Source organism: Ammospiza nelsoni, chromosome 5, assembly GCF_027579445.1.
Source record: "Ammospiza nelsoni isolate bAmmNel1 chromosome 5, bAmmNel1.pri, whole genome shotgun sequence".
In the NCBI taxonomy this organism is placed as follows: domain Eukaryota; kingdom Metazoa; phylum Chordata; class Aves; order Passeriformes; family Passerellidae; genus Ammospiza; species Ammospiza nelsoni.
Genome location: NC_080637.1, coordinates 41,606,075 through 41,750,253, shown reverse-complemented (window position 1 = coordinate 41,750,253; position 144,179 = coordinate 41,606,075).

Sequence of the window (144,179 nt, the reverse complement as noted above, 5' to 3'; positions counted from 1 at the left end):
AAAGGAACATAAAACTAAGCCAAAAGTCAAAGAACTGAAGTGTTAGCAGAAAACCAGGTTATGAATAATAAAAATTAATAAATACAACTAGAAATGAAAAAAAAGGGATTCTTAATTGCATATGTACATGTTCAGGGAGTCTGAAAAATATAAGAATTATAATTGTTTATTTGTGAATGTGGAATTCAAAATTAATTGGTATTCCTAAAATTTCCTTGAAAAATTGCATGATTAGAAAGTTAAATTAATGGATTTCAATTCAAGTAGTGAGAAGGTGAAGTATGCAAGTTAGAAGATGGGAATTGGGGTTTGCTGTTTATTCTTTTCAATAAATTAAAAAAGGCAAGGTTATTCCTATGACTATAAAATCTCACCTGTGTACAAATGTTGCTGTTTCATGCTCTTATTCATTATACACAGCAAAATCTTGTATGTTAAGTGACACTGGGTTTAGACATTTATATAAGACTGTGAATGGAAATAGACAGTACCCAAGAGTTTGAGACTCCCAAGTCCTCCTCTGTTAGTGTCCATAAATTGTAGAATAGCAGAGAAAATCAACAGAAATGAAGCAAAAATAAACTAACTTTTTAAAGTGGGAGAGAAATAGCATGCTTGATATCAAAGTTGAGTAATATGTGAACAAGCAAATATTAGCAGGTTAAAGAAGGGGAAACAATGAACAGATGTTTAAAATAATTAATTCTGATTAATACAGACCTGAGAATTATAATTTCATTAACTTTCATTTTTTATTAATAAAAACTTGCTACAATTTTGATTATAGAAATTTATTTAAGCTGCTTTGAGACACTGGAATTCACATGGTAATGCATCTAAAAAGCAAAATCATATTTAACCCACAATTTGGAGACCATCTGATACATTTTAAAATGTTTTTCTGGGTAGTAGCTGGCAGATGTTTTTCTATATTATTTCTATAGAAATCACTGATAGCTTTTGTGGTATTAATCTAGTTTACATCTCTTTGTTGGTAAGGAACACAGAAGTGTCACTGACGAAATTTAAATGTGGGATGAAGACTGGGATAGGTGTAGGCAATTAAACATGACAGTTATCTGAATTGCCAAGCAGACAGAATTAATACAGGCAACAAGTGTATCACTGCATCCTAGTGTCAACTGACTGGTGTGGAAATTAAGAAATCTAAGGATGCACAAAATGCATGCATCTTCATCTTGGGAAGCAGTGACTGTGGAAAAACTTAAACTATGTGAGATAAGCAACAGACTACAAAAGGACTTCATTACATATATAACATTGGATTCCCAGTGAAGAATATGGCCAAAACCAAGAGTTGCGCTTGGTATTTATATGATTTCAAGTGTATTTCTTTGTCTAGCTCTGGCACCCAGAACTCAAAAAGAGGATTAAAAGGTTGAGGGTGTCAGAAGAGCCACAGAAAAGATAGAGGTTTAGAAAGTGTACTGCAGTAAAAGATAGCCAGGAGATTTTTTAAAAAAAATTTATATAAAACTATTACACTTCAGAAGTCATACCAAAAACAGGAGAGGAATTTTCTCATAAAGCAATGACTGACAAAGCTGTCTTAACATAGTGATAGGTAATTTAGAATTAAGAACTGGGCCTAGCTGGAAAAAATAATATTTTAAAAAAAATTAATTACTTAAATTTTTCACAACTAAATTCTGAATTATTTTCTGTAGATTTAGCCAGAACATATCCAGTTTTTACAGAAGCACATTCATTTTCTGCTTAGAAAGCCCATAACCAATGAAAACAAATTTGAATCTCTTCACTTTTTCCCCATATAAAATTTTTTCAGGATAGTTCAAAAAGATTTTGCAAGCAAAATATTCACTTATATGTGAGATATTTTCTAATTTATTCCCTTGTTTTCAACTGCCAAATATAAGTGAGGAATAGTTCATTTAAGCAGGAAGTGCAGAATGAAGTTTCTTCCTAAAGTAGAGACAAGAATTTCTTTCTGACTGTGGAATTCTGTGATTTTTTATTTAATTTTATTGGTCTTTCATACCCATATCAATGTTATCTAGTTATTGGCCTGCCTTATGCATGGTTCCATTTGTACATTGAAAAGATTCCATTTAAAAAGCAGAAAAAAATCTTATGCATAATTAGATTTTTTGGATCAGAAGACATCGGCTTGAAATTGAATTTTATTCTAAATATTTTTGCTCAATCATCTATTAGAAATTCAAAGGATTGTTTTCAGACACCTATATTTAATTGTTGCTTTTGTGTGTGTGGGTAAAAAAAAATATTGATCAGAAGATATTGAAAAAATTTACCAAACCTGTTACATGAAAATCATTTCAGAGAAAAACACAGTATGAAAATATGACACTCATGCCTATTCATTGCAAGCAATATAAAATTAATATTATCTGTTCATAATTAGGATTAATTATCAGTTAGGTGTTTTGTCCATTTAAGTGGCAATGGAAAAGTAGGAGGCAATGATCAGAGTGTCACTGGACTCATTGGAAGTGGAGCTGATGGCCAGTCAGTACAAGGAAAGTAGCTCAACCAGGGATTGGTTTGTAGAGCAAAAAATTTGTTATACTGTCATAGTAGTTCATGTATTTGTAAAATAAAGGTGAGAAGAAAGGGATCAAGAAAAAATCTATGGATTATTTGCCTAATCCTGAGGGTAAAGATGGAAGGTGAGGAGAGAGATTAGAGAGAAGAGGATTAGTGAGGGGATGACCAAGTCATAAAGTAAAGGAAATCTTGTTCTGTGAAGAAGTCAACTGTATTGCAGTTGAGGACATCTCGAGAAGGAGGAGGCTGAACTCAGCATTAAGGGAGTGCATTGTTGCTTTTGGCAATGTGCTTACAAACACAGGAGTGCTTCATCAAAAGATGTTTACTGCCTCTGAATTAATTTCGTTTCTGAAAATTGAACATCTTTCATTTATACAAGTATGTTTTGTATATTTTCTCTTAACATATCTAACAATAACTTGGTAAGATCAGTTGCTACCTGTCTGAGGAGAGCAAGACGACAAACTATGAGCAATGTGTACCAATGGTCTGGCCTTATACTTGAATTCTCACTTTCAAGTAATGTATTTTTAAAAACATGACACAAGTGTAATTTGTGTGCACTTCATGGTGATTACAAAACATAATGATTTTTTTCTTATGTACTTTAAGTGAGGCTTTTCTCACACTATTTCTGGTCTATAATATTTTTGTTACTTTGGTCTTGTTTCTATTCTTTCACTTCTCAGCCATCCATCACATGTACAAATGATTTTTTACTTACTGACGCAGAAGAGAAGTGGCATTGTGCCACATTTAAACACATTGTAGAGCTTTTCTTCAAAATCCAGTGCTCAGAGTATTTATTCCAAAATTGTCTTTTATGAAAGAAATTAACTATTTTCTATGAAACAAAAGCTTTTCTATTGATTGGTGTGTTAACTGAATAAATTAATTTCACCCTGTACTTCTTAAATTCAGTTATAAATAAAACAATGAACATTATTTTTATTTACCTCTACCCTAAAAATAATTTAGTTTTCATTAGCAACTTTGCTTTACGAATTATCAGGCTTAAACTTAGCCTAAAAAACAATGAAGAAGAACCTTGGTGAAGATATAAAAAACTTCAGTGGAGCCCCTTCATTTGCTAAGGATTTCTTTTTAATTTGAAGTCTATAACTTTTATTCTGATAGTGGGAAAAGGAAGAATGTAAATGGTCCAATTTAGATTTCATTTCAAACATTTAGTTAATCAACAAACACATATAGAGATGCTCAGCTGACAAGCCAAAAAGTGGAGAGAAAATTGATTCAAACCAGATAAGTTTAGAATTAATATCAGAGTAAAAGCATTTTCTAAAATTAAATTAAAAATGGATACATGAGTTATTCAGACTTAATATTTGTTTATCAGAAACTCAGTGTCTTACTTCTAATTGCAAAGAGCATTGCTGTGCAAAGTTATCTATGATTTGGGGGGTAGGAAACCAAATGAAAAATGTTCTTCTGACCCTAAAATCTAAAAAACTTTCGGTCCTTTTGGCTATATGTTGTAAATTGGTAGATTGAAATAACCCATTTGCAGAGTGGCAAGTTTTTCCATGAGTCAGGTTTTCTCTCAGGGCATTCCCCTGCCCGGTGTGCCATGAGGACTGCTGTTCCCACAGAGGCACAAGTCATCTCATTCCTGTGGGCCTGAGCCATAAACACTTGAGGAGAGAGGAAGGCAAGGCAGTATCATTGCCAGTTTCACCTGGTTTTAGTCAGGCATTACTAAAATTGAAAGTAGTAAATAGGCATTTCCTACACTATAGATCAGTAAATAGTTCTTCAGCTCCTCTTAATAAAATGGTCATGGGCAAACACTTTCTATTCTTAACACAATTTCCTGGCATGTACAGGGCATGAAGTATAGCTACATAAGAATTTATTGTTTCTTCTTTCTTTGAACTTGTAAAACCTAAATACTACTTCTCAGAAGGATTGTATTGCCAAAAATCAATATATTTTATTGGACATGTTTGGTTTGAATACCAGGAGTCTCTTTTAACCACGTCTTAATAAATGAAATTGTGAGATTTTTACTCATTGAAGTATTTTCAAAAAGTCTGGGTTATTTTACTTAGAAATGCAAAATTTTTGTATTCTTTAAATTTAAAGGAGTCAGACTGCAAAATTTGTTATTATTTGGTTTTATTATTACTATGTTATTATTGTTTTTATTATTGATAAAATTATTCTAATAATACTAGTTTCATCTCTAACTTTTGAAGAGAGAGGTGCAATAATTTCAGATTTCTTATGGGATGAAAGAATTTGAATGATCGGTTATTCATGTCTAATATTCTGTAGCAAAAGCTAAGTGAAAACTTATGAAAGATAAATTCTGGCTTTATCTAATCAGTATAAATGTCTTCTATTAATTAACTCATTTAATAAAGTAAGTATTCTAGATTATAGTTATAGATTCCCTTTAAGAAAAAATTACAAGAATATATCTCTGCCCTAGAAAAATGCTTTTTTATAAGCTTAAATTAAATGTACCTTCCTTAATCAAATCCAATGACAAATAACTATTAATCCACTAGTGTTATTAATATGACTTGCTATTGTTAAATTGCAAATATCACTTCTGTTGTCAGATATTCTAAAGAAACAAAGATATCAATTAATAATACAACACTGTTGTCACTCTTGCAAGAGGCAGAACTGGTTTCTGATGTTTCTGGTAGGGACTTTAGACAGAGTTATGCTTTCTGCAATTAATCCTGGTTTCTAACATTCCATGTTTTTCTTATAGTGGCAGACATTTTTTAATGAAAAAGAAGAGGTAAACAGAAGTATGTGCTTTGGCAGCGGACCAACTGTCAGGCTGGGATTCCAAAGTACCCTGAATTTTCATGCAAATTAAGTGTTAATGTGAGTTGCCTGAATTTTTTTCAGCTGCTTAACCAAATAATGCAATGATCTCCTATAATTTTTTTTTAATCCTCTCTAGACAAATCTCTAATGTCAATAAAATGTTCCATAGTTAGAATTGCTTTCATAAAACCAAATTATTTAGAATCATTGACAAATAGCGGGGGAAAAGAGTTCGCATTCTTACCTCTGTTCATACAGATACAGTCTAGGGAATATTTCAGTTTTGGAGCTCATGGAATGCCAGCATTATGGGAAGATAATCAGAACTATGTCTAAAAGTTTCATTAAAAAAAATTATATAATTATGTTAGTTTTCATTTCAAGGAAATGAATTTTGAGGTTACCAAAGTAAGCCTGTCCAGTTGTTAAGGTTTGACACTGGCACAAGGCCAAATGCCCCCATGAAAATACACCTTCTCTGGTGTCTGCTGTGAGATTTTGACCAGGAATAAACAAAGCAGGCTCTCACTTGAAAAAAATAAAAGTTTATTAACTAAACTACAAAAACAATTACTAAACTACACACAAAAGAAAAAAGGAAACACAAGGAAAATGAAAACCTCACAAAAACACTCTCCTCCTCCTCCCCCCTAAATTCCCAATACAATATGTCTTCCAAAATCACCAATTCTGGGTCCAGCACCACCCTTTAGAATGCTCAACTTTCAGCTCCTCAAGAGGAGAGGGAGTCCTTCCATGTGTCGTGGTGGCCTCTTCCGTCCTTGTGCCGGTGCTCTCACCACCCAACAGGGATCAGGGCTGCTTCCAGGGTTGTCTTTTTAAGGATGCTTTGTCCAGTTCCAGAAAAGCACAGTATCTCACCTTCTCACCTTTGGGACATCTGTCCTCCCCATATTTTATATACCCCCTGGGGCCGAGGGGTACCCACACTGAATCTTCTCTGGCACTGGGACATTTCTCCCCCTGGACTCAGTCTCTGTATCACACAGAAACATGGCTCTGTCCATGGCTACACAAAAGAGTCCAGCATAAAATGCCACTCCATCTTCTCCATTCTTCCAACATCTCTCACTCTCTCTCTCTCTCTGGTCCAGACCTCCATCACTCGTGTAGGAAGGGTTAATGTTCTGTAAGGTTTTCATTGTCCAAGAAGGGTTAAAAACTCCTCCAAGCGGCTGGACTCCTGGCTGCACCCCCCCCCCATCTCCTCAGCCGGGCTGCCTGCTACTGTTTACTAAATTTCCAGATAACAACCACAAACGCAGGCTGCACTCTCTCTCTCTGTCTGTCTCCAAGCAGGGGGAACAGGCTGCACATTGCTTCCCGGCATTTCTTTACTTCTTCCTTCCACCCTTGGGGGGGCCAGGCCTACCTCTCTCGGGCTGGGCCGCATGGCTTTTCCCCTCCTTCCGCCCAGCCAGCAACTGGGCCGGGGGAGAGACCCAACTCCTTCCCGCCGGAAACCCAAAGAGGAACTGCCAGGGGGAGAGTCCTGCTTCTACCCTGTGTTCTCAGAGGTGGATCCAATGCCCAGTGGTTGGGCCAGATGGCAATATTCAAATCTGAGCACTCATTGGCCCCATCCACGGCATCCCAGAAATCCTGTTTCCGGGTCAAACCATGACACCAGTAATCAGCTTTCTCTTTTTTGAAAGGATCACACCAGTGAAAGTCCTGTAGATCCTGAGGGAGGCTTCCAAGCTTCTTCAGACATCGTCTTTTCTTGGATATGCATCTTTCCATTTGGAATTGACAGTGGCCACTAAATCCTATTAGGAGATTAAGAGGAAGCTTCTTTAAAGTTCCAACTGTAGCTTCATAGCACCTTAGAATTCAGATGTATGATCTGTTGTGATTGTTGAGTTTTGTCTGGGTTTTTTTTCCTTGGTGTTTGGGATTTGTGTGTTTGTTTATTTTATTTCAGATGAAATAGTTTCATCTTCAGTCCCATTTGCCTGTTTTCCTCTGAAGCAGTTATTCCCAGGAGATATAATTTAATTTTCCCCCATAACCAGGACTTTCAGAACTTCTTGGCTGGAGTCTCAATGCAATTATATGAATAGTATTTCATCTGACTGAAGATCTGCCAGCATGAGATGAACAACCATTGTTTATCCAATGATTGCTTTACAAACCTTTTCGATATTTTCTCTCTATATATACATGAAGAAAAAGGGATAGCAGAGAGGAAAACAAAGTAGAACTTTTAACTAGATTTGCATTCTAGACATGCAAGTGTTGCTAAAAGTGAGAAAAATAACTTAGGTGCAAACTGTGATTTTTCCAACATATCATAAGCAGCAATTAAATATTGATTTTAATTATTCAATATGCACTTGAAATGTGTGAAGGTTTAATTCCAGATCATTTTATTAATGAACATATGCCTGAAAAGAAATTAGATTAGTGCCTTTAAGCTAAATCTGAAATTATGTTTTTTAGTGTTGCCTGGAGGGTAAAATTATACTAATAAAAATTTTAGGTATATCTATATAGTTATACTAATGCTAATAATTACTACCTTATATCTACTTTAGAGATATAGTGGGAGAGGACAGTCTTGATTTCTACCAAGTGAAAATACATTTTTCTAACATTAAATGGGATGAAAAATGTCTCATCTAATTATGCATTTGATATATAGTTAAACAGCACTAAAATCTGAATGAAATTCTATTGTTACATACTATGCTTGTATAAAGTGTTATTAAATATTTCTGGCATTTATTATATATGCCACTAAATTTTCTGTAGTGTTTAGGGTCTATCTATAGGATGATATTGCTATTGTTCCATGGTTATTAATTTTGTTTTTAGAAGAAGTTTGAGAAATGAGAGAAAAATGAAACTTCTGAAGGAAACTTAGAATTCAGGCAGAGACTGATTGAGGTATTCCCAGAGTGTGTTTATGTATATGGTGGACAGCAGTAAAAATGGAAGAGAAAAAGGTGGGTGTGTAGAAATTGACATGTCAAAATCTTAGCTGAAGTAAGGAGGATTGTTCTGCTATGGAACTTGAGGGAAGAGGCTTTTTGTTTTAAAGAAATAACAGTCAAAGAGGCTCCAAAGCTACCCTTTTATGTTAGGTTTATATCTAAATATAAGCACTGGTGAAAGTTGCTGACTGGGCAGAACACTTTTCTAAATGTAAACAAAATTTAAATAAATTCAGTATTATGTAGCAACTCCCCAGTGAGTTTTTGCTTATGAGCATTTCCATTTTTGTGAAAAAAAGAGTTTCTTAAATTAATGCCTAACAGCTGTAAAATGACTAGCAAAATATTTATAGATCATAGAACTTTTTCATTCCTTTTAGCACAGCTGTAAAAATTCACCTCTTCTAAAAGATAAGGAGTACAGATAGCAAGCAAAGCTTTATTCCACTTCCACCTAAAGGCTGCAAAATAAAATACTAGTATGGTTAACACCATTTTTTCTTTCTGTTTTCCTGGCTCTCCTATAAAATAGTTGGAACTGAAAGGCCACAGATGAGAACAAACTAGAATTTAACATATAGGAGAGCTTATTTTTCAGAACTGCATTGGACAGTTTCTTCAGTAGGCTTGTATTTCAAGTCACCTCTCCTACTACATATAAAATTAAATCATATGAAAGTCATGATTTTGGGAATTTTTTTTTCTAATTGGCTAGAAAAATAATTATTTTTATGATAAACCACTACAGAACTAAATCCCTGAGATTAGCTCAGTTGATTACAGCATGGTGCTGAAAACAGCAGGGTTATGGGTTCAATCCCTCTACAGGCCACCCACTTTAGGTTGGGACAGGATGATTGTTTAGGGCCCCTTCCAACTGACAACATGTGGTGGTTTGACCAGGAAGAAGTGGGAATTCTGGGATGCTGTGGTCAAACCAATGGGTGCTCGGATTTTGATATTGGCACCTGGTGTGGCCAGTGGGGTTTGGACACAGCTCCGAGAACACACAGGGGTTAAAACTAGAGCTTTGGCACTGGGCGTTTCTCTTGGGACTTCGAGGGAAGGAGGTTGGATCTCCCTTCCCCTGTCCCGCTGCTGCTGCTGGGCGGGGGAGGAGCAGCCATGTGGTAGGCCTGGGCCTGGACAGAGATGGGAGGTGAGGAGGCCCTTGAGGATGGAAGGGTGGAGGAGCCCCAGGAGACAGCCATCGGGCAGCCATCCCCCCCCCAAGAGAGAGAGGGAGAGCCGGCGTCTGAATTTGATAGCGGCCGGCCCAGGAGGAAAAGGGGGGGAATGCAGCGAGGAGGTGCCGGCCGGAGCAGCAGCGAGTGTGGGAGTGCCGGAGCTCTGGGACAGACAGAGACTGAAATTTTTAACCCTTTTTCTTACATGATTGGGACCTTGCAAAATGCTGATCCTCCTCAGAGCTGAATAAGAAGAAAGACAGGAAATGAGATAACCAAGAACTAGGCCCGAGGGACGTGGAGAAGACTGGCTGAGTGGGGAGAGAGATGATGGAGTGGCCTTTTGGCTGGACTTTTCTTGTGTAGCCATAGACTCACCCAGTTTTATTCCTGTGACACAGAGACTGCATTTAGGGGGAGGCAGTGCCTCAGAACCAGGAGGGTTCATTGTGGGGACCATTTGGCCCCAGGGGGTTGGAAAAAAATGGGGGGGACAGATGTCCCAAAGCAGAGACTGTGCTTTTTTTGGAGTGAGACAAGGCATCCTTGAAAGACAACCCTAAAAGCAGCTCTGGTCCATGCACAGTGGTGAGAGCACTGGGCATGGAAGGAAGATGTCACCATGGCAAAAACACTTTCCGGGCGGTGCTGAGTGACATGGAAGCACACGAGGTTTCAACGTGTGTCCAGGGGAAGCCTGTGGTGCAAGAAGGACTCCTCTCCTCTTCATGGACTGAAGTTTGAATATCCTAAAGGGTGGTGCCAGACTGGGCAGTTGGTGATTTGGGGGAATGTATTGGATCGGAAAATTTTTGGGTGGTGGGGAGGAGGAAAATGTTTTTTGTAAGGTTTTCAATTTTTTTCCCTTATAGGTTTTTCTTTCTTTACTTGTAGTTTAGGTAATAAAGTTTTCTTTATGTTTAAGCTGGAGCCTGCTTTGCTTATTCCTGGTCACATCTCACAGCAGACACCAGGGAGAGGGTATTCTCATGGGGGCACTGGCTCTGTGCCAGGCCCAAACCATGACACAACACCGTGTACGTACATTGTTTAGGTCCTGATACAACAGTTTTGGTTGCACTTAGCGTAATTCCTATCACAAGATTTTCCTATTTTCATTTACTAGAAGGTTCACCCAATGCAAACATACGTGTATCTACATATTTTCTAATTAATTACTTTTAAAAATATATCATAAAAAAAATAAAATAAAGAAAGGTAAGGATTATGGTAAAGATGAGATATTATAAAAATTACCATGGAGTCTGCATTTTTTAATGCTGAATTGATGAATCATCGTCTATTTTTAGAATTTTATTTTTCTTTTCTCAGTGGCTTCATGGAGTCATAAAATTTCATGCTGATCATGTAACCTCATTTCTTGCATAATGAGACAAAGACTCTGTTATTGTGACACGTTTCATACTGCTTTTGAATTATCTAACAAAATCTTGATCTAAAGAATTCCCATTGTGAAGAATTTAGCTTGGCCTTACTTAATTGTTCTGAAGAAAATGGCCTTCTATTGTCTATAAAAACTTTTATTTGCAGTACTTGTAGTTTACTCCAGCTTGATGCTTTATCATAACTTTATATGCCAGATTGGGAGCTCCCTATTGGGAAATTTCTGTTCCCTAGGGAGGTATTTAAAGACGGCATGAAATTGCTCCTGATACACCGAGTTGACTGAGTTCCTTGGAACTGGACTTAAATAGTAAACAAATATATATATATCCAATTTTTAATGCTTCTTATACATGTGTTTGGATACTCCTCAGTATTTTTCTGAGGTTTTGGCTGTCTTTTTGCAGTCTGGACAGAGACACTGGCTGCAATAATCATGTCACTGGTGAGGAAAGTAACTTCATGAGATGGGTTGACCATGGCTGGACATCAGGTGCTCACCAAATCTGTCCCTCCCCTTCTTTGCTGGGGAGGTGAGAGAAGATACAACCAAAGGTTCCTGGGGCACAGCTGCACCTCCACAGTCTTCAGGGCTGCAGGGGAATCCCTGCTCCAGCTCCTCTGGCACATTCTGCCCCTCCTGCTTCACCCATCCTGGTGTCTGCAGGGTGTCTCCCACATGTTCTCACTCACCTCACTGCTTGCTAATGCCTTAGGATTTTTTAACCCTTTCTAAAATCTGTTATCACTGAGTCACTGCCACTATCACTGATGGGCTTGGCCAGTGGTGAGTCCATAAATAGTGATTTTAAAGTAACATTCATTTGCGTCTCATTAACACAAGTTGGACGGGATCCCTTATAGGCAAGAAATTATTGATTGTAATCTAGCAGTCAGTTTTTGTCTTTCAGCTGGAATGAAGTTATTCTGAAGAAATGTATTCTGTTGCAGGCTAGCAAATACTTACATGTTTCTGTTTGTATTTACTAATTATTGAAAGCATTCAGAGGGTTTTTTAGTGCTGGAGGCATCTTGTCTATCATTTCACCCTTCACTCACTCTGAAGTCCTACAAACCATCTCACATTTTTTCTTATCCTTTTTAGAAGCACCTGAAGTGTTCAATCACATGTTCCTTGCTGTGCTTATGGGTTTGTAGCTCATAGTACACAAAAATAATGAATAAGTTATGTAGATTTTTTTCACAGAGGAAGATAAACTGTCTTTTTTGAACTGTAGCATGTATTCAATACACCAGATATAAAAGATAATTTAATTGCCATGCTTAATGGCTGATGATTATTCTACAGCATTGCATACACATGGGTTTTTAAAGGAGTGGTAGAAGCCCAAAGCTGAAACATGTGAATATGTTTCTGCTTAGAGTGACATGAGGAGCCGTTGTCGTCCAGTAACTTATGCTGAAAGTTAAAAGCCAAATAACACATCTAGTTGACTCTTTTTTTTAATCAATTCACCCCAAACAAATGAACATCTAACTCAATTCTGAAGTGGTTACATGTAGCCAGAAATAGCATGCATGTCTCTGCTCCAGGTAAGTTACTTTCATTTTTACCCTGTATAATTACGTTGCACATGAAAAATAGTAATTTATAAAGATTTTGGGTTTTTTAAAATAGATTATGCTACTGAAAATTTTAATTTCAATGGCTTGACTCTCCAAAGGAAGTATTTACCATAAGTAGGAATTCCATGGGCTGTGCAGGAACATTAGATGAACTGATATCACTCTTTTCCAGTAAACCACTTTTTCTCTTTGTCTCATCCAGCACTCTGTAACCACTGATATCTTGTCTGATTGGATGTTAGCTACCTCAGCAGCTGTGTATCCTTGAATTGAGAAAAACATCCACAGTAAGCTCAAAGGAAATACAGGTGTCTGTTCTAATGAAGATCAATTTATCTCAGGATTAAGACTTTGAAAAACAACACCAAGTTCACCTTCCTCCACTCAAGACCTTTGGAAATATAATAGACCTTTTATCTGACAGGAAGAGGCTTGAGAAAAACAAAAGATTTGCTTTGCAGACAGAAAGTGTTGTCTCTGTACATGCTGAAACTCACATTGCATATTACACAAGCCTTGTACCTCATGACAGCTTTATTTTAAACACAAAGGTTTACAAAACAAAAAAAAAAAAAACAACAAAAAGACAAGCTTTTCTTTTGGGAAGGTAATGCACTTGCTCCTACTTCTCTGGAAATCAAAATTAAAAAGCCATGAACAAACAAGCAATAAATTTACTCAATTTTTCTTCTATTTGATAAAAAAAGGTTTCCTAGGACAAGAGTAAAGAGGGCTTTATACAATTCAGCTTCAGAAATTTCTGATAGATTTAAATCTCTTTGGTTCTGGAGACTTTTATTGTAGATGTGAAACTTTTTATAAAGGCAAGTAGATGTTTTAATATTTCCCTTTACAAGGTTTTGTAAAATCCAAGCTGATCAGACTGTGTAATATATTAGTACTGGTTGCCTTTATAGGCTTTATATTTTCATTGTATTGAAGAGAGAATTATTTGCCTAAAATGTAACTCTTCTCACTTTTCACTCAATATGATCTGTTAACTGAGTTTTAGTTTTCTGACCCTTAAATCCACAAACTAAATGGAAAATGTACCTAATCTACTTAAAGGAAAACATCAAAAGCTGATTCAGTTGTTAATGTTATACTTCTCAAAATCCCCTAAATGCCCAGTGCTTCTTATAACCCCCTAAGCAAAATGCTAGCAATCGTTGAAAATCATTTTAAGAGTTCTCTCATAGATTGTAGAAACTTAAAGCGATATTAAATCAGGCTTGTTATTCCAAGTGTCATTAAAGTCTGCAGGCTTTGCTGGCATTTCAACCTTTTTTGGAATCAAGTCTAACAGGGATTTGATATGAGCTAAAAGCAAAGTCTCAGAATAGTGTCTGGTATTAGAAATTCATTCAGTTGCAAGGTTGTCAGGCACTGAGAGCCAGGCCATAATTCCATGGAAGTATCAATTTGTATTTATGAGTGTATCTGTCTTTTTGTGAGTGGTGTTACACAGTCTGGTAGGCTTGACTCTTGTCTTACTGGTACTTGTAGGGGTTTTTTTTTCTCCACAGCTGACAAAGATTGTTATCAATTTAAAAATAACATGAAATATTGCAAAACATATTCATGAAAGTCCTACAAATACAGTTATGCTACCTTTCCTGTTTCAGTAAATCCCTTTTGCTACCAAAATGCATCTTGTCTGGGATTGCTAAAAAGTCAATCTCTGTCTCTTTTTTCCTAAATGTAAAGTGTAGTCACTTAGTATTTGCTACAGTGTTAGTTTTGGTGTTGGCAAATCCTTGCCTTTGTCATTGTTGAGAAGGTAACCCAAAAATCTGATTTTCATCACATCTGTGTACAGAATTTTAACATACAAAACATAGGAAGCGTATTTTAAAGTTTAAAGCTCAAAAGCATAGTTTAATTAAAATTTTGTCCTCAGATATAGCTCTTATCAGAGCCTGCCTTTTTCAATTTTCCAGTCTGATGACTAAGGAGCAGATGGGCATATCTTGTGACACTGACTTAAAACATTTTTGGTTTTTAATGTATTTCAACAGTTTGTGTGCTTTGTTCTCTTTTAATGTCTTGGAGATCTTCCTCTATAAATCCTGATGAATCTGTGAAAGACGCTGGGATTTGATTTTTGTGACTTGAGTACTTTTACCAGCATTAAGAGTCCAAAGAATTGCTCAGCTTCTTGCAGAAATTTTTGAATAATGTGGAAGAGAGGTTAAGTAAATAAAATAAAACCCAAATACACTCTGGGTTACTTATTTTTTCAGTGATTTCAGTAATTCTGTGGCAATATGAACACAGACTTTCTTGGTACCCTTCAGACTTCATAAGTTACACCCAATGAAGTTCTACAGAGGAAAAGTATAGGAAAAGAAACTAAATTATTTCTTTTAGCTTCTTCATTAAGCTTTCCTTGCTATCATTGTTCCATGGTATCTACATGACAAAGTGCTGAGGGATCTGTGATGAAGACACCTTAAAGTGGGGTTTGTAGGGTGTTGGGTTTTACCCCCCCCCCCCCCCCCCCCCGATTTTCAGGAAATAGACCAATTTTCTTTTCTTGAAGATTTCACTTTTGTGACTGGTGTTAATCACTGAATGATGGGGGGTTCAAAATCTGTCAGTTGGAGGGGTCACTGACCACCACTCCATTCCCCAAGTCACTGAGAAACAAAGTAGATGATGAATCAAACTTCTTAATTTTCTTTTTACTTTCTTTTTTCACCACAGAGTGTACTCTGAGAACACAGATGCTCAAATAATCCCAAAATCATTCCCAGCACTGCTGTGATTTTTTCTAAATCATTCTAGTACATCTGGACTGTTGTTTCAGTAGTTTCATGCATCAAAAACAATGTTCATGATATCTAAGGCAGTTTAAGACTGCATTTTAGGCAATTCTGTAATAAGGGGAGTGCTTGTGTATTTGTGTCTATTTTTAAATGCTTTTGGGAATCTGCAGGGTGCACTGTTTATTTTTTTTATCTCCAGATCCTGGTATGGCACGTGTTCTTGAGTGAACATGTGAGCCCAACCAGAAGAAAATTCTTTCCTGATGCAAATTTTCAAAACTTTGGAACTGTATTTCTGGTTTTAGTTTTATTAATAACTTGCATACCCTCAATTTAGGAGTGTTAAGATTTTTTACAGAAATCCAGGGTTTAATGAACTGTGAGAACTACTGAAATTTTGGTATGGATTTTACCAACGCTTTGAGGATCAATTCATTCAAGCTTCAGATATGATATGAGTCACTTTCTTCAGAGTGAATCCATTACTGACTTTCATTAAAACACCAAAGAGACCCAGCATCTAGAAAATAAACATACAAAAGAGAAATATAAAATATAAAAGGTGTCACTTGCTGTTACTGTCAGTAACTTTGGGTTTATGAAACTTCACAGCTTTGAAATTATTCTAAACATGGCAAAAAAATGTTTCCATTATAAGGACATTTGTCAGATAAAAGTTGCATATAGATAACAAGAATTTGATGAAATTTTTATTTTTGCTTGTTTCCTCTATATTTTCAAACATAAATGTCTTTATATATTGTTTTTATATGTATATTCTTTTACATATAAAAGTTTAAGATGAATGTATAAAATTACACTTTGATAAAACCTGTAATTGTTTTATATTTTGTCGCTTAACTACCCCTACATATGTAAATATGTTGAAGAATGTATTTTTTTTATTTTATTATTTTTTCTGCCTTACTTATTCTTGGAATAGTTTACAATGTGAAATGTTTCCATCAACATGAAAACCTGAAATATGCAATGGAGCTAGGTCTTGATTTTGAACAAAAAGCCCTGTAAAATTAATGTTGTTACCTTATATATCTATGGGGATTTGACAGACAAGAATTTATCCTTGTCTAGTATATAATTTGTAGCAACACTAGGAAGACTTGTGATATCATTCATAGCATGAAATTGAATGTTCTTCCAAAGACTTTCAGATTTGTTTGTATTTCTAATAAACAGAAAATTTTGCCTCTCATATAATTTATGACATGAAGACATGAGTAAACAAATGTGCCACGTAATGAAAACTTTGTTAGTATTGAAATTATTACTGCAGCTTATCTAAGAATTAAGATACAAACCCTCTGTTTTTTGACAACTTGATATTCTTCTTTGTTTTCCCAGAAATGTCACCAAGTCTGGTTTTGTTTTGGTGTCATTGTTTTTCGTCATGTCCCATTTTCTCTAATTTCACATCTCACAGCCTGTGTAGCACAGTGAATGTCTTTCCTTTTTAGTTGTTTTTTTGTTAAATAGTCTGTGATCTGTAATTGATATTTACAAAAATAATTGCTTAAGGTTTTGTTTATTTGTTTCATTACACTGAAATATAGATTTCTAGGATAATGGAAATTTTTCAGCATGCTATTTCAGCAATGTATTTTCATTATATGCCAATGTTTATGCATAAAGCATCCTGTTTACTTGTTGTTGGATGACAAGCAGCTCGTCGAGTATGCATGACTGACTTTCTTCTAAGAATATTTAAAATTCTTTATATGAAGATCTTTATATGACTAGATCTCCTCAACTAACTCAGTGAGGGGAAAAGAACACCTTACTGAATATTTATAGTTTTGATGCCCTAAGTACTTCTTCATGGAATTTTGTTTTCCTCTGTTTTCTTTTTTTCTGCTCTTTAAGTATGTAGGTCCTTTTTATATATTAATAGTGTATTGCTAATATTAAGCTTTTATCTAACTCTTGGAAAAGAGGATTTGGACTTTGGAGAGATAATAAATCAGAGATGAAAAAACCTGAAGCATCTAACTCAAGGTGTTTCCCAGGACTTTTGACTATTGTCAAATTATTTTGATGCAAAAAGTGTTGTACTAGTGCCACACTTGAATGTAATGTATTCAAGCATGTGTCAGGTTATTGTAGTTATTTCTCTTCTGTTTTTCTTGCCTTTGTCTGTGCTGCATTAGGGATAGGACCATGAAATGTCTAAAAACACCATCACTAACTGTAGATCTTTATGAAAAGATATCTGACACTCTGAATATGCAATTGCAACAAAGCTTACTGCAGATTGACTAAGCTCAGCTCCTCAGCAATTGGAGGGCACAAAGGAAGCCTGATTTAGCTGACCAAACTAACTCTGTTCGTGCTTTGTTTATACTCCTCTGCTGGTACCTTTAAGTATCTTTTTGGTCTGGTCATATTGGTCTTTTTGTGTTAAATGTACTGGCATCAAAGAAAAATTAAAGTATTGAAGTTGACTGTGAGTATAACAGTAATATTTTTAATAATGTTCACTGCATAAAGTGCAAATAATTTAAAACCAGGAAGCTCACACTATATTACCAGCCATCAGTATTGCCTTTCTTCAGCAAGCCCTTGGCAAGGAAAGGATCTTGGTTTTGTTTTTCTGTTGCAGTGAAGAGTCATAATGTAAGAACCTTTTTGAAACTTATGCCCAGTTCAAAGACCATTACAGAGTTATCAGAGTTTTAGAATGTAAATATCATATTTTGTTGGTGAGGATCTGCTTACAAAACAGGTTATGTTGTATGGAAAATGTTGGAACACTAATGCATTGAAGGATTCTTATTTATTATCAAATTTATTCCTTTACTGTTATGGGCAATTTTTTTCTAAATATGCTAAACTCTATTTTACTATTTCTTTAATAAATTTAGTATTCCTTTTCACTAAAAGATTGTCGTACATTCTTCCAAGGTAAATTTTTAAAGTCTCAAAACATTTCATGTATACCAAAAGAAAATATTTTCTATGTGCATAGTTTTTTTTCCTGTTCTGATTTGCATCTTTATATGATATTTTACCACAAGGTATTAATCTATACCTTTCTCTAGCTAATCAACAGTGTGGATCCAGATAAATGTTTTACTTTTGCTGACTGGCACTTAGTGTGGTGAAAGATATGTAAACATTTCTAATGCAACACGGACAACCAATTAACAAAGAGGTGACCTTTTTCTTTCATTATATGATTGTCATTCAGTAGTGCATTTAATGAGCATCCAGAATTCCTGAGAGCCCCTACTAGAAATGTATTATCATCTCTGATGAACATGCAGGTGGCTAAAGTAGAATTTTTGATAAATGTATACCTTTATCAGCCTTGCTCTCGGGGACCCATTAGGAAAGCTTAAACATTGTGAATCATCTAGGCAGCCTCAGATATAGAAATACAATTAAATAAAAAAATGGCACTGAGCTCCAAACTTAAATTAGGGCCATATTTTTGCACATAAAAGAAATAAGATATAGAGATATAAACGTCATTTAGGCACTCTAATATGTTATAACTACAGAACTTTTATTTGGGGGTTTCAGAGACCTCTTATTTTTCTGAACCGTGTTGACATTCTCATACACATGGCATAATCCATGTGAAGAATAGACAGGTTGGTGTTTTGATGCACAAATATCTATCCACAAGATTTTTGGGCTACAGTGTGATAGGAAGTTTGTAAAGTTTTTAGTTTGTAAAGAATTCAAAGGAGGATTTTTGCCAATTTTTGTTTGCATGAAAACAGAATGCATTCTCTCAGGATCATAGAGAACATCATGTAGGAGGGGGCTGATGCTCAAAATCTTATGACAGTTGCAGCAACAAAAGTGACATAACTTTCACAATGGGGAAGGTATGGGTTGATTAGAAATATTTAACAGAGGTTAAATATCTTGTATAAAAATTTTCATAAAACAATATCTCCAAGATAAGTTATGTATAGAAGATAAAGCTGACCTGTAACAGAGTTGGGAAAGCAAGAGTCTAAAAAGTAAGATGGTAAGGGTCAGCAGACAGGCAGCAAATGAATAAAGTGCTCATTCAGTCTCTCACCCTAATAGAAGAGTTTTGAGGAAGAATAAGAAAGAAACTGAAAGGAGAATGATAAAAGACAAGTGATACACATCTTTCCTTAGAGGCCTGACATTAATGAGCCTGTAATAGGCTTATTACACTAAGTTATCTTTTGCTGAAATATGTAAAGTTAAGCAGTTATGCTAATAAGAAAAGGAGTAGCAGGACAGATTAAAAAGTGAGAAGCAAAATATGTAAATCTGCATTGCTAGTCAGTTTATATGAAGTTTGGCTATTAAAAAAGGTATAATTTGGGATTATAGGGCCTTGACATGTTTCAGCTATTTGTGGAAGAAATACATCATCTTGTTGGAGATAATTTAGTTTTCAAACTATGTAGTTTGAAAACTAAATTATCTCCAACAAGATGATGTATTTCTTCCACAAACATTACCCTCAAAAAATACTGCTTATATATGAGCACACACATTCACATAAACTCATGTGAATTATTTACAATTTTTTTGTACTAAATATAAAAGGTTAAGATGCTGTTTTCTTTTTAAAACAGGTTGTCTGTTGATTACGTGGTAATGTACTTGAGAAACTCTTATGCAGGACATTTGTTTTGGCTCTCGAGACAAGCATGATAGCGTAAAACAAATCACTTCACTGATCTATATTATGGAATACATTTTACTAAATATTAAGGTACTCTTTAAAGGGCAGTGCAGACGGTTGGAGGAAAAGTGGTCTGGGTTTTTTACAGTATTTTTCAATTTGGTTATTTCTATGAAAAGTATGGTCTGTATTCCTACATAGTTGCTATCTGCAAAACAACATACCAACTTCATTAACTGAAGTTCAAACTAAAGTGTAGTAGTATAGGATGTGGTTTGATTTGGTTGGGTTTGATCTTTGAAGAGTTTCACCCAAAATGATTTGCAGAGTACTTAAATTCAGGGTAACATTTTGACAGGCCGCTCTTCCTGGACCGCTGGATGCCTTGCCAGAAATTGAGGATCCTCCCTGTAGGCAATGGAATCCTGGTCATGGTGTGCAAGAACTGCCTCCTAGCATAACCCTCAGGATTACAAGGGCCACAGTTTGGGTGCACTGACCATGTTATAGGACTTCTATTTCTGTTCCATGAAATCACAGAACATCAGGGAATGGCACTGATCTCTGGGCATCTTCTAGTCCAGCCCCACTGCTCATATCAGAGTCAGTGAAAACATGTTCTAGAGGACTTCAAATAACAGGTTTCCAATATCTCCAGGCATAGATGCACCACAGGCTAAGCTCTCTCAGTAACCTGGTCCAGTGTTTGACCATTCTTACAGTTAAGTCACTTCTCATACTTAAATGGAATTCAGTTTGTGTCTAATGCTTCTTGTCCTGCTGCTGGGCACCCCTAAGGAGAGTATGACTCTGTTCCACACCCTCCCATCACGTGTTTGTATTGGAGCACCTGCTTTTGCAACTTGGGCTGGCACCAATGTATGTAGAAGGAAAAATGATAACAATTTTAGAGGTTCTTGATGCAGAGCTATACACTTTAACCTGGAAAATCTGTTGATTTGGGCAAAAATCTAGAAGAAAGAGCAACTGGAAAAACCTAAGATATTTTTCATCATGGGAAGTTTGAGAGGAACATTCTTCATTTTATTTGGACCAAAATCAAATACCTGAAAAGAAAGAACTTAATATCTGCATGTGGCTCATAATCCTTACTGGTACTTTATGCACCCTGCCCAGACCAATCCCATTTATTTATTTTCCCACCTTTGATTCATAATTCTGCCTGTGACTTTATTAGAATAGTTAACTGTATAATTTAAGCACAGCTGAAAATTGTACAAGCATTTCAATAAAATGGTTTGTTTGGGGAAACTCATATTGGAAAAACACATTGAATGGAAAATAGGAAATGGGATCTGTAAATGGAATAAGTATGAGAAAACTGAGTTGTTTTTATAACTGTTATTTAGTTCTGGGTTTTCCTTTTCTGATTAGCAGGATTGCAATTTCTACCATTTTGTTTCTAATACATTCATTCATTAATTTTGGCTTGTTGCTTAAGACCACAATAAGATCTATAGCTGTATTTGCAAAGCAGCTATGCTAATTCAAATCTCAGCCACAATTTGTATTTGAATGCTGATCAGCATGTTGTTATATTTTCATTTTACTGTTCTCCTTTAGATTTAATTTTATGAGATATCCCAAAACTATTGTGAACTCCTAGCATTTAGGAGATTTGGATTTGGCACTGAAGGCATGTGTGTTTATAGAATAGAATTTATAATAGAATACATTTATTTACATATTTAAATGAATATTTATCAGGGTTTTTTTTTTCAAACTTGGAATATGCTCACTGGAATAACTTTGGGTCAGTATTAATAACTGTACCATATGTCTCTATATTTTTGAACCAGGTGGCTGGCAATCATGTCTCCAGATGAGCAGTGGTTCAGTGACAGCAACAAAAAACCCTCTTGTTCTATGCACACATTGCCATGAACAATCCTTGTTTCCTACTTTAGTTTTTGTTTATTTCTGAGTGCTCTTTTAGTATCAAAAACTCTGCTCTTTGATGATAAATCAGTATTGGATAACTAGAATTATTTTCATAGGTGGTTGAAGGACAGAGGTTGCTAAACAAAGAACAACTATATTAGCATTAGCTTCTCTGCAGTGCCGGTTAAGTTACCAGTATTGTACACCTCTTGCAAGAGTACTTGGCCTAGTAGGTGTTATATCATTTTTTTCTATGTTTCTCCATAGTCAGAACAAACCTATTTCTATAAACCATTTTTCCTACCTATTTTGTAAAAAAGAAAGATTTTTCATGTCAATTTATCAATCTGTATTTCACATATATGATTTTTTTCATTCCAATTTATATTTTCTTTCCTTAGACTCATAGAAATTATTACAGCCAGTAGATAGAGTTGGTCTAATATTTTCAAAGACTTTTCTACAATGTATTTTCTGACTTTATATGTACTAATACTTCCCTCACAATATTCCACTACAAAGAAAGTGGTAAGGCAGTTTTCAGTGGTTTTTAGTTTGTTTGTTAGTTAAAACTTTCAAGTTACTTCAAGATATTACTGTGTGCCTTTTTTTATTTTTGGAAATCTAATAAGTATTGTGTATAATGTGAATTTTTAATACATATGTTTTCTTAAGTGACTTAACAAAAAGAGCTTAAATCCTTTCACTGGAAGTTTCATGCTAAAATCAGCTATAAGAAAGTATGTGCAGCTGTTTATATCGCTCAAAGCTTGAGAAGTTCAAGTGACAGAGACACTTTACTTAAGTTGGCGTGTTGTTATTTTTTGTATAGACATACCTACAGAGAGAGATGTTTTGAAGAATAAGGAGAGTTCTGGTTTTAATGCAGCTTCATCCTGAAAAAGATCATAGTTTTGTTTTGCTCACAAATCTTGAACTTGAACATAATCTTTTGTTTTGGAGGGGAAATTTTTCTTTTATAGATCAACTTGAATTAGTACTGGTACAGGTAGAGGCTGTTTCTTTGAGAGACTCCCATACTGTTTTTGTTTTGAATTTGTCTTCACTTTGACCACTTCCCTTTTCTTTTCTGTTCTTTTACCAAAAAAACCACAAACCCCCAACACCATGATTGGCTTCCTAATAGTGCTTCTCATGTTACCTGGTGATCCTTCTCTGTACCTGAGAAACTCTGAATTTATGAATTATCTCTTACTTGTCTTTTACAAGCTTTGAGACATTTTTCTTACAGGTTTCTCTTGTTACGCATAACAAAAATCTCAACTAGACTTTAAATACCAACCTAGAGCACTCTGTCACAGATAATAGGATACATTGATTATAGTACTAAAAACTTCTGTCAATTTTGTTGTATCACTTATCTATATTTTAGCTTCTGTTTATTTTAGATTTTTGTCATTGCTTGGATGGTGAATTTTCACCTCAAAAAAAGACTTATCTAAGTGCAATATAAAGGAATATTTTCTCTAAAATTATATTTACGGAAATAATTTTGTTAAACATTTAGAAGAACACTTTTATAGGTAAATTAAAGTTTTCCAGCATTAAGAGTTCCCAAGAGAAAAATTAAAACTAGATGTGTCCCATCACTGGGGGTAGCAGTCTGAACTACAATATTTTAGATAAATTTTTTTGCTGAATTTTCTGATAGAAAATAAATGCATTTCTGCCTCAATTGCATGCCATCTTATGGAATGAATTTTTTAGTGCATTGTGCCCCCACCTTTCAATACGAATAGTTTCCAAGCCCTGCAATTCAGAAAACATTTATTAAAGAGAAAATTATGGTATGCTTGCATGACATATTTAACTTAAACAATCTTGTTTTAGTGGGCAGGCAACTACTGATAGATGAGAAGCGCTTAAGGGCAGCTTAATTCATAACTTTCCATGACTACTTTGTGACTCCACAATTCAGGTCCTTACCTACAATACAGCAGAAGTATTTTTTGTCCACAAAACCCGTCTCAAACGTCATTTCTATTTCTAAAAGCAAACTATAATTTGGCAATTTGCCAAGAAATAACCAGAAGGTTTTTGAAGGTCTCTTCCAACCCCAAACTATTCATATTGAGTATCTTAATTCTCTCATTCTAAATGGACTGTGTGCAAGTGTTTTTCTAGTACACCACCGAAATACTTCATCACACAGATGAGAAACTGTTGTTCTTCTCTATTCTAGTTAGAAAAAAGGCTCATTCAAATTTTGCCTTGCCCTTTTGCATATGGAAATGTCAGTGCTCCACTGGGTCTATGAGACTATGTGTATGAATTCTCCCAGAACATTCACCACATGTAAGGAATGCAAATTCTGTGGTTCTGTCCCTAGAATATTCATTTATCTCTGGAAAGTTTTTCTCCTCAGGAATTACACAGTGTGTGGACCAACCCACAACAGGTAAGGAACGTTATCCTAAACAAGTTTAGCTATTTTGTACACAATAGGATGATTTTGTAAAGTGAACCACTGTGTAAAAAAGAAAAAGAAAGAAAAGATATTCTGAATTATTTACATGGATTTCTTTTTTTCTCTACAGATTATTTTAAGTGAAGCAGCCATAGTTTGGATTTCATGGTGTGACCTTAAAATTTAGTGTCAAGCTCTTCAGATAGCTACTAGATTTGGCAAGGTTAAAAGGTAAGTGAAATATTTAATGCTAAATATTTAATGTTAAACCAAATCACTATGAGAAAACAGAAACCTCAGTATTTAGTAAACATTTTCATTAATACTATGCATTAACATGAATGACATCCCTACTGTAAAGGGGTATTTGCAGTCTTTTCAAAATTTATTACTTTAAAATTTGTCATGGCAGTTTCTAAGTTATAAGTTAAAAATAAAACACCTACATGAAGGAAATAAGGAAGTGGAATTGCAATGATATTTTCTTCTATTTAACTTGGTATCATTAAAACAAAAATTCAGGTTTCAAATCAAGGTGTTAGATGAGGGCAAATGAAATAGGGTATAAAAACTGTAGTGTACATATTAGACAAATGTAATTATCTGTTATGTTTTTGTTTGTTTGGGGATTTCAGTGTTTTTCTTTTTTCTTCTTCTAAAGCAGAAAACAAAAAAAACCTGTCCAAGCGTAACTGAAGTAATCAAGTGGAATGGAAAGAGTTAATTAAGCACGCAAGAAACAAAGCTGACTTGTCAAGTCTTGGTCATTTACGTGATGCTGAATGTCTTTGTGAAATAAGATTCAGTAAAAGCAGTGTCATCAAGAATACCTATTTTGCTATTTTACTAGACAGAGTAGAGAAAGCATATCTATTTAATCAGTCCTTTACATTAAACATAATATGTAAAATGCTCACTTAAAACATTAATTTAAATCAAGGGGAATTAAATGAATGCTATATAAATCAGCATTTCTTTTATCTCTAAGAGAGACATTTTTCATCCCTTACATATTTGTGGGTCAGATATTGCCTCAAGGAGAAAGGAGGTTATGAATAATTTACGAATCACCATTTTTGCTTCTGATGAGAGCACTAAGACATGCTTTCAGGGCTAGTTACGTGCAACATATTCCAGGGAATATTGCTTATTAAAAGAAGGCTTTTCTCTTGTATTTGGGAAGGACGTGGATCTTTTAGAGAGTGTGCAGAAGAGGGCCACAGAAATAATGCAGGTCAGGAGCATCTGACCTGTGAAGACAGGCTGAGCGAGTTGCAGTTGTTCAGTCTGTAGAAGAAAAGACTTAAGGGGCAACTTACCACAGCCTTTTAATATATATAAAGGAGCAGTTATAAGAAAGATGGAGAAAGTCTTTTAACCAGCTCTTGCACAGAAAGGACAAGAGGCAATGACTTTTCATTGCAAGAGTGTAGGTTTACATTGGACATACTGAAAAAATTTTTTCTAATGAGGGATGTGGGACACTGAAGCAGATTGCCCAGAGGAGTTGTAGATGCCCCATCCCTGGAAGTGTTCAAGGTCAAGATGGAGGAGCTTCAGGCAATGTGATCTAGTGAAAGATGTCTCTGCTCATGGCAGGTAGGTTTACTAGAAGGTCTCGTAAGGTCCCTTCCAAAAAAACCACTCTATAATTCTATTGTGTGTCTGGAAAGAGAGTTTATACTTGGAATTTTAGGAATATAACTGAACAAGTTTTCGTCTGAATCTCATAAGCAGAGTAAGAATCATCATAATGACATACTAAAGCCAAGATTAACAAAAGGACTTCGTGTACGTTAATATTCTTGTCGATAAATTGATAGTGTGGAAAAGTCTCTAGAGAAAAATATTATTCTTACTGTATCAAACTATTAGGAAATTCTAATGACATCTAGTATAATGATACTAGTTTTTCCATCCAGACTACTGTAAATTAATTATTGCACTATACTTTTAAATCTTTTTTGAAGTACATGTTAAAAACTCGTGTCAGAACTGAGCCCAGAAGTTAATAAGACTTTTATGTCATTACATTTATGGTCCAGAAAAATAAAACAAGTTAATATGTGGAAAATAATTTGCTAGATTAAGAAAAGGTAAGGATAACTTAGGAACCAAGTGTACATTTAGGATTAATGGGTATCATCAGTGATTCCACCTCTAGTGCCTGTGGCCACCAATACAGGTAATTTTTCAATGAGGTGATGGCGACAAGTTTTTACTCTGTATTACTTGTCCAAAAAAACTTCATTTCTATTATTAGTAGCTCATTCTTCAGACAACATTGTTAGAAAATACCTTCTTAATATTGGTAATGTTTTTCTTCAATACTTGAATTAAATATCACTATTAGCAATATGCTTTCTTTTATTATGCAGAATATTCCATTTTGTTTATTACTGTAAAGTACACAGTTTGTTTAGTTCATTGAATTTCACTGACATTTGACTTACTACTTTTTATTAGTTAAAAAAAGTTATAATTCAATAGAGAAAACAATTTTCTTTAAATATTTGTCAGTATAAGACTATTTTAGCAATATCTGTTTGGTGCTTATTTGTCAAGAATGTGAGATACAATTATTCAGATGATGTATTTTGCTCAGATGATGAGTTCAGTCCTTGTACCTGACAAAACCAATTGCAATTTATGCTTCCTCTGGTCACAAGAGGAAACATGACAAGTCTTTACTCTCCATACCTTCAAATCACATAGTGTTCCTAATGTCTGACTACACATGGTCTGCTTTATCTGTCCGATGGTATTACATTGCAATGCATTTTGCAGAAAATAAAATGTTTCTAATGTAACCATAAATTCATCTTTTTTTTTTTGAACTCAGAAGTCAAATCCTTAACAAAGAGGATTTGACATACGAAACCACTTCTTGTTTTCTATTTTGATGAGCTTATATATAGTTGCTAATAAAATCATTGACACCTACATGCATGTAATACTGTATACCTAAGAGAGGAAGACAAAGAATGTAAAAATGTGCAAGATATTTTCCTTGATTGACTGTAAATTCTCTGATGTATTTCAGGAAGTGAAAATAGGGTTTTTTGATGTATTTCAGGAGTAAATCTTTTATATCTGATTAAAATGCAGATGAGCATCACAAACTATTGTAATTTGTAAGGGTTGATCTCCTGATGCAAAACTCTTCCATCTGTTTCAGGTGTAGAGTTTGCAGAGAATTTGCTACAACTACTAAATGCAATTTAGGTGCAGATGCAATCCCCTACCTAAAACTCCCCATGCAAATGTAAACTCCTTTATACTACTTTTGATGATATCTGCTATTTAAAATCTGCACCTTTATAATAAAATAATTGTTAGTGATGAGAAATTATGGAAGTGCTATGGAAAATTTACATGAGAACACATGGAAATTCTGAGATCAGGATCTAATCTCGTATTTCAAATCTTGAAGTATTCGTAATGCTAATTTGGTTATTTTTAGTTCTTAGGTTGTTTACTTACTATTCAAGGAGACAAACAAGCCAAAAGTCAATTTAATTGTCTTAAATACTTTTATTTCTGTGTTTTGCAGATTAGATTTTTATTAGCTGTTTACTAGGGTTTTTTATTAAAGAATTGCATTGCAAGAATTATTTAGGGAAGGGAAATTACCCCAAAATCTCTTATCTCTAAACATGGTTCTTTGGCTGTAAGAACTCAGAGTAAGTTTTAGACATTTTATCACATATAAAACAACCAATAAATGTGAACTTTACCACACCTACACTTATAAATTTGTAGAAGGACACAAATTTCTTGGAGTAATGGTCACTAGATACAGGAGACTAGGAAGTGAAGAATTGTGTTCTTAAAATGTGTCAGAGAGAAAGGGAAATGTTACCAAAAGATACTTTTCTATTTAACAGATGTTGCATAAAGAGGTGTTGCTTTATCACTTTAAAAATATTTAAATTTTTTTAATTTTGTAGAAAGAATAACAAACCTGCCCTTTCAGTAAAATATTGTACACAGCTTCTGCAAAACAAATAGTCTGCTTTGAAAGCTGGCAAGGAATGCAGGATCAGCAATGATTTGACATTGAGAAATTAAGCTGAGTTATTTAGTGGCAGGAAAATGCATTCAATGAGCAGAGAAAAATATGTATAATACTTTTCTTGCAAAGAACCGTAATACTCTGTAAAATAGTTGCCTGTCTACAGGAGCTCTCTTTATAACTTTTTTTAAATTGAAAAAGTAATTGAATATTCAGTTCACTCTCAGTTGTTTTTTTTTATATGCTGTGTGTCATCATATGGCAAAGTAATTTTTTAAAAATGCTATCTTTTAAAGTAAAAATGCTGTCTTATATAAGTAAAAATCTGCAAGATTTTTTTTCCTCTATGATACCTGGAGTTATATGGCCATGCTTATGTCCTGAGCAAGAACACTCCTTGCAAGAGGACTACACCCTTGAATGGCATATCTTGGTCTGCTGGAGTGAAGAGATAAGTAACATGGAACAAGTTGACAGTAGATAAAGACAGTAACAGAAGCATTCTTAAGGATGAAAGAAATTAATGACTAAGTGATTGTAAAATTTGGGGTTTAGAGTGTATTTCTTAGTGGGTACGGGTATTTTTATAACAGATAACAACAAAAAGCTAGTGTCTCTCCAAGAGGAGAGAACAGCATCTATGCAAAAGAAAAAACACACAAAGGTCTAGAAAGTAGATTGTGATAATTCAAAAATGAAGGGAATAGCATAGATTTATTAATTTCTATGACTATGTAGAAAGAGCCTGACCTTCCTGACCTGTAACTATTACATATGAATGAAAATTGGCAGTGGTTGTACAATTAGGTTAATTGCTGATACTGTGATGGAAGTTGCAAAGAAAGGGTGAAATGTAATGGGTAAATTGCAACTGCATAATTTCTGATATATTGGAAAGGCTTTGACCTAGATCAGGCTAAGTTTACCAAACTCTGAATATGGTAGAACAACTGCCAGCATAATTGTCTAATGGCAATTTTTTCAGCTTCCTAGTCTGAGCAAGAAATATTCTCTCTTCAGTTTGCATCTTCATAACTGTCATAAATTTGGTGTCCAGTTCTGGCTTTTAATATCTTTGTCACTTTTTAGTTTTATTATTCTGTGGCTCTTACTGTTGGCTTTGTGCTCTCAGATTCTGTAAAACAAACTGGAACTCTCGGGAGCTTTCTCTTTCCAAAATAATTCTAAAATTGTGTGGAACTGTAGGAATAAGGAAGAAATTAAGAAGTTAAAGCTCCTCTTAGAAAAAAGACAACTTGTAATCATAAGGTGCTTTTTGCCTGCTGAGAAGATGAGAGCTTTCCTGGTGGTGCATTGGAGGGTTTTCAAAATATACAGGAATAAAAGATTATTTTTTATTTCTTAAGAAAGAAACAAAATCTCTTAAAAAGGATAAATATTTTTGGAAGTTTTCTTGTTTTTCTATTCTCTTTATCACAGACAGCCATTATAGATTAAACATCTCTAAAAGCAATAACATACTAATTGCTTTAAAATGCTTATTTTTCCTCTTTGATGTCATATACAATTTCTAATAATATCAAGCATAAAATCAAGCCATGCATATATATATATATATATATATATATATATATATATATATATATATATATATACGCACAGATAAGACCCCCCAAATTTACCTGATTGCATAGTGGTAGTATACCTGAGGAAATCTCAACATATCAGTCCCTTTTCCTTACTTCCTTTTCTATTCTCAGCTGAATATTACTTCTACCTCTGTTGCTCCATAATGTGCTCATCTTATCCCTTCACAAATTAGTTCTACCTAGTAAGCCTAGATCATACCATAGGGGGAAAAAGAAATAAAAATTTCCTGCATACTCAGATCTCAGAGGGGTCACTCTAATGACAGAATTAAGGAGGCAACACTATGGCAGAAATGGGGAGGAAGAGGAATGGGAAAGATGTGAGAATTGCTTGTTTTGCAACAACCATTAGGACTAAACATATTTAACACAGGAATGCACCACCAATTCATTTTTTGTGAGGGGGTTTGTTTGGTTTTTTTAGATCGTTTCATTGTTTGGATGGTTTTTGTTGGTTTTTTATTGGGTTTTTTGATGATTTTTTTCCTCAACCCTGTCAAAAGAATATATTTTGTTTCAATGCTAGATTAAGCAGCCTTTGGCTTTCCTGAAATTCCAGCCATTCTAATATACTAAGAACAGCCTACATTTTCAGGGTTTTATAACATGACTATTGTTTAGTCATGATTTTTTTTAACAACAGCAACAAAAACGTAAAAATTTATTTCATTTTTTTCCTAGTAATTCTTACATCTATTCATGTGCTATGGAAATGAGCTACTAGTGCAAAATAGCAAATATTCACTAAGTCACTAAACATATACATTACTAGAATTTTCTGCCTCAGACAATACTGTACTACTGTTTTGTTGACTTGAATACTTACTGAAGATCTAAAAAAAATCGGTTTTATAATTTTATTATTTCTATCAGTTGCCTTCATGATTATTTTGATTTTATCAAGATATATCAATGAAAATGGAACCTGGAAAGTGGAAGAGATATTAATTGTGAAGGAATCTGGGAAGTGGAAGAGATATTAATCAATAATGAATTGTTCAAGTAAAGAAGAAATTCAGATGTTAACATGTCTGTAGATGTATGTTTCTCTAAATAATAACAACAAAGATCACCACCACACCATCATTATTATCACCCTTTGTCTACAATTATTTCAAAATTCTTGAAAGTTTGTCCCTGGGGAAGTTCTCATTAATATTTTAATTTAAATGGAAATTACTTATTCAGTAAAGTATTACTATCTCTAATTTGATGTTTAAAAATTATTTTGTTTATATTATGCTTTCTCATTTCAATTTACCAAAGTTCTTCCTCAATTGTTCTAATTTCTGAAGTGTATTTATACCTAGCTGTGAAAAGGACAAAAAGATTTTATTAAAAGAAATAGATCATTAAGATCTGCATTTATTTTCAATAGTTGATAAAGCAAACAACTATTCTCACTTAAGTAGTGAGTTTTAATTAATAAATGTTATAGTACTAGTTAGAACTCCAGCAGAAAAGCAGCATTAGGCTTTTCAGAGTTTTTGTACTAATATATGCATAGGATTTTCAGTCTACTTTCCTTGCTGGGAGAAATTTTTATTTTGAAATCATTGAACTTAATTTAGAAATGTCATTTTGTATTTTAAACAATAAGGCTTAGTAAAGTGGCATGAAAATGGGGCTTCCAAGTGACCTGGCAGAAAGTTAATTTTGATTAGAGCATGGAATAAAACTTGCATATCAGGAAGAAATACAAAGAAACCCAACAAACCAAACCAAACCACCACCAAAACAAAGTAAAAAAGTGTGAAAACTTGAGCTCCAAAACTCTGAATACCTGTACACTGACCAAAGTGCAATGACTGGCTGAGCTTGGTACATTGGGATTAACAAATTTTCTTTAAGATAAAGGTGGCAATTTTCAGATGCATTGTGCTGGTTACTAACTAGTAACTGTTGGAGATCTGGCTAGGACCATCAAACTATAAAGGATAATGTTCGTTTAATAACCAGTGAATCATTCCATTACATGAAGATTTTGCCTGGCAACTATTGTACCTCTCTGTTACAGTTTTAAAGAGAAGACCTACTTTGAGTGGGTTTTTTTGAAATAAGAACAATCTCACATTTTGAAACTTTTTAATCCACATATTAGCTCTTTTTCTATTAATCTCAGTTACAAAGAAGGCTATGGGTTTTTTTCCCTTATTGGCCTATAACATTTTTGAAAACTATTTTGTCTCCTCGCAAGCCCTAGAACATGCTTCATTGTTTTAAATTGTCTATAAATAGGATATTCCTTATTACATTATACAAGTATTTTATAAAAATATTGAACAGATCTAGAACCATCACAAATTCTGCTTGACACATCATCCACTTCCAAAGGGTTCTTACCAGTGTGGGTTATGCCAGAAAACCACACCCAACTACAATATTCTTATACTAGTAACATGTCCAGAGAACTTGACCATTCCGGGAAGTGTTCAAGGCCAGGCTGGATGGGCTTTGAGCAACCTGCTCTAGTGGGTGGCACCTCTGCCCATGGCAGGGGCTCTGGAACTAGATGAAAGTTCCAGTCTTGGAACCCAGACCATTCTATGGTTATATAGATATCCCTATGTTTAATTTTAATTATGTTATTTTCTACCTCCTTCTTACCAATGGGTTTTCTGTGAATGAGATTAGTGTTGTAGAGTTAGAGCCTATGGTGCAACAGTCTTCATGTGGCTTCTTGGAGAAGCAAGGAAAATTATCTTGCTTGGCTGTTAGGTTAGTCATAAAGTCTTAAAAATAAATGAGTAAGTTCTGTTGTAAACTTAAAAGGTGTTCCATCAATTTAGAATAAAAATAAGCATGGCATTTACTAGTTCTCTATTGCTAATTACCAGTGAGGTACAGAAACTTTGGGATGGGAAAACTAAAGTATTTGTTTCTTTTGATTTCTTTTTTTTTTTTTACTGTTATTTTTGCACTTCTAATTCAATCTTGTCCCACAGAAATTGAAAGATTAACCCAGTTAATGAAGTTATTAATTGGTAATTTAGTTAAAAGTTGTTAACCAAGTTAATTATTTCTTCTGAAATAATCTGAGTCTAAATCTGATAATTCTTAGTCATAAAACATACAAAAAGCATCAAGGTTTTTTCCATTATAAATAGACTGACATTGTAAATAAAAGCAAATATTTGATAAAGGGAGAAATTACTGTGTTTTCAGATATTGAGAGTGCAAAAATTTATGCATTTCTCAATTATATATGATAATTATTTTAAAATAATGTCTCTTTCTCTAAAACTTATTCTAATTTTCAAAGGAAAAGTTTTTATTCCATTGTTTTAAGATGAAACGGTATTTATTGTTTCTGCTTCCATGTAGTTGTGTATATTACCAAAAAGAATAATGCTGGTATTCAATATGCTGAAAAAATCTGATTTTCAAAAGGCACTGTATGAGATTTGTTTAAGTGAAAACCCATTTTCAAATAATCTTTAAGAGTGCATTATAAAGAGTTTGTCTTTCTGAAGTTGTAGGATGATATAAAAATATGGAATTATGATGACTAATCTTTTATCATTCAGAGTACTAAATAATGAATATTTTATGCTCCATTACCTTACAATTTAGAGCACTCTTTCTTTCTTCTCCCCTCTTCACTTGAAAGAAGACCTTTTACAAAGGCTTCAACAGCAGCCAGCTTTAACAGAGAACACAATTTAATATTTTAACAGACTAAATACAGTGCTCTAAATTGAGGAATAACTTAAAAAATTCCAAAACTTTTAAACTTGTATGAGCTTAGAAACCAGCAAAAGTAAAACGATTGGATTACACACTGAAAAGAAGCTTATTTCAGATTCTTACTTTCACAAATAAGGTCAGCTATAATTCAATGGCTGTATATTCATATAAGATCTACAAATAAGTACAGTCTGTAGGAAAAAAAGCTAAATTTATAAAGTTTCTGTAATCAAGTGATGATTATAATTTTTGTTAAAGGTCTATTATTGTCTAGTAGGCACAGAAGACATATTTTTCGAACTTTTTAATGTCATTAAAGGCAGATTTAGCACTTTGAAAAATTTTTAATCTTTAATATGTATTTGTTCTGCAATATGAATTAATTTTACATGTTTACTCATGACTGAGGGTGGTCTGCTAAATAATATAAGAAAACCTCTGATAGCTTCTATTTCTATTTTATGTTGAATGTTTAAAATTAATCCAGTTTAGATTTTGTGCAACATGCTCCAGGTGTGGTTGAATTAGATTTTAGTTGGGGGTAAAGTTTATGCATTTGAGAGAGACACCTCAATCTGTTGATTTCCCAGAGGCAATCTGGTTGGCACTTTTTCTGTAATGGTGCCTTGTTTGCATGCAAATGCTGCAGGCGACCCCTCCTGATCTCTGGCTGATTTTTCATTCCCTTCCGTTCACATCATTTCAGACCCTCTGCTCAGCAATCCTGTCTGCCTCTCCCGCACAGCGCTGTTCTCAACTGCCTTCCTCTCCCATCATCACTAGGTTAAAATCCTCCTTACCTTAAAACATTAAACAGCTTCTAAAGACTTTATCACAGTATATTGAGTTGTATGAGAAGATGGAAAACAGCCATCAAAACCAGGTGAGGGTCTGCAGGCAACTAAACTTTGTTAGTGAGACTGTTGTTGAATTCTGGAGATATTAGTACAGCAGCTCCAGCTGTAAACTGAAAACATATTCATAAAGACTTCCATTGCCTCCATGATTATTGATTTTAAAGCATCATCCATTATCAAAGAAGATTTTAAAACTTGATGTAAAAAAATATAAAATTAAACTTGATCAATGCAAAAAAAGGGTGCATCAGCTGCACAAATTCAGGATCGATCTATAAAAACTTATCCATACACCAATATTTTCCTATCTTTATATTTTATATATATATTTCTTTGAAGCTGCTTTTTCCACCTTTTATTTCCCTAAAGACCTTATTTATTTCCAGATGTTATCAAGTAGTGCAGAATAGTTCCATTTAGAACACAAGTATTTATTTAGCACTTGAAAATATCTGAAATACTCTTTTAGCACTTAAGTACAAAATTTTCAAGCTTGACAACAGGGAATAAGCAAGAAAAAATACCCAATTTGTGCTCATTAAAACTGGCTAGTGTTCGAAGAGCAGTCACAAATAATTCAGCAAGTCATCTAATTGAAGAAAAAGGTGATGTACAGACAAATGTATTTGTTCTTTAGCGCATCATCTCACTCTACTTAAAATCACAAGTTTGAGAACTCTAAGGACTTTGATATAATTATCTAAAAGATAAGATTATTAATTTGAGCTTTGAAAATTCAATTTTTATAAAGCTGTTTAAATAATGCTTTTTCAAATTGAAAAATTACTTCTAAGCCAAAAAACCCCAGTGTAATACGCTTAAATTCAGCTTGAAGATTCACATCACCTGCAAAACAGAAAAAGAGTACTTTAAATTTAACAAGTACTAAAATTTCTCTTCCCAAACAATGAATTACCTTTTTTTTTTTTTTTGCTTGATATTTAAATGAAAGAAATACTTGTAAAATATTGTTGTCTTCTAGATTTTGGGTTAATCTACTATTCTATTTGACTGCCAAAACAGAAATACCCAAAATTTCCACAGCATGAATAAAGTCTATAAAGTTTTCAGGATTCTCTTTCCATTAAACAGTCTACATAATAGCATAATTCACTTGATAAACCCTTCTTAAAAGCCACTCTTTTCCCATATATGTATGTAATTTTCTCCAATTTAAATAAATATCTATGAAAAGATATCATGTATGCTTTTATATCCTGATAAGGCATTTGTTTAATAAGATATATCAAGAGGTTTATAATTGCTGTCAGATTCTTTTATTCCTAACTATATAATGAACATCATGGGCTGCAGTTCATGGCAGGATGGGTAATGTACAACATTTATAAATTAATTCACTCAAATCTTCTCACATGCTTTAGTCACAATTTAGTGCATTTATTACCTTTTCAATTATCTGTTCTGGGGCTAAGGGTTACCTTATAATAATCTTAACACAGGCACAAACAATACCAATCTATTTTTAAAAATGTGCATTTTTTATACAAAATCGTTTTATAGTCTCTGTAAATGTTAGTACATGAAAGAAGGGGGAAATATTGTAAAAGTATATAGCATGAACATCACATATAATTGCCAGATTGGATGAAAGCCATTCAACCCACACTGACAACATACTTAGATATACGAATGTGTTATTATAGTTCTAAATAATGTTTAGAAAATTACCATATGTGTCAAAGATTTGCTATATAGTTAAAGCTACAATGTGAAATCTTTACTTGATACGTTCATATTCTGTCTTTATTTCAGAGCATCTTGAACTACAAATGCAATATCAGCACAAACTCAAAAATATTTCTGCAGGCTTAGTAAAAAGGAATAGTAGAGTTATCATTGACTTCAGAATTATTTTTAAAGTAAAATTAAAATTGAAATACCAACTTCTATCCATGTGACATTAAAAGAATGTAACAAAGACATATTTTCATAATGGAACCATGGCAAATTTTCATTCATATATACATGATTAATTAGATATTTTTGGTGAAAATTTGTTCAAAGATGTAATATTTTATATTCTTTTATACCCGCCCATATTACAAAGATAATATGTGCTTTTAAATTTGGATATAATCCAGTTATCTAACTCATATAAATGGAATAATTAGAGCAACAAAATATGATTCAAGATATATTTTTTTATGTGCATCAAACCCTATTCGAGATTAATTGGAAGGCTACCTCTACAGTAGATTTTGCAAATTAAATGTTTAATGAAGAACTCCAAATGATACCAGAATTAGTCACAGAGTTCTGATATTGTTCCTACTCACTTATCAAATGGCAGTAATTGTATGATTTGGGTGTAGATACAACTCCACCCATAGTGACACCACTGTGACTTACCTTTTCCAACTTAATGAGCCCTGGTAAGAGAAAATGTAATTGGTGGCATAATTTCTTAAAATAGAGGTAGTCTGCCATCCAGTTGTTTTTCCATCTTAAATCCTGCATTCAGTCAGGGTCAAGGTCCCTCGGCTTTCAGGAATGGTTACTGAAGGACAATAAAAGCCCCCAGGCCTTTCCATTTGGAATCTCTGCGTGGATTTGAAGTCTTTCCCCGCTTAGAGAGTTTGTCAGACCACAAAGTCTAGAGTTATTTGCAAGATGAGGCATGACTTAAATGCACAAATATTTGGACTAGATGATATACATGGGGAATTTTATAATTTCTTAACTTCATATACGGCATGGTAGACCATGGTAAATTGTGAACACATTTGAAAGCAGAAAACAGAAAGTACAAGTATGCAACTAGATATTGGGGTTTAATTTCATTTAATTTTTATTCTCCAAAAGCAACAAAACTGAAATCAATTTAAGTTGAGGTATCATGGACTTTGCACAGTAGATGGACTGTCTCAAAAAGGTTAAGCATGGCACAAGTTTGGAACAATGCTTTAGTCCTATTACTGCTCTTTTTTCATCCAAATAATCTCTCTCACACACATAGCTAATAGAATTACTGACAATACATAATTTTTTAAGTGGAATCTCTGGTAGAAACCTATGAGCTTCTCTAAGCAGTGCAGAAGGGCAGGAACTCCTTAATTTCCTCTTCTGTCAAGAGAGACAGTGCAATTTCTCATGAACTAGAAGTGTTACCTTTGTTTTTTCCTTGTTCTCCTTTCCTTTAACATGCCATTGGGACTGAAAATGCCTAAAAAATCCAAAACACCCATTAGTGTGTATTTTTTTTTCCTTTCATGTAACAGGGAAGGAATATCCACACAAAAACAACCCTATAAAATGCTTCTGATTGTGAAACAAAATACTTTGAAAAATTAACGTACAAATAGTTCACTAGAAGAAGTTAATAACTAGAAGATAAAGGCAAAAACATAATAGAAAAATAAGATGCTTCTGGTTATATACAGACATGTAATTAATAAAAGCATTTTACTAGTGAAAAGCCTTTTGTCAATGAAATAAATGAAAAATTTATTATCCAGTAATCAAAAAAGTATAATTTCTTTTTAAGCTATGAGTGTGTTTAGTGAAATGTCAAAAAACCCCAAAAGACCAAAAAAAGCACCTGCTATTTGCAAGAAATTGTCTTCTGTATGGGTTTTAGCTAGGACAAAATTTGTGGCTTCAGAAGTAAATGAATCTGTACATGAAGAACTGCCCAGATAGCAATTTAACACTATGCATTGTTTTCTGTGCTGATTGCACTGCAGTCTGCAAGCTCTGGATCTCACTAAGAAGAATGTTAGGTAGATCAAGTAAAGAAGAAAGAAAAGCAAAATGAATACAATTTATTTTTAGAGACTGTTTTTTTGCGAAATCCAGATTACACTCAAAATTATCTAAAGATACACTTCCACGTATCCTTTCAGCCTCATACTTGCATTTTAACATCATACATTTAGGAAGCATTGAAGTGAAGAACTAAGGGATATCTAAGATCTTTCTTATAGATTGTCAGTGTATTTAGTTGTCATTTTCTGTGTATTTTATTCTCATGCTGTCTAGTATGTTTTTCTTCACATAATTATCTGAATTCCTGAAGAAATTATAAGTCTAAATGATAGTTTGTTCTTAGAAGATCCTTGATTTTCATAACTGTATTAGTAGGAAAATTCTCAGATAGGGCTAGCATCTCCTCCCTGACATAAAAGTAACATTAAAATTGACACTGATTTCACTCAGCTGAGACAAAAAATGTAAATTAGTTCAGCCTCCACCTGACAGAATTTCAGGGAGCATGTACAACTGTAAACTTATCCTCAAGGTTATATATTAGAATGAAAAGGTAATGATTTTATTTTGAGTGTAAGCTTGGAAAAATTAAATTAAATGAATACTCTCATGCATTCAAAGAAATACTTCAATAGAAGGACAATGAAAAAGAATCATGGACCTTGTTAGAAAATTCATCCAGAGAGATTAGAAGTACCTAAACTGATTGCACCCTGTAAAGTAAAATGCACATTTTCACCCAGATTTTGTGGATATGTATTGTAGTAGACCATTATCTATACAAATATAGAGTGTTTGCTTGTAGAAAATGTAAATTTAGATATAAAAAGCATTACTATACACTAAAGTCTTATGTAAAATGTACATCAAAGGTCCAGAGAATCAAATGTTAAATCACTTCCCCAGTAGAAATGGAAAGTAGAAAACATCTGCGCGATTAGGAGTTTCTTTTTTCCTTTCAAATGACTCTTTTTGGTTTATGCTTCAAGAAAAAAAGAACAAGTCAAAATGGTGGTGAGCTGGGATCAGAGAAGGATAGTGGACTCCTATTTAAAGAAAAAATCCATGTCTTTACTATTCTATATAATCAGAAAACACAAGTCTTCTAAGACTTATCACAAGTCAACATAAAGATGAGCATCTTTTTCCCCTTCCAGAGACAATCTTAAAAATTTGGAACTTATTTTTGGAAACACCATTCAGGCATCCTAGGTTTATCATAGTTTTTCAGAGTTTATAATAATGAGTGAGGATGTGCAATAATCCCAGTAAAACATTTTCTATTATATTCAAAGTGATAATGTTGTGACATGTGGCCCAAAAGGTAAACCATGTCTCTTATTTCTGCCAAGCAGATTGAATTTCTGTTGCAATCCCCAGCAGATCATCCTTGCCAAAATGAGACAACCCCTCTAGGTTATTTCTGATATATGAAAACAATTGACTGGCTGCTTTTTTTTTGAGCCCCAAACATGGAATTCCTCACAATAGCCCAAGATGACTAGTTATCTCACAGACATAATAAAAACTTGAAAGATAGAGTGTCAAAATCAATCCCCACGGAGGGTAAAACTTTCCAGTCTGTAGTACTTTCTCAGCTGAGGTACTTGTATTGGGAGAATACATTTGTCATTTAACCAGGTGTAAAAACAGTTGTTTGAGAAAGAAAATATTCCAAATAAATCTGCCTATACTGTGAAGAAAAATATTACTTTTTAGCAGAAAAAAGGATGGTTAAAATAGCCTTGTACATAAGCATGATGGCTACTAAGTACATTTCTGCATTTACTGTGGAAAGAATTACTCTATGCACCAAAAAAGAAAAAAAAAGACAAGGATGACATAGCTTTACTTCTACACTTTTTTTTTTACTGTGCATCTCCCTCAGCCTCCTCTTATCAATGAAATTTATTGAATTTAGAGTCAGAGCAAAAATATTTCTCCCCTTCAAATTTAAACACTTTTATTTCCACTGTTTCAATCCCCCCCACCTTGACACAGCATAGTATATATCTTTCCCAGTAGATTCTGCACACGCTCATCCCCTCTTGACACAACATGGTATATTTTTTTTCACAGTAGATTCTGCAGACACTCAGATTATATGCTTGTGGCTATGTAGTACAGAACATGATGAGATGTCTTTTTTTTTTTGCTTTTATTCTATTTAAGCCATTACTCTTAAATGCAAACTAGCATAATATATTAAGAGAGATTGAAGCGCAACAGTACAGCTCCCTGGTTAAAAATGGTTTAATATTATTTACAATTTTAGTGTGTAAGGAATTTAATTTTGTATGTATCAGTCTCTGTAAGAGATGTGTCAGGAAGATTAGTCTCTTAATAAAAACAAAGATAATAAACATTGACTTTAATAATCATTTGGATAATTAAATGTGTATTAACAGATATTTCATTGAGTGAATACATTATGATACACTCTACTTGTGTCTTTCCTTCTTTTAGTCCAGATACACTAAATGAATAATATTTACAGAAAATAACAGCTACCTAATAATGGTTTCCATTTAGGCAGACAGAGGTCATGTATTTCACAATTGCACTTAGGTGACCCATATCTTACTATATGTCAGCATCTCAGTCACCACAAGATACCAATAGAAAGCAGTGCTAAAATAGCAATAAATATCTTACATTTGATAACTAAAAAGAGGAAGAGGTTGACCCATAAATCCTAGTGTCACCAAATTTGTCAGAAGCCAGTAATACTTATTTTCCACAAGGGAGGCTAACATTAGCTTGGACTGCATAATATTTTTGGGAGTCCTGCAAGCAGGTTGAGGGAGGGGATCCATCCACTGTACTAAGCACTGGATCTGAAGAGACATCTGGAGTACTGTATCCAGTATTGAATTCCCCAGTACAAAAGAGACTGACAAAGTGAAGCAAGAAAGTCACAAAGATGATTAAGGGACTGGAGCATCTCTCCTATGAGATGAGGCTTAAGAAGCTGGAATGATTTGATCTGGACAAGAGAAGGCTCAAGAGAGATCTTAGCCTGAAATGTCTGAATCCCAGAATCACAGAATAAGCTGATCGGACCCACAAGGACTGTTAAGTCTTGCTCCCAGCTCTGCACAGTACCATCCCCAAGAGTCACACCATGTACCAGGGACCATTGTCCAAATATTTTTTGAACTCTGTGAATAATGGGACCACTTCCCAGGGGAGCCTATTCCAATCAACCCTGAGTGAAGAATCTTTTCTAATATCCAACATAAACCTCCCCTGACATAACTTCAGGCCATTCCTTCCAGTCTGGATCAGTGCCTTCTCCTTCTCTTCCACTCTTGAGAAAGTTGCAGACTGCAATGAGGTCTCCCCTCAGTCTCGTTTTCTCCAGGCTGAACAGACCAAGTGACCTCAGACACTTCTCATGCATCTTCCCCTCTAGGCCCTTCACCATCTTTTTTGCCCTCCGTTGCATGCTCTAGAATACTTTAATATTTTTCTCATATTGTGGTGCCCAAAACTTCTCCCAGCACTCGAGGTGAGGCTGTCCCAGCGTAGAGCAGAGTGGGACAATCCCTTCCCTTGCCTGGCTGGCCATGCTGTGCCTGATGTCCTCCAGGACCTGGGTGGCCCTTCTGGATGGGACGGTTCTGCTGGTTCATATTCAACTTTCCACTGAATATTTAAAAGAATTCAAAGATGACAGAGTGAGAAGGCAGGAGGCAAAAGACAAACAAAACCACTTGATGTTCACCATGAATATCAGGAAAATTTTACCGCGAAGGTAACTGAACACTGGCAAAGGCTGACAAGAGTGGAGTCCTGTTCTTCTTGTCAAAAGCTGCCTGGACATGGTCCTGGGAAACTGGCTCTGGATGGCCACGCTTGAGCCAGGGGGGTTAGACTAAATGACCTCCAGAGGTGTCTTCCAACTTCAACCAGTCTGCAATATGATGATTTTTTGAATCAGTGTTTTCAGGAATTTTCACTGTTATTTTTTTCTGCTACACAATTGCATTCTTTGGAGAAAAATAAGTATTCAATGCCCATATTCTCCATTATCAGTATTTACAGATATGAGGAAATCCCCAATGGTCATGACCATTGTCCTCTTCAAAGTATTTTTATTATGGTTTTGCTACAACTCCTGCTGCAATATAATAGAACTGATCCATTTATCTATTGCATTCTTACTGTTCCTTATTTAATTTGGAAAAACACCAGGTTTAGCATTTCTCTTTATTTAAAAGGTATCTTGTAAATGAAGAAAATAGTCTTAAATTGCAAGCAGTCAATGACAGGCTTCTGATACAACCCATACCTGACAAAGTGTTTACATTTTAACTTAAAATTTCATTTGTTAGAATAATCTTACAGTTTATTTTGGTAAAAAAAAAACCAAAAAAAAAAAAAAAAACAAACCAAAAAAACCCACACCTATCTGTTTGATATCCATATCTGTTTTATGCTAGACATAACAAAAATCCTACATACTTCATTGTGATACTCTTGTTTGTTATTTGGTTTTATACTGAAACCAAACATACAAAGGATTTTCCACATATCTAATAATAACATGAAATCTGAACAGTTCTGTCTGTACAGAGTAAAAAATTGCTAAACCATTCTTTACTTTATTTTATGCTTCTAGCCAGAGCTCATAATATGAACAGGGAATAATTTGGTGGACCTATGAAAAAAAAAATACTGAGAACACCAGTGTACACCATCCTCTCATGGACTGAGACATTGATCTACTTAGTTGCCTGCATACTGAGAAACTGCTTTACAAGACTGTAATTTGAAATAGTGTTTACTGGGAGGACTTTTCCTTAACCTTTTGACATTTCACATTTTTTACAAGCCGCAGAATAAATTTTTGCTTACCATTCCTCTTTATTTCCAATGCATTATTAATGCCAGAATATTGCAATCTGCTCCGTCCCTGTAGAAAAGTAAAAAATACCCATGCTTCACAAGTTAATAAATCAATATTCTTTCTCTGAAAATAAAATGCAATGTCTCTGAACATTTAAAAATCTTACATCTTGTGATGTATTTTTTAACTGATTCTTCCCACTATGGATGGCTGTTGATTGTTGCTTTATTAAAATAAAGACAATATTTTAGTGAATAAGAAATTCTATAGATAAGTTAACTACAGATGGGTTTGCAAGAAAATGCACTAACCTAAAGTGGAATAAAAATGCACTAACCTAAAGTGGCATATTCCCAAAGGATTTGTTTATGTAATGTGTTTGCATTGCTTGATGCCTTAATAGCAACTTCAATGGAAAGCTTCCAAAGGATTAATTGCTTGGTTTTGCACAAGTTCTTTATTTATCATCATTAACAGGCTTGTTTGAAAGAGTTTTTTCACGGTGTAATGTATCATTTACTGAAATTCTCTTTCTGGCCAGCTGACAAAAGGAGTATATTAGATGTTATGCTGTCTAATTACATGGCTTGATTTTAGCAATCATTTCCAATTTGTTGGTCTCAAGACACAGGAAGATAGAGTAGAATATTGTAGCTCAAAGCTTACAACTCTTCCCATCAGAGCTATATCTTAGATAGAATAAAGATGTTAGGAGAATGTATTTAGGGCAAATCTTGTGCCAAAAATAATTAAATTATTGGAGAGATTTTCTAGGTTGACCAGAGTGGGGGACGAAATCATTAAAGAAAAGAACATACCATAATCCTTGCTTTGAATGATGGAAGAACTATGTCAAAAATTCTATTCTTGTCAAAACTGGTATTCAAGGCAATTGAACTTTTCAAAAGTAGATCATTATATTTAGATTATTTTACAGAGTTTAAATTATTTTTACAACTTTTACATAAAGATATCCCTGTAAGTAGTAACAACATGTTACTGTAAGATAATTAGATGCACAATTAGTATACAGAACACAATCATTACACTGAATTTTTTTTATAAATGTTATTACTTTACTTTATAGATGGTGCAAATATTGCCTTCCTACATTAATTAAGCATCTGTCATTTTAATAAACTTCTCATGTTGCAATTTATTTAATGCTACTCCACTTAAACCTTTTTGAGAATATTGCTACAGCAAAAATAAGGCAAATTTTTCAGTTAATCCACTTTTCTGTAGAGATAATTATTTCTCAATGCCAGTTTTTTAGTGTGCGGGCGTTAACAAATTAAATAAAAATAATTCACATACACAGTGTATTAAAATAATGCACAAATGTGCATAATTTGCATTACTGCCACTTTAATCTGAAAAAATATATGGTTACCTATTTTCATAAAAATTGACATAGAATGCAGTGAAGAAATTTAGAGAGTTAGTTTTTGCTAAACAAAGGGCAGAAGACTAGGCTTCCTCTTTACTGTAATTTTTTTTTAATCTTCTAGCCTCCAGAAAAAAAATATTTCAGTTAAACTAATTTCAAATTAACTCATGTTCTCAATATTGTAAGCACTCTGTTCAAACAGATCATGTCGGCACAATTTATGTTGGCCCTACTTGCTTCCAAAAGCCTGTTTTTGATTAATATCTCCAATTTACTTCTGAGTGGGTCTATTGGAATTTTTCATTTTCTTGTCTTGTCTTGAATCATGGCTACTCTGTATACAACAACAGGATGGAGTTTTGATATCTGAAAACAAGATTTGAGGAGATAAAACGGATATTTAAAGTAAAGGCCAGAAGTCTTATTATAGGAAAAATGGCTACTCATTTAGAAGAAAATACCAAATTCCTTACAGATATGGAATTCTCAAAAATCTTTCCAAAATCAACACTTAAGGTAGCATTTTCCCTGAGGTTATCAAGTCAGCAACTGTATGATAATATCAAAACATAGGTATAGTAGGTCAAAACAATCTCATTCTCTCCTCTTCACAACATTTCTGTATAGTGAGAAGATTAGAAAACATTCTAGATATGCAGTGATGCTTATGTAGAGTCCATATAAAGCAGCACAAAATGATCTGTGTTGAAAAGGATCTCCCAAACTATTGAGACCAACCCACCTTCCATGGGCAGGGACACCTTCCACTAGAAAAAATGTCCCAGTAGACATTGTCAACAATTTTTATTAGGCTGTAATTGACTTTTAACTTGAGCTAAATTAAGTTTACAGATATGTAAGAGCACTTATGATATCAAAATATGCGTAAGATGATCTACTTATAAAATACGTGAAAACATAAGAGGAAAAACACTCCATCTATTTGCATTTGATTTAAAACTGTAAAGTCTTATTCTGTTAAAACCAACTAATTCATGATAAATTCTTTTCTGACACACACCTCACCATGGGTCTTCTCTGTACATGTATCCCACATGCCAGATGCTATCAGATACACTTTTCTTCTACAGGAGGAAATATGTTTGCACAGCTCACATACTTTTTGGAGTCCCCTAAAAAACCACAGAAATACATTTCATACTTTTCTGCCAATCTAGTGTATTTTTTTTCTCCCCCAAGCATATCTGCATCTATACTTTTTGAAAGAAAGAACCAAATTAAGTCTTGTTCCATGCTTTTAGGTATACATATAAAAAATATTCCTTTGTCAAACCAGATTACAGCTTCTGATCTTGACTTTAGCATAACAATTTCTAGACTCGACAAGTGGTCCTTCATAAGCAACTCATGCAGTACCTTTCAGTATAACTTGTCTATGTTGACTGCATTTTATATCAGTCCATACATTAAGTACATTTTTAAAAGTTTTTGAATGGGCTTCATACAAGTAGATTCCTAATACACAGCACATAACTAAATCAATACTTGGGATATTTGCTATCCTTATCCATATCTCTGCATTTAAGAAGAGTTAAAATAGAAAACTCACTAAGTTCCTGGGAAAAAAAGGTTAAAAATAGGTGCTTTAGAAGATATCTTGTCATTGTCAGTGTTGCAGGTGATAGTTTTTACTTTTCATCCCTTTCACGGTATGATCGTTGTCTGTTAATGTCTGATTTTGACAAAATCGGACACACAAAGAGAATCTGAAACTAAGGGATCTTTCCCTTTGGATATTTTGGAATGTCAAAATATATACCTAGCCAAAATTTAAGGAAAAAGATTCTTCTAAACATTAAATTCGATATTAAACTTTTTTAAAACTATTAATTTAGGTTAAAAATTGATTGGTCTTTAAAATTTTAAAGTATATAAAATAGACTTTAAATAAGTTTTGCATTCCAAGTTCCTGTTGGAACTTGGAAAAGGGAATGCTTATTCATATTCCTTGGGTCAGCACCAATGTTTCCTTTAAAGATATTTCTACTTGAACATATGGAAAATAATTTGTCTTTCCATTTTTATACTTTGTTATTTCTACTTTCTGGAATGAATAAAGTAATGTTCTGTTGTAGAACTACTCTGTCAAAAATGAATGGCTGAAACATAATGGATATTGTCTATCTAGGTCTTGCAGACTTCTGTGGAATAGTTGATATTTAAAATTTCTGTGAGTTACTCAGACCTGTTTGACACCAGTATTGTATCACTGAGGATTTTAGAATGCCATAGACTAGCTTGGATATTGCACAGTTTTAAATGTATTGTCACAGTCCAAAACACTTAAATCACATGCATCCCTAAAATGCTAATACTCCTTTTATATAACATTGCAGTGCATTCTTTGCAGGGATAATCTTATTCCAAAACGAATAGTGCAGGTGAGATGGACTGTGCATACTGAGCCCTCAGACAACCAGCTGCAATGTATCATATATCCTCCTAACTTTGCATAATCTTTCATTTTTCTGTCTCTGATATTTTTTAGGTCATATTTGAAATCATTCACCACAAATGGTGGCAACGCTACACACAGACTAATATTTAATTTTTTTTTTTTCAGGGAAAGATAAATAACTTCGTCAACCTTGTATGTTGAGGGGGTTAAATTACAAGATAGGCTATCTGCTTCTCTATGAATTTATGGAGAAATATCTTTGAGAAATGACATATTTAATAAACATGTAAATAAAATATCATTGTATTTCTGAGATAAATCTCTGAGTGTTCTCACAGATAAACTTAGTGAACGAGTGAAGGGCAATTTAACAAACTGGAGGTATCATTTTATTTAAATTTTTACATGTACTTTCATTCCAAAGACTGTTTAAAATATCAGACTTCTTTCAGATATTCAGATAGCAAAATGTTCTGGTTTATTCTCCTTTTTTTTTTTAAATACATAGAATGTTACAGTGTGCAGCAATAAATTCTTTTTAAGGCATTGCATCATAGTAAATCTCATGGGTAGAGATCAGACAGGCTTGAGCACCCAGCACTGTCTCCTGTGTACCTTAGTATTTTGTGAACTCATCTGTTTTTCCCAGGCCTTCAAAAACAAGATCTGGACATGAGCAGAAAAAAATCATTCAAGCTGGCAAGAAAATTAATTTGCAAGTTTTTTCTCAGGAAAATAAAAAGATTTGGCCAGGCAATGGCAATTTTTTCCTCTCTTTCTTCATTTATAATCTAATCTCCTTAGCTTTATTGTGACCATTCTGAAAAGAAAGATTAATGCATTGTTTTCTTAAATACATAGTGGGAGCCCAACATGAGATGAGCTGAAAAATGGCCAGATCAAATCTCAAAAAGAAAACCAGGTGTATTTGAAGTTTGGTACATTTAACCTTTCTTTTACTCCTTTAAAAAAAAAAATCCAAACAGGGGTTTTCACCACTATTGTATAATCAAAATGGACATGCTCTAACCCTAATTTACAAACCAACCACAAATGAGAAAAGCAAGCTAGGTTAGATGAACAGGGAAACAAAGGCAGCTACTTCATGAGAGTCTCATGAAGTTTAACAAGTCCAATTACAAGATGTTTCACGTGCTTCTGGGCAATACCAGACATGCACACAGAATGGAAAAATTCACTGAGAGCAGCCCTGTAGAGAAGGACTTGGCTGTTCTGGTAGATGAACAGCTGAACAAAAGCCAACAGCGTGTGCTCACAGCCCAGGAAGCCAGGCACATCCTGAGCTGTAGCAAAAGAGTGGCCCACGGGTTGAGAGGGGATTCTGCCCCTCTGCTCTGCCCTCATCAGACCCTGTTTGGGGTATTCATCCTCAGCAGGAGAAAGACATGAGTCTGTTAAAACAGGTCAAGAAGGAGGTTGTGAAGGTGTTCAGAGGGATGGAGCGCCTCTCCTATGACAACGGGCTGTGAGAATTTGGGTTGTTCAGCCTGGAAAAAGAAAAGACTTCAAGGTCATCTAGTTGGCAGTCTTCAACTACCTAAAGGAAACCTACAAGAAAGGTGGAGACAGACTTTTTCAAGGGTATGTAGTGACAGGACAAGGGGAAATGGCTTCAAATTGAAAGAAAGTAGGCTTAGATTTTATATTAGGAAGAAATTCTTTACTGTGAGGTTGATGAGGTAGTTAAACAATTTGCCCAGAGAAGGTGTGGGTGCCACATTGCTGGAATTGCTCCAGACCACGTTGGATGGGGCTCTGAGCAACCTGGTCTGGTGGGTGGCATCCCTGTCCACAGAAGGATTGGAAGTAGATGATCTTTAATTTCCCTGACATCCCAAATCATTCACTGCTCCTATGATGTAGAAAAAAACTGTTGTTCTTTCATTGGATATCTATATGCCTTAGAATGTTTGTGTTTGAACTAGATTTCATAAGAATATCTTTAAATTTTATTCCCAAACCTTTTTTCCACCACTATTACAACTGGACTTTAAAGGCTCTCTGCCCAATTTCATTATATAAGATATATAAGTAATGGGAAAACTATTATTTCAGTTAAAGAATATTTTTTAAAGTATGAAGTATTAACATATGAAGTAATGCAGAAAAAAGTGAAATTTTTCTCTACTTATGTAGAAATAAACAATAATTTATTTTTCATCTAGAAAAACCACAGATCTTTTCAAGTCATGCATAAATTTTAGTTTCTCCACTGTGAATAAATAATTGACCCCAGCAGACAAAAACCCAAAAAAACCAACAAAACAAAACAAACCAGAAAACAACACTTGACATAAAACAAAAATAATCAATTACTTTCTTAATGTGATTCATACCTACAGGGTAATTACTATTACTCACTGCAAGGTGGGTTTTTTCTGTACTTTAAACATGATATTTAGACTGCCTTGTGCACTTTAAATAACTTTTAGTTCATCTGCTTGTGTCACTAAAAGGAAAGACTACTATATAAGTTGTTTTTAAAGTACTTTCTTTCAAGGCAAGACTTTTTTTGAAGTTATGCAAATTTAGTGTTCATAACAAATCAAACTGTTGAAAATTGCACTTACTAATTGTATGCTATATGAGTTCTATCTCAGCTAGTGTTACTAACTCAAATAATTTCTAAGCATTTCTTGAATATATTCCTCATCTAGCACTTTAGCTCAGGCTTAAGATAAGCATCCTTGATCTCAAGAGTGAATGAGCATCAGTTGCCACAAGTGTGTAAGTCAGATCAATTTTAGGACACCTTAATTATTTGTGTTAGAAAGTAAAGTTGCCAATATTTCATAAATGCATTTCTCCATTTAGATTTTAAAAGACCAGTTACCTCAATGAATGTCATGTGTAAAAAATGTTCCATTTGACTTTTTCTATATTTTGCTATATACCATTTACTTCTAAGTAAATATTTTCCTGATATGAAAAATTTCTAGCAGTGCCTGGTGTCAATGCATTTCCAGAGTAGTGTGCTTTTGTAGTGGATCCATTTTCATGTCCACTTTCTGGGTTGTGGTTGGGCTTTGTGCGGGTGAGCAGATTCCCCTGACTGAAAACAGAGGGTGAGAGATAATCAGAAGTTTCTTTAATGGGGGGAAAAAATGGATCAATGATTGGGTACAATTTTCCAGAATGCACTAGCTCATGTGTGCTGACAGAAAGTTTTGAGCAAATTAGGATCTCAGCCCACACTTTGGAGTTCATCTTATGTGATATAAAACATGTCTCATACATTTTTATATTTGCTGTTGCACTCAATTTCCTTAGTAACTCCTCTTGTTCTTTCCTCATCAATCCCATCTTCCTCCTGTCTCAGTATTCTTTTTTGTCTTTACATGCCCTATGTTCAGTTGCCCCTTCTTGAAAAGATTGTTTGTCCCTGATCTCCCCTTTTGATGTTTTCAAAAAGACATTCCACTGTGATGTCACAGGGCTCCAAGGAAATGGAACATGTTTCTCATCAATCTTTATCAAAGGAAAAAAAATCCAAAGACATTGAGGTACAGCTACATTACTTTCATCCTATTTAATCTCCTTAACACTCAGATTATTTCTTGTTTTGAAAGCACACTTAATGGAGTGCTATTCTAGGCACCCTGAGTCCTTGCAGATTATGTGGATATCTGACCATATAGCTCCTGAGAAAACTGGATCCTTACACTTCTGGTCTGAATAGAAAATTTCACCAGAGACTGTGCAAGAAACATCTGGCACCCATAATTAGAAAATACTGAAAATGCTGGTGTCTGATCTGTTATGTGAAGTCACTTTGCACTCAGGCAATCAAAACCATGTTTTACAGCCATGTGACATGCAAATAAATGTCACAATATGTTCTATCATCATCTGTTCTATCATCAGTGCTGCTGGAGTATAATATCTCCCCTAAACAAGTCGATATGGGCGATGAAAATGTTTTTGTCTTGCTGAGAAACCTGTCATCATCTCCTTTGATTCTGGGGCAAAGTAACAGGACTCAGCTGTTTTGCATTCTTTCTGGGAAGCCTTTCAAAAACTGTGCTTTATGCAATCATGGATATCCTGGAGTGGGCTCATCACTGAAATTTGGAGCTTGTCAACACCACCCCCACACCAGGAAAGCACAGAGAAGAAAAGAGATGAGCAATGAGAGGAGATATGCCTTCCGTATGTGGATGGCATCATCAATATCTCTCAAATACTTAATCAAGGAGGAAATCTGTAAGGTGTCCTCTCCAACTGATCATTCATTAATTGATAGCTAGTGAGGGATTAAAAACTTCACCTTGTAATTTTTTTTCTCTACAATTAAAAGATCCTCAAAGACTCCTATTTAAAATAAAGCTGTGCAAAATTGTATAAAACAATTATATCAGAAGGCTTCAGCCATGCCCTTCTGCATTTGAAGGTTCAAGACCTAGTAGAGGCTCCTTCCAAAGAGAAGGAAATTAAACCAATCTCTTGATGAAGTTGTTTCCAGGGATCATACTCTGGTCATAGAAAGTCCAAATCTAATGAGGCAAAGACTCAGAAAATTACTATCTGTATCCTTCTATTGACATAAAAGTGCAATCAGCAAGTTCAGGCCAAATCATCCAGAGGGACCACACGTGGTAATTGCCATAACCACAAAAGCAAACTCTCTGTTTCATGCCCAGCACACAGAAATTCATGAATAGACAATGAACCTTTTATGACCGTTTGCTTTGTCAGTGGTGAGTCTCAGAGGCAGGGGTATCTTCAGGTAGCAGGATCGGTGACATACCTTGTGTGCATGTTCTTGTTGTTGTTACCTCTCCAGTTACTCATTCTGGCTTCACATTTCCATCCTTGCCCTGTCTTCTGCTGTGGTTCAGATTCATCTTCTTCCTCATGACTAACTGGCTGGGAAATGGGCGTGTGAGGGAGCATGTGCCTTCGTGCACATGGATAAGGGAGGAAGTAGGCTGACGTGAGATAAACTGCAACAAGAAATCCTTTTCATTGATTTATGATGTGTTTTATAAGCATAACAGAAAGAAGGAAGCAAAAATATATGCACATTTTTCTTTTTATTTTTTTTTTTAATAAAGGTAATTAAAGGGCAGGAATGCAATTGGCATAACTGACAATAGCACGGGAACAACTTTCTATTCAGGGTTAAGAAAAAGTACAACTGTAGTGCAGGAAGAGCCAAATTTATGTTGCTAGTCTTGCCAAAATACTTCAATGTGATAATAAAATCTGACTAATTTCTTTATAAGAAACTTCTGTCAGTATACAAAGACCTAAACAGAATGAAGAGCTAATACCTAACTCTAGTATCACTTGAGTGCTTCAGAAACAGCTAAGGAGCATAATGAGGAAATGAAAGAAAAAATATGCCTGTCTAGAGGACATTTCTGATGCTGTTGTTTATCTAATTTGTTTGGTTTTAATTCCTTAAATTGCTCTTTCTGGCTTTCACTCAAACTGTGGTCTTCTCCTGTTGCATAGATCAATGGATTACAGCCTCCATCATACAAAAAGCCACACTGGCAACTTTTCAGAGACCAGTGGGCTACAGCTAATTTACATAATAATTTACATGAAAATACTTGAAATTTCAATCAGTTCATCTTCTGCCTTACTCCCTACTGGGAATAAATAAGGTTTGATTAAATCAATAGTAGCTTAACTTATAGTTTCCGGTTTTTGTTGTTGCTGTTGTTGTTTTAACTTAATTTTATTTTATTTTCAATTTCTTCAAATTGGACATAGTTTTTGAGCTTCACCTTGGGTCTTAACCATCATATTTCAAATCTCTGAGCATCCATATCTTGATCTGATGGACGAAAAGGAAATTATTTAATACCTCAGAAAATCCATCATGACTGCACTCTATCAAGTATTATTATAAGTCTTCAGTTTTAACACTGTACTTCCAATATGTATTGCTCTTTTATTTCACTATCATACTGAAAGTTTTCTTTTCTCTTAGATTAAATCCAATCCATTCAGTGAAAATAATGTGAATAATTTAAATGCAGTAAATTAATCTCCCTTACACTAATGTCTTGTAGTCAAGGATATTTGAAAAGAAAGAATTTGCGGTTCTTATGATACCTTTTTATTACTAATGTATTTTGCACTTAAGTATGAAAAGTTTGCAAATAAGAAAATCCCTTAACTTCAGCTTGTGGCACTTTTGTTGGAAGGTTAAAAAATTATATTGCAAAGTCCTTCCATTAATTAATGAGGTAATTTTCTTTTTCTTTTCAAAATGAAGTCAACTTAAAGAAATGAGACTATAGCTGTGAATTTTGTATTTGTTTTTTTCAATAGAAAGAAAAAAAAAACAAACAAAAAACCAAAGAACTGCTCTTAAATTTTAAAAATTAAGTTTTAAGATATATCAAAGACTTCACTGTATGGCCAAGAATATGATTTTTTTTGCAAAAATAATTTGAACATTTTTCTGTGTGTGGGATTGGATTGCCTACTGCTCTTCCTGTTGCTCTTTGGCTTTTTTTCCCAGTTTCTTTGTCCTGATGTGAGTTCATTTTTGTGTTGAGAAATGCTCTTATCACAATAGCTTTAGAATACTATACAATAGAAATAAAAACAGAAAAATTAAAAATCCGCTGAGAATCCCAACAGAATGCTGCTATAGGGGCATATGTGAACAGTTAACTTTAAATAAGATCTCACCTTCAAGACGTAAACAGCTGAAAGGACAGTCTACAAAATTTTAGAAATATATGTGATCTATTTGCAGCTTGATCAAGTTTTTGTTCCTTTCAATCATCTAGGTTGCAGTGGGCAGCAGAGTGCATATTACACTTTGATGAAGTCATCTTTTGCATTAAGTACAGCCATGGTCCTTCTATAAATGTATTTGAATAAGCTTTATGGTCAGAAAAGGATTAATAGAAAAAGCAGATTTATAAATACCTGACAAAAATATGGTACACAATTAAAACACATATTGTCTATCTTTTTCCCCTCTATTTCGTTCCATTTGGATTACCTGAAGAGACCTAATAAAATCTTGGAACATAATTTCTCTGAGAGGGAAGGTGGGGAAAGTAAGGAAGGCAGGATAGAAATTCATATTTTTAATATTGTGACAGGCAGGCTGAAGCTTTCTCCTTTCATTGTTTAGTCACCCTACACAGGTATGAATCATAGTGCTTGCATTGCTAACAGAACAGCTGTACTGGATTATGTCAATTGATGTGGGTCAATGACATTTTATTTTATTGTTGCTGTCATGCATTACATTGCAGTAGAATGCTAAATGTCTTAAGGTGAACTAAAGTGCTGAAACAAAATAAACACCTACTTTTCTTTCAGCTCTATTTCATACTTGCTATTTTTTATTTCTACCTCTTTTAGCATTGTCGATCATCCAACTTTCCTATAGATCCATTTCTTTGACATAGTTTCTCACTTTTTTTTTTTTCTAATTCTGACCTTTCCTTCACTGTTATCTCTATTGGTAAAATTGTTCATTTTCCTCTGTTTTTCAAACGCTTTCATTCCATAGAACTAGTGTTGCATCAATACCTGGCTATGCCAGTCAATGACAATGATTTGTGATCTGACTACATATCTCTCTCTTTTTCTCCTCCAAATATGTCTAGAACTGTGTTCTGGTTTCTCTTCTTTAGAATTTTTCTCACCACTCAAATTGAAAGAAAAATCTCCTTTGCTGTCTTATTCAAAAACAACATATAAGAGAGGATATAATATTCTTCTACTCCCCATTATTAAAGGAAAAAAAGTATCTTGAGATATTTTGATCAATAAAATCTATGTTTTCACTGCAATTTTATCCTAACGAAACTTCCTTTATTCCTGTGGGGAATAAGTTGTTAAAAATAAAATAGAATAATAGCACAGCAGCCTATAATACTATTACTGTGGGAGGTCAAAACAATATCTAACTCAGATAAATACATGTGCTTTAAGAAGTTAGTAAAATTTAGAAATTATTTGCAGCATTCAAGAAATTCCTATTCCTGTGCTCTGATCTGGCAACCATACAAGGCAATATATAATGCCTTTATTATGTCTAGATTATTACATCAAACTCTAATGCAGTGTGATATGCCATGATTTACATGCCACCAAGGTCTGAGTCCTCTTTGGGTGTGAGCAGCTTGGCTTTCAACCACATTGTACTCATGTTGTTTATGTATATTGTACATGACTATAAATATAACGTTACCACATGGACCATTTTCTACAATCTTTGAAAACTAAGTCCTCATTCTGCCTGGGTATATTTGAGAAATTGTTTTATGTCAAAGTATTTTCATTTCTGCAAATAAAAAAGACTCAATGCAAGGAATAGGTTCCTTCTGATCCTGAGCTGCTTTTTGATGACCTTGACATCTTCCCTACAATATGGTATTTCTAAACCTGTTCAGCAAGGCCTCTATTTTAGGCCCTGAGATATTTGTTACACTGAATAACTTACAGAATATCCTGCGTTAGAAGGGACCCACAAGGATTTATTGAGTCCAGCTCCTGGCCCTGCACACCCTGTGCCTGACAGCATTGTCCAAACACTTGAACTCTGCCAGGCTGGGGCAGTGACCACTTCTCTGTGGACCCTGTGCCAGTGTCCAGACACCCTGTGGGTGAAGAACCATTTTCTGATTTGATTTATGCTGATATCTAGCCTAAACCTCTCCTGGCACAGATTCTTGCCATTCCCTCAGGTCCTATCACTGGAGATGCATCAAACTTGTCATAAGGATGCTGTTGTTGTGCTTAAGGGATAAACCAGATAATCTAAGAGGAGATACTTATTTAGTGTAAGCTAAACAGGAATTGTAAACTCTTAGAGTGTACATCACCTGTGTGGAAAAGCTAGTTCTAGGTGATTCTTGTTTTTCAATAGATGTGGTAGCAATATAACTTATTTGTGTAGCTTTGTCTTTATTGCGTCTGTTTTTTTTTAGTAATATTATTATTTGTAGGCAAGACATTTTTCCTCCTAACTCTTGATGGAACTATACTTATATTTCACCTGAATGCCCTTTATTTGATACAAATCATCCATAATATCCTGTAAAATAGTTAAACCTTCCACTCTGATATTTTCCAATAAACCTTGAACACCTCTGGTGTGGCTTGAGTAGTGCGTTACTTTAACAATACATAATTTTTTAGCTTTGGTCCATGAATATGAAATTACTTATCACAGGCTGAAGATAAAATTGTCTTACGCTTCACCCACCACTCTTGTTATATACTTAGAGATTTTTTCTTTGTCTAGCAAATTTTCTTTCTGTTATATCAGAAATCAATTTTAAAAGTTTGAACATTAAGAATTTAGATTGCATTTCATACTTTTAAAATTCCTTCACTTTTTAAAATGTCATGATCTCAATTAAAAATGCTTCCTTTTAATTTTCATATGCCATCTCAGTTGCGCAGGCTAAGTTAAATAACTTTGGCAATATCTCAATAGAGCCAGTTTCTATATAAAATGCACAGAATGGATAAAGTTATGATTTTTTCCAAGATTTCTGACCCACAGATTCCTCATGTCTAGCTCTGGTTTTACTTGGTTGCAGTTTCCCATTGACAAGGGACAATTTTTACTTCCTTGAAATCTTACTCTAGTTTTCTTTCTCCTGAAATTTCTCCCCTTTTGTCCAAAATATAGACATCAAAACTGAGCAGGCTGGAGCCTCAGCAGTTCCATCTCTTCCTTCTATTATACCTACAGCTAAAGCCATCTCTTCTCTCATCCCTCTGTTACTCTACAAGATCACTTCTGTTACCTTAATGTCATGGCTCTCCTGAAGAGATTGCTGTCATGTCTCTTATATATTCATTTTCTGTATAAGTGGCTTTTCTTTTACCTCCAGATTTCAAGGTACAGATCTTTCGTATGATGTCAGCAAATATATCAATGGTTGGCTCCTTTCTGGGGACACGTTCTATTCCAATTCTCTAATTCAACCTCATGGGCAGTTACCTGTCAGTATCACACATTTTAAATTGTTCTCCTTGCAATTTGAAATAAGAAAGAATTTTAAATACTAGTACTACTTAATATGCTGCCAATTTTGATGCTCAGTAAGAACAGCACCCCTACATTTTCCAGAATAGCTTGCATTTTGCACATGGTATATTTTATGGCTTTTGGATTGAGTAGCTGCTCAGATGATTGAGGTTATCTTAGTCTGATTCTTGTAATGGAGCATCACTCCAGTGCTTTATCATTTCAGGAGCAATAGCACCACATGAGCTACTCTGTCTTGGCTGCAATGTGTTCACATACACGCACCTGCTAATGTTTTCCTGCTGCTGTTTGAAAGGTTGATTTGGAATCAGCACTTCTTGCGCCTTAGCTCACAGGAGACTAGCAAACCCACTTACCTGAGACTGTTCATTTAAAACACTTTGTGCTATTCAAAGTACAGAAGTAATACTTCTGGCACAATTATTACAGAAGTAAAAAAAAAGCAAGTGCCCCATAAGAAATATATTGAGTGACCCATTGTTTCAGATTTCTTACCGGGAATAGCAAGTGATTCAAAGAGTAAGCAGTGTCCGGATCTCAAATGAAAAGCCTCATCCATCTTTACCTAATACAACACTTAAATGATGAGGGAGAGTAGAATTCTGTGAGTGGACAAGCGCTAGACACAGATCAATAACTATTGAAGGTTAAATTACTATCCTGTAGCTTAGCCCATGCAAAGACTTACAAGCTATTGTTCAAAACCATTACCTTATTCTAAGTGCCATTCTTTGAATTGTGTGGGTGTGAGAATAACTTTCCAAAACCTAAACAGAGCATTGCATGTTTTGTCCTGGGTGTAAAAGTATTAAAAGCTTCTTTTTCAAAGTAGGATGCTCTCTGCCAAAACTACTGTTACCGACGGGTTTTACCCCTCATTTTTCATATTAGACAATTCAGTATTCCTCTTCATCATTTGTGTCTGTGTATACCTACATTATTAATTATATCTGTGGAGCTCTGGGAACAATTCTTGTTAATTAACTTTCTTTCCCTTTGCTGACTAGCTTCCTGTGCAAAATATAGATTACTGAAGAAATTAAACCCTGATTGGTTAAAAAAACAATCATGCTCATGTGATCATCCTTTTTTTAAAGTTTGTAAGTGCCTTGGATTTTTAGATAAAGTAAAACTGAGTGTTATATCTATGATGTTTGATGTAATTTGATAATTTATTCCACATCTTGAAACCATCCAATATGTGAACTGAGAATTTGTGTCTCTTATCATCTTAAAATAATAAGGTGTAAAATAATGCTTCCCTTTATATTCCAGTATATTATATATGTTATGAAAATCTATTTTTAACTGAAGGGAAATACTGCTTTTGCCATAAATCATTCCACAATATCACTTCCACCAGGACAGTTTTTTAATTAAAATTCAGTCTGAAATTATTCTTTCTCATCAAAGTACTTGCAAGGTGGTCTACTTCAGCCCAATAAAATGGCTGTTTGGGAGATGGAGGTGAGGTCATTACTACATACATGTTGTGTGGTTTTTGTTTTTATTGTATTTTGTTTACTCCTCTTGACTAAATGAGAGTTTTTACATCATTAACTGTGCTCTTAGAAAGCATAATCTGGTTCTGCATTATCAAAACCAACCTCAAAATCCAGTCTTTATGTCTACATCTGAAATTTGAACCAATGCACAATAACTGGGTATAACTACTGCAATACCTCACTCCTGATATGAACTAAAACATTAATCTACACTTTGCTTGGCAGGCAAAGCAATCATGATGATCTCCTGTCCAGCTTTTTTTCTGACTGTTTGGGAAGGGTGACAGAGCACAGAGATTTCAGATTGCAAGGTTTTCAAAAGGTTTTATTATTTTGAAAGGTCTTACTTTAATGAGTACATCCCAAACACCTTAGAATGCACACAGTACTCATTAGCCTAGTGGAAAATAGAAGCCAGAAAGGTAAGATGAAGGATAACAGAAGAGAGAACTGGCTCAGAAATTTCTGTGATGCAAGGAGCACTGCAATTCTGCTTTAGTTCTATGGACCATTTAATCTCTTTCTGAAACTCTTGTCAAAAATTTTTCAGCTGGTTTTATATCATCTTCATTCTGCAATCAGTTTTATATTAAGGAGACAATTTCCCCTGCCCCTTCTGAAAGCTCTCAATGGAACGCCAGAAAGGCAATGGTGCAGTGCTGCCAACAAGGGAGGCAATGCAAGTCTAGATGGAGCCATATGGTGATGGATCAACATGCTGTGATTTATAGATCGAGACCTCTGAATAGTTATGAATAATAAAAGAATTATGAATCTCTGAATTCATAAAGTGGAGGACTGCTTAGCATATGGGGAAAAACTAAATTTATAAACCAGAATATTGCATATCTCATTTTCCATTCATCAAGGAGAATGATTGAATTATAAACCTGAGTGCTTTTTAAGTTTGGAAAAACTACAGTGGTATGTGCTTCCTATTGCAAACTAGCTGGAATAAAGTTTTCATTTCACTTCAATAATTTTCTCAGTAAACAGGTTCTCTACATTATTTGGACATGAATGAGAGACAAAGTGAAATCACTGATAAATTCAAACCTCAAGCACCGACATTCGTCGTAATTATATAGTTTGGAAGATAGATTACCTTTGTTTATGTTGCTGTTGTCATTGTCTCTGCATTAGAAGATCCAATTACTGTTTTGTATACATTAACATGGATGCTTTAGATTAAGCAGTGAGTTTTAAAAGTTTTCATCATAGTGAGAACTGCAAGTCTCCCATCTTTGGTTCATACACTTTTCCCTGCAGTTCAGAGTACCTAATTGCCTGCAAACAGTCTCATTTGTAATTACTAAAAGCTAATCCATTTTAAATTTAATATTCTCCATTGCTAGCCTTTCCAAATTCTCAAGTACTTTTATAAACATTTAGAAAACACTGTTAATATAAGATTAATCTACATGTCTAAAACTATGTTCCTCTAATGATCTGCTTTATTATATAAAAATGCATGTCACACAGTTGTTCAAAGAATGCAATAAGTAATTTTGCATTTGCATTTGCAGAGAATCCAGTTTTGGTCCAGGTTAAATAATTGCTTATTCAGTAAAAATAAAATGATTATTCAGTGCTTTATCCAGCACAAAAAATATTGGTTATTTTGTTAGTGTTTGGAAAAAAAAATGGTACTCTTCATATTCTTCTTTTATTGTAGGATCGATCTTGTACATTGGTTGCATATTGGTCATTTTAGTAAAGCTCATTAGTACCTTTCCCATTTTTTTTTTTCCTGTGGGCAAACATAGATGTCCCAGCTGACATTCTCTGAATGTTACCCATAGTGGTGTAGAACACAGGCTGAGCTGTGTCTTTAATACTTCTTAAAAAAAATAGAAAGAAAAATCTTCTGTCACAGAAGAAAATTCTTATGTTGCAGAAGGAGGGTTGTGAATATTTTTTAATTAGAAGAATCGTAATAGAATACATTTTTTAAATGAAAAATTATCTGGAAATATTTTGAAAACTTTACAATGTAGAAATAATACTACTACAGAACAGTCTATATGGGTAGTTCTTCAGTTAAACGTCATCACTGGATCATTGTATCCTGAAATCTAAGTAAAAATCTCATTGAAACTGACAGTTCTATATCTTTTTTATTATCATCACAAAGCCTAATAACATATTGAAAAGGAAGAAGACCATTTGTACTGTTCTCAATTGCAATCACTCTTCAATTCAATGAAATTGAATGCAAATTATATATTTAGATTAAAACTTTTAGAGGACAGCTAAAATACCATAGAAAGAACAAATCATATGAAAGAGGCTGGTGAGAATTGAGAATTTCATGTAAGAGCAAATATATCTATGATAATTTCCTAGAATAATAGTGTGTCTTTTTTTCTTTTATCTAGGTAATTTACATATCGTTTTCTAAACAATATGATGTTTTAATATACATATTATTCTACTAAGAATCTATTATTCTTTTTTTGTAACAAACCCTTTTCTTATTCTACTTCCATTTTGGGTATCTTGAATATTTTTGCAAGTTGTCAATATACATTGTTGTATAAAATTATACGCATAAAGTTTTGATTGATCTGTAAGTCCATTTTAATTCAGTACTTGTCTTCTTTTCTCTATTTCACAGAAGTTTTGTTTGATTTATTATATTCCATTTGTCTTTCCATGTTTGTACTGAATATATTGTTAAGGATACAGAAGCAATGATTGATCTCTTGCAAAACATATGTGGACTGCAAACATAAATTCCACTGTACATTGTAAACTAGAAGGTAGCCTATATGTTGAAAAAAACCCCCAAAAATACACCACCAACAAAAATATTACTCCAGATCAATTATGAGAGAAAAGGAAGTAAAGGAATTATTACAGAAATCCTTTAATAATAAGGATTTTTATACACAGTCAACCCCTTATTTTCTGGTGGTACACTTATATTTTTGCTGCCTTTTTTATTCCCAAGGTCAATAACTATCATATGAAACCATAAAACAGTTCATTTTAAAAGGTGTTCTTCCAGTTCCAAAGCTCTATATTCTATATAGGAATGCTATCCTGCATCAGAAAACCTTTACTTTATGTGAGTTTGACTAAAATTTTCAATTGATTATGCAGGGTACAAGCAAGAATAGCTAACGTGATAATAATTTAGCTAGTCTATGATTTGTGTTTTATTAAGAGTAATTTTTTTTGCATCTTTTATTAAAAATAAGGGATTATTTTGGATTTGGGTTTATAGTTTTTAAGACAGTGACTGATGAGCAATCCATGCTGAAGTGATGTATGAAGAAGGCTGTTGAATTTTGATAATTTCATAAAGGAAAGCAAAATTAGATCTATTTTTGATCCAAAATGAACTTCTATGTGTCTTTTCTTCTCCCAGTAGAAATTCCTGGAACATTTCTTTTTCTTAGCATACCCTTTGATTTTCAATCATATATTCATTCAAGGAATCCCTCCTTTTCCTATGTTTTCCTTTACCTTTCTCAATTCATTACTTCTTTTTTTTATTAAATTTGATACTAAAGCAGAAAAAATCAAAACAAGAAGCGGCACATTAATTTTCTGTCCTTTCTCTTAAATAGTAACTTTGTGCCAGAGTAATTACAACTTTATTTCTTTTAAGACATGTAGTTGAGAAAAAATATGAAACCTATTATGACATGAGGCATAATAAAACAAGATCCATAGTTGTGTGACCACAATTTACTTGTTTCAGGACAGTGTACCCATCTATTTTCTCTTATAATTAGATTGTAAATTTCAACAGGGGAGGCTCTTTGTCATAAATCTATGGAATACCTAGCAGCATACAGTCCAATTCTGCCTGGAATGTCTTAGAATATCTACCATAAAATAAAATAATAATAAGTATTGAGGAATTATTTATAAATATTGTGTTCTATTTGTCTCTCAACATTTCCCTAACACAAACCAGCAAGAGACATTACAGTACATAATGATTTTCTTCACTGTTCTTTCTCCATGAATGAAATAAATTCTCAAATGATATATGTCTACCTTCCTGTTTGTGACAGAGACAGGGGCACACTGTACACACATATTTTTATTAAGAATTAAGAAGTAGGGCATTCTGCATGCTGCTTGATCAGAAGACTCTTAAACACAGGAACGTGGCCCTATGAAGTAACCTTACTGTTACGATACAGTTTAAGCATTTGCATTTTTCCTAGGAGTTCTTAAGCTTTCAGACATGAGCAAATGTGAGCAACTGCATTCTCTGAACTAAGGCAGAGAACTTTTGTCTTTCATGTGACTTGGAGATCAACATAAATCTCCCCAGAGAAATGTCTGCATATCTATAACTTGGATACTTAATTAATTCTATCCAAGAGGGAAATGCCTTTCTCTCTTTGTCCTGTCCTGTTTACCAAAGAAACATATCTAATTTCAGTATGCCCTAAAGTGAAGTAATATGTGTTAGTAACTGGGAGGGGTTTGCCACTTCAGTCAAAAAAGGAAGAAATAATGATATTATTTACAGCATTAAGAAAGAAAAATATGTTCTTCCCATTGTGATTCTGTCAATCTTCCACAAGTTGTTTTTTTTTTAATAGTTTCCTATCTCAGAAATACTCACCAATACAAATTGAAAGTACTGGCACCTTGTTTCTTTTGCTCTTGTGTATTTCAGATCCATCTTTAATTAAGATGACTTTTTTCAATTCACTGTCTATCTGAAAAACCAGTAAGACAAGGCAGTGTTTAATTCTGCTGCTTCTATAACGTAACATAAGCTATTCTGTAACTTTCATTACTTTGATGGGATATTAATATATATTAAGTCAATTCAAACATTATTTTTAAAATAGTGAGCATCCCAATAATCAAGCCAAAAACTACTAAAGCCACTTTAATTTGATGAGAATCTCAACAGACAGGTGCAGCAGATTTTATATTTCACTTAAAATTTTGTGTTTCAGTGTTGTGGTGACAGGTTTGGTGCCAATATCTACTTTAGCTATTCTTAATAGAGGTACAAAATAAGATTTATGCTTGAAGATCTGGTGGGTAGGGACCCTACTATTCTCAAATTAAAAGTCACCAATCCCTGAAAGTATCATTTTGTGAAAATAAGGTCACTCTGAAATTACTGATACAATATTCATTCACTTAGAAACCAAATTTTGTTTCTATTTTTATTATTGTGGTGTCTAACAAAAAATGCAGAAATAGTCTTGGAACTCACCTTAGGAAGGAACACAAAACCTATCTCCTTCGCCTCCACTTGATCCTGTCTCCACATTACAATCATAAGTATGTCTAGTATTTTTGCTCAGTTTTGTTTTGTTTTTTTTCTTCCTTTCAGCCTCCTTATTTGCTTTCCTGGCTAGACAACATTGTTGAGAGGCAAATAGCAAGCATCCTTGTGTGGGAAAACAATAAATAAAGAGTATTTGGGGTTCAGTATGTCTGGTTTGGGTCCTTTCTTTTTCCCTAGAGAAATAAGCTAGTATTATCTGTGGGATGTCACTTTTCTAGGATTTTATAAGGAAGTACACAACTAAAAGGCAGACTGAAAAAAAACCTATGGAGGCAAGTGCTTCTCAGACAGGGAGCAGGGGCTCATAATGGAGACTGAGAGGAGCAAGAATGCATTAAGCTGGAACTTTGGTCAATCACTTCATAATGTAGAGCCATGCTTCAGGCAACAGAATACATTAGTGCCTTTTTCTGAATCACTCCCATTAATTTAAATAGCTGAAGTCCCCGTAAGTTTTACTTAAAGGAAAAAAAAAACTACTGAAAATTTTATCTATTGAGAACAGAAATACGTATATCTAGCAATTAATTCGAATGCATCATAAATTCACTTCCTAGTAAAGTAACTGCTATTATACTGAGGTCATTTAAAAGCCAAAATAAAATAAATCTAATTGTTTCACCATCTGTTCTATTCAGTCTGAATGAAAAGGAGCCCCATCACACAATAGCCTTAAGGCATAAGGTATAAACACATAAATACTGCTGTACATTAAGCAGCTTTGGAATGCAACTAAGATTCTCGTGTTACATGAGTTAGTAACAGGAAAACATGCTTGCACCTAAAGAAAGAAGTGATTGAAAGACAGCTCAGTGTGATCACAAATGATTCAGTTCCCTGATATTTTGATTAAAAATAAAAAAACCTCTCCATCCAAATAATTTTCATTTTAGCAGGGAAATATTTGAAAGTTCCTTTTTAAAGTTTAACTGTAGCATTTTTTGCTGCATTACTGTCTGTTTGGTTGTTTCTTTGGCTGACTGATTACCACGCAGCTGTATTTTTGATTCCTTCATGAGTCATCTATATTCCATCTTCACTTTCAGACTTTTAGTCAACAGTTTTTCAACAGTGGGCTGGTGACAAGGTTTAAGAGTGTAAACCCCTGACAGTTCACTTCAATTACATTATCAGTTCTGAAATTAAGTTAATATCGCAGAATTTGTTCTTTTTCTGAGTAGATGGTGTGTTAATTACTAAATTTACTAATGTAGCATTTTTCACAAAGCATTTCATTTGAGATAGCAACATTATTGAGATAGTGTAGATGATAAAGCAATAAAAGTTTTCAACCAGGAAAGGTACTGTCTGTGACATAACTTACATGTGATATCCTATTTTGTCTGGCCTCAAGTCCTCAATGACTTTTTTTTTAATTTGCTATTTTGGAGATACTTTCCTGTAAGTTAAAATTTTGTCGTTGCCTCTTGATAAAGGCATAAACACCATACACTATCCTATTACTGCAAATGTGCATAAAACTCCTTCCTAATTCCATGCACACCTTGAAGTCATATTTCTGAAGATGTACAGTTTATGCTACTCATTTACAGTAACTATCATCCAGGAAATTAATTTTCATCTGGAAATTCATCATACAGCCCCACATCCATAATATTCATCATTTATCATCTTTGAAATTCTCATTCTTCCAAAGGACTGTCTGTGAAAAAATGTGCAAACCTGACATTTTACTTTTATCAGTTTTTGTAACTCTTCTGATTTACATATATGGATTTTTAATGAAAAGAATAGACAGAATTTGAATGCCATTACTGAAGATATTTTTTAAATATCCCTGCTATTTCTAGTAGATCAACAACAGCCATAGAACATATACACTGCCTTTAAGGTTTTTGAATACCCTCCTAGATGTATTATATAAGTCAGTAACTTCAGAATATGCTGAGGACAGTCTGCTTCTGAAACCCATAAATTACAGTCAGAATCATTCAGACCAAAACCACTATTTCCCTGGACAACTGCTGAAGTCAAGTATATACTATTAATAATTCAAACTGACTCCTGCGAAATTCTTAACATTACAGTGATTTTGACAAACTGCATAATTCATGCTTTAAGCAACTTCATTTAATCCTAACTTCACCATTTCTTTTAGATTAGCATTTTAATGACATGTGCCTAACAAGGTTGCTTAAGCTTTGAAAATTTTCTTAATACACCTATATATTTATGTTTGATTATAGAGTTTTGGTTTTCCTCTGGTGCATTCAAAAAGGTGAAGGACACAGTATTTGTAATTATAGGGAATATTAACCAATGGTTTAGGGGCAGCACAGTAAAACTGGAAGCAAATTAGAATCAGCATTGGAAAAAAAAGAGTAGAAAAAGGTTTTTGTATTGTTGCATACACTTTTTACATGTGCATGTTGTACTATAACTAATGTTAATGACCTTTTACAGCCTGAAAAAGACGCCAGCAAACCTAGGATATTTATATCTAAATATTGGTTGCATTCTAATTTCTAAACAGAATAAGAGTAGTTATGTGATGTGTGCATGTACAAAACCATAGCTTGCTGTGCAAAATAGAGAGTTCATGTCTTTTTATTGTCAGAGGCATGACCAATGAATCAGGTTTTGGTTTTTTTTTATTGTTCTCTTGATTTGAGTTTTTTATGTCTTGTAGTTAGTCAGGATTTTGGGGTGTTTCTTTCTTTTTTTTCTCTTTGGCTAGAGTTATCACAGAGTTGTGCTGCTTCCCAGATTTTCTAAGTCAAATGAAAGCTAAGAAATAGTTCTGGTATTGAGTTAATTCTTTGGTTGGATGTTCAGAGTCAGGTAGGTGCTGGAAAAATTTTATCTTAGATGAAAAACAGCCACTGTTGACTTTTGTACTGTATTTTTAACGAACTTGAAGACAGTGATTGACAGACCTACTTTGCTATTTCCAAGTTTTCAAAGCTGGATTTTTTTTCATATCCAATTTGGACTTTCTTTCAATTATTTTGGGACCTAATAAATATTCAAACAAATAATTGCATACCTCTTCACAAAGAATGATGAGGTGGAAATTTGAAAAAACACCAAGCCTTTCTTCTGTCTTAGCAAAATTTTTACAGTACAAATATGTTTTGATTTTATCAGAGACATCATCATTCCTTTAGGAGTGAAGAAACTCTAGCAAGGTTTTGACAGCTTCATCACCAGGAAGAATCTCTAGAGTCTGAAACCTCTGTCCAGTATGTCTGTGATGGAATAAATTAACATATGATTTTCTTTCTCTTTGAAGTTATGACAGTATTTGTCTAGATATGATTGAAAAGAAACTGTTACAAAATAAGATGTCTATATTCTCCAGAGCTTGACCTAAAAGTGTAGGTGCAGCAATTAGTCTGGAAGATTTTTCTCCTTCTGTCTAGGACATTTTCAAATTCAATTTATAAAAACAGCAGACAAGTAAGATAAAACTTTTTCTTAAATAGGATTTTAGTCAAACTAACTATAATATTCAATGACTTTTTTATTGCTTTTGGGTGGTGCAGTTATCTTTATGGAAGATTAATATATGTATTCAACAATGTGCTTTGTCTCTGGTAGAATTTAGTTTCATGTTAGTCCTATACAGCTGCTAATAAGCTTCTGGGTATATCCATGACATTTATGAATCTTAAACTGGAGATCTGTAGTAATTGAAGAATTTCCTCTGTATCGGACAAAGATATGTGGAATTCCCCTTTTCCAGAAAAATATCTCAGTTCAGCTGAATCACATTTTGTAATGGGAATAGCAGTTCCATTAAATTATTGCCTGAAGGTCCTCTATATGTCCTTATCTTCAGAGCTTAAGACAATCCATCCTTCGTTAGTAGGTATAACTGCAAACTCCATGAACTTATGGAAGCACTCTAATTGAAATATTAACTTCCAAAAAATGGAGAAGGGCAGTGTTGGAAGTGAACATTACCTGATTCCAAAGAGGAAAAGGACTCTAAAATGATGACTTAAATTTATGTTAATTTAAAAGTTATACTGTGAATTTCTGTATAAAAAAATTGCTTACTTTGCATCCAAATTGGACATTTATCATTTATCAGGTTTAGCACCTTTAGTATTGAATTGGTATTGAGTTCATTACCTAATTTTACTTATTTTCTTTCTTCAGTTCAACTTTGCAGGAAAAAATACTGAATTTTAACCCTCAAAACACAAAACTGTAAGTCAAAACCAATACCACATTTATAAAAAAATATTTTAAAGATAATATTAATTTTCCACATCTTCTCCTTTTTTACTTTGAAAAGATTTAAAAGGACCCTACTCTCAGAGCAATTGCAGACAAACCATGCTTGTATTGCGCAGACAACAGAAACTCATAAAACTGAATTCTGTCCCCTGGGACTGTCTTATATGGCTTGGAAGGGGTTATTTCTTATTCAGAGATAACTTTAAAAGATATTTTACAAAGTATCTTGGAGTTTGAGTGCTGAAGATATAATTTTGAATCTCCATAAAATGAAAAGGTTTTTACCTTCTCCTTTTTAGTCCAATTTCATTAAGAAGAGTTTGTGCAATCACTTATCCATCAGTCTTTCCCTTTTCTCTAATAACCCTTTACCTGCTGCTCAGTTTACACTAAATTTGACACAGAACTACAGAGATTAAATATATGGTTCTGAGTTTTTAAAATTCACAGGTGAGTAGAAAGAAAAAATATACACCATATTGAAAAAAAAGCTTCTTCAGGAGCTCAGGAGTTATTTATTCTTTCTGAGTGCTAGGATGACTTGGGTTGACTTGAACCCTGGCAATTCCTGTTCACTCCTGCCAAGGTGATAGGTGGGAAAAGGGCATAGAAAGAACCAGAAATACACACAAGGTAGGTGAGAAGCAAAGTGGTAAACTGAAGACACCACAAAGCAGATGTGTCGTAGGTAGAAACAACACATATCCCTGGGAAAATAGTTCAATTTGTTTCATTGTTCACTAAAAAAGAAATGACAAATCAAAGCTATTTTTTAACTTTCCACTCCCCTAAATGCTTTTGAGAAAATACTGAAAAAAAATAAAGCAAACTGCTTAGAACTTGACAGGGAGGAAGAGCTGATAAATTCAAGAGTGATGTGATTATATAAAGTGTCCGGGTACAACGTGCTGTGATCCAGGGCCATAACCAAACTCTGATGTATGTTAGCAAGAGGTCACTTACAAGCTGAAATTAGCATCTCTATTTCAGCACTGCATTTAAAACCTTGAATCACACTAGATTTTGTGATTTTAAAGTTGCCTTAAGTTCTTAAATGCACACAGATTTTTCATATTTGAAAGATTTTTTTAAATTTTGTACCACAGTTTTCAACCCTGAGATCATGCTTGGTTCTGGATGGCGAAATGAATGAATAATTAATGCAGTCTTTAGGGTTCTAATTTTTACAACAAATTTTTAAGATTGTAGGCCTTTTGCATCCAATACCCACATGACTGTCTCTCTCTTTCTCCAGCACATGAAGTAGTGTTGAAATCTTTGAAAATAATCTGGATCTGCAAGCTGCTGAAAAAGCACTTTGCTGCATAGCAGGTGCAGGTGAACTAAAGGTCAAAATCTGCTTGATGTGCACTGCACTTTGTTATGATTTGATGTAGATACAAGCAAATACATTTGAGCAGAATCTAGTATATGATCAAAGTCAAATGCACATGGGCTTACAGTTTCTGAACCTCATATAATCGTTTGAAGTTCATAAAATCTTAATAAACTTTTTTTTCTCCTTCTGAGAATTTGGTGTTTTCATAGTGTTTATTTGTTCTTCTGAACCCACCTTTTTGATTCCAGTTTTGTTATTCCCAAAAACAACATCAATAAATCATTGCAACAAGTTATCTTTTTTAATCTGTCTGACAAATGCATGAGTTATGGCTTTCTTTGGATTTCTTTCAGGTTAGGTGCAATTTGATTAAACTCAGGTTTTCTGAAACAGACAATAGCTTTACATTTTGAACAAAAAATATTACTGAGATAGGATTAACCTCACCCTTTTAGGCCTAGAACCATAAAAACCACTATGGCAGGCAGATACATCTTGCTGGCTATTTGGAGGATCATCTAGGCCAACCTTTTACCCAAAGAAGAGCTGAATTCAGAGCTAGATCCAGATTTCCCTTTGTCTTATTGGGCTGAACTTTGAGGGTTTTTTGGGCAAGATTTCACTCCATTTCTGGAGAGGCTGGTCCATGTTTAATCACTCATGGTGTAAAAGGTTTTTCTTTACAGAATCAAAGCATGAAAGGTTGGAAAAGACCTTTGAGATCATAAAGTCCAACTTACGAACTAAAAACTCCTCATCAACTAACCCTTGACATTGAGTGCCACATCCAGTCTTTTTTTTTTAATATTTAATTGAAATTTTTGTTCTGTCTCCTTGTTCCTATTGCATTGTCTTCTGCATGTCAGTGAGGAAACTGGCATCTAATAGTTGATTTTCAAGTTTTAACAGCTCATTCTAAATTCCTTCCATTTCTCAGACTGTTGCTGAAATTCAGCATAGCTTTAAATAACTTTTTGGTAGCACAGCTTTAAATTAGGATGAATACTAATGTTTCACTGGCTTTGGAAAGATATCTACATTTATTTCTATTTTTATATCTTTTTACATATTTATGCCTTTTATAATTTAATCATTCATGTTATATTAGGATAATGAGTAACACTTTTTTATTTGCATATGGATTCTTTTCCTTATTTTATTCATTTTCTTTCTTTTGAAAGTGAGTGTTCTGATTCTTTTTAAATATGGTCTGTGAATGTCTTGTCTTTTGTGTGAGGGGTCAACTTAATGATTAAAAACTCAGAAGCTTAGAGGGGGGGGTCTTGTCATAAGGCTTACAAAATCTTTAACAAGGCTTACAAAGTAAATAAAAATATGACAGTTTTCCATTTTTGAGTATTAGAAGACTGTAATGCTTTAATAAAGGGCCTTCACTAAGAGGCAAAAAAAAATTGGAATGAATCTGCTTTATTTGGGACAACCTAAAAAGACCTGTTTTGATGATGAAGAAGAAGTAGCCATCCAATTCTCATGTCTTCAGTTAGAAAACTGGATTGTCACAGTTGTTGTGCCATAGATAAATTATCAGTGATGCATTGGTAGTCAGTGAATGCATTTATGGGATGACAGGTGATTCTATTTACTTAAGCACAAATAGCATCTCTTATTAGCCATAATAAGAAAAAGTACTAGTTTATATTAATTTGATTTTTTTCTATTCTCCTATATGTTTTCTTTAAAACTTTTCTGAAAATGAAGAGCATATTACAGGTCAGGAAATACAAAATATCTAAACCAAATGAAGAATCTTAAAAGTGACTTTTGATGGTTCTTGTCAGACTTCAATTCATTCAATTTTCAAATGCTTTCATTCAGTATGTCCTAAATATGTCAGATCCAGACAGTTTACTCAAGTTATGGTTTTTTGGTCTGCTGCTTTTTAGTCTTATTAGTATATTGGCCAAGATTGATCTAAAATAGGTTAGGGGAAGAATCTGAAATATTTTATAGGAATACATCTTCAAAACCACTGTGGTTATCTACTAAACAAAGTAATGGAAGATTCTTTGTCACAGTAAACTAACTGGTCTCTCAACATGTACAGTATTTCTAGGAAACACCAGTAATTTATTTACTTTCACTTCAAATTATAATTTTTGGAAAAAAACCTCTGTATTGCCCTACATCCATGAAAGGTTCTGCCTCTGTTGATGACTTCTGTAAAGATGCTTCATGGTCATAATACATAATATACACCCCTACTTTTGCAAAAGGAATTTTATAAGGGTTCTTTTCTTTTTTCTTTTCTTCTTTATTTTTTTTTATGAAAGTCATATGATATGGGACATATAATACTTTACGTGCACTAACAACAGATTTTATGTCTCCGAAGAACATTTTTCTTAGTAAATTACTCATTCAAGGTAAATGTGGGAAACAAAAGTTAACATTTTATAGGGTTTACAAACGGGTGTCATGCAAAAGACAATCTGAGTTTAAAACAGTGTGAAAATATCTACATGCACTCAGATTATAAGTTTGTATTTTTATGTGTGTAAGAGTGAAATAATTTTTTTTTAAAGAATACAAGAGATGTGTTTCAGCGTTTCCTTTGAGTTGAACTTTTACATTTTTTATTTTATTTCTAAATCCTCTCTTGAGTTTACATAAAAAAAAAAGAGTGGAAAATTTTGCTTTTGATTAAAAGACAGTAAAATAAATATATCTAGGTTTATTTTTCCCCTCTTTTCCTGTAGATTTAGTGGAATATCCAAAGTAAAACAATAAAAGAAAAGCAAAATAGAAGAATGGCTAGAAATGCAATCATTTCCATTGTCATCTTCCTTAAAACTTGGGCATCTAGCATGGGGAAAACTTGGCTTAAGTTTTCTCTTCCACCATAGGAAATATGAGTGTTTCACATCTTAAACTGACTGATCTCACATTTTGCTCCTCATTTTTCAGTTCAATAATTATTGCTCTTGTAGCCCCTTGGAAAAATCAAATTGATTCCAAAAAAACTATCTGGAGAAAATCATTTGAAGCTGTCAGTAATTTTGATGATACTTAAGCAGCAATGTTACAGAGTTGAATTTTCTTCAAAACTTATTTCAGGCTGCTATGCTGGAGCTTTTGAGAAAAAATCAAGTTTTTAAAAAAAATCCTAGCAATGCAACAAAGTTCGGGACACTTAGAAGTGATGGATTTTTCAGATTCTGCTGTCAGCATGATATTCTTCCTCAGAATTCACTCTATTCCTCAGAATTCTCTCTATGCCCTGATTTCAGGTTTGGTAACTGATATAACAGATATAGAACGGGAAAAACTACCCTAAATGTCCAGTTTGGGCTGTGGTTTCGTATTTTCTTTTTCTGTCTTTGTCTGAAGATTTATTTAAAATATAATATACCTAAATGAAGCATTAACAATGCAGAAGAAAATTAATATGGGATAGAATAGGAGTCGATAAGAACATCAGACTAGAGAAGCACTTAATTCTACTGAAGTAATTAAGGCAATGTTTTTGTTCCTATTTTCAATATAACTTGGATAATATTTTGTAATTTCCAAGAACAGGTTTACCGAAAGTAGTCGTGATCAATCTGCCTGAGGTTATGTCATGGGAGGTTTACGTTGGATATTAGAAAAAGGTTTTTCACCCAGAGAGAAGTTTTTAGGCACTGGAACCCGCTCCTGGACTCCTGGAATTGGATTTACTGATCCTTGTGGGTCCCGTCCAACTCAGCATATCCTGAGATTCTCTTGAATTCTCTGCTGTGCTACAGCTATCCAAGTAAATGTTACATTTCCATAAATAATGGAATTGTCATGGTTGTGAATTGTGTTTAATATTTTATACAAAATTCAATTGGAAACTCCTAATTCTGAATAAAAGTAGGAACTTTAAATTGGAACAATTTGCTTTCTTTACTGATTAAATTTCAAAGTAATTAAATAAAAAATAGATTTAAATTCAGTTGAAAACTGTTTCTATAATTCTGTGAAAGGCAATTCCTAGATTCTACACCACATAAGCCCTTTGAATGCACAGAAAACCAGTGTTCAGTTACCTAATTAATTTTGTATACTGGGAAAGCACAAACAATGGGATTGTCTATCTCTGTTGCTGCTTTTGTGGGGCTTGTGGGAGAACCCTTTGTAAATATTTCAAAACAGCCCTATTATAAATTATCAATGTTTAAAATATAAATTTTGAAACTGCTTAAATGTATTGTAAGTTAGGTCCACAGATAATATCTTTAGAACAGATTGGACTTAAGTTAGCACAAGCAATAAAAACTTGCAAAAAAGACATTGGAAAACAATTAGAAACTCAGAATGGATATGTGATTATATTTCTTTTGAAGTTAGTATCTAGATTACTTTCCAAAAAAGCCCACATAAACAGAGCTTGGGATGGACTTGTTGCAGTAGACATGATACAGTTGGTTCTTTAAGTTAAAGCTTAATAGATATGATTTGTGAAAGTCAACACTTCTGCTAATCTTTCCATACAATGTCAAATTGAAGTAAATGAAAAAAATGTGGCTTTATGCATTAGCAATTAGGTCCATAAATCATTTCTTTAGTACAGAATGAGATTTAGTTAGTAACAAAACTTGCAAAGAGATTGTTCAGGAATCCTAAAGTACTGAGATACTGCAACTGGATTTTTAGCAGATGTCATTATGGCATTGAACAATTCACAATCATGCACTATTAATATCTTCCTTTCCATTGAATAACTAGAAAAACAATGGAAAGAGCAATATATGCAATTGTGTATTTTTGGCCTGTCAATAAGGATTTTCTTTGAACACATTAATTAAATTAAACATTCTTTATGTTGAAAAGATCAACTCTGATTTTACATATACAATGTATTTTATACTTTCTCCCATCTTTATTCTTGTCAATGATAGACAATTACCATGGAAATCCAAATCATAATTTTTTTAAGAACATGTGACAATTTAAAAGAAAGCTACCTAACAAATTTTGTTAGTACTCATTTGCTCTAAGTTATCAGACCCACACTTCTGCAGAGTTTTTATGCCATGTATACCAGCTGTTGCTATTGTTGTTGTTGTGGGTCTTCATTATTAAAGCATTTGCAATAGTTAAAGTTGCTCCTTCTTAAAAATCACCTTTAGCTATCATGCCATTTCCCAATACTTGAATGCAGAAATTTTTCAGAATGTTTTCTTTCATCATTGAAGATGGCTTGATTCCATAGAAACTGTTAGAGTTTTTAAATATTTGTGAAATTTATTTCATATCCACCCTCTTGCCAGCCATTCAGGTGATCAGGGGATGGTCAGAGGGTCATTTAGAGGTGATTTAAAGGAGCTGATGGAGCAGTGCTTGCCCTCCTGGGGTACGAGATCTTACCAGGGCACTCCCTGAACTGATTCATCCCTCTGATCATTACCCACTGCTGGTTGTCCAGGTTGGCTGTGACAAACCCACGTTATCAGTGACTTAAGGGCTGGTGTCACCAGTGGAATTTTGGTTTCTTTGATCATAGGACAATTTTTTACAGCACTAGGCCTGCTAGAGTTGGATGGGCTTCATCTGTCCAGGAAGGACAAAAGTATTCTAGCCCATGTGTTGCAGAGCTGATTGAGAAGGTTTTTAACTAGGTTTGAAAGGGGAAGGGAATGAAACCAGGTTCTCCAGAAATAAGTTGAAAATCAAGTTTTATCTAGCCATTATCATGTGATTTTTTTATTTCTCAAAAGTCTCTATGTGGTCTAAACTGGTATCACACTAGGCAAGTCCATAAATATTGATTTAAAGACAACTAAAAATTTTGCCTCTAGTGCAAGCATTTCATTTTCTTTTAACTGTTTTGGTTTAACTGTTAACTTTCAACTTTCTTTGGTATACTGTATTTACAAAAAATGACAGAATTAAATACACACAGGTTAAAATTAATAAAATATCAGAGAAGCAGTACAAACAAGTGATATTTTAAATGGTGTATACAAACAGACATAGAATATAATAGAAAAAACATTATTTATAAACCAAACAGAATTTTACAGAATTCTTAAGGTGATATTTTTAACAATAGCTGTAAGAATAATTTTTGTGGCTGATTCAATTAGTTACTGATGACACAACCTTTTTCTGTTTCTCATTATGATCACAGCGAAGAATAGGCCTTTGCATCTCTTACAAAGCCATCAGTCGAGCATGCATTTCACTTGTGAGCCATAGAGTAGTTTTTGAATTGTTAATGTTTTATGAAATGTCAGTATGATGAATTGTCATTTGAAAGATGTAGCAATGTAAACTTTAGACAAATAAAGTTGTAGTGTATATTGCACAACAGTATTTGCATAATGTTTCGCCATCAAGTGGTACTTTAAATTCAAGCATTAAAAACATGGAGCAAAACAAATTTAAGGTTTATTAAAGCTGGAATAGATTCTGTGAGAATATCTGAATTATTGTAATTAGTTTTACATAGTTATTGCAAACACATAAGCTATATGTTTCAGATTATTCTTGACTCTGCAATATCTCCTATGGCTGAAAGTTTCGATATTAATTACTGGCCAGTTCATTAATTGTATATATAGGATCTCTTAGTGACTGACAAAATTCATTCTCATCATTCTTTAACTAGTAATGAGCCTGCAGTGAAAAAGTTTGGAGTCTCAGCAGCAGAAATCATGCCTAGGCCAGCCAATTGCTTCAGGAAGACATTATGTTCAGTGGTCACAATGGAGGAAAAGAAAATTCCTGGGTTTTTCTATGCTCAAGAATCTGTGATTACTGGGCAGCTGGAAGAGTTCTAATATGTCTAAGCTTGCTTACTGAAAATCTCTCTGACAACACAGATTTCCATACCCTCAACAAAGCAGGAAACCTTAACCTTGGAAAAATTTTGAGGAAAATGTGGACAATTACATGATGGGATTCAACAATAGATGCCAAATAGATTGTTTTTACATTATACAGACATAAACTGTAGAATTTTTCTGTACAGCATGCCTCAGTGAAGGATTTCTGCCACGTAAGCTTTGATGAAGGGAAAACAAATTCTATTAACACAGGCAGAAGAAATATTGAGTAAACTATAAGGATATTTAGCTTGCTTATTTTACTCTATGATCATCAAGTTACAAACATCCCCTTGGCAATATAGATTTTCCCACAAATAATCCAGCTGAAGACCCTCCATAGGTTTTATTCCCTTGTAGTTGTTGAAGACTGGGTCTTGAGCTCAAAGTGATGTTTTTGAATCCTCCAATGAGGCAGTTCATATAATATTTAAGGCTACGTAGCCCCCATTTAGAAACAGCAAACCAGTAGAGAAGGAAGGTCACATTTTTTTCAAGTAGAAGTTTTATGAATAACTTGAGATTAAGCTTTCTCTTCCAATTAAAACAAACAAACATACAAGCAAGCAGAGTCTAATCAAAGGAAGGTAGTTTCAAATATTTGAACTTAGGATATATAGTGTGAGAGCAAGGCTTTCTCCCCAGACTCAAAATCATTCTTCAAACTTGCTGAATGATTTAGGATACACTGCACACTGCAGTGTTAAGGACATCAGCATCTACATATCTTTGGTTGTAACTGAAGAGCAAATTATTGTCATACTTGTTGATCTGAATTCTCTTTTCAGTAAAATTCATGGAATGGCTTGACTTCTTTTGTGTCCTAATTGGTTCATGTGCCTGCCTCTAAATTTTTTTTTTTTGTCAATAATTAGGCAATTGCAATTGCCAGTGTGGAACTGTGCTACAAGGCACAGTTTTATTTTATTTTCTAGTAGTTCCAGTTGGACTGTTTTGGAGCATTAAAGCAGCATATTTAGAAAGCATGTTTTCCCTTGCCAGAAACACTGATCCCTCTTAAAATACAGTCCAAGAGATTTTTTCACTTTAATTTTTTCCTCCTAGAAATAGTTCTTGGAAGACGTGTAGAGAAAATGTGTCATTTCATTGCATGGGGATGAGAGGGTATGTTTACAGAAAAGGGAATGAGTATAGGGTATAAGATAAACTTTCCAATTCAAATTTCTACAAAAAAATTGTTAAAAACTTCAGTGGATAAATATCTGTTAAGACCTTACAGATGTTCTAAAACCTGTTTTATTAAAAAATTATTATAAAATTATTTATATGCCTAACAGTCCAAGCCTCTTTATGATACCAATCATATTATTTTCTTGACAATTTCTGAAAAACAGCTGATATTTTAAATTTTTTAAAATTAAAGAATTAAATAATAGTGCATTGGTAATAATATAATTAACATCCTGATGATCTATTTTTTTATTTTGGAATATTTATAGCTACTTTATAAGATAACTATTAGCAAATTACATGTTAGGCAGAAGACAAAAGAAAAAAATCTTTTAAAAAAAGATTTAATTATGAATTACATTGCTTCACCACAGTACCAATACAATAAATTAAACCTAGTTCTTATGAAAATCTTTTTTATGGCAAGTATTTTCTTAAAGTTGTACTTTTGACTATATATCTACCTTGTTATGAATTTATATGTGCCAAATCTTTTGTTGCCTGTAAGGCTGTAGCCTCCAGAGGGCCATTATCGTACACGGGCACAGAAATGAAGCGGTTTTTCATAAAGTCTTTCCTCCGCAGTTCTGTTACATTGTTTAACATAACTATGTCACCTACTTGCCTCAGCAATAAAAATGTTAAAAATATCTTACTCCTGTATAATTCCTCTTGCTATTTCCTACTACAGAAAGAATAAGCTTTTTCTGAAGGTACAGCTGAAATCTGTCTAAAACCACAAAGCCTAGTTCTAAATTCAAAGATACAGAAGTTTCAGGTTTTCTGCATTCTTTCTTCTGTGCCATTCTGCAGTGTATAAATTCCATTGTATTTATGTGCTATAGTTCATGTCCATATTAAAAGCATTAATATATGTGACTATTCCTTTAATATCTGAATATTCTTGATATATTTAATTAAGCATGAAAATACTTAAAAGACACTCTACTCACTTCACTTCTAAGTATCTCTTCCTAATTCCTGTTTTATTGTTAAGTTAGCCAGCAAAAGAAAGCAAATAGAGCTATTGTTAATTCTTGAATTACTTGTCATACAGCATAGTTCAAAACCCCTGATCTTTTATCTTAGTGGTATCCAGTTCTGGAACCTAGTGGTTCCAGTAATAATATTGTGAATTTTAACTTTAAATAATCTCATTGATTATAAATGAATATTAGAAATAAAAATTATCATATGATGAAGCCTGCACCCCACTGCGCAAAATTTTCAACAAATTTCATCAGCATATGTTGTAAGGATAAAATCAAAAGGCTAAGGAATTTTTGAAGAAATTAATAACACTGAATATTTTATGGAAAAGGCATTCCTTGTAGGATATTCTGTTTGCATCCAGTGACCACTTAATACTAGGACTAAGTCCAGGATGATGGGACCTTTTTTTACAGTTGAAACTAATCTTTGCTGGATAAAATGTGTGAACCTCTTTGCTCTTCAGCTTTGCCCATCTTGCATTTCTGCTACATTGAGACATATTCTCTGGTATGAAAACTGAGATATTCGCAAAGCACTAAGTATTCCTTACGTTGTCCTCACCAAATGGCAACAGAAAATCCTATCAAACTGTATTTCCTTCCAGTGTGTATAACTGAGTAAAGCAAAAGAACTCATGCCTTCAAAAAGGCCCTGTTCCACCAAAGTAAAGAGGCATAAATTTCCTGCCTTCACTGGCATAGGGGGAACCAACTCCATGTCCATTGCCTTAACTCTCTTAAATGCCCTTACTAAGAAAAAAATTGACCCTCTTAATCTTCTTTGTGGCAGATATTGTATACCTGACTCAATCTGAGTTTAGTGTCCAAAGCCAATATATATTTTTCAGAAGAGTGGAATCAGACAACTAAAAAAATATCATTTCCATTTTCAGCCCTGGGTAACTCCTAAGCAGGGCAGTAAGAATTCCATTTAAAAGAAGCAGAGAAAGGAAAGAGATACATACAGCTTGCAGCGTGGAAGATTCAATGTAATATGCCATGTTTTCCCCATATTTTCCTTCAGTTCTGATGCAGAACCTATGGCTTTAGTGGATCAACATTTTTACGGTGTTTCAATGCAATATGAGTGTTATTTGAATAGTTCCAGATGAGAGGGACCTACAAGGGTAGTTTATTCTACTTATCTGACCTCTGCAGCACTGCTATAAAGCATGCTATAAAGGGCATTGTGCAGCATCACATTGCAGCAAAATGTAGCATAAGAAGCTATAGTTACATTATTAAACACAGTTCCAAGCCAGATGCAAAAGAGGGAAAAAATCATAGAAAAAACATAGAGAACATTATATTTTTCATATTAAAAGTGGAAAAAAACTTAGTTATTTTAGAGGGCCATATCACAATGTATAGCCTTGAGACTTAAGTTACAGGAGGTTCTACACATTCTCCTGTTCAGTGTTGGATACAGCATAAAATCAAACTTTGATCAGTATTTTATTTTTAAAGTGATTATAAAATTTTAATTGTTCAGTGACCTAAATGATGGCAAACAGTGAATGTAAAAATGAATCAAAAAATAATAATTCTTTGAATGCTTGATTTCAGTTTTAGGTTTAAGATTCTTGAAAATATAGCTACATGTGGGTGGTATCATTGCTTGATCTGGAGGCTACTAAATTAGGATTTTCCCAATTACCTATCTCAGCATTAGCTGTGAGGAAAACCAAGTCTGAGTCTGGTTTATGTAAAAATAAGAAACATTCCTCATGCATCTTAAAAATGTTGAATATTTATTATAGTTGCCATAGAAGACTCTCTAGAAGACAGTCAGGGCCAGTATCAAAGAACATGCAGCTTTTTATCAAGCACACTGCTGAACTAATTTTAAATTCACTGTATTTGTTACACTATAGTAAGTGTGCTGATGCCTTTCTATAGCTTTATTCTTGTCACCAAGTAGCTATGTGAGAATGCAGGAACAAAGTACATTAAAGTGGTTTCTAAAACAAAGAATCAAAGTGGAATGGAATGCAAAATGACATTTGCTTTTACTGTAAACAATCTTCATTCTACTTCTGCATTAATCGGCGACGTAGTGCAACCAAGAAAATCTTAGAGAGCAGGTTCTTAGAGAAATGATTGTCATGGGATGGGTTTCTGAGCTTTACTAGAATATCATTAAGCTCTATACACTTCTCTTAATGGTAATTCAATTTTGATTTTTGGAAACAAATCTCAATTATGAAGCTTATGCAGTACTTGTATAGCACTTAGAAAACCTCTGTGTAACAAGAACAATCAAAGACCTATTCTATAAGAGGAGAAAGAGGATAAAACAGAAAACAAAATCTGTCATAAATTGGCTGCATACAGAATAAATGGTGATAAAGCTGAGTCCTTTATTCTTACTGTTTGAACTGAGACAAAATGCAATTTCATCCAACTACAGAAAATCATTGGCACTCTATCAAGTAAATTGCTACCAACATAAATTGTTAAAGAGAGCATCATTATTCAATTAAAAATGTACAATACAACTTTTTAAAACTGATGAGCAGTCACTGTGCTTTCTTATCCTGTTTTATATACAAAAGCCATGAAAAGGAATTAGTGTCTTATATTTAAGAACACAGTAAAACTAGTGAATATAATTTTTTTTAATCTGATATGTTACTATGCAGTAGTAATTCAGTGAAAGAGGATACTAGTGTATCCCCTGCCCTCCATCCCCATCTTTTTCTGGCTACATACACAGTAAAATCATAGGAAATGTATGTTTTACATGAGGAGATAAGTTGAAGAGTTGCCTAGCAACAACATCTGTGTCATTTTCCCTTCGGTATGCAGTATGCATTTGTATCTAGAATGCTATTTATCTTCATTAGACCTAAGCAATTTAGGTTGTCAAGTCTCTGGTGACCATTAGGTATCTGACAACCATATATTTTGGGGTCAATCAGATGCACTTACAAGCAAAATGAAACCAGCATAAATCCTCTATCCTGTATTTGCAAATTATGACATCATTAACATTGGAATATTGCCTCCCACTTCATTGGTCCCTATTCTTATTGGTATCCATTTAGTAAGCTGAGAGAACAGAAAATGAAGACCAAGCCTTTATTATCAATTTTCTTTATAACAGTCACATTGTCCTGACTGTGACTGTCTTATCATAGCAGCCTCTCTTGCATTTCAGAAAAAAATCTTAAGATCCTTTTTTTCATTGTATCACCCAGTAAGTCTGACAAACTCATTAAAGTCACTAAATGCAGCTCTGGATCACTACGTACACAATTTCACTTATTTGAAAAAGAAGCCAATTAACAACATAAAAACCCCACAACTTCCCCCCCACCCCCAAAAAAGACCCAAACCGAACACCCACACACCAAAACACCTGAAGACTTCAAAATCCGTTAAAAAAAACCAACACCCTATACATGTCTCTATATGTCTATACTGAAACATATGTACATATACCAAGATATCTATGGATATGTGTACATGCACATACATATCTGCATTCCTGCATAAAGCTCATTGACATTTCTGCCTCAAAACTGTGCTGCAGCTGCAGTACAGATATTAGCAACTATGCCAGTCATCTTAAAACAATTTATTCCTCTCCAGAAAAAAACTCCAAACCATTGGTAAGGTTTCTGAGGTGATGTAGAGTACAGTAACTTTCGTATTTATAAGATTTAATAAAATCATTACATAAATGCTTATATTTTGAGGTGTTTCTTCTGCTTTCACCACTTATATCTACCTTACAAAACCTTAGTGCATCAGACTCTTAAGAAGCAGTGCTTCTGACTAGGACATATGTCAAAGGATATAGAGTAATATTAAGACTTAGACCTTCTTGGATGGGGAGGGTAAAAATGGTTTATTCTAATTTAACCTGACTCTTTTATCCCAATTGAATATAATTCTGACAAAAGAGAAAACCTGAATAAAAATTTCAATGCTAACCATTTAAATTCTACTGGCATATGTGTGAAAATGAGTAATTTTTCCTTATCTCTTCAAAGTGTTATGTGAAGTGTCACAACAGGTGAAATGGAAACTGTAAGTTCCATTCTTTGAAATAACCTCATCTTGCTTATAAATACTATGCTCATTGAACTTATTGAACAACATGGCTATGTGTTATATATACATGCATACACACACATAGAGATAGATTTAAATTATTCTCATATTTAGGCAAATGGAAATTTAATGATAGGATTTCCTTTATTCTAGTGATTCATATTTTCTGTCATGACTAGCAAGAATCATTATGCTTATGTGCTAATACAGCACTCAGACCAAATGCTGAACTTTTATTATTATTACCTAGTTGGTATCTTAGACAAGCAATTGATGGATTTTATTAACAATGCCAGGATTGTGGAAGGATTAGCCAAATGGATTGTTACTGCATCTTTCATTGCTGTGACTGTTTTTTCATGGATTATTTGGAAAAAAAGATCAGAGTATTCTTCCAAATCCAAAAAATGAAAACTTAAGAAAAACCCCAACAACCCAACAAACAAACAGAAGCTAATCAGATTACACAGTAACTGTTGTTCTTAAGAAGATTATGACTTAAATTCCTGATTGCATATGCAAATATAATATGGAATTTTGGTTATTTAATTTTATATTTTCCTGAATATTAAGAGACCATTTCTTGACATTAAAACTGATAGTCTTTAGAAGTTCCTTGGTATTGACCTATGACAGGGCAAGGAAAGCTTTAACAAATACACGTTTTGTAGTATGAAAATGTCAAATTTGAATTTTGCATTACTATGACTTCTGACTTTGATTTGAAAGCATAAAGTTTCAAAGCAGGGAGAGATTTGCAGTTTTCATTTGGAAATGGGATTATAGAAAATTTAAAAAGGTATATAAAAAAATCTATGCTATTTATAATAAACAGTATGCGACACAATTTAGAAAGCTAGAGTAGTTGATCAAGTAATGGCTGGCATAATTTTAGTAGGGAAATAAGTAATATTAACAAAACAGCACATTAATTTAGTCTTGATGTCTCTTTAGTTCACAATTTTGTCAAAATTTTAGGCAATAACTGTGAATCATATCTATGACTATTGACTGCAGTACTGCTGAATATAGTGCATTCAGTGACTTGAGTAACATGTTATATTGATAAGAATATTTAATTGTGCATGCTTAGGAATATTCGTGCACATAAGAGTGATCGGACTGTTTCCTTAGTTTTATTCCTTTGCCTCAAAAAATAATAAGTGAAAACCAATTTTTTTCTTAAACTCTATGGGGTTTTTTTCTTAAGCTCCAATTTTACAGGAACACTTGTGTTCTCAACCACGTGTGACTATGACATCTGATCCATGAGACACTGAGTGCAATATCCTTGACTGTATGGACATATCTGGAAACATCTTAAATGCTTGCCTGATCTGAAATCCATAGGTTATTAGTGATAAAATTAAAAACTTCTTGTGATGTCCTATGTCCAGTCCAACATGAATATCTGTAATAATTTGAGGTCCTTAAAACAGTATCGAAAATATTACATTTGACTCTATCAATTTTTTGTTAACAAATATTTTATAGTCTTTTGGTGTTCATAAATTTTTAATGTTAAGGAGGAAAATATTATTTATTATATTTTTTCAGCTAAGGAATTTGAGAAGAAAAACTCTACAGTTAGCTGCAGGATTTAGGATTACTTCTGACTTTCACTTCACATGAGCTAAGTGAATATAGGTTGGCTGTCATTCTTATTCTGCAACAAGTAAGATGTACCCATGGTATCTATTACAGCAACCTGAGGAGGTCGCTGGGGGTGAGAGAGAAGGACAAGAATCTTGTTTCTTGATCAAAAGGCTGGATTTATTGATATATGATATATAATACATTTTAACTATACTAAATAGAATAAAGAGAGAAGTTGCAGAGGCTTGCTAAGCTAAACTAAGAATAAGAATAGAAAAGAATCTAAAAACAAGAGAATTCTCTGTCCCTGTGTTCCAGAGAGCTTGCCCTGTGATTGGCTCTTAATTATAAACATGGGAACATGAACCAATCACAGGTGCATCTTATTGCATTTCACAGCAGCTGATAACAATTGTTTACATTCTCATTCTGGGGCCCTCAGCTTCCCAGAAGTTGCAGAAATCTGAAAGAAAGGATTTCTGTGAAAAATGTCTGTGACAGGTATCCTACTTTTTTATATGTGGGGTGCCATAGAAAGAGAATTTCAGTATGCTACACAGATGGATGTTGTGTTTGATTAACAGAGGTCTGATGGAATGAATAAAACCAAGATTGGAAGAAATAACAGAAAGGATCCAGATGTATAAATATCCTTTCCTTCTCCTAGACCTAGAAATGAGTGAACATGGTTAGTTGAACTATCATTCTTATGGTAGCTGTTGATGTTAAAAAGAAGTAAAACAAAGCAAGTCCTGAAGCTCTTCCTAAGCAAAGATATGAAACTGGGGCATTTGAACAAGAGAAATCATTCTGCAATAACTTAAGATATGAATTTCAGAATGCCTTACTCAGGGACATTTTGCAATTCCTAATACAAAATTACTTTCATGTTAGCTATACAGTTATACAGCGTTTCAGTGATTTTACTTTTTTTTACTATTGTTCATCATGTTGCTTCTACAGTGTTATAGCATAAAGACACTTCAGGCTTTTTCTTTCAAACAGAGTAATTAAAAGCATTGCTTCAAGACTGATTTGTCAAATCAATGAGGGAAATGGCTTTCCTGTAAAATCAGTACAGTAAAAAAGACAGCATTAACAAAACAGACAATAGTCTACTGAAAGGTAACTAAATCAAAATACCTCCTCTGCAAAGTGTATTTTGTTGCATTAATTCATGGATTATATGTGGTATTCTCTAAACATCTTTCCTGTTGGAAAGGAAAAATGAAGGGTAAGGTAATTTAAGAAAGTATTAGATAAAAATATTTCAAAAAGTGAAGGAAATTTCAAGCAGAAGTCTTGGATTCAGAAAGGCAATACAAAGTCTGGATGAGATAAGGTAAAGAAGGGGTTCATTAAGTGAGCCTATGGTTGACACATGTGGAGGGAAAAAGGCACAAAGGAGCTCTAGGCAGAAAACTGAAATTGTTAAGTCTGCTCCTTAGGCATCCAGAAGGAATTAGCTTGTTAATGGGATATAAGAAAGCATCTACAGAAATAGAGAAAAACGGTGCTTTCTTTGTTTTTCAAGTAAGTGAGTCAATGATAAATGTCAGTGTTTGCATAACAGATTGAAAGCTTAACAGACTATATGTCTGTTGGGTATGAGCACTGAGAAAGCAATAATGGACTTTGGAGAGATAGTAAAATGGGAGCAATAACTGGGTGGATGATCATGGGGTCATTAGTTGTTCGTGAAGAGACAGAAGCAACTGTCTCCTCTGCTGAACAAAAAATTATGTTCTTTTTGTGGCTTTGTGTTGAGCATTTTTGTAATAGGTGGAAGTCAAAAGGGCAGATGGGTAGTCTGGAATTCAGTAAAAAAGACTGTAAAATAGTTGTAGGTGAAAGCATCTGCTTCATTGAGGTTGTCTGATAATCATGGGCTTTTTTAATGCAAAAGGGAGTAATAAGTAAATAGAGCAGTGTTAAATGAGAACACAGGGAGACATAAACATATTAGACAGCAGGGGATAACAGAAATAATGGCAGAGTCCAAAAGTCCACAATTAGTTAGCGGTACATCTTTACCAAATCCCAGGCAGAGCTCTAGAGAAGGCCATGTGGTTTCTAACCCTCACAATCTCAGCCTGTTAAAACCTGGGGCCTGCCAGCTCTGTGTCTCCGAGAGTCTGGTCACCTGAATTTTTCTATCACTTGCCATCTTCCACCCTGAGAATTGTTTTCAGCAATTGGAAGACTTTCCAAAGTTATGCTATGTGTTATTTCTCTAAGATGTATGCAATAACTCTATGCCATATTGTAAGAATGACCTACACTGGGTTTTTTAGAAGGGATTGAATAATAAATCTCTCAGGAGGCTAGAAGTATGCAAACTTTAGCCTTATGCTTGACAGTACTCTTGATGCAGTTGTTAATGAATCAATAAAGCACAGTCTCATGTGTCTTAATTCCAATTAAAATGTTGGAACTATGAGAGATGAAGCTGATGTCTAGATAGATAATTATATTTAATCATCTGTGTCGACGTGCATAAATATATCCACATTATCCTAGTTGGTTGCGTGAGATGTGCTATTTTCTCTTCATGTCCAGTAAGCTTTGAGATTTAAGAATTTCTTCCATTCCATCTGGGATTTGAATGTAGAATACAAAAAGCTTCTTATACAGGAATAAAACTAACAAAATGAGTCTGTAAGGAATTTAGAACATTAACAGTTTATGAGAAAATGTGCCAGTGATGTACAGAAATACTGCTGTCATTTCTGAATTATCTGCATACATTTTTGTTAATACCTGTAATTCTCATTTCGATAATTTTTGAGGATTTTGAAAAATTGTCTGTAATATAGACAAATCTGTATATTCCATCAGCTTGGCTGAAACCCTACAAGTATGTTTGACTGAGATTGGATGTTCATAAATCTTTTTTGTATACACTAATATTGCAGAATAAATTTGATGAGTGGGAAAAGATTTTTGATGTTTCTGAAAAGAACAGGCAATTCAATACGAAAATGCTAAATTTTCTCAATTTTCAGGTGTATAAAGGAAGCTATATTCCATTTTAGGTTTCAAAAGCTGGACACTAGGGAACTGTATGCTCTGTTAGAAAGCAGATGTTCTTTGTTGGCTGGCAATAATCTTGCTCTGAAGAGAAGTGGCCTCCTTTGCAAAACAGTTTGAAGACCAAATACTCTATCCTCGCTCTGTTGACTAATGAGAGTCTAGGAACCTAATATTCCCACAGGATATGCCTGGAGTTAATTAATGAGAAACATTAAGCACGAGAGTCTGTCTAAAGTGGTAGTTAACCCCAGGCTGAAAAGCAGGCATTTCCTTAGGCAAAAGTCATTCTCAAAAAAGTGAGTATCTCATAAAATTATTTCAAAGCACCTGTTCTGTAGTTGTTTTTCTTGAATTTCTGTGGCTAGCTCTGCTTCCATCTATAAATTTGCTGGCAGTTTTGGAGAAGAACAGAAAAAATATTATATTTTTGTTTATTTATTTTTGATCTAAATATAATTAATGTGCTTTAAATATTAAAATAAATTTTAAATGAAAAATCGTTCCAAATAAAAGGACAGATGTCTAGTTTATTAATAGAAAAAGTAAAATACTTAGAATCAGAATGTTTGTACTGTCTCTAAATAGATATATTTCAAGATGAACATTTTTTACTTAATTTACAATCTTTCTTAGTAGCTACACAAATATTATTGTTATTGACATTTTTCACTCCCCCTCCCTCATGCAACTGGCTAAAATTATTTGCTCAGTAGAATTTTTTAAATTATATCTTTTTTGGCCATTGGAAATCTGAACAGAAAAGATAGTACTGCAAATAGACAGGTGAAACATACCTGCATATGATCCCTCTATTATAAAAATTCCCTGCATTTTCAGCTAGGCAATAAATAAAATTTTTTTTAGATTCAGAAAAATAATATTTTGGTTCAAATTTTACCATGGTATGGTAAAATTTTTCTAACATTTAAACTAAGAATATTGTTATACTTAATTTAAGTATTACGAAAAGAGTTTTTCAAGAAGCCATTAACTGAAATTACAATTATAAGACTTTCTAAAGATTCTCAGAGATGCATCAGAAAGCACAGAGCACTATTATTGTTCCCTTCAGAGCACCAAGGTTTTGCAAACATTGTGTTCCAAGTAAAAATAGATTTTTACACCTATTGGTGGTGAAGTAAGACACCTGTGGATCCATCTTTGATCAATATTAAATTTTTAAATTACATTAAGTTTCTGTTAGACTTCACAACTAATAAAAGAGGGGATCATTAGAAATAATGAGGGATAATGGAGACAGTGATAAAAAGCCATCTTCTTTCTGTTTCTGATTAGGAAATACGTAGCACCGTGCCTGATTCTGTTGTCTTCTAAAACTCAATTAGACAATCACCTGTGTATTATTTCACATGTTGAAAACATTTTTCATTGCAAAATATTTTTCAAATGTACGTAAAGTGGAATGCCGATTATTATGTAATCCAATTCTAGAAAGCCACAATCTTTGTAACAAAATATAAAATATACTGTGTGAACCAAATATCTGCAGGTAACGAAGAAGGGCAAAATCCACACCTGAAGTGTAAAAAGTAGGTTTATTCCATCACTACACTGGCAGAATGGGGACACGTGCACTGCTAAGTTAACTCAAACTTAGCAGGGGCCAAAAGTGCAAGTGCTCTGTCCAACCTCAGGTTAAAAAAAAGGTCTGACACAAGCACAGTCCTTCACAAGGCTGTGTTTTACAATCTCCAAACTTCTAATTTTTCTTCCTCCCTTACAAGGAGGGCCAATTCTATGGGAAAAACGCTTTTAAGTCTCTAACAGCATCCTGTTAGCTGATTTGAGAGACTTCCATTTATTTTCAGCAGACAAAAAACAACCTAAAGCAAACACATATATGTGAAATTTTCCACACTGAGTATTTTTAGCTTCTCCCAGATGCAAGGATGGTATTTCAGCACAAAAATTTCTAAAACCAGCCTAATTTTCTTTCTTCTCACCAATTTTCCATTTTCAACAACTGTCTCCCCACATATACTTAACTGTTGGGCAGAGGAGCAGAAGAGAAAGTTTTCAGAGAGAAACTGAAGTAAAGTAACCTCAAAAATTTAAAAAGGCAATGTATGAATTTTCAAGATATAATTTCTCTGATGGAACGATGGGAATGACATTCAAAAAGCCACACTGTCTTTATAATTTATGAGATTTCTCCTAATTTTTAATAAATATATATATATATATATGCTTGTGGGCCTGTTTTCTTGAGGTCAGAAAATTTAATTTACTGTCAAGGAGTGGTATGTCTGTACTTCCTTATATAACTGCCTAAATGTTTTTCAGGGAAAAGAAAGTGTCTCACATTCAGCTAACTACATATTTTTCTGAAATGATATAAAGCATAGAGAAGTGGGCCTTTTTCATACTGAATCACTAAACCCCCCCTGTCTGTAGTTCTATAACTGCTAGGTTTATAGATCTGTGGTTCTGTTTTTTTTTTAAAAAAAAGATCTGCTATTTTTTAAAATTACTATCCTGGTAGATGTCTTGCTCTGTTAACAGAAAGTGGAAAGAAAAGGTAGGGAAAGAGAAACAGTAATTTTTCTTAATATGTATGCTACTTATAATGCAAATTTATAAATAAATATGGTGCTGACATAAAACTGAATAGTAGCAAAAGAATAGGAAGAATAGGAAATAAATCTCATTGTGTGGATAAGATAGTTTTTTTTAAGTTACTGCATTTTTTGGTCTCAATTTTGCAACATTCCTATCTGGTTAATCACTTATTTCTTCTTTCTCTAGGGACAGCCCTACAACAGAAACGCAGGGAAAAGTCATGTTGATGAGGATGTTTGTCTAGCACTTGTTCTAGTTTTCCCCACACTTATATTTGACAGAAGATCAATCCTTATTAGCATTTTGGTTTGGAGCAGTAATGCAATTCTGAAACAACCCTTCTGAACTTCCTCATTTATTGTGTTGGGTTGTGACTGCCAAGTCAAAGCAAGATTACTTTCAGAGTAAAATTAACTGGAAAACTTACTCCAGCAGAACACTGTTTTTTCATGTAGTGCAGACAGGAGCATCTGAAATACTGGGATTGTGTGGCTTACATCAGTGTTTACAAAGCACTCAGGTGAAAATAAAGCTTTCGAACCACTGAGAAACATCATCATATTTGAAATGCTCTATATGAAGCCAAAACAAATTTGTCAGTCACCAGCCTTCTGGTTTTACAGCCCATTCCTTTGCTGTCCACAAAGATTTTGACTTGTCTTGATGTAATTTCCCGTCCTTGCCTTTTCTTTGGCTACTGTATGTTGTTACTGAATCCCTTTAGTTTTTTTTTGTATTCTTTTTCATTGCTTCTTTCTTTGCTGGCTTCTCTCTGTTGGGCTTACCAAAGGTTCAAGTGTAGTTTTTGCTGTAGTTGTGAGAAAGTGTTTCATATATGAGAAAAAGTGTCTCATATGAGTCCAGCCTGTGGGCTGATGTCCTGAGCCAGCCCCAGCCTGAGTCCATCATTTGGAGAAAATTAAGGTACTTCAGGGTTTTGTGAGACACTGGTTCCCCTCACCAGGTCAGACCCTCGCCCTGTCCATGGAGCAGCCCCAGTGCCTGTGGGAGGGATGCCAGGGTGCCAGAACCTGCCCTATTGCCTGCCATGCGTTCCCTCCTCTCCCCCAGCCCAGAGGGAGATGCTGGCCTTGTGGAACCTCCGCGTGGATTGCACTCAGTCCACATGGTCAAATTAACTATAATGCTATGTAACACAATTTAGCTGTAGGGTCTTCTCTGCTTTGACCTGCTAATTCACTTGCAATCATCCCACTACTTGTGAAAATAGACACGCTATCAGAATTGTGTTTTAAACCTTTAGGGAGACCCTATCTAACCTCTCTTTTGCATAATATTAAATAAGAGCACTACATAATCATGAATGTTGGAGTGTGTTAATATGAGTTACAACTCCCTGTGAGGTCACTGATATTAATGAAACACTGGGGAGTTATTGATGGCTGTAATAAATTCTTATTATTTAAAATAGTCATGAAAAAATATTTTTTAGTTATTTGATTGTTAAAGCATTGCATCAAAGAAAAGGATGCATTTTCTTACAGATAGTTCAAGAAAGAACTGTGATAAGTATAGTTAGCCTGATCACCCACTTTGAGATCTTCAGAAGTAATTTCTCTTGCCATTTTAAGACTATCAGGTTTCTTGTAATTTGCTTAGTCTGACTAGACCAATCTATCTTTGAACGATGATTTTTGTAAAAATTACAGTCTATTGTTCTGCTTTACGTCTTTCAAATTTTAACAATGAAATCAGGGGAGGAAGGCCTATATTTCTTCTTCTTTCCTGTGTGAGAAATACTACTCTTTAGTTGTTCTTCTTAAACTTTTATTCAGATGTGTAAGAATAAAAAAGTGATGTGACAATAAGTTGACTTTACAACATTATCTGAAGACAAAATATATTTCTCATATTGTAACAGCAGAATATAGTGCCTGAGAGAGAGTAAAAGTTATGCATTTTACCTCTTTGCTGCTTTTTGATTTGTTTTCTTGAAATAGCCTCATTTATTTTTTGAACTTTGAAACTGAGATGTTTTAAATTTATATTAGAATTCACATAAGTGAGAAATCTAGTTATGCTTCTTCATATCCTCAAGACCTCTGTCTGAACTCTTTTAGCACTAACAAGAATTTACAAGTTACAACGATATGAAAGACAGAGAACAGTAATATTTCTTAATGTGCACAAATTTGTGCTGTTGTTCTTTTTCCCTGAGACATATCATCATAAAGCTTAAATTTCATCTGTTATCACAACCTTATAGTATGCTTTTTGATATGATTCAGACCTTTGAAACCAAAATATCAGCAGGTCTTTAGTTGATTAAGAAAAGTTTCACATCCTCTTGCAGATGGATACCGCATGTATCATGACAAGTGTTCACCAACATGCACCCATGGATTATTAGTCTGTGAAGTTTAATTACCATGATGTCCTTGGCATCTCCCATATTTATGCATGAAAAAAACTTAATCCAGCCCATTGGCTTTTTTTCCCCAAATAAAGTGCTTCTTGCTACCATATTTTCCCAACAACACAGAATCTAGTTCAGTTCCTTTTTACCCTAGAATTGTATTTTCAGGGATATTTTGGTTCCAGTTTTAGCTTTTATCTATGTTTTTCAAATATAAAATTAGGTTTTTATTTTTGAGAAATAGATAAAATCTTATTCCTAGTTGGGGAATGAGGTCCTGTTAGGCAGATAATTATGTGACTTCCTGCAATACCTTAAATGCATCAAAATTAGATTTCATCTTTGTTTATGTATTGTTATACATGTTTCTTACAACACTTATCCAAAATTAATTTTTAACAGCTAGCAGAAAATGGAAAAGAATTGTGATAACAGGTCCTATTCATGTGTAAATATACCAAGCTGAATCTTTATGATTGATGGTATTGCCACAAATATAAATAAAGATTTGACAATTATAAAAAATTGTGGCTTCTCCAACAAATTGCCAGAGCTTATGTATTTTATGACTCTGTCATCTTTAATTTTTTCTAAAAATTGTACTAAAACATCTTCAAATAGGGTCAAGGTTTCACTACAAATAGCAGTTCTTCTGATAATTGAGTCTTATTTTTTATTGCAGTGTATTATTGGACATGTTAAAATCACTGGAGAATTACCTCACTATATAATATAATTTGTTGTCGTTTTAATGATGATTTATTCTTTAAGTCATAATTTTGATCTAAATAATATTTCTTACATGAATTTTAAGTTTGAATTAATCCTTATTTAAAGTATGCATTACAGTTAGCCACGCTTTCAGCATTGAGAGCATAATATTTTAAATACTTAGACTATGTTTGTTTTATTTTAATAAAATAAACACTTTCTGTCCTTGAAATTACACTGCTCTACAAACTGGAAATGCTTCTCTCTGGTATACGACCGCTCAAATAGAAATTAAGTTTAAGAAGTTTAGGTGTATTTTCCCTTCACTGGGACTGAGGAGGTTTACAGGCATTTCTTTTGTTATTTTTATAATTTTACTTTTTCTGTTGGTGGATATGTTAGAAGGACAGTTCATTGCATCACTAATATATCAGAAACTGTTATCTTCGAGATGTGAAGACCAGTTGTCCTTGCATTCATGCTGGAGGTAGTCAGGGGATCAGGTTCCCTGCCAGCTCTCCTCTCTGCTGCCTTTTCCTTCATGTTCTCTTTCCAAGAGAACCCTCCTTGATTCTCAGATTTTTACTTGCTATTGTTTCCATTTTGCTGATTACCTATAAAAAAAGTGTCTTGTCTATTGTTTTCTTGTCTTCTGGTAACCCAAGATTTAAGGGGAAATATTCAAATTCTTGAGTCAGTGATAGTGTAGGCCGTCTGCTCTCCGTTGACCACATAAAAGAGTGATTTAGGGCATATTAGCTTAATCCACATAAGTATGTCGTGGTGCCCAAAGAAATCAGCTTCAGGCATCTCCAAAGCTGGTAATAGTATGTTCAGTGAGTGGAATGAGTGTGCATAAACTGCACATCAGGAACCTGCGTGCCATTCTGAGCCATGTTAATGATGACAGGAAAAGGAGAGGAATAACAGTCCCTTGCTTTTTGCACATCCTGTTGAAATTAGTTACATACACACTTATGCTTCTACATACGCAAATATAAAGGTAGATAGAAAAACAGAGGTAGAGCAATTCACAGATACAGAAATGCACGTAACATCTGCAGGAAAATATCTTGCTTTTTATTAGTGTGGGATGCTCCCAAAATATTTCTTGGCATAAAACTAAGGACCTCGCCTATATAATGTAAGAAGGTGTGTTATGTGACACATATGGCAAAATAAAATCTTTTGAAGGGATTTATAAATATCTGTATTATATGTACAAACGCTAACAAATATAAACATTTATAATTTTTCCTTCTTTAAACACATTTTAGTCTATTCAGCATAAAATGTGCACTGTGAGAATAGATTATTGAAACTCAAGGGCAAGCGAGGTACATTCTGAATTTTTCATTTTAGAATATTTAAATATCTGAAATACATTTCCAGGAATTTCAGAACATGTATACAATTGTGTTTTATTCAAGTATTTCATAGAAAGAATCAGCTCCACAAAAAAGTTAAATAAGATATTGCAGATGAGATAAATGCACTGAAATCAACATGCATTTGTTATAACTTTTACAACTAGATAGGCCCAATCAATCTGCACATTGCCATCACTGATTGTAAAGTCTAAGGCAACTAAATATTTGATAAGCATTTTTTCAGCAAATTCTAACAGTAATGGTCACTCTGCTGTTTTCCAAGAGTTTTATTTAGATTGTACAGATATTGAAGTATTACATATAAAATTAAGATAACATATTTTGCAGACAGTGCAGTAGAAACCAATTCTTGCTAATACATTTCAAGATAAATTAATTCAGTTTCTTTCTGCAAAATCAGCTATTTTGCCTGAAATAGCTTATGACAATATTTCAAACTTTAAAATCACTGTTAATAGTTTAATATTATTAATATTACTGTGTTCTGCATGTAGGCTAGATAAAGATGGAATAATGGGATATACTTCCTTAGATGGTCTCCTTAATACTAGTCATAACAATACAGAACAACACAGATGTATGTTGAAAAAAACCATACATCATTTTTCATCCAAGCTTCCCAATTTAAACATCTCACCCAGACTAGAATACCTGTATGAAATCTATAAATGAAGATCAGAAGAATCTCAGGTCTCTAAATGTGATGTTATTTATCTCATCCAGCAGCATATTTGGTAGGTATCTATATGTGTGGGGATTATTTGGAAAAATGAATCATAAAACCAGTTTAAAAACAAAGACTATTTATATCTCTGAGGTCAGTCCATTCTTGTTTGAAAAATGCATTTTATTATACAATCTGGAGAATGAAAGATGTTGGTACAACTACACCTATACTTAAAACCATTGGTGTTTGAGCCTAACAATTTTTACTGGGTGAGTTGATTTCAAGTATGTTTTTTATGTGATGTGTGCATATTAATAGGAACCAAGTACTGACAATGGACACTTTGGTCCATTGTCAAATTCATATCTGAATGAACGTACATACAAAAACTATTTCCTACTTGTTAAATTCCTTTATTCTTTGCACACACTAAATATGTGTATGTTTAAAAATTATTGTTTGATGAAATAGGAAGTTAAGATTCTGTTTTTTCTTTGTGGCTTTTTTTAATCAGATAGTCAACCTGTTCCTTGACCTGAATAGAGGACAACTGGACATTGCGACAGGTAATTCAAATTCACCTCATTGCTACCACCGATAATAAGTAATTAAAGACAACAAAAGCAAACTTCTTAGCTTTAAACTCAACCACCATAACATTGCAAATTTCTTTAATAACAGAAATACATATTTTCAGGTTCTTATTTAATTAAGCATCATGCTGAAGTAAATTAGTCTTCAGTAAAACACACTTTTGTATATGAATTAAGCCATCTTGGTATAAGCAATACATTATTTTATTATATTTTAAATTAATAGTTTGCAACTGTCATGGGTTTTTTTCTAAACAAAGACTACTTATTATTTATGCATGTTTGCAATTGCTCCCAACATATGAGGCTTTCCAATATTTATGTTATAACAGATAATTTCCTTGCTTGTATTAGGTTTCAGAGAGTATGTAAGAGTTCTAAATAATTTTTTAAGATTCTTAATGGTTTTTCAGAAGTAATGGTAACTAATTTGATTTTTTTTTGAGATGTGAGCTTTCATTTCCTTGTCTTGTGCTCAATAACCTTGTTTGTGTATAGCAGCTTCTCCCCCTGAAAGAATCTCTTTTTACAGTCCTGCTATTATGTTCTTGACCTTTGCCATGACCACAACCCTGAGGCATTTGAGCTGTCAGATAAAAGAGTGGAAAGAGGCTGGTGAAAGTTGTAGAAGGCAAAAAGCTTTGTAATGCACTGATGAATTTCCTGCCAAAACTTCAGCTCCACTGCTGTCACATTTCCTTAAATAATAGGGGGATTTTCCCTCTAATGGACAATGGAGGCCGTTTGCCTAAAGAGAGCTTGCACAGGCAGCCTGCCATGTTTCTCTAACAGGTGAAACAATCTTGCCTGGCTGCAGACAAGTGGCTAAGAAGCAGTCACATTCAAATGTACCTGTCAGTAATTAATCTGTCTGGGTTCTCCCCAGCCCCCCAGTATTCACATATACTGTTCTGTGTGCAGTAGAGCATTAAATTGCTTTCCACTGGGTGTAGGTCATACTCAGGGGTCATCAGAACCATGTTCCTGGGTGGAACATGCTTGATTCAGACAGGCTGTTTCTATCAAAAACTTGGTCTGAAATGTCCAGCTATTCAGGAGATTTTACACCAGATTATCTTTTCTAGTATTATTCTGGAAAAGCTGATCTTTATTTAATACCATGTGGATAGATAAAAGTCATTCAATGGATAGTTTAATGCTACCTCTGATGTAGCCACTGAATAGCCACTAATTATTCCGTCAAGATTCCTAACGAATTTTTTGGTATCCACTAGCAAAAATTTTTGTAGCAATTAATATATATTAAAGATAGACTCAATTTCTTGCTTTGTCACTGGGTCCTCTTTCTGGGGTCAGGGGGATGTGCTACAGAGCTGCAGAGATAAATCCACTCCTTTTGGTGTAGACTTATTCAAGCCTAAGTCTGTTCTAAAAACTTCCTGCAGTCCTGATCCCTGGAAATGAATAATCTTTTAATTTGGAAATAATGCATTTTTTTTCCTAAAAGTCAATCAGCATGCTTTCAATGGATAAAGGTTACATTGACTCAAAATATATTTTTTGTTGTAAATTACATTTCTTCTCCTAGTGGAGGTATTAAAAAATGCTTTATTATGCTTCCATTTCCCTACACATGACATGAAATTAATGCAATGAAGGACAAGTAAAATATATTATAAGATCGATATTTCTGGGGTTTTTTTGTTTGTTTGGGGTTTTTTATTATGATTTTTTTATTGCAGTCTTTATAGCTGCAAAATATGTCCAGAAATTAATTGGTTTTTTTTCAGTCAAGAAGTTCATGTTCTATACAGGGATGAAGCACAAACCAAATGGAAGTAGTTTCTTTCCACTTTAAAATAAGAGTATACTGTAGACCAAAGGAAAAACCTTAAACTGTATGGATTAAGAATTCCTTCCCCATCACTTCCACAGTTAAATTATAATTTTTTTATATATCCATACTTATTAAGGCCTTATGAAAGATAGATTATTAAATCAATAATTTAGAATTCACAGTATTTAAATGAAAAATCTGTAAGTTAAACTAGGAACTTCAACCTTGTGTTTCCATCTAATAAGTACTGGTGACAAATTTAAAAGCATTTATAGAGACATAATTATCATTAAATTGTTAAATTCATAACTCTTTTTCAAGAATACAAAACTGAAACATGTCCAGTTACTTAGAGATTTGCAAGTCAGGCATGAACAGGAAATTGCATGGCATGAAAAGCCAACATTTTTTCTCCTTTAGAGATATTTTACATTCTGTCTTAGTTGGCTTTTGAGCATGTATTGCTAAAGATGCTAAAAACTTCCTGAATACTAAAAAATCTATACACAGTAATTCATAATGTTTTTCCTTCTAAGATGAAAACATTTTTGGCTAACATTTTTACTTCCATTTTTAATCTGGGACATGTCACCTAAATATCACAAATATTATTTCAATGCTTCTCTCATTGATGGTTTGGTTTGGTTGGTTTTTTTTAATTTTCTTATCCCAGCTGTGTTAATTTTCATGTAATGCATGAAAAATAAAGCAAACTAGGCACAAGGAGTTAATCTGTCCTAACTACATTACTACTTAAGCTAAAACATGTACATGATTTTCTGAGCACTTTAGAAAATCAGCAGTAGATTTGGAAATTAAAATTTTAGTCCTAGTTGTAGAAATTAATGTTTCACTGACTAATTTCAATTTTCTTCTTGTGCTCCATAAGCTATCAGAAAGATGGGCTGTCTGGTAATTTCACAGTAATATTTCAATTTTCTAATTTCTTTAAGCCTGATTTTCTTTTTAAAGAAAGCAAAGACATGAAGATATTAACCTCCTGCTGAATGAAGTAAAATACCTACTCCATAACTCATAATTCTATAGTTAAAAACTGCTATAATTTTTTTTCATTTTTACAACTTGTTTTGTTGGCCTCTGCTGAAAAGAATGTTTATACCCTACTGTAAATGTTCTTTAACATTAATTAATGTACCTGGCTGTCCTTTCTGAATGCATAAAAATACAGGTTTTTTAAATGTGAATCTGGAATAGTCATCCAATTAAAACAGTATCAAATATCTAAAAAGGGAAAAGTTGCCATTGCTTTCTAGTAGCAGAAATTGTCATATAAATATGTTGATATTTTGATAAAAGTCTAAAATTCCTCGTCATGATAAGAGAGCGGCAATTTAAATATCCAAATGATATACAGATTTGGACTGAAAAAGTTCTCCACACTGACTAGAAAAGAGGAGCTAGTGGTCGGGATCTGTGTGAATTTTTTTTCCATTCATACTTACAGATACTGAGATTGCTTACAGGGATGCAGCAATATGAAGAGCTTTGCAACTCCCTAGAAAAGTCATGTAGTCACAGGACAAATATTTACATGTGACAGTTTCCTACACATTTTATTTAGTTTTCTAATTTTTGAAACTCACTTGCTATTGTAAAAATGTACCAATATTATGACTTCATTTTAGTAGATCTTGCAAGAATTGGTGGTTTTCTGATAATCCAGTAGTATCTTTATTCATTTATTTGAATTATAGGCGTGCTTTACAAACATTCATCATGCCTGTAAAAGTTTCTACATATCTTAGCTACCTGCAAATCTACAAGAATCTGAAGAAAGAAGTTTTCTGGGAGTTAGAACTCTGTGATAAATTTAAAGCAGTAAATTCACCTGCCTTCAAATCCTTCATTACTCTTTCAATCTTCTTTCTTTTCCATTTTCTTGTCTTTTTCCATTATATTCCTCTATGAGTTGTCTTTCAAACAAAAAGACAAAAAAGAAACCAATAAACACAACCCCTAAAACTCCCTAAACCCCCTCAAAACCCAACTAAACCAAATCAAACCAAAACAAAAGAAGTCACAAAAAAACCAAAAAAACCCTCCAAAAAACACAAAAAAACAAAACCCCTAACAACAGCAAAAAAAAAAAAAAAAAAAAAAAGCCACCAAAAAACACATGCCATGCTTATAAGTATTTATGGATATGAAAAGCCTTTGTAATGCACTGATGAATTTCCTGCCAAAACTTCAGCCCACTGCTGTCACATTTCTTGCTACCCTCAGTGCATTGCTGCTTTAATTCAACTCCTTGAAAAACTTATTGTGTTATCTCGTTTATTGCATTCTATCTACCTCAGTGGATGAATTAACTGAAGGACTTACGTTGTAATGATATTTGTCTTTAATTTTACTAGCTTTTTTCCAGCTTTGGTTTTTCCAGAACTGTGGCCATTGTTTCTAACTGTAAAAAACAAAAAGTGATTTGTGAAATGGTAGCTACACCATCCTGCATTAATTATGTATCATCTAAGTGCTTTAGACTGAGAGATTTTGAGTGTCTTAGACTAAATAAGATTTATTTCTTAGCACTGCAAAAGACTAACCCTTCAAGTGTAAGAATATTGTCTCGGTAATACACAGGTCATTATAAATATTAGAAAGTCAGAGGTATTTTGCCAGATCCATTTTTTTTCTTTGAGTATACCCTGACACTATTATACTGGCTAATTAGTTTGTGCAGCATTATTCCAGCATGAAATAACAGACATAAAACTTCTGTGAAATGTGACTTTTGTGTCATCCTGTTAGTTGAAAATAAGTGCAGACTATAAAAGGCCTTTTCTTTAACGAGTATCACTGCTGTATCCTATAAGATTTAATTACAAATTGACAAGTTCAGCTTTATACTAGTCCTTGGAGATGAGGGTTTTGGCATGGCAATAAAGGCAGCTTAAAAAATTTTCTCCCTTCTATTTGATCTGAAAATCAGGATTTGTGTAGACAAAGATATGCTGTGCAAACTATATAGCATTTTAAGAATTCTCTGAAGAATTCTGCATGCCCAGAATTTGTATGTTGAATTTTTAGGTGTGGAATAAGTAAAGACTCCAACAAGTAAATAAAATCTGGATTTTTCACAGGCCATTGAAGAACATATTTATTTATTCCATATATCTTTCTAAATATGCATTACTGTAATCATTATCATTGATTTTTTTTTTTTTTGGTGTGTGAATTTTTAAAATTGGCAGAAAACTGAACAGTCTTGGAATAAGGTGAAAACTGCAGAAAATGTTTGTGCCTGAACCCATTAATTATTAACTCTTGAAGACACTTTTAATGCAAACAGCACAGTGCAATGCACATCTCTAGTGACAGCCTATGGATGTGTTGAAGAGAGATAATAAATAAAAAGCACAATACTTGCACTGTCTCTTAACAAGGAATTTAGATCCAGAAGAAAAATTATCTCATGGGCTATTTGGAATGCCAGAATTAATGTTCAATAATCATAAGTATTGGAAGTAATCATATAATCATTAAGACTGGAAAAAACCTCCAAGATCATTGAATCTAGCCATTATGTACATATATCTCAATTCAGCGCTATCATTTACATGGCTTACAACCATACAGTTGTCTTCAAATTATATTATTCTGTGACACACTTTGATCTTTCAAGGACAGTAGTTAAGAGAATTTTTATTTGAAGTTCCATTATAAAACTGTTCCAAATTGTTGTATGTGTAACAATTCTTAATTGTTGTATGTACAACTATTCTATAATATATTGGAAAATAATTTATCTATAACTACATGCCACTGTAAAGAGTACTTTGCTCTATTGGCGCTCTATGCAAACTGAAACACAGATATCTTCCTACAGAAGACTTAAGGTTTTTTGTAAAGTACTTTTCTTGTCTGAGGCACTGGCTGGATCTCAAAATCCTCATGTACCAAAGGAAATCTGCAGTAAATGTATTAAACCAAAATGAAGTTTAACATCTTTCTATCGAGGGAAATTTTCATATTTGTGTTACAAAGGAAGATGTGAAAATAATAAATAATTTGAAAATCCACAAAATTCTTTAAACTACAACCTTTGATAAAATTTAATTTACAGATCTGATTTCAAACCCAGAAATCATATGAAAGATCTGTTCACTGAACACACCACTGCTTATGAAAGCACTGTGACTATTATTGTCTTCCATGCTGCTGGAGGAAATACTGGTTTATTGATTTGTCTCATCTAGATCAGGTCCTTGGGGATCAGGAGCTTCTATTATTCTGGATGATTGATTTTTTTAAATTAAAATTCTGTCTTGGGTTGTTTATAGGAAAAGAGGCCCACAAAAGATTGACTTTATTATACATGAAGCCTACTTTCTCTTATCAGATCAGCATGTGAAGGAGAGCAAGGTGCAATAGGCTAGAATCAGTTAGTGTTCATCAATCTGGTGAAGATATCACAATCAGATTGGCACATATAAATTTAATAACACAAGCATCATTTTTTTTCTTTAGCTTAAAACAAAAAAGCAAAATATTATACTCCTGTACCTCTTCAACCAGATTTAATAACAGTAAGATAAATACTAAGAGATCTTTACTTAAAATTCAATTTCATAATCCCTTACGCACAAGGAATGAAAAGGAATATAACATGTTAAAACTCCTCCTAAAAGGTTAAGAGTTGAGAAGTATATAAAGATATAGGAAACATTTAATTGTTTAATTGTTTAATTGTTTAATATCTGTTGCTGTTCTTTTCCTCCAGAATAGCAATCTGTATGGTTTTGATGAACATGCAAGGAGGGGCTTCCAAGAGAAATGTGGCTGAAATGGTACTGTAAATTAGGGTAATGGTTTTAAAATATATAGCCATTTTAAACCATAACATAGTACTCACTGTAATAAGCAGTACATCAACTTATGGCTCAGTGTTTCAAGGCAAACTAGTCCAATGCCTGAAGTACACATCAGGCAACAATTCTGCACTGATGGAATAAATGCCATAGCAATCTTATAGGTCTTTTACTTCTACATTTTCTTACAGAATACCTGAGTCTATACTAGTTTATCTTTCTCAGCTGCACAGGCTGAAACCTTTCAAACATGCAAGAAAAGAATTCTTTGAATAGAATCACAGGAAACTCTGAAGCTGTACTTTGTCATTCTTCTGCAAGTTTTAGGAAGAAAAAAAATCTGCCACTTCTACAAACTTGAATTTCTCCTAGCTCAATGTGTTCAGCTTTGTGATGTTCTTAAAAAGTAAATCAGAATACAGTACTTACCACAACAATATATGCAATTTTTGAATGGCACATATTAAGAAAATCAAGTTTTTGTACTCAGATTGTTACTAAAGGGAAAGATTTTGCTAATCATTTATGTGGCCTTGTCTTTCATTCTTATCTCTATTTATCACTGTCTATAGCACTATGACTATTTAGGATTTTCATCCAATTAATAATAGCCAAAACAAGATACAAGTTCTTTGCATGTCTGCAGATAGAGCCATCTAAACTTACTGGGTTTCAGTTCAATAATTTTACTCATGCACAGGACCATATCAAAAATGCACAAGTCAAATACTTAACTTTCTTACTTCAAGAAACTGATCAGACTGTGAAATGATCATAAAAGCAACGATAATGGGCAAGATAAAAGACTTCTACTTCAAGATCTTGTGTTAGACAGTGATCAGTTGTGGATGCAAGAATAAATTAATGCTTCACTCAGTTTAACCTCACAGCTACTGACACCCTGTAGTTTAGTACCTTCTGAACTGGAATTTGTCTCTACATCCTTCTGTTTGATATCACTTAATAACTGCAGCAGCAGTTATATTGGCACAGCATGTTGCCAATAAGTTTCACAAGTCATTTACACATTGAGTAAAAAAAATAAAACAAATTTCAGTTAGTTCAAAACTAGTTCTTTAATACTTCTTTTGATTATTTTTTAGTTTAATATTGTGGGAAATGATGAATAACACTTATCTTTCTCAGCTACAATCTTATATTCTTCTCCAATAATTTTTTTTCCAGAATCTCAATTGATTTAATATCTCTTCATAGACAAGACTTTTCATACTTCTTTTTTACTCATACTTTTTTCTATTAGTTAGGGAGACCTAAAAGATCTTCAGCATTCAAGATACATAGGAATTGCACAATTGTGAAACATTGCAGTAATGCTTTATAATTTTCTTTTATATTTTTTTCTTGTCCCAATTTTGATTGCTGCCAGGAACTGTTTTCATAACATTAACCTTAATAACCTTAATGCTTTTTCTAAGACATTAGTTTAGGACCCATTTTCAAATATATGCACAAAAAAACTTTTTCCCATATTTTTTCTTTACAGTGATTACACTGAATTTATTTTGTCATTTTATGGTTCAGTTACTTAGTATCATAAACCACTTCTGCAATCCTTTGCTGTCAACTTTACCCTTTCTAAATAATTTTAATATAATCATATATACATCATTGTTTAATACCTTTTCCAGATCATATACCTAGGATTATATTAAAATGCACAGATTCCCTGAAAGGTCACCAAGGAATTTTAAAACAACTATTTATTCCCATTTTTGGTTTACTCCTCTTTAGCCAGATGCTAACTGTTCAAGGTGGTAGCACATACTTACTGCCTGATTTAGAAGATCTCTATTTCAACTGGACAAGTGTACAACTTACTAGGAGAGCACCTCATAAATTAGGTCAGAATGTACTTCCAAAACCACACCTTAACTTAAAGAGATATTCTTTTGCTTATCAAAATTAATACATTACTATATTTAGGCATTTCAATATGTTTTAGACGCTATAATGAGATAAATTTTAGCTGTCTTGATGGGCAAAACAGTGAGTTAATGAATGTGCTGTTGACTTCCAAGTTCATGGTCATTCAAAAAAGAATTTTTGTATGGATAAATATGTCCTGAAATGTATTGATTATAAAGTTCTCTAGTCCCAAAATATATTTTAAGATTTTAAGTTTGCAAGTGCCTAGAAATCAATGTCCAATAGAAATTAATCTTTTTTTCTTGTAATTACATTTTAAATTACCAAAATGAAGTATTTTGCTTTCTACCTATGTGATTCAATAAATTTACAGTCAGCAGACACCCTCATATAAAACCAATAATTATAGATTCAAGCTAGAAGGTTTTTTCAATTTAAATTTAGGTTGTAATATTTTTTAATGCACTTTGGGGGGAACTGTGATTATTTTTATATATATATATATATACATGTATATATATATGTACAGTTCAGTGAGGTAATAACAAGGATGTTGTATAAAAACATTCATTTAAAATTGTTGAAACCCTAAAAGAAAACATAGGAAAAGAGCCAATTCCAATGCATGTATTAATTTGATAATACAAGCCCTGCATGAACGATAAGAAAATATCAAAAATCATTGGTATGCAAATTCTATTCTATGCTTATTGCCAAACCAGTGAAACATATAGTGTTGTCACATCTTTCATCATCACTGATAAACACTATCTTCTCCAGGGAGTAATTTTCAGTACGGGCTCTTCAGATATCTATGTAGATTACTAAAATTAACAACAGTGTTCTGGGCATAGAACATACCACTTGACAATGCAAAATGCCAGAAGGAATAATCCAAATAATACAGGGAGGAAGCACTACATTAATGTGTGGATGATGTGAACTACTAATACATTTTAATGTGTGTATTACTTCTCGTTGTGATGAACATTTTTTATAAAGTGCTAATTCTGTGTTATTTTGCCAATCCATCCTGTATAACAGCTGCCTGTTAATATAGGTTAATAAGCAAATATACTGAAGAGAGTGACTTGGAGAATTTCTAGTGATTTGGATAACTCTTGGTAGAGTTCTGTATCATTCTGCTACATAGAATAACTGGTCTGATATGATTAACTCTATATGTCCGGTCAGTAAGAGCCAATAATCTATTGTCATGTTGCTATGATTATGGATACAGACAGAGATTTCTGTGCAACTTATCCCCAGGTTGCTGCAGGCATCTTCCAGAAGTGACTGTGTTTGGCCACTATGTGTGAGCAAAGCAATCATGCTTCAGCATCGAGCCCAGTGTGCCTGAGGTCTCACTGGCTGTGGGCTGAGGGATTAAATGAACATTATAACAGGAAACATGCAAGTTTGCTGCCATTGTTTTGATTTTGCGTCAAAGCCCTTCTTAGCTAATAGGTAGATTCCCTAAGTAGTTGTTTCTCCCTCCTTATTATCTATTGTATACTTTCCAATTCCCTAATTCTCATTACTGATGCCAATCAAATTCTCATCCATCTCTAGGCTATTGTAATATTGATATGCCTCTAACACACAGTACTACTGACTATAATTCTTTAAATTAATGCATTCCTGGAAGGTTTTTTCAAGAGGTTGGCTTCTTACTATAAAACAAATTACAGTAATGCTGGCAGGATTAAGAAGGATGAAGAAGTCCTAGATTGCAATGAAAATGTCTGTTTTGTCTGCCTAAAATAATTCAGAGAACTACTCACTAAGCATTGATCTCATATTAAGAGTTTACTCCTTTTTGAAATGACTAGGTGACACAACAATTATTGAGTTGCATGGCCTCATCTAGCTAAGTTATATGTCAGACTGCTAAAGAATTTATAAAAAATATAAATGTATATGATTAATGCCCGTTCAAGAAATTTATTTTCTAGATCTTTTGCTGTCCATGAGACTTGCAGAAATTTTACAAAGCTAACATGAGATAGAAAAGGAAAATTTTTAGCTAAAGCCAGTAATAGTAATGGATATGTAAGTGGGTATAAGTAAATAATAAAGACCCTCTCAATCCCTTCTATCCATCCAAAGGTTTAATTCAATGTCCTTTTAATAAAATTCTCTTTTCTATTATAGTTATAGAAACCATTGCCCTCAACCAAACAATCACTCTCAGCAATGCATCCATAAATCAAGACACCTCAGTCTAAAAAATGGCATCACTCAGCCTAGTTCTCATCTCTGCTGACACAACTTTCCATTTATTTTTCCTCTCTTCCTCCTTGTTGTGCCACATACATATTGGAGATGAATTCAAAGGAGAATCACAGAGCAAAGGTGTCTGGTGGTAGATAAGCAATTGCCTGAATCTACACTCCAATCTATTGGAAAGGGGAACATGGAACAATTTAAGAGCCAAGCATTGCTATCCAACCCAGTTTAGTGAGGACACCCAAAGCAGTCTGTTTATGTAGCCCTACAATCAGGGCTATTGCACTGAGTTCCATAAGTAGACTGGTCATCAGCTGAAAGGGATTGAACAAAAATATTTGGACTCAGTGGTACTCCCAATTCCAATCAGTTACATTCCAATTTTGTCAAGACAATGAAGAAGGGCGGTAAGACAAGTAATGACAGTGTCTTGAAGAAAGTCCCAAATGCCATTTGCTTGGCAGGAGCTGTGCTTTACTCGAGTGCAGTAAGTTTCAGTCTAGAGCCACATATACTATACTTTAATGGCCCTTGATAGATTTTGGTTCAACTCAGAGATCATAGGTGACATTCAGTGAGTGGAAGACAAGATGCTGTTGTATTTGTAGCTTCTTCCTTAACAGTATCTACTTAAACCATCTGATGTAACGTTTAGCATACCTAAAAGATTCTTCACAATTTTTTGGATACCTGTTCGTGAAAAAGGTGAAAAGAAATGACATGATGGACATTAGTACTATCATAAAGATTTTGTGCAAATACTATCCACTTCTGTAAAATGCTTTTGCTCTTGAAGTACTGTAGTTTTTGAATTATCATAAACAAGATGATCATAAACACTAGAAGACCCAGGGTCTAATTTACAAGTGAGAAACCAAAATTTACTCATTATTTGCTGTGAAATCTCTTGCACTGAAACTTACAGTGTGCATGTAACTTACAGCTGACAGTACTGCAGAGTGAACCTGATCAACACTATAAAATTTGACAATAATTTTGATTAATGGAGATATTTAAGTTTATACCTCCTGACAGGAGGGTAAGGATATGTTGCACGTGTTGTCCAATGGACTGAAGGAAAATTACCTGTATATTATAGCTACATAATTTGTGGCAAATGTGACATTGTTGGAAGGAACATGAATTAAAGAGGATGTGTGCATGTGATTTTGATTTTTTCCAGCCTCTTTTGTATGAATTCATACTATTCCATAGTTGTTTTGAAGTTGTAGAAATAAATGGGATTCTATGTGCATCTATTATTCATTATTGAGATGTGTTCATGTCTGAAGTTACATTTAGCAATGCAATTTGTGCCACCCCTCTTAGTATTTATTTTCTCATGACAGGTGAATTTTTTCAAACAGGGACAAAATTCTAACCTCACTTAAGTCCACAGTATTTTAGCTTTGCATAAAGGAGCATATTTTTGTAGTATTTTAAGTCTGACCATGCCTCTCTCTAATTATTAAAGGTAGCCTTCATCTCCTATCTTCTTTACAAAAACATACAGCAAGAAAATAATACAGTACACAGTAAAAAAAAAGGTGAAGAAATATTTTATAGATAGGCGTTAGGAAGCACAAATTAAAATGGACTGCTAAACATTAAAAGCTCCTCCTCAGCTGATGATTAAATTTAACTGTAACAAAAATTCAGAGCATATCAACCCTAATTTCATTAAAGAAAACTGTCCCAATAAACAAATCCTCAGTGAGGAAGAGCTACTGAACCTGACTTTAATGATAATTTGTCAGTTACTTCTCAGGTCTTCCAAATAATTTCTTTATGCATGTCAACATTTACAAGTATATTCAGTCCACAGTTAAGAACTGTGACTCTTATTAACTTTACCTTGGGATTTTTAAGTCATTAGGTATAATTACTTGTTTCCCTTGGTTATTAGCCTCTCATTTAAAACTTTTTTTTAATCGTGTTATAATTGTAAAAAATGAGAGAGTAAGGTTTGTCTTTTTCTCTAGGTTAAGTTTCTTGGCAAAGAAGAAGACTCTGGGGAGCCAGAGTTTGTCTCTGTTAGTTAAATCAAGGATATTGATCATGACCTGAACATAAATTTCTTAAATTTTCCCTGGTGATAACTTCCAAGTAGGATTAATGTTCTTTAGACCTAGCTCACAAGAAACTAATAACTTTTCTTTTTGGCAACTGTAAGTTTTAAGTGAGTTGCTAGATATAATTATAGATACCATATAAAAATTCTTACCAACTTGACTTAATAGAATAGAATAAACTTTCTTTTGACCATACTTTACCAAAATAATACATTTAAATTCTGTGACTATAATGTATATAATGTATTTTCATATATGAAATTAACATTTAACAATATATTAGCAAGTAACAAAGGATGCTTCTCTTAATGTGATTTAAAAATCTCACTATCAGTGCCTGTGCCTGACCTCCATGACATAACCACCTGAGTAAATTATACTATGCCAGATAATCCATATGTTCTTTTAGATTACTTATTCCTTTTCAACATGTTGAGTAGCCCTGGACAGTAAGTTTGGCATTTTGATATCATATTCTGAAAAGACATTCATAATTCCTTACAGATACGACAGAAGGGCCAATTTCCCATGTTCTTTCAGCTCTCATTACTGGCTCTCCCTGTGATGCTACTGCCCCAGTCCTGGAAGAAATTGTTGAAATTCTTTATCAGAAACCCTAACTTTCACAATATTTTTTTTTCACACTCACAATGATTTTTATTCTATGAGAACCTCCTACTTTACATATTTCAAGTCATATAACATCATCTGTGAGGAAAAACTGAAAGGTTTTTTTTCTTTCTTTTGTGTCATCATAGCTCTGTCTTGCCTTGATTTTGTCTTCTCATTTTGTATATACAGAATCAAAATGATTAATCTTCTTTTACCTCCCTAAATTCTCAAACTCAAGTCAGAATAAACTCTTCATATTCAAGGAACCAGATCCTGTTGTCCAACTTCTATACATATTATAGAGGTTGGACAACTTCTAATATTCTAATATTATAGATATAGAGGTTTATATAGTACTGATTTAAAAATATGAAAAATCATGTACTTTTATGTTGTTCGTATTTTAATTCAGTTCATACTACCCAGAGTAAAACATTGAATTAGATCACTATTCAAAGGCTTCTCCATGCATTTTTCCATGTTTCCATGTATTCTCTGGAACCCTGAAGCAATCAGCTGTTCTCATACATAATGCAGTGTTTGATAAATGCCTGAGTATGGCAGGTATGACAATCCTAGCTCTATCATAACAGCAGGTGCTAGAAGTATCTTATTTTTAGTAATAGATCCAAACCTGAAGCAAACATTTATCTTTCTTCAAAATTGCATGAAAACACTTTAAAACTTTTTCTCTTCAGGTTAGTTACCCTATTCTTAAATAGCATATCACAGCACCACTGATCTGATTTTGATTCAAAATCAAGTGGGTTTCAAATAGCCTATAACTTTCAGTCAGGTTCCCACAGTCAAATATGTCTAGTCATAATCTGGAATACTAAAAATGCTTGATTTCTTTTTCATATACATTTTTACTGCATGTTATACTATTGAGATATCAAAAAATCTTTCAACTATAGACCTGAATTTGCACTTTTCTGAACTTGTCTGCTTATCTTCCTTTCAGGTACTCTGGTAATATTTCACACATTATATTATGTGAAATATAAAGGCAAAGTCCGATTAGATTACCAATCATTTCCCCTTTCATTTTTCTACATTAGAAAAAATTGTTATGATATAAATAACATTTTGTGAGTATAATCACCAAGGAGTAAAATCTAATTTTTTCATCTTTCTGCATGAACTCATTAAAAATAATAAAAATGGAAGCTTCTACTTTAAGAAGTTGTATTATTTAATCAGAATAAAGCTGGTATATGAAAGTCCAAAAAAAATATGACAGTTTTGAGTATTACACCATTCTGCACATTGCTACGTTTGACTGGGTAGTGGAATGTTCAAGAAAAATTGTAAGAATTGTTTTTCTAAGCTGCTCATTGAAATGACGTCTGACTTTTTGAGCATAATATTGAGCAATTTCTCACTTTTGGAAAGTACTAGTGATACCTATTTGTCAGTGTCTTCTCAATGAACTGTATAATTTCTTTATTTTATTGAGGGTTTGGTTTTGGTTTTGTTTTCTTATTTTATTGTTTTTGTGTATATATATATACCTGCACACCAGTATTATTTAATATCTTTATTGATTACATAGATGAAGGGACTGAGTGCATCGTCAGCAAGTTTGTAGATGACACCAAGCTGAGTGATGTTGACACACCTGAAGGACTGGATACCATCCAAACACCTGGACAGGCTTGAAAAATGTGTCCATGGGAATATTTTGAGATTTAATAGGAGCAAGTGCAATGAGCTACACCTGGCTCAGGACAACTGCCATTATAAATCCAAACCGGGGGACGGACAGATGGAGAGCAGCCCTGCTGAGAAGGACTTGGGGGTGCAGGTGGATGAGAGGCTGGACATGGCCCAGCCATGGCACTCCCAGCCCAGAGAGCCAAAGGTGTCCTGGGCTGCAGCCAAAGCAGCGTGGGCAGCAGGGAGGGAGGGGATTCTGCTCCTGTGGGACCCCACCTGCAGGGCTGCATCAGCTCTGGGCTCCCCGCACAGGAAGGACAGGGACCTGCTGGAGAGAGTCCACACAGTCCAGAGGACACCAAGATGATTAGAGGGATGGAGCACTTCTCCTATGAGGAAAGCCTGAGAGGTTTGGGATTGTTCAGCCTGGAAAAGAGAAGGATTCTGGGTGACCTAATGGTTACCTTCCAGTAGCTGAAGGGTATGTGCTGACAGGACAAGGGGGAATGGCTTCCAACTGAAAGAGAGTAATTTTAGATTGACTATTGGGAAGAAATTCTTTACTGTGAGCTTGGTGAGGAACTGGAGAAGGTTGCCCAGAGAAGTTGTGGATGCCTCATCCCTGGAAGTATTCAGGTCAAACTGGATGGAATTCTGAGCAACCCGGTGTAGTGAATGCCATCCCTGCATATGTCAGAGGGCTAGAACTAGATGCTTTTTGCTGTCCCTACCAACTCAAACCATTCTATGATTGTATAAGATATATATTTAAATAAATTATAGTACTATACGTACAGGTAATATGTATTATACAGTTATGTATAAGCAGGTAATATATAAGGTAATAAAACACCGGAAACACGAACTGTTTGTATATATAACATTGAATTGTACACATTTTACGATTGTACATCATAAATTTTACACAAAAAGAAGGTTTAAAAAGTATACAGTTGGAGTTATTCCAATAACCCCCCCATCTTCATGTATGCATTATATTTATAACTTCAAATAATGAATAAATTAAACTGGGTGAGTGTAAGTGTATGAAGGGCGAAGTGATGAACAAATTTTGCAACAGAGGAATACACCATCACCACAGACGTGCATATTTACCTGAGATACTGTTAGTTTTTTCCCTTCTGCTTTCCTTTATTTATAATTTATTCAATTAGATCATATAAAAGTGAGTTACATAATTTTAATTTTAATATAATCAAAGTCAAATAAGTATTTTTGTGGAGGGCCTACAGAATTCAAACCCATTTCAGTTCTAATTCTGGTAGATATTTCGCTTTGATACTCAATCCAAAAAGAATATTTTAAAATTATTTTTTGCAGGTTCGACTCTATAGTATAGTCATTTGCAGTGAGATTTAGAAGTGATGATTTTCCCTTGCATTTCTTTGGAAGTTAAAAAAGAAAACTAAAACTTTAAAAATGAGAGATGGGGGCAGGGGATGGGGGGGGGGGTGGGCTGGGGAAGAGAAAGAAATAGAAAAGAGATGAGGGGAAAGAAAAATAGTGACAGGACAGACTAAGGAAAATATCACCATTCAGTGGATCCCAGTGACGCCCTGTTGATCCTCTCCATCTGGTCTTCTTGGCAGTGAGGGTATCCCCCCAAAAAAACCCCACAGAGGCCAATGGATTAATATACATATTAATTAGCCAGGTGGAAATGCCCAGATAGCTTTCCTGAGGGGGAGCAAGTTTGACACAGGCTCCTGCAGCAGACTTCTGAAGCAGATGTGTTTTTTCACTTTCCGTCATGCACAGTCCTGTGCTGCAAGGTCTCTGGAATCTGGAGGCACTTTGGGGGGTCTCTGATGGGTTATGACACCTCCTCTGCCGCCTCTCATGCGACTGTCCCGTGGATGTGGCCTTCCTGGGCTGGGGAGGCACACAGCTCAGCCGGTTTGGCGAGGGAGGATGAGTGCTCACTGCCTCTCACCAGTGGTTACCACACACATCCAAAATTCTCCTCTCCCCGCCTGGGTTGGTGGGAGTGTGCGCAAACCTGCCCTCAGCAGATGAGTCTGTGGGCTATGGCCTCCCCCACTCTGAACTCAGCCAGACCTGATTTCCAGAGCAGCTGCTGGGTTTGGCTTTCTTGTGGGTACATTTTTCTCCCTCAGCCTCGTTTGCTTTTTCTTAGACCTGAAGTGATTGAATAGTGTCACCTTTACCTTAAGTTCCCTCAGGTGTCTTAACTCACAGTCCAAAGTTTCACTCAGGAGGCATCTTTAGGCAGAGGTGGGCTTCAGTGGTCACAGCTTTTTATAAAGATTTCAAAAGTCCTTCACACCAATGTTTAAGCCATGAACCATAACATTTCAGTCTCTCAGACATCTACTCTGTGGATATTCTCTACAGGCAATCACATAAAAATATTCTGACTGTGAATTTTTAACATTATGGAGAACAAGAAGATTTAATTTCCAGTGCATACTTACATTTTCAGAAACCTTCCTCCAATTTTGGGCTAACAACATGCAAACACTACATACTTATATTTTAGGGAACAGTATGAGTCTTTCTAACTTGGTTTAACTTGTTCTAAAATTTCCAAAGAAGTCTTTATGTGCAAAAAGTCATTCCAACTAAAGCTAAAATTAGATATGATGTTCATTATTTCTTCATTATTTTCTGCGCATTAATTCAACTAATTCTAGAATCAAGTTTTGTCTTTTCCAACACTGAATTATGCATAATGCAAATTAATTTAAGAATACTTTCAGCAAGTAGAGCTGTCAGTTTGGATGCCATTGTTTTTGTTAAATGGAATTGAGATTAGTAGTCTAAAAGATGTGGAGAGTAGGATCTGCATCACGGGGCAGTTTTTCCAGTTGTTTTAAGAACTGACAGGACTTGGTTCCTGGATAAAATGTTTAGCAAGGCCCCAAGACACCCATAGTCAAAGCAATTCAATCTGCATTCTTGTTGTGCTGTGAGCGGTCATTTCCCCAGTGCTATCAGGCAAGTGTCAGCGGTGACAGCTTTACGAACCGTGAACTCCAGTGGAAAAGTGCAGTTACTTATCTGGCTTCATCACATACAGAAAACAGGGCTGAGTCAGGCATTTCCAAACTCTATGTTTATATCAAAGTATTCATGGAAAACCTTAGTAGCTTTTTTCCTCTCTCGCACCCCAAATATTTGTTGTACTGATCACGATATCAAATGCTGTCTGCTATAATTTCTTGGTCCGAAGAATCCAGTAATCCTGGATTAAGATGCTCCCACTTTTTCTTTCCATTCCACACCACTGTTGTTTGCTGTTCCATCCGTACTGCTTGTGGCTCCTTAACCAGGCACAATTTGTAGGCAGCAGCTGCTGGCGGAGTCATTTGGTGAGTGGGAACAGCAAACTGATTCAGGTTTTAAAATGAGTAATCCCACCTTCTGTCCTCATTACAAGAAGGACGTGGAATAGTTTCAGTTGGTATTTCCACCAAACGCTTCTTATCATGAAATCACCTCTTGATGCTCACAAGGTTTTGTTTTCATTAAAAAGTCAAATTTATTTGGAGAATATGAAGAGGCAATGTTTGTTTATTTTTAGCAAGGAAGCTGATGAAACGAAAAGAAATGCTTCATTGTATAAAATTGTTTCAAAAACATTGAGCATCCTAAATGAGTAAGTAAAGAAATAGGTCAGAGGGAAAGGTGCAGAACTAAGGATCCAGTGACACATTTCTGACTCACATACACTAAAGCAGCTGTCTTCTACACATGACATGTTTTGTTGAGTTCTCTTGTAGCTGGTGTCAATTTCTGAATTTGCAGCTAATTATTTGATTGCATACAAATTGTGAATAATGGGTGGTATTATAAACACAAAATGTTTTGATTTTTGCTCTTAGGAATAAGTGCTGCAAACAATGGAAATCAGATATTTGTGAAAAAAAGCTAAAACATATAAGAAAGATGAAAATATATTTGTGAATATGACCACGTTTCTATGTTGCATGACATATACATGTTTGATTTTGCTTACTAATTGTATGAATAATTGTGCATAACAAAAAAAGAAAAAAAATCCAACAAAATATCACTTTTTTAACAAATGAAAGCCAAAGAGAAAAGGGCATAAGTATATATAAGTATTCCCATCCTACGAGATATTCTTCATTTTTACCTATGACAAACAAGCTCTAAGAAATTTCTGTGTGTATCAATAACTACATTACAAAGTAGCTACCTTTAAAGACAAGATGTCTACAAATATCTCCAATAGCATTATTAATACAAGAGGGTTTTACACACATGCTGAGAATGGAAACCAAATTTAATATTCTCAGGGTGTTTGGATATTAAAATGAAAACATTCCCAGTAATGTTCACAAAATCAGAACATTAAAGAATGAAATATTTTTTATAGATGGCCTTTATGATTGATCATAAATGGAGGGTTAATGCTGTGGAATCAATCTTAATCTGAGTTCTATTCTAATTCTATTCTATTACATGTGTATTTATAAATAACTTTAATTTTTTTACATTCCTGCCATTTTACTAAACTAAGTACTTTAGTAAAGTTACTTAAAAAGTTATTGTACAGAGCAGGAGACAATCTTCTGTAATTAAAAAAGCAGAAGAAATCGCATTCAAATGAAAAAATAAATCTGAATTTTTAGGTCAATATGTTAAGTCAGGTATAAAAGAAAAAGGAGCTAAATAAGAACACTGGAAAGTCTGTGCTGAGGAACTCAGTCTTGGAAATTGTTCTTAATTGAAACAATTTACTTTTCAATAGCAAAATCATTTACTTCCTGGAACTGAACAAAGTCATAATTTTTGCTCTAAGGAATTTGTGAAGATCAAATCATACCATTAATCACTTACTGAAATTACAAAGTAATTAATAGTATGACTTAGGCTTCATTTTAATATCTGTTCCCTTGAAGGAGTTGTCAGAGTGCTGGACATCTCTCATCTGTTTTTTGTGTTGGGGGTTTGTTCTCCAGCAATTTTTAATGACATAATCTTTTCATGAAAGGCAGATACTGATATTCATGAACATAGTTTGCCTTGAAATGTAATTGAAGTCCTGCCTTTTATCCTGTTTGACCACTTTTCTGGTACTTCTATCTGTATATAATGAAAGCAAATTTCATCTGGAATATGCCTACAATGTCTACCAATGATTTTTACTCAAAAATCTAATAGATCTAATGGTATTTGAAGTTGTCATTCAGGTGTAAGACAATCTTTTTCTCCTTGTATCCATTTTCACAAATGTGGATTGGTAGAAAAATTCAATAAATTTAATTATAGTATTTTATATTAATTGAAGAAAATACTATGGAGGGAAGAACAATGCAGTGGAAGGACTTTAGGCCATAAATGTGGATAGCGTAGACTGGAATGATTCTTAGACTAAGGTATGACAGGAAAGGGTTGGAAAAGGTAGAGGGAGTTCATCTGGGCTCTTTGAAGCCTTCCAGTTATTTATGCTTCACAAAATAACTGTAAAAATAACCAGTGACCATTCCAAGACCATTGTTAGATTTGAGATTTTGTAACGCAGCTCTCTGGTTACTCTTGATTCATAAATTCACCAATTTTGGTGGACACAGAACACATACCATGCTACTGTTGATGTAAGGGTAGCAACATTTTGCATGTTCTGTACTGCCCTGCTCTTCTGGTATACCACTAGTTATATGTAGCTATTTATTTCTTTATATAGTCTATTCAATACACGTGTACAAAAGATACATTCAAAACATGTAGGATTATTTCCATTTACAATAAAAGTAATTTAAAATCTTTGAATATAATATTTTAAATGAGATCATGTAATTTGTAAATGAAGATGTATATAAGGAAGTTTTTTTATTTCTTTTATCTATACCAAAAAACTAAAATAATATCTAGGTAGTCTATGCCCTCCTTAGGGCAGGGATTATTCAAAAGAGAATATATTTCTCTCAACTCTATAGAACTTAAACTTACATTTATGTTTTTTTTACCTTTGCAATTTATAACGGAAGCTGAAATCTTGAAAGCTTTATATCCCTAATATTCAATATACTTTATATTCTACATATCTTTGTGATTGGAGGAAGAAATAGTAGAATAAAATATACAACTCAGGCAGACAGCCCTTAGATGTATTGGAGAAAAAAACGAAAATGAACTGTAGAATGGAAATGTATGGCTCCAAAAATGCACCATTTACTGAAAACATCTATTGTAAAAGTTTTATATCACTCTATTTCTACATATTTCTAAATTTATGTTCAGCTGGGTTATTTTCAATAAGCTAGGCTAGCTTTGGCAGACTCATCTATCAGTTTTGCTTCTTTCCTTGGCCACAGGTGTAATCCAAGGCCAGGGGTTTTCTGTATAGTACATGATGATATCTTGATTATTTTCTCTGTTGGAAGTTAAAATAAAGCCTTAACTATATATGGAAAACATCATAGTGTTTGAATAGAAATCTTGTTAAAATATTTACATGTGAAGTTAAGTAACCAGTTCTAAGTTCATCTTTTGTTGTTTTGCTGTTTCATTGTTTTTTGAAATATTACTGTCTAAAATATAGCTATAGGAGAGTTTCTGGTATGTGGCATGTTGATGGTATTGCAGAAGTAATACAGGTCAACTTCAGGCTGCATTTGTGCAGGCAAATTGTCAGTGCTGACTAACAATCAGCTCAGGTTAGTACATGTGCAGGTTCTCAATGACAATTTTTACCTACCAAGAAAGAAGTGATTGGAAATAACTGGCAAATTAAATTATAACTCAGACAGGTATGCCTGTTTCCGGTGATGCTTTCTTGCAAATGCATACATGCAAATAGGAAAATTAGATCTCAAATTAGAATTCATGTTGCTGTCATGACAGATCTTAAGAGTAATTTTTTTGTTGTGGATTTTTTGGGTTTTTTTCTTTGGGTTTTTTTTTTTCAGTCCTCTTTTAGACATAGAAGAGTTTGCTTCAGGAGTATTTATTTGTGGTTTGTCTCTCTGTTTTTAAGTACTCAGTAGTTAACACACTCTGTAATATAAGTAGATTGTCTGTCCATGCACAATGTTTAACCAACTGTGCTTAAAAATTTCAAACCTGTTTACTTTCGGAAATTTGAAAAAACACTGCTGTACCTTTTTTCCTTGCAATCTATCCTGTTTGGTTTATAGTTCTAACAAACACAGCTCTTTTCTGTTAACGTTTCTCTGTGAATGACTGAATGCAACTGATATATGAATATTTTGTCCTTTAAAAATGTTACCCTGAATCTCCGGCCTAACACTGAGAGGACAGCCTGTATGAGGGCATGGTTCAAATAGTTTAAGAGCAGACATATTCATTTGGATGTGACCCAAAGATGTTCAGCAGGCCCAAACAGGCTCCCATAGCAGGAGGAAAGTACTCAATTTGCAGAAGCTCAGTACATCAGATTTATCTGTAAGTAGCAGAAATGCCTGTCAAGGGGAGAAGTCTACCTGAAATCACCACTCAGACAGGGAAGGGTTAGATTACATCTGCTCAGTTGTAACTGATAAAATTTATGCTCTTTTATGTGCTGAAAAACAAAGAATCAAGAGTTGAACTTTGTAGCACAACTAACGCAATGCAGTCTATATTATTCAGCAGCTCCCCATGGCTAGATTCAGATATGCAGTGGAAAACCACAGGAGGACTGGTGAGCGGTTAAAGATTTTACTTCCTTTTAGCACCTTTGTGGTAGGAGGTGATATTTGTACTATACATGAGGAAAGTTAAAGAGATTGGCCTGGTCATTACTGATGAGTCTAGCTTGAAAAGCAAGCTGGAGGAAATGCATGCAGTGGCGAGGGACAGTTTGCTTCACAGTAGAAAGGATGGATTGCAGTTTGTTGCTTGTTGTGTGCTTCTACAGGTGTAAAAGTCTATTAATCACTATAAAAACAATTTCTGAAATACCAGCGAAGTACAGTAGTGGTGTCACTGAACTGGCAAAAGCATTCATGTGTTTCTAAAGGTAGATGCTTAGGCATGACAGCAGATGTTTCAGATCTGTGAGTCTTGAAACACAGAGGCAAGCATTGGTTCATTAAGAACATTGAGAGGACCTAAAATCTATAGTTATATCCCAATATGAATACCATGCAAAAGTTTTAACCAAACTAAAGAGAAAGTTTTGTCTTGTGGTTCATAACTCATGTACAAAAGCCATCTTTTTTTTACAGGCACCCAAATGCTGTTTTAAAGACACTCCAGCAGTTGTTTAATGCAGTTTCCTAGTATGAAATAATCTAATTTGCATATAGATTAAGAATCTATTTATGGCATCTGTGATGCAACAAATAAATGTGGGGGTCGCAAAATCTTTATTGTATCTATTCAGTGCTGTTGGATTTCTGTTTGCATTATAGTCCCATTAATGTTACTACTTTAACATACAGCATACATCAAACATTTCTTACCAAAACGGCCTGAATTCATGAAAACCTTATCAATAGTCAAGTGTTAGCTTTAATTACTTAATCTAAATATACTTTGAGACGTAAACAAATTGGGACATCACATATTGCAATTCTACTGCCTACTGGAGAAATATCAGACATATGTTCTCTATTATAAAAGCAGTCACAGTGTCACAATATTAAAACTAATATATAAACATAGTTATATGTAAACTACGAGTGCATTTAAATTGTAGGATTTTAAATATAAAGCAGAAAATACAAAGAAGGTTTCAGCTTTGAGATTGCTACATTTTCTAAACTTTATGATCAACACTGAAAACTAAAGTTTTCAGCTGTTAGGATAATTACCTTTGTATCCTGAAGCCATTCTTTTAAGTACAATGTTTCTGAAGAATCTGAAGAGTCCATAAGAATGATGTATATATGGTCACATATTCCCATTGCTAGAGAATGAAAACGAATTACTTGCAGAATTTGTTGATAATATTAATTTGATTTTGGTTGATGTTTTTCCTTTAACTTCAACAGTTTAGTACATTTAAAAAAATTTATTTTATTGTTTCAAAGCAATATAATTGCTCTTTCATATAGTTACTTTTTTATTTGATTTCTCTACCTTACTATGCCACATGTTCCATATGTTCTCTGTTGGAGATTCTATTCTGCATGCTTCATTTTCTTTATTCAATTTTCTATTAAATATATTCTGTTAATGCTATTGATGTGTGAAACTCTTAACCTTTGAACTGGTTGACTTTGAGATTTAATGGTGCGTACTTAATATAGAATTAACATAGGTTTTTTGCATTTAATATAGAATTTCTAGGTAATCCATCAGTCGTGGGATCTCTTCTTGCTTCAACTGTGTGTATGGAAATATTTGTCCTCTTTTGTCAAGTTTTTGGGGTTTTTGTTTTTTTTTAAGAGAAGCCCACTTTTGCCATGTCTCTAAATTAAGAGAAGAAATTAGTATTTTGAATACGAACATAAGTTTCTGAAATTTAGGAGAGTATTCTCAACAGGGAGACTGAGGCTGATTTATAGAGTCAGCCTATATGATGGGGCATGGGCAAGTGTGCAGCAGTAACTAGGAGAGGCAAATTTGGAAACTAAACTGATGGAAAAACTTCATCTGAGAAGGCAACAACTAAGGCATTGGATCTGAAGATGTCAAAGCTATAATAAGACTGCAGTCATGTAGCTTAGGGTCATATTACAAAGCATCTACCAAAGACTACTGAAATAATACTGTGCGAGGGTCTTTGAATTGTCTGAACTTCAAACAAGTAAAATGTTGTTTCTATGATGGTTTATTTATTTATGTAGTAAACAGCAAAATTTATAAGACCAAACTGTATTATTTTTAAGGGATTTTTTAATAAATTCCAGAAATATTTAGTTTTTGCCAAGTCTTTTTGCTTAGAAGACACCATTTCCCTATCTTCTTTCTTCAATTTACTAGGAAATACAATGGCTTTGTGATGTTTTTCTGCCTGCTTGGAATCAAAAGTAAAACCTGTTTCATGAATTCAATACAGCACTTAATTCACTCTCTACTAACATCCAGCCAAAAGAAAGCATGGAGGATCTAACAAATGATGCCAGCTTTTCAATTCCACAAGGGAGGACCAAGCAGGTTCAAATTGAAGAAAAGTTAGGGAAAAGCATCCATCTATCCCTAACATATTTAGACAGGGAGATCTAGAGCATGAAGAATATGTAAGTTCCTTAGAAGGATGACTAGCTGTCATCATAGTGATGTGAAAAGAAGCAGAAGAGTGTTTTGGAAGATTTTATGTGGCAATTTAGTTTAAACTCTGATAATCTGGATTGAGCAGACTCCATTTCCTGAGAGAAACTACAAGTGTATAGAAGAGAGAAAAACAAAAAGGAAATTAAAGGAAAAACTCCCCACCCCTCCACCCCCCTGCCAGACTCTGAAAAAAACCATGCCCAAAAAACATTCCTGTTGTAAAATCACCAGCTAGACCTTTTTCATAGAAAGGGGGGTAAAGGTACTTTTTATCTTTCAAAGAACTCTGATTATGATACCCACTAGGTGACTTACTGCTCCCCACGAAAGTTTTTAACAGTAGTCAGTGTAAGTCTCTGAAATCAAGGAGGTACTTTTTTCTGATGCTCATGCCTATGAGGTACTTGAAAACAAAGCTGTTACAAACACAAGGCCTAATATTTCTATACACTGGTCACCAGGAAAAACGCTCTTGCTAATGTACACACACATACCACGTCTTTTTCACAACATGTGCCCTATCACATTTCCTCTAGAAATATGCTTACTGGAGAAAAAGGAGAGGAATGTTTAATGATTTATGATTAAAATCAGAGGAAATCAGAAATACCAAAATGGAATCTTGATGTTTTGCAAAAAACATGTTCTTTAAGAAGGGAAAGACTGGTTTGCTATATGAAAGGGTTAAAAGAAACAGCTACACAAAATGCAGACAATGCTGAGAAGTGGATTGCTTCTTACCACCACAATGCAGCAGTTTGGACCTGGCTTGTTTAATATTTCACATGAAGAATCCTCAGAGACTGACTTGACAGACACAGCATTTTTGGAGTAAACCAACATCTTCAAAAGCAGAGAGTCACCACTTCAGATGGTATATACACAGAAGTGTAAAAAAGCCTAACTGTGCAGTGACTGAGCTGACAATAGAAAGATACAGTCCCTTACTCCAAGCAGCCAAATGGCTCAAATGTTTGCTAAGCTAAAATTGTAACTGTGCACTGATTTCACTGAATCATGCAGAATTGTTGAGTTTGGACGGGACCTCTGGAGGCCACCTGGTCCCACCCTGCTGCTGAAGCAGGGCCACATAAGGTCAGTTGCTCAGGACCATGTCCAGATGGTTTGTGAAGATCTCCAAGGATGAAGACTCCACAAGTGCTCTGAGCAGTGTGTGCCAGTGTAGAATCACAACACAGTAAAACAAGTGGGTTTTCCATCTGATTCCATCCATGTTAAGATGGAATCTCCTGTGTTTATGTCCATTTGCCTCTTGTTCTCTTTTAATTATGAGTTTAGCTACATATTTTATCGTTATATGTTATAAATGTCTCTGGGACATTTTAAACCTGTCAAGTCTTTACATCAATATGTGACAACTTGCTGTTCAAAAAATAATTAAAAAATGGGACTTAGAATACCATGAAATAATGAAATATACCCAACATAGACAATATATGTTGTCTACAAAAAAACCCAAAACTAAACATCTTTCCTTCAGTTCTTCATTTAAAGTGTAGATGTTAAAAATGTAATGAATAAAAGAAATTTAGGAACATGCTGTATTCAGACTTGCAAAAGTTTGTTCATTTGATTTCATATGGAAGAGCTGTAAAGAAAGTAAAATACTGATGGAAAGAGAGGCAAGGAAGATATAGATATAACTCTCTCTATATACAAAATACATATAAAAGTATGTAAAAATACACATATTGATCTATGTACTATTGATACATATTGATCACATATGCTGCTAACTACATCTCTTAACATGCCCAGTTCCAAATGTAGAATCTTTATCTAACAACCAGGGTGAAGAGGTTTTCAACAGCAGTGAGTTTCTATAACTCCTTCTCTCAATTGTTCAGTTAAAAGAGATAATGAGAGAATTTTTAAATATGTTGAATCATTGGGTGGATCCAAATAACTGTTTCTGGGAAAATGTGTTATTCAGATGGCTAATATTGTGTGTACCAGACAAAATAATTGGGGGTGGATTTTTTTATTTTTGAACGCAATACTTTTACACTTGGCCAAGCACCAGCAACTCCTAATTTCTTGTTTACTGGTGTTAACACTTGTATCATAAAATATCACCTACAGACTAAAATTTTCTGCTTCCCCCTTTTTTCTTTATTAGAAGAAACTGGGTTTTTCTTTGGCCACATATGATCATTATATTTAGATTCCTAGCGTGAAGCACTTGTCAATTTCTCATCCTCAATAATAAAGTCAGTGATGTATATCTATACAGATATATAGATATATAGATATATAGTATAGTAAAGTGTCTTGGTTTGAAAAGATAAGCGTCTACTAAGTAAGGCCAGAGTCTCTCTTGAAAATGTAAAACCCCTTCCTCCAAATTTTTATAATTTTGAAATTAAGAGTCTCTCAGGCAAAGATATGGGAGTAGGAATAGCAGTTCTTTATTAGGAAAAATAATTTTAAAAAATGCAGTAATACAAAACAACACTGACAGAGTCAGAATATGACCTGACACCCTGTGGGTCAGAGTGTTGAATGGTGGCTGCAGTCCTCCTGGAGCGGCAGATGTGGTTCTGTTGAAGCAATGATAGAAGTGTGTAGTTTTCCTCTGAAGGTCCAGTGGTGGTGCAGATGGGCCTTATCTTCCTCTGGGAATCCAGTGGGAAAAGGCTGCCTGTGGTGTTCCAAATCTCAGATTATATCCAGTTAGGAATGCTTGGCTCCTCCCCCTGGGCAAAGCATGCCACAACGGGATGATGTAATTTTATCAGTCATGCAGCGGGACACAAGGGCCCATTAACAGGAGATATTTCTCAGAGGGAGGATGGGTTGTGGAAGAGATAAAGTAAACTGCCCCACCTGATTTTAACACGTGGCCTATTAACAGAAGATAACAGCCCCACCTCTAACAGATGGCAGTGGTGGAAGAATACGTACCCCTGGCCACATCTTGCATTTGCAACCTAAGACATAAAGTGAGCAGTTTTTTACATGTAAGATGGAAAAAATGTCATTTCTTTATTACTATGTAAATATAAGAGGTTTTTACAAATCACTTAACATTTGATAAAAATGGAGTCAGGCCAGAAAGTAAAAAAGAAAGAAAGATGTCCAAACTGTTTGTTCAGTAAATTGCAATTGAAGATTCAAAATGGAAAACTTTGATTTTAATCTATGTCAAAGGGTATATTTTAGCTTTTTTAAAGACAAATTTTATGAAATATTTATCTTAGAAATGGATTATTTGCTTACTCTGCTTCTTGTTCACCCCAATTTTCTGATGTAATTACTGCTTAAGAAGGCTAAGTGAAGAATGCAGTACTGTATATTTGAGAGTCTTTATCCTCATATATTACACTCAGGAAAGGCTGAAATACATTTCCAGCAACAGCCACTTGATGTACTGTGCAAACAAACACTTCATGTGACCTTTCAGAGAAAAAATATTTCATGATTACTATAGTCATCCAATTAAAACAAATAAACAAACTAAAAAAAAACCCCAAAATTCAAATTCTTTACATACCTTTCACTTTCTCAATGACAAGCTAAAATCCTGTTCATGTTGCCCTGTAAGATGGTAAGTCAGTCTCAGACAACCCCAGCTTGCAACATATGAGGTGCTGTAAAAAGAATACCACTATTGTAATAAATGTCCTCATATATGAAACATGAAATATGAATTAACCTATTTTATACTCACAAGCTAAAAATCTTGTGTTTCTAAGCTTTAGTTAATTCAGTCACCAAGATGTTCTGAAAACCTAAAGGAGCTTAAGTCCAGGATTAACATGGCTAAAGTGGTTCATGATTATTTCAGGATAAAATAGCAAATACCCTGCCACAATCATTTTTTCAAGTCCCTACAATGTAATTCCATCCTTAACCAGAAGGAGAAAGAGTAATTTAGGGAGTTTGCAGGTGAGTTTACAAACCTGTTCATGCCGAGCAGATTTTGTTGCACAGTTCAATTTATGATTCAGTACACAGAGTAGTCAAGAACATAACAGCATAACTATCCACCAGGAAACTCACACTGTCTCATTCAGAGAAACATTTACAGATGATGGTTAAGTATTATATAGATAAAAATGCTCTGGGAATTGTGGTGGTTTTGGTTTTATTGATTGGAGGATGATACTGATGTTGGCACAATTCCCCCAGTAAATTAAATCATCTAGACCAAAATGAGGCTTTGAATCAAAAAAAGAGGTTTCCATTATTTCAGAGAGTGAATGCTATCCTTTTCACTGATTAACAAGTAGAGTTGAATACCTATAAGAAACTCAGAAAATAAATTTTAGGTAAATCTCTGAAATTTTAATTTGTACTTGGACTGAGTGAGCAGTGTATAAGACAAAGGAGGAATCAAAAATGCTAATTGTTTTTCATGATTTATATAATTGTGAAGGGAAAACCATAATGAAATCAAGGTGCTGTGCCTCATCAGAGCTGTGACCTGATTTCAAATATCACTTCTGATTCTCTTGTACATTGCCCTTTTATTGAAAGATTTAACTTTCTGAAGCACATGGTGGCTACAGCTAAAGGACTCTTGAGTTAAAGCAGAGGAGAAGAAGATATAGAAAGCAAAGAATGTTTGCATGTTTAGTAATTAAGTAGTGCAAGACTAAATATGCATAGTTAAAATTTTTGGAAAAGTCATCTAATACAGCACCAATTTTATAAAGCTATATAACAAAAGCAATTGTTGTACATATTTATTCATACCAAAGGTAGAATCCTGTGTCTAACCTTGAGTTCATTGTTTTCTGGATGCAATTGACCCTTAAGTATTAATTCCAATATTAAAATATGTCATAACAACATGCACAGAAAAAGAAAGTGTTTTCTTTTTTGCACTGATTGATCTAAAAAAAGAACTTTGTCCATCATGTAGCCACAATATACTTTTAGCTGGAACAACAACAGATTTAACAACAGGGTGAATGTTTTTCCCTTTTCCTAGGTAATGAAAGTTTTAAAATCCCTATTATCAAAGTTCATTTTGTTGTTTAAGAATACAGGACTGCAAAAACACAAGGGAAAAAGAAAATAAGACAATTATTCTGCAAGACTAGAAAAAAAACTGGATGAGAATTTATTTACAAATATTTAGAAATATTTTTCTTTCTTACATCTGGGCGTTCCAATGTCTGTAAGACAGTTGCATACTCTTGTGTTTGTATATAAATGCCATCAAGACAGAAACTTCAAAAATATTTTATGAATAGCGTAGTCAGTACCTCACTTCAGACGTTTTTGCTTAGTCTTTGAAATAGGTACAATTCTGCTGAAGTTATAAGAGCTATGTTTTGTTATTTATTTTCATTATAAAGCTGGTCTTCCTAAAGTCAACTAAGTTCTTTGCTAGTTACATGTACAGTTACAAACTAGTATATGTCCCCAGATTCTTTCATTTTCCATTCAGCCATCTTTTGCCATATTTTTTGATTAACTCTATGCTCATGTTTTTCTTTTTATTTTAAAGAAATAAAAAGAATTGTTAGAACAAAAAATATAGTAAGCTTCTGTGAATGAATTCATCATATACTGTAACTTCTACAAAAGTACTGTGCCAAACTGTAGTGCCAGAGAGGGATTTAGTGGAATACAGATTTAGATATAATTGGCAGTTAGCTGGACATGCTTGCTTCTTCTTGCAGTATAATATGCACTAAGTACCACTGGTAGAGGTTTATTTTGTTTTATGCTGCTTTTTTTAACCATATCTGTGAGAAAGAGAGAGTAGAACAAGTTTTCTTTCCTTGTAAAGCCTCCAAGCTTCAGAAACTGAGTGTCATTAACAGTGATAGGAGAAACCTTCAAGAAAAACATGGCCACTTGAAGCTAATGAATGTACCTACTCATTTAGAATGTTTTTAGAAGCTCTCATTCATTGTCTTTTTTTTTCATTATACCCTGGTCTTATTTCAAATCCATCCCAAAGTAATTTTTCATTGTCCTGTTGTTCTCTCTAACCTTGTGACCAGATGTAACACTGCATGTTTTCCCAAAAAACTTTTAAGCACTCTCTCTGACACAATCTGAGCCCCAAATACACAGGCCCAGGTAATCCTATTCATACATGCATGTATATACATGGTTTGTATTCAAGCTTTGGCATTTTTACTGGTCTATCTGTGTACTCTTGCAGCCATGTGATATCCTAATGATATAAAATTTCTAACTCATATTGATCCTACCTCCTACTGCCCTTCATTACATCCTTGGGGATCACTGTGCTCCTCTTAGAATACATTAGGCATTCATTACTAATGCCATAAAAGCCCTGGAGTCCTGGAAGAGTCTTTCCTTTTACCTTTCTGCTCTCTCACTCTTAATAGATAACTCCCAGCTGCTATTTCATTTTTCTTCTGTCATGAAAGCTGTAACTACATTATTAAAATGGCATGCAGCTCTAAAACTACTATCAATTACACTAATTAAGGTCAAATAGAATTGAACAGCACTCATTGTGGAAAACAATGAAAGCAATGTAAACCTCTATTAATTTATTTTACATCATATGTACATATGACAGTTTCTACACATCTTATTAATTATTTTTGGGTAGTCTCTTATAATGACTTCTCTAGGATGCATTTTGCTCTTTTCCAATTGAGAACAAAACACCCAGATGGAAATTTTAATTTTTCTTTTAACTGTGTAAGTAGAAATGACCTCTTTTCTTTAGAAAAACTATTTTCTTGGGTTTTGTTTGTGTAAAGAAAGAACATAATGAATTTTCAACATTTGCCATCCCTGCAGCTACAAGGAGGATAACAAGGCAAGGAGGACTTGACATATCTGTAAGAAATATGTTCTAACTAGGTCTAAAATCTAGTTTTACAATGGAAAATGCACGTTTCCTCTCAGTAGCTGTCCCTCAGTACTGTCAATCTGAAAGACACACTGTAGAAAATCACATTTAGTAGAAAATAATATATATATTCTAAGAAGGATTTTGAAGGAAATGAATGTTCTGATTTCTGTTTTATATCATGCAGATTATTTTCATTCTGAATGAGAAGCTGCTAAAATTTGGCTAAAGGAATTTAAAAAACTAAAAAAACCAAAACAAACCACCTAACAATCTGACTAAATATTTCAAATTATTTACTAAAAACTGATAGCATTTTCATCTCTTTACTGAGAGATCCTATCTAAGCCATAATATCTCTCCTCATCTGCATGTAGTCATTTTTGAGTAAACAGTCATTCTGCTTAACCAGCAGGGGACTGCAAGGAAGATATTTTTCATTTTAAAGGATACTGGAACATGTTTCCTCTCTTGGTATCAGCAGCGCTCACTCCTGACCATCACAGTGAATTGCTGTTTTCCTGCATGTCTGTGAGCAGGGTTCTTGAAGGCAGCTGAAAGAAGTTATTCATCATGGAAAGTTACTGTGCACAAAAAATATCATCCTCGAACACAATAATCTTGATGAACAGTTCTTTAAATACAAAGCAAGGCTAGTTCCAAGTACAAAACAGTGTTTCACAATGGAAAATAAGAAATACCAAGAAGAACTCCTTTCTTTTTAAGCTTTTGAAGCACAATCATTGCCTCTTTATGAGTATTTCTAACTAGTGCTTCAAGGTGTTGAATAATGCAAACAGAAGGAGAATGAGAGTGAGGGGTCTAAAAGAGCTGCTTGAGAGAATGAAGGATCATAGGCTGCAGCAATGGCTCATTGTAACACAAAATGCTCTGTGGTTAAATTATTCAGACTAGACAGGGTGTTATAATTAAAAGTAGTTACCATTCCTCCCAGATAACATCCCAAAGAACTTTTCTTAATGAACAGGATCATTTCATTACCACATTTTTTGTGATTAAAAATTCAGAAATATCTTCCTTTAAATTTCTTCTAAATGACCCCAAATTAACCTACAGAGACATTTCACTCAAAAGAGATGCTTTGGTACACAGTGAAAGTTTCAAATGAAATGTTGGCACAGCCCCATTTAATCTACAAAGACACAACTGAATTTCAACAAATAAAAGCTGCACTAGTTTAAATCTACTGGAGATTCAGCCTCACCTAACTTGAAGGCAATAACTAACATTTTGCTATAGATATGTGTTCCCTATCACATTGAGGTAAAGCTAGAGAAAAAGGTTGAGAATTTCTATATTAGTACACTAGTGTATTTTATACTAGTTTTATAGATTTAGAAGCAGGCCTTCATTTGGTAGACCTTCTTTCTAACTTTTTTTCACCAGCATCCCACTCTGCTGTGCACTGGTACAGCTTCACCTTGGGTCCTGTGTGCAGTTTTGGGTACCACAGTGCAAAAATGATGTTAAGGCATTAGAGAACTTCTAAAGAGCTCTGACGATGGTGAAAGGTCTAGAAGGAAAGCCACATGAGGAGTGTCTGAGGTCACTTGGTCTGTTCAGCCTGGAGGAATCTGAGGGGAGACTTCATCACAGTCTAAACTTCCTTGTGAGGGGAAGAGGGGCAGGCACTGATCTCTTCCTTGTGGTGACCAGTGACAGGGACTGAGAGAATGGCGTGAAATTGTGTTTAGGGCGGATATTAGAAAAAGGTTCTTCACCCAGAGGGTGGTTGGGCATAGGAACAGGCTCCCCAGGAAAGTGGTCACAGCACCAGCCCTGACAGAGTTTGAACATCTGGAGAATCCTCTCAAGTGCATGGTGTGATTCTTGTGGCCACTCTGTACAGGGTCAGGAGTTGGACATTGATGATTAGTGTATTATATGATTCCAGGATTCTCATGTATTACTTGCTGTTTTTGAGATTGGACTAGATGATCCACTGTGGTCCTTTCCAACCTTACTCATTTGTGATCCTATTAGTCTGTGATACTCTGATTTTTATCTATTTAGGAAACATCTAGGTAATGTAGTTTTAAAATCATTTTTATGTAACATGTGATTTTAAAAATGCAAACTTCAATCACAGCTTAGGGATCACATGGCAACAGAAATAATGACTGATGAAAAGATCCTAAGCATGGAGGTTGACCAAAGGTCTGAAATGACATCTTGGAGTTTTGAATATGAAGTAAGTAAACATTTCAACCAGCCTACAAAACAGACTTAGAACTCACCTTAAGTTTTTGGTGAGTTCACAATTGAATACATAAGGGAAAAAACCCTCAAACATCCATCTTGTCAATAAGAATACTGATAATGTGAAAATTAATTTTTTTTATAAGAGATATCATTTATAGCAACTTTAAGAGTTCATAAAAGTTATGGTTTTGATTGGTTTATGTTAGGATTGCTGGTTTTCATTGCGTTTTTTTTTCCCCAAGGGGCTACTTTTGGGGTGTACATATCTAACATTGGCAAACAAATTGACAGAGGAAACTCCATTTACATGTCTCATTTGTATGCACAGTGATAATATACAGTCTATTTAAAGGCTGTTGTTGGACTTAGACAATTCACGGACTTTGTTCCTACCTTTTGCCACAGGGATGAATTACAGCCACACTCCAAATTTCATTGTGCAGAGAGAGCATGTGGGAGGAAAGCTGTGCTGCAAGAGGCTCAGAGTGCACCTTACTGAGACAAAACAGAAACAAAATGTAAAAAATACAAATAAAACATAAAATGGGTAAAAAATAAAAAAACACATATGGGATGGGAAGAGGATACAGAGGTGAAAGAAACTCTGTACTAAAGCAATAGATTAATTGTTTAAAATAATTTTTCTTGTTATTCTTTTATACCTTTCATGGAAATGAAGAAATTATGGCAAGGAAATTGTAATAAAGGATTCTCTCATCTAAATAAAAATTAAGATCAACTGATTAAAGGAAACAGTTTTATTGAATGAAACAAAACTGGATTCATCAATTTAAGACACAGAAAGCAAAAATAGATATGAAGATTTAATATTAAGTCAACGAAAGGTTGCAAAGGTCATACAGATTATTAATTTCAGAAAAGAAAAGATAAAATAGGATTCAAACTTTATTAAGCAGATGAAGTGGAATATATGAGTCATTAACTTCAATAAGAAAACTCAGTATAGATAATATTTATATAATTTTGTAACTTAAAGTAAGGCAGAAAATAATCAAAAAAGGAACTAATTATTAATTGAATCCAAAGCAAGGTTATATCAAAAGGTATACATTCAAATAAATTTTGGGAATTTTTTAGATTAAAACAAGGTTACTGTGGAAAACATGAGTCTTTGTTTTGGTTTAGCAGAGCTGGTGGGGGAAAGCCTCTACCCATGAAGTCAGCACAGTCAAATAGTGATCTGTTCTGGCACCATTTCAAGCAACTCCTCTGTCATGCACTCTAAATAGGAAGAAAACTTGTCCTTGTGGCATAGTTATCATGTCCTCTAAAAGCGGAAGATTCACTGACCCAGCAGTATATAAAGAGGACTGTAAAAAACGTTTATAACTAAGAAAGATATGCTTTACAGAGTTTATTGGCTTTGTGTGGCCAGGTTTGGGTAGTGGCAGAAGGCAGCTGCAGGGATGGCTTCTCTGAGAAGCTGCCAGAACCTTCCTCCATGTCATGCAGAGCCTCAGTGGCTCCAAGATGGACCTGCTGCTGGCCACGGCTGGGACAATCAACAATGATGGGAATGTGATGACACTTTTAGGAAGGCAAAAAAGAAAAAGCTATCACTCAGATATAATTGTGGCCAGAGAAGAGCAGGTGAGAATACGTGAGAGGACCAGCTCTGCAGACACCAAGGTCAATGGAGGAGGGGGAGGAGGTGCTCCAGGTGGCAGAGCTGATATTCCACTGTGGTCCACGCTGCCACGGTGAAGCAGCCGTGCCCCTGCAGCCCATGGATGTCCATGGCAGGGCAGAGACCCACCTCCAGCCCATGGGGGACACCCACGCCAGAGCAGCTGAACGCACGAAGGGAGGCTCTGAAACCCATGCTGGAACAGGCTTCTGCCAAGGACCTGCAGCCCTCTGCAGAGAGGAGCAGGTCTCCACGATGGAGTGGATTTCCTGGTAGGACTTGTGACCCCCTGGGTAATGAACACATGGCAGCAGTTTGTGAAGAACTGTTTCCCTGGGGTTGGGCTTGCACTGTTCATGTCTCCCACAGGAGGGATCCCACGCTGAAGCAGGGGTAGGTCTCCTCTGCCTGAGCAGTGGCGAAAACAACCTGTGATGAACTGACCATGACCCCCATTCCCTGAGTCCCTGTGCTGCTGGGAGAGGAGGTAGAGCCCAAGAAGGAGGAACAGGTTGGGGGAAGGTGTTTTTAAGATTTATTTCACTTCTCATTACCCTGCTCTGATTTTGTTAGTGATAAATTAATTTAATATCCCCAAACTGAGTCTGTTTTGCCAACGACAGCAATTGGTGTGTGATCTCTCCCTGTCCTTACCTTCACCCATGAGCCATTTGTTATATTTTTTCTCCCCTGTCAGTTTCTGGAGGCGAGTAATAGAATGGTCTTGTTGGGGGCCTGGCATACAGACAGGGTCAATTCACTAGACACAAACAAACAAAAAAAAATCTACTTCCTGAAATTAATTACAAGCAAGAGAAACACAATGGAATTAATATAGAAGCAGTGGATTATATAATTTCATTTAACCAAAGAAAGTGTTACAAGTTTGCAAATGCAGTGAGATACTGTGCTAACAGGTGCTAGTGTACACATATAATTCCTTGATGTGACTTTCAGAAATAAGCAACAAGAGAAAAAAATTACAGCAAAGGTCTAGCAGAGGATGCATCTCCTATGTTCTCATGTTCATATTACTCAGATTTTTCTTGTGGAACCTTGAATTTCAGTTTTATGCAGAATGATTCTGCATAAACACTCTGCTCTAGATATCCTAATGTCTTCTTCAGAAAAAAAAAATCACAAAAATAAAGCTATTACAATCTCAGCCTCACAACTGAAAAGCAAACACATTATGGAGAAGTCCTACCTTAGAGAGCACATGTACTCTTACAATCCTGCTGATGAAAATAGCCATATACTTTTGGTTTTCCTTCCTTGGTGTATTTTAGGTAATATTGAGACAATAAAACATAATATTGATCACCATTCTTCCTGTGCTTCACCTAAAAGTGCAAGATATATATGTAATTTATGCTCACACTCCATAGATTTACAATAACTGGGTTTATTTTACCTCACAGTTAAATTTTTTTAAGTACACATCAAAAGGGAAAACAAGTAAAACATACATTCTTTGCAAAACTGGTTTTTTGATTTCTGCAAATTGCTGTTCAGTTGCCCAGCCTGGAGACCTTGGATGAGGAGGGTGCAGGTTTCCTGTAATTCCTGTGTCTACCCTTCACTTTTCAGAAAGGAGAATTCAGCTACACTGGCCTGTAGTAGCTGAATTAGCTGATGTGAGCTAGGTTGCTTGTGACCACCTTGTGACCAGCTGAAGTATTGCAGCATGTTGATGCTTCAGATGCCCTTGGCCAGCTCAAAAAAATATTAAACATTATTTAGAACAACTGTTGTGTTTAGGCAACTGTATCTGTCGAAAGATACCTAGTTTAAAGCAAAATGAAATTATTTCTAGGCTCCAATGTTTGCATTGATTTGCTCTGCATGGTTATAAAGTGAGGTAAGATACCTACCCCACGTGTAGATACCTGAACTTGTGAGTGCTAATTTAAAACTGAACTCCATATATAGCAGAGATTTCACATTGTAAATCATGCAGACAGATTTAAACCAAGAAAGATTTAATCTAGCAGGCTAATTGAACATTCCCCCCAAAATTCAGCTATTTTGTGCAAAATGGTTTGACCAGCTTTAATTACTAAAGCTGTTCTAAAACCTAAGATGTTATCATTTTAATAGACTGTGCTTAATAAAGTAGTGGTTAGTATTGTATCTTGTATGTGCTTTTCAATCTACAGGAAACTGTATGTGTGCTTTACTGAATAATAATTCAAATTGCACCTCAGTGTTGTAACATTCAAGACACTATCTGTGATGGCAGATAATTATGATTTTGTCAGAATAATAGAATCATAGAGTGTTTGGGATTGGAAGGGACTTCATGGCTCACCTAGCCATGAGAAGGGACAACTTTCAACAGGTCACTTTAATCAAACTATCCAAGCTGACTTTGAATACTTCCAGTGACTGGGCATCCACAGCATCTCAGGGCAATGTGCTTCGGTGTCTCACCACAATCATAGCAAAGAATTACTTCCTTACATGCAATCTAAGTCTACCATATTTTAGTTCAAAAATATTTTTCTTCTCCTATCATTACTACTGTCCCCTAGAATTAGTTATATTAAGCAGTACTGAAAACTAACTTGTATTATTATTTTTTTTAATTTTCTTTTACTGCCTTCATTAACTCTACTTTAAAATATGCCTAAATGCATTGTATGACATATACACCATATATAACTTTGTATATTAATATGAATATAACAGCAGTTTTTAAATGCATCTCACCACTCACCAGCAGAGACCTCTGACAGCAAACTGTCTTTTTCACTTCTGTTTCTCAAACCAATGTCAGGATGAAGATAATGTCTTCAAGACTAAATCACTTCATATGTTAATGTCCTCAAGGTCTTCATCTTGTATTTAGTATTCCCCTAACAATCAACACTGAAGATGAATACCTTGCTTAGTATCCTCTTTAATTTTTTTTTCTGTATTTTCAGTATGCTTATTTTAATAATGTAATGACCGCATTAGATATTGCTATAAATGCTTTTGAAAAAAAACCTTTTTTGTGTATAAATAACAAAAATGGAGTTATTTGTCAGTTCAAATTTATCTTAACATTTAGCACATCAGAAAGGTTGCTTGGTCAGTCAGCAGAACACTGTACCTCAATCATTCACCTCCGCCCTTTTAGTGTGACATGGTTTTGTACACTGTCATGCTAGCTGCAGAAACAAGCTCTTCGTTTCATACTGGTTCAAAATCCCCTGGTAAAACACCAAACACTGACATATTTGTTCTGAATAATTTCCTCTTTGATAAGCTTTCAACTGAACAGCTGAAAAAGTTGTCATGTGAGAATGAAACTCAGGAACAAGTTGAATCCCAGTGTGAAGGAGAAAGGGTTGTACAGCTAGTAAATTACTACCTCATGTGATGAATTTATGACATAATTTATGTATTTTGTAGACTGTCATTAATATTGAGTACCTTTAGTATCCCTTGCAAATTGGAATTTGGCATGCCCAATGCTGGAAAACTTCAAGAAGTGGATGCCTGTATTGTATTTTGTAGTGATCATGAGAGGTGTTCTCAAAGACCAGAATTTCAGACTTGAGTCTACAAAAATTGCTTTTGTCTGCTGATTTAAATGTTAACAGAGCTTCCCTCGCTACAGTAGTGTCTGAAAATTCTGCTCAAAAATGGTCAACTATCTTACAGGTCAAAATGTTGAAATGAACATTAGTATTCAAACCACAATTTTCAGGAAGTTCTACTCATTCTTTTAGCCCCGTGACCCTTAATTTGGGTAAACTATATTACAAAGCAATCACAGCTTCCAGCAGTGCTTTTCATCTCTCTATTTGGGGTTACACTTACAGATAATGTTATCAAAAGGGAAATTTAAATTAAAAAAAAATCTGTGAAGTTTTTATTTCATAACTTAGGTTATATTCTTGTGTGTGAAGTCATTATGAGTTTCTTCTCTACTGTTTGCCCTTACCAAATAATATTTCAACTTTGAAACTTTAAATGCCTTATCTAGGCATCAATAATGAAGTAATTAATTACCAAAATATAATGGACTAATATTCAAAACATTTCCGAAGCAATTATGGAAACTAGGTGCTGAGTGGGTGGTTTACAAAATTATCCTATTTTGTGTAGAAAATTTATGCAACTGTGTTCTTATCAGTTTTATCTTACAATTTTTTCCCAGAGATTCAATAGTTCTGACATCTGAAAATTCGTCAGAGTTTTTGTACAAATACCATTCAGCTGTAGAATCAGATTTGTAAAATATTTCTCTGAAAGTTCTAGTTGGAGAAAAATTGTAGCCATTTAACAAGGAGATGCTTGTGACGACCTTGTGACCAGCTGAAGTACTGCAGTGATGTGATCATCAGAGAAGTAGAAAATATTTCCACATTTCAGTAGCTTTTTTTCTGAAAATTTATCTATTCAGTGTAAAAATTCAAAATTCACATTCATGTTTTCTTATTGAGAATGCTGCCAGTACGTGGCCCAGGTAGCTTTATTGCATCATTCTAATCCATATAAAATTGTTTGGGTTTGGGTTTTTTTGGAAGTGAATTAAATTAGACCCTCACAGTAGACCCAAAATAACAGCCGACTTAGGCTGACATAGAGCATCGCCTCTACATATGCATGTACAGAAAAGTTGAGTCTTTTCTCCTGACACTTTTTGCAGTTGAGTTTATGGAATGAACATGTAACTTTGTGACATTAATGTATTTTGACATTCTCTGATGAAAGACCAGCACTTCTGTTGTGACAATACTCTGACGAGTAGTGTGCTGTTACAGTTGGCTGTATGAACCACTCACTCTGGGACTGTAATTTGTACTGAATCATCTGCTCTGACATAACTGAGTTCAGGTTCATATTGTGCACTGGGCAGCTTGCCTTACCTTCACAGCAGTCTAAACTATCTCCAATGGCCTTATCCCTCTATCAGATCACCTTTTCTCCTTAGACCCTTTTAATCTGCTTCTCTTCTGCTGCTCACCTCAACCTAGGCAATGCTGATGTGAGCTAAGTTGCCAAATATGATCTTGTCCTCTGGAATTTCTCATCTCAGAGTTGTGTTTTCTCCATTGTGTAAATCACTGAGAGAGCAGGTACGTGCCTCCAAGCCATGAATCTTGGCCTTGCTGCCTGGTTAACAAGTTCCTGCCCATTAGGTGATCCATCGCAACCATTCACACATGTACTGCTGCCCCACACTACTTAAAAAGAGCTCATCTCTTTTTCATTAAGATGGAAGCTACATCAATCAATTCTGCATTTTCTACAAGCCTGTAAGCTCCTGTGCACTGATTTATAATTATATGTGTAAAGGGTCTTGGTCAATGATAAATTCTAGGAAAATCATAATTCCTTACTCCTGTCTGAGGGATCAGTGATTCCACTCCAGAAATGCCATCAAAGACTGCATGCAGACAGGGAGCTAGGCCAAATCATTTCCTTTGAAATGGCTATCCCATGGGCAAACTATTTCCATGTTAAATTATGCATTGTTTCAGTAAAGCTTCATTTTAATTTACTGGGTTTCATTGATGGAAAAAATGCTTCCACATCTAGTCTTGCTAACTGTTTCAGCTGTGAGTGAACCCCTTGGAAAGAGCCAGACCCTGTTATTTATGCTTTTCTGTACTTTATCCATTTCACAAGGCACACATGGTTATTAAATGTCTGAGGTTGATACATACATAAATATCTCAGCATTTCTTAACATAGAAACAAAGATATCTATTTCTATTAGGTTTTAGTAACATAAATAAGTATTCTTGATGAGTTTAGGCATAAAGCAAACTAAAATAGATCATTACCTAGAGAGGAAACCTATGTTTCCTTTAGGCAAACAAAAATTTCCTTTTCTATCAGTGAAAACTTTCATACTCTTTAAATTTAATCTGTTAAAAGTTATGCTGGGTTTGATGGTCTGGAAATTAAAGCATGAAAAACATATGGGTCTTAATGGTGATTCTTTAAAAAACTCTAAAACTAAAGATTGCACTGTTGAATGTTCTTCTTATTCTTAACTTAGCAAATTTTACCTCAATATTTGGGTTAATCAATGTATATCTATTGTGCTTGTTTGGCGATTTTTTTAAAATTCCTACGCTGATAGAAAATCATTTCTGCTGTAAAACTAAAAAAAAAATACCATGTTATGATTTTCAAGTTGAACATTGCTAAAAGGAGTGACCACGCAAACAGAGCTGCCATCTTGTGGATAAAAATCTCCTAAGAGCTGGTAACTCTTGTTGTCTGAATGCAGGAGGAAAAAATGTTTATAATAGTCATCAGGTCTACCTGATTTGATATTCATCTCATGTACAGGGTTATGAGAGCTGTAATTTTGAGCTTACACAATCAATCTCTAAAAACTCATCACCTGACTGAGTTCTAATTTCCCCAAAAATCTTTAAACCTAGCCCTTGCAATATTAATAATGTATAGGTTAAGCAACACTGAAAAACCATTTGTGTTTTTCAATTAGAATTTGGTGCAGAAATATGTTTTGTAATATAAATAATTGGTTTAACCACTAAATTGATGTGACAGAAGTAATTGTCAAGCAATTAAATGCAATAATGATTTCAGCTCATGGGAAATATATACTAATAAACCTGAGTTTCACTTTGCTCGAGGACTAAAATATCCCCTCTAGTTAGATTTTTCAACATTATTCATTCATCAATTAATATTAGGTTATAGAAAGAAAAACAGATAGTTATTGAAAATAATTAGTCACTTCTCTTTCATTTTCTTGTTCTTTTCTTTCTTTTTCTGTGTGATTTGAACCTGAAACTAAAAAATGCCAAGAAATAACACTGCCAACAGCGCCTTTATTGTCTGTGCCAGGTGGGACAAGCCAATATTTTCAGAAATGGAACTCATGGCACAGTGATAGGAGTGCATGAATTCTGTGTTCCTGGGTTTCATACACAGTCTGCTTTGAGTTCTTGTAACCTATGTTTACTTCATTGAAGAGATTTTTCTTCTAAAGAAATGGCCTTACAGCTTATCCTTTTTTTTCCTGAAGTTTCTTGCTACTATTGCATATTTAAAGGGTGCAATTTAAATACTATCATATATTTTCATTATTTGTATTTCAAACTGTTTATAACCCATGTGTGACAGCACATTGCAGGGTGTAAAATGCTGTGTGACTTGATGAGGATCATGGAACTGCTCTGCTATCTACAACTCTTAACTTTGTTCAGCCTGGATCTCCGAATTCTTCCATGGTTTTAAAAATACGGGTAATAGACAATTTTTGAAACAAGGAGCATGGAAAAATTGATAATTTATCAATAAATTCATAAACAGTTCAATTTCAAGACATTCACTAATCATATATTACTGTAGAAAAAAATTTTTGTAAAGAAAATGTCAAATTTTGCAGGTCATTTACTAAAAAAGTATTCTACTCTAATATTTCAAATTAGCATTGATACTACGTTAAGTAAATTTTCTAAGTTACTGCTTAATTTATAAAGCATAGGTTCTCTATTATCACTGGAGAATAACAAACTTTGTGAACACTGAGAACTTTATAAAAGTATGGCACTCTCCCATTAAAGATAGTCTAGCAGGTAGTCTGTGAGTGATACATTCTTTAAAGGTATAAAGTGTACTCTACACAAGAATAAAAAATGCATAGAACTTTAATTCATCATTTTAAGATTAACTAGATATGGGAAATCCAAGTATTTTTCATGCTGAATCAACCAGTGTAGCAACATTTTGGCAACAATGCGTCAGTTTGGTCTAGACTATAGGTACCATTAAATGTTCAGGAGAATATAACTTTTGCATATGATACATTTAAGCATAAATTATCTCATCAATAGTTCTTTTCCTTATGACTCATGATACTGCGTCTTACCTTTATCATTAATCATACATAAGCAAAGCCGACATTCCCATTGTCCAAATTAGTCTTTTCTGACCTGAAATTCAGTTTTTTCACTTTGCATAGCAATGAATCTGTTTTATAGTTATTTCCATCTGAACTACTATGTTTTCTGAGCAGAAATAAGTGAACAAAGGCTTTCATTTTGGACTAAAAAGTGTTTTGACTAATAGGTTAACCTCCAGATCCCCACACAAAACTGCTGTTATTAAGTCCCCAGAATTTAATCTCCTGAGTCTCTAAAACTTGTGAAACAACCACAAGAAAATGACAGAGCTCTTGATCAAGTTTATTCTAGAAATCTTACCTTACATATCTTTTAGATTAAGTTAGACTGTGTTTGATTAAATTTCATTTCTCCTGGGTTTTTTTGGCTTGGTGTTGTTGGTTCTTTGGTCTTGTTTTTCCCCCCAGAGAAAAAACTGAGCAACAATATTTTCTTTTTTTGAGGGATAACAGACCAAAAATAGACTGGTGTGTTATATCACTTACTGTAAATACATTTGGGATCGGGTTCCTATCCATTTCAAGAAAGTATTAGTTTCCAAGATTAAAAAAAGTTGACATAGAACAAAAGATACAAATACAATATGTGGTAGATCAGGTTTTTTTTTCATTTTTCTATAGAGCAAAAGGATTTTTTGCCACTGAAAGATGAGAGATCAAAATACTCATTTATGGAAAAAGCAATTATTTAAGCCAATCATTTAATTATTTAAATGATTTGGACTCATTTTAGAGTTCTCATGATTTATGATATTGCCTGTAACATAGCTAAATACTTAGTGCCACTATATTTAGGACATCATACATTGGGCAATGTGTTTCATGCCTCATTTACTACAGAATATCTGGGCTGCTAATTAGCATTCAAGGAATGACTCTTCAAGTACATTTGTGCATCCCTATACATTTTTCTGTTAGTTTTAAATTCCTAAAAAGACACAAGAATCAACCTAACATTGCAATAGTGAAATATTCTTGAGTTTACACCCTTTTCCCAGGGTTTTAAATACCTAAAAAGACACAAGAATCAACCTAACATTGCAATAGTGAAATACTCTTGAGTTTACACCCTTTTTCCAGCATGTGCTTTTATTAACCTCATGCCTGAAGAGGATGCAATGCAAAATCATTAAAAATATGAGTTCTCCAGGTGCTGCATGCATTAACCTTTCCTTTAATACCTTTTCTGTACAATATTTTGACGATTAGTGCCATTTAGCAAACAGATGACGCAAACCCAGTTTACCTGAGGGTCTTGTTTAATAATTTAGCCAAATTATTTTTTTTTATAATTTGCTTAATTGCTACATTTCGACAGCTAAACCGCACCGCAACAAGCACCTGGTCCGCAAAGCAGGAGCTTCTTGTGCAGCCTCATTTCCTCCAAGGGGAAAAAAAAAAGAAAAAAAAAAAAAGGGAGAAGGAGGAGAAGGAGGAGAAGGAGGAGGAGGAGGAGAAGGAGAAGGAGAAGGAGAAGGAGAAGAAGAAGAAGAAGAAGAAGAAGAAGAAGAAGAAGAAGAAGAAGAAGAAGAAGAAGAAGAAGAAGAAGAAGAAGAAGAAGAAGAAGAAGAAGAATGGGGGGGAAGGTAAAAAATAAGAAGAGAATAAATGAAAGGTGAAAAAAAAAAAGGGAGAAAAAAAAAAAAAGAGGAAAGCCAGAAAGCCCCCACCTGTGCGTATGCATGCACGGACGAGACACCTTTCTTTCAGTGGGCGGCCGGCAGTTTAGGGTTAAGGGCCGGCGCAGGTGAGGGAAGCCAATGAGCGCCCGCCCGGGGCCGTGCCTGACATCATCCCGCCCGGAGCGCCCAGCCCAGCCCGGCCGGCCGGGGCAGCGCCCGCCGCTCCCAGCCCAGCCCAGCCCAGCCCAGCCCAGCCCAGCCCAGCCCGGCCCGGCCCCAGCCCGCCGTGATGGATGTCTACGGCTCCTCCGCCAGTGGCAATTGTCTCGCTGTTGTGTGAGGCCCAGCGATCGCTCCGGCTGCCTGCTCGCACACGGCGCCGCTGGAGCCAGCCGAAGCGATTGTTTTCCCTGTGTCTGGTAAGAGCCTGGCGTGCTTTGCCTTCTCTTTCGGAATAAAGGTGATGCGCCTGACCTGGGAGGGGAATTGCTCCCCTTATATGCTTGTATGCCTATAATATGTAAAAAGCAGATTTTTTTTTTTTTTTTATTCGCAGAAAGGAGGTCCTTTAGAAAGGGAATGGTTTCAAGGGAAAAAGAAGTCCGTGTCAGGCAAACTCTACTTTGCAATATGGAAATAAATAGCCTGCATGTTTGTGCTGCTCTTCAGGTGGACTAAAGAGTTACTAGGCTGACAAGAACATCGGGCAGATCAGTTATTTAACACTTGTATTTTTCCTTTCTTTTCCTTCACCACCTGTGTTTTTCCTTTGAAATCTAGCTTTTGTTGATGAACAGAGAATCAGGGAGATTTTAGAATCAGGGAATTTAATTTTGTAACAGGTGTAAAAATGCTCTGGAATACTTTTGCAGATATCAGTCAAAACCTGTGAAAAGTATTGCCAAGATTTTAAAGTTTCCAGTTCTGCAATTAGCTATAGTTACTTTGTTCTGCTAATTTCTGTAATCTAAAGTGATAAGAAATTGAGTCAAAGATAAAAGTGTTCAATATACAACATGCTGGTATCAAAACACCCAATAGAGTTTTTTGTTTATATGTTTTTCCTGTTTATGCTCTGTAGCTCATCTTAAAAGCAGCTTATTCTGCAGCTACATAAGAGTGTATATACAAGTGTTTATATCTTTTGCACTGTTGGCAGGTTCATGGCTTGCACGGAGAGAGGAGGGAGAGGGGAAGGATTCTGCCTGTCTAACTTCCTGGTTTTGCAACTGAATAAGTACATTTTAAAGCGTCTGAACCAATGTGGATTTAAGAGATTAGAAGTGACACTGACAATGACAAATCAGATTCAATAAAGAATTTAATTGACTGAAGGAGTTCAGGGGCTACTGTATGAAGACTCCAATAACCAGTTTAACTAGTCAAATAGTGTATCTAATAGGAAATAATAAATAGCAGGTTCCAGTTAATTTAAAAGCTTGATGACAGTTACTTTATAGTGATTAGAATTCACTAGATCACTTAAGAACTCTATCTTTATTTCAGTAATCCGTGATTATACAATCCATGATTCTACAACACAAAGTTTAAAATAATGACATATGTAGTGAGTATTACAAGTGCTTGCAAAATTGAGATATATTGTCATTCAATTTAGCTATGACTATCTCTGCTCTAGTCACTGTCGGAAGAAAAATAGTAATTTTCATCTCAAACACCACTTAAGACAGTAGGGCTTCTCAGCTGTATTACACTTCTGTGCTCTTTACTAGTTCAGTCCTGTCTGTGCTGTTCCTGGTACTTACCATTGTTAATTCAGCTCTGGATAGTAATGTGACAAACAATCCCAGGCTTTTATTAAATGACATGTCTATAATATGGATTGTGTTAGAAGAACATGTTTTTGTTAAGGTGAAGCCTTTATTATTCTTTCTTGTCTTTTTACTAGCAAATTTTCCTATGGCCATGGCCTGTAAGGGAGGGGAGTATTTAGCATTTTATTACTCTGCCCTTATAACTTAGATGATTATCAAACTTGAATTTATCTTATGCTAATCTTGCAGCTATGCTTTTAATGCTTTTTAATTTAAAGAAAAAGTGTTTTCACCTGTCCCTCAGCTACATACCTACCCATTGCACAGGTCCATGTCATTTAGCAATGCATTATTACCAGGCTTAATATCAGATCTCCCAATATTTCTGTTCCTACTCAGTTTAGTATGAAATATAAACAAATTATCAGTTATTCCTGCTAAAATAAAGTGTGATGCATATAACATAGATGTAAGGCTGTTTTGTTACACGTTCACAACATTCTGAGCCAAAGCATTCAAAGACTGTTTTAATAAGTATGTTCTTTTATGTATCAATGCACATTGTTTTATTAGATAGTAATCATGGAACTAAGCAAGCCAAGGAAACTTAATGATATGATAATCCAAACAGATAGCAATCAGCTTCTTTTAGGAAATGAGACTTTCTTCTTTAGTTTAACCTTTCAAAAGGAAGAGAAATAATTTCTGGTACACAATTTTATGGGGAAAAAATATAAAGTTTTTTCTTCTTTTTAATCTGAATCTAAATTTATTAGAAAAAAAATTGTAGAAAAACTTTTTTTTTTTGGGATAAAATAGTGTGATTTTTTTTTCCCTTAAAATAATAAAGATAACTGTGGTAATGCTATCCTGAGGACTGCCTAGCAGATTGACCATGACTCTTTGGAAAAGAGTCCCTCTAGTCTTCTACTTGGTTTTGCTCCCTAAAGTCCATGTTATATCACTGGCCTGCTGTATTAAAAGAAGAATTAGCATGAGGTTGCTTGATTGTTTGCATAGGCCATTTTGTTTGTCTGATTCTCTGTGAATGAGTCAACTCGAACATTTTGACAATGACATCAGGTAATAGCCCTTACAATGGAGATTTGAGTCATTCCTCCTACACAAGGTACTCTCTTCTCTTGTCAGGTAATTTTGAGAAAAATTGGCAAAAGCAGTTTTTGGCGGTTTTTTGCAAAAATTCGATGCATTCAGTACTTCTTAGAGATAATAAAGGCGCCAGATAAGCAGAAATATGATAATAACATCAATTTCTCAAAAAGTATCCACACATCTAGTAGTAAAAATACAAATTGAAAAGAATCCTTCTCTCTCTATAACTGGGAAAGCAATATTATCCCTAGAAAAATACAAATTAAAGTAGTGTTGAAATAGCACATTCTTTTTCTATCCATTTTCAATAAGTACAGGAGACAGAGGAGTTCTTTCATACTCCAAGCTTTGGTCCATGGGTTAGAATTTTGGTCTAAGACAGAGTACAAGGACACTCCTCTAGGATCTTCCAAATTATAAAAACTGTCTTAAAACCTTGTGCTGCAGCCATCCTTCTTGTTCATCAGTGAGGTCCTTTATGCGTAAGTGTGCCAGATGAGACCTGAAAGTCTATTTTGTTCACTTAGATTTTTATCCTTATATTCCACTACCCAAGATAAAAAAAGAAAAAAAATCCTTTTCATCTAGGTAGTGATGAGGAGATTTTTTTTCTTTTAGATTTTTCTCTGACTAAATTCAAAGGCAACAGAGATTACACAGAGTATTTCTGAAGAGGAAAATGTGAGATGCAGATTTGCATCTCTTCTTCCAAGTCATTGTTTTCCTTTGGAAAGAA